Source organism: Staurois parvus, unplaced genomic scaffold (genome assembly GCF_062004578.1).
Source record: "Staurois parvus isolate SC_StPar_1 unplaced genomic scaffold, SC_StPar_1.0 ptg000694l, whole genome shotgun sequence".
Lineage (NCBI taxonomy): Eukaryota > Metazoa > Chordata > Amphibia > Anura > Ranidae > Staurois > Staurois parvus.
This window is the reverse complement of record NW_028318490.1, coordinates 3,174,868-3,319,046: the sequence shown is the minus strand read 5'-3', so window position 1 is coordinate 3,319,046 and position 144,179 is coordinate 3,174,868. Positions and strand designations below refer to the sequence as shown.

General features: G+C 42.1%; 3 protein-coding genes across 3 annotated transcripts; 1 reads left to right on the top strand and 2 right to left on the bottom strand.

The window, feature by feature from the left end:
* Positions 1-64,050: 64,050 nt before the first annotated feature.
* Positions 64,051-96,032, top strand: PPP1R14B (protein phosphatase 1 regulatory inhibitor subunit 14B). Its single transcript, XM_089652822.1, has 4 exons — positions 64,051-64,545; positions 90,096-90,179; positions 92,274-92,306; positions 95,153-96,032. Exons 1-4 carry the CDS (start codon positions 64,342-64,344, stop codon positions 95,219-95,221), a joined length of 390 nt encoding a protein of 129 aa, XP_089508948.1. The 5' UTR covers positions 64,051-64,341; the 3' UTR covers positions 95,222-96,032.
* Positions 96,033-114,046: 18,014 nt separating this feature from the next.
* On the bottom strand, positions 114,047-141,281 carry FKBP2 (FKBP prolyl isomerase 2). Its single transcript, XM_089652821.1, has 6 exons — positions 141,128-141,281; positions 137,943-138,163; positions 130,657-130,769; positions 115,494-115,540; positions 115,375-115,410; positions 114,047-114,207 (listed from the first exon to the last, which is right to left on the bottom strand). Exons 2-6 carry the CDS (start codon positions 138,108-138,110, stop codon positions 114,146-114,148), a joined length of 426 nt encoding a protein of 141 aa, XP_089508947.1. The 5' UTR covers positions 138,111-138,163; positions 141,128-141,281; the 3' UTR covers positions 114,047-114,145.
* Positions 138,669-141,090, bottom strand: LOC149446190 (uncharacterized). Its single transcript, XM_089652820.1, has one exon. It carries the CDS (start codon positions 141,088-141,090, stop codon positions 139,123-139,125), a length of 1,968 nt encoding a protein of 655 aa, XP_089508946.1. The 3' UTR covers positions 138,669-139,122.
* Positions 141,282-144,179: the final 2,898 nt, after the last annotated feature.

Genomic DNA, 144,179 nt, shown 5'->3' with positions numbered 1-144,179 from the left:
ATACTTGTACAAATATGGTCTTCATGGACGAGTCATCAGAAGAAAACCTCTTCTACGTCCTCACCACAAAAATCATCGTTTGAACTTTGCAAATGAACATATAGACAAGCCTGATGCATTTTGGAAACAAGTTCTATGGACCGATGAGGTTAAAATTTAACTTTTTGGCCGGAATGAGCAAAGGTACGTTTGGAGAAGAAGGGGCACAGAATTTAATGAAAAGAACCTCTGTCCAACTGTTAAGCATGGGGTTGGATCAATCATGCTTTGGGGTTGTGTTGCAGCCAGTGGCACAGGGAACATCTCACGAATAGAAGGAAAAATGGATTCAATAAAATTTCAGCAAATTTTGGATGGTAACTTGATGCCATCTGTGAAAAAGCTGAAGTTAAAGAGAGGATGGCTTCTACAAATGGATAATGATCGTAAACACACCTTGAAATCCACGGGGGATTACATCAAGAGGCATAAACTGAAGGTTTTGCTATGGCCTTCACAATCTCCTGACCTCAACATAATTGAAAATCTATGGATAGATCTTAAAAGAGCAGTGCGTGACAGACAGCCCAGAAATCTCAAAGAACTGGAAGACTTTTGTAAGGAAGAATGGGCAAAGATACCTCAAACAAGAATTGAAAGACTCTTGGTTGGCTACAAAAAGCGTTTACAAGCTGTGATACTTGCCAAAGGGGGCAGTACAAGATATTAACTCTGCAGGGTGCCCAAACTTTTGCAGATGCCATTTTTTTGTTTTCTGTTATTTTGAAAGTGTAAATGATGGAAATAAAATCTAACTTTTGTTGACATGTTATAAGAATGTCTAATCTGTAATTTGATGCCTTTTGGAGATTTTTCCATCTTTCCTTGGCTTCTTTATGCACATTAATACAAATTTTTAGCTGGGGTGCCCAAACTTTCAATCCCCACTGTATATATCTTTGCCTGGTCCGAAGTCACTTCAGGGTGATCTTAAAGAGTTGCTTGCATGGAGTGTCTCACTTACAGGCTTTACAACAGAGGACATGATGAGATAGAGAAGATGCAATACATGTCTAACATACAGTGGAGCTATTCAGAGGTTAAATTGCCAATGCCAATGACTACAGTACTAATGTCGAGTGCATAGGCAGCCAGCTGGTCGGGAAGTGCTGTGCCTTGACTTGGGTGAGGGAAGGCCCTGGTAGTGAAGGAGCTTGTGTGCTTAGGCTTCTTCTTTAATGACCAGAACCCCCAATATTGGGTCCAACTTATGGCATGGGACATCCGAGAGAGTTGAGCTTCCTAGTATTTAAGGGTAATATAGGAATCAATATCACCAAGATGAGGTGACAGGTAACTGGGCTGGTGGAGACAAGTACATGTTCTGTGGCATGGCACTGGCTCTGAAATGCTGCACAAGAGAGAGAAGTCTTATGAAGTGTGTTGAGGAACTGTTGTCCCTGTTGTACAATTTAAAGAGTTACAGAAGTTAGATCACGGATTACAAGGAGTTAATGATATCTGTGTGGAGACGTGTCGCTTTAAAGATGGTGTGCTGCCTTAACATCCATACTTGCATGAAATAACAGCCTCAGCCCACCTCTGGGGGCACTAGTGCGTTCTTTCCCCCTGTCCCAATATGGGCACCTCCCACGAGCCAAGTAAAAAAATATGTTCTTTTGAAACAGTGACAAAAGTTGGTGCCCTAAAACTTCCATAAGTGAAACTCTATAAGCCCTTCAGATCATCAGTTTAGAGTTAACAGTGAATAATGGCCCTAGAATTTTTGCTCTCTCTGTGGTGTATGTGGTAATATGTAACATATGTAGCGCAACCAATGTTTTCAGATGTAGGCGCCCTGGCGCATGTGTTTATGTTGGGGGCTAAAATATTTTGGGGGGTTTACTTGGGTGAAACTATTTATTGACACTTTTTCACAAAATTTTATTTTTTTACCAATAGGGAACCAAAAGTTCCCAATGGAATACTTTTGTTGTGAAAAGTTCTCTTCTCTTTAATGAGACATCAGGGGTATTTTAGACTCCTGATGTCCCATCTGCCCTCCGTTGAAGCTAACAGAGCGCAGATCACACTCTATTACAGGGGTATTGAATTAAAATTCACGGAGGTCCAGTTACTAACATTTTCTTCCAGCTGAGGTCCGAATTGCATGTTTGATTCTTAATGGCACCTTGGAACATCAGCAAATGCCGCACGTTCAGCGCAATTTAAAAAAAGGGTCAGGGACTTCTTTTTTTTTTTCGTTTCTTCATGCAAGACAGCCCATTGAAATTAATAGGCTGCCTACATGCAGAATATAGGTAACAATGATGAAAACCTAGAATCAGATATTTCAAGTCACAATCCTGTTATTACAACAGTGTTCTCATACCCTTACAGGGAACATCACAACCCCCCTCCCATTTTACATCACAGTTCCATCCCCTTTACATCAAGATCACCCCTTTACATTACAGTCCCCCCCTTCACAGCAGTGTCTTCAAACCCCCCCCCCACATCACTCCCCCCCATTAATATCACCTCACCATCACATTCCTTTACTCTGCCTCCTTTATATCAGCCCCCTCCTCCTTCACATTACTGTCCTCAGCCCTGCCTCATATCACCCCTTCACATCCATGTCGTCACCCCCCATTTTGTATCACCCCCCACCTCCTCTTTCAGATTTCTGTCCTCTGCCCCCCTTTATTTCAGCCTATTTCTTTAAATTCCTGTCCTCACCCCCCTCCACCTTACTGTCCTCACCCCCCCCCCCCTCATTCCTGTCCTCGACTCCTCCCCTTTATATTACCCCCCTCCTCCTCCAGATTCCTGTCCCCTGCCCCATTTCACATCAGCATCGGCCTCCCCCAAATCCTTCCCTTAAGTGACTGTAGTTCCCTTTCATCTCCTACCTACAAAGGGCAGAAGGAGGGAGGCAAATCAGTATACAGCTGATATCTGAGACAGGACAGCTCCAGATGGATTATGGGAGGCACATCAGTCCAGAGCGGACATTGGAGGCAGGACAGCTCCGGATGAAAGGTGGGAGCTGCACAACTTTTCCTGGTAACCAGCAGTGATTGGTTGCTTGCAACCAATCTTCTGCTGTTTAACTTGACAAGTTAAAGTGATAGTTCCCGCTCTCCATCCAGAGCCTCCAATGTCCACTCTAGACTGATGTGCCTCCCGCTGTCCATCCAGAGTTGTCCTGCCTCTGATGTCAGCTGTATACTGATGTGCCTCCCACTGTCCATTCCGAGCTGTCCTGTCTCCAATGTTAGCTGGATGAGGATGACAGCAGTGACAGCAGCTGAGAGGAAGAGCCGGCTCTTGAATGGCGGGACTGCGGCCGGTCCTGATGAGTAACCCAGTCCAGATCCGGACCATGGTCCACCATTTAGTGATGTCTGCTCTATTAGCTTCTTCCCTGGCCACAATGGCTGGGAAAATGACAGCCAAACCCGAAACTGATGTAATATATGTAGCTTCTGGGTTTTTATTAGGTAAGGGAGATCAGTGAACAGATTACCTTGTGGCACCTGCCTTTGCCGGATTCTGGGTGGGACAGCAGAGATTGGATAACATGAGGGTAAATGTATCATGTGGTGCATGGAAACAATCAGTACAGTCGGACAACCATCAGTCATCTTTTCAGACTTACACACATGCCAGGCTGTTGTAGCCTGTGCAAAATCTCCATGCCATACATCTCAGGCAGTGAAAGGGTTATCTCTTCCATTTATTTATTTATTTATTTATTTATTTACAGGCACTTATATAGAGCTGTCAATTTATGCAGCGCTTTACAATTATTTTACTTCCACGTCAGTCCCTAACCCTTAATGAGTGTACAATATAAAGTCCTTAACTCACATTAATATAATAGGGCCAATTTAGACAGAGCCAGTTGACCTACCAGCATGTCTTTGGAGTGTGGGAGGAAACCGTAGTACCCGAAGGAAACCCACGCAGGCACAGGTAGAACATGCAAACTTCAGGTAGGTAGTGCTGTGGTTGGGATTCAAACCCAAAACCCTAGTGCAACTAGGCAAAAGTGCTAACCAGTTAGACACTGTGCTACCCATTTTCCATCCAACACTGAAAAAAAATGTATGTATACATATTATTATACAGGATTTATATAGCGCCAAAAGTTTGCTCAGCGCTTTACAATATAACGGTAGACAATACAGCAACAATACAGTTCAATACAAGAGGGATTTGAGGGCCCTGCTCCTTGGAGCTTACATACTATACACTTTCATTGGGCAAAGACACAGGTAGCAATTTTTTATAACTACAGCAAATTACTTGACAAGCATTTAACAAAGAATGAGCATTGAATGACAAACTGAGAAACCAGTCCTTCACTGCTCATTGAACATCACTCAGTCTGAGTACCATCATGTCCTGAGTATTCTGTTTTGTTGCATGGCTGTTTACTAAGTTTTGAGAATGTTGTACAGTAATGGTGAAACAAGTAAAAAGAACATGTACAATTAAAATATCCAGTAAACATATACAGTGTCAATTTATGTCCACAATATTTGCAACTTTTTTAATGCATTACAGCAGTACTGTCATTTGTTGATAGGTATGAAAGGAACCATATTAGCAGACCATTCAGTTCAACAAAAATCTTTCAATAAGATTACATATGCATTTAATGTATTTTTATGTAAAGCTAATTACCTGTAAAAAAAAACCTTCTTTGTGTAGACCTGAGATGGCTGCTAAGCGCTGCCATCTTGGATGTGATACCACCAGTCCTGTGCGAGTGATGCTCTATAACAGGGTTTCTCAACTACGGTTCCTCCAGAGGTTGCCAGGGGTACCTTGAGCAATGAGCAATTTTTGCCTCTCAGGTAAGTTCCCACTGACACCATTGATCTTTTTAGCAATCTGTAAGGGGGTCATTTTTCCCAATGACCACAAGTGTAAGGAGCATTCTTACCTCTGACTATAACACCAATGTATCATGAATGGTAAATAAAGCCATGTTTAGCAGGGGTTCCCTGAGACTGAAAAGTTACGTCAAGGGTTCCTCTGTGTTGAAAAGGTTGAGAAAGGCTGCTCCATAATATTGTCAGCTACTTACATGATAGCAGTAAAGTTATGTGAAAAAAGGCATTAGAAATGTAAGTGACGCTAAAGCATTTGAACCCCCCCCCCCCAAAAAAAAAAATTTTGGCTCACCATTCCTACGTGCAAACACATACAAAAATACATGCATGTGCCAAAAACAATGATTGTGTTATTCATGTTATATCACTGTGCTCATCAGAGTGAGAGCGATAAATCTAGGGATCTCATTTATGATTAACTCTAAACTGATTGGAACAAGCATAGATCTACTACTACTTAAACAAAATACTTAACACATAAATAAATAATTAAAAAAAGCAAAGAAAAAAAATCCCATCCCAAAAAAAATAAAATTGGGCAAACTCGATGGACCACTCGGTCTTCTGTTGCCATCACTTTTCTATGTTTCTATGATGAATTATAAGGGGTTTTAAAGCGTCACCCATGGACAATATTTTGTACCCAAGTTTGTTGCCATTTCACAGACCCCCACAATTTTAAGGCTTGACATGGTGGGTATCTATTTACTTTTTACAAAAAAAATGGGTAATATATTGTATTTGAGTACACTGTACTTTTTGTGAAAATTTGCATTTGATAAAGATGGAGAAACTGGTCAGGTTTTGGTGTTTATTTTTATTATGCTTTCTAATAGCAACTGGACTCTCTATGAACACCTTCAACATTTGACAAGTATACGGTGATCTTCAGACACCAGTGTTGGAGAGGTTTGTGGGAGCAGTCATTTTGACTCTGTGTTATTGCTATGGTTGATAACATGCTTTGGGGAATTGAAGCCTATTGGATGCACATTTATTTTTGGACACTATTGGATCCTTGCTGTGAATAATTTGACATTCAGCTGAAACATTATCCTTTGCAGCAAATTTGATATAATACACTGGCAGCTGGGGTATCGGACTGGAATGGACCCAGTATTGCACATACATCTATATATCTGACGTCTGCCAGGAACTGTACAATTTATCCCAACAACATGCTCTTTTTGTGGACACAGCGGGGAGGATACAATATGCATATATACCCCTAACAGTTACAGGTATGTACGGCAACATGATTCAATAGATATTTCCCCATAGAAATTACTTCTGTACAGTGCCTACATCTGGTTTGACTTCTGTGCTTTATGTTTATCGACTTTTCTATATGGAACTCTGAGGGAGATGTGGTCCCTTTCCTTTCACCTATAGCTGGCCAGGTTCATATTACATAACTGATGGGATAAACATGCATATGTTCATATGACAATGATTAAAAACACAAGGAACCCAATGTGCACTTATATCAGCAGTTGGTATTGCCTTAAAATCTGGTTCACACAATACTGTGTTCATGGATGAGATGCACATACATTCTAGGTCACAACCTCTCTGTTTACTGAAGACTTTACCATTACTAGTGACATCAACACAGACTGATACATGAGGGTTAGACCTCTATTTCACTAGGAAGTCCTTGGTGTTGGTGCATTTTGAATGATAGATTTTAATGTCTATCATTACGTTGTATCACTCTGGGTATAAGAAATTAATATTTATGAGAGCAGGTTCATAGGGGACTTTTAATTTTATATTTCAATGGTTGTTATTAATTTTTAAACAGTATAAAACAGAGGCAACAAAACTCGCCCACGCAGTGGCTATCAATTGCACAGATAAAAAATGCAAAATAGAAAAAACAAAGCTCTAATGCCAACAGGGCAAAAGGTACGCCCACGCAGGGGCTATCAATGGCACATAAGTTACAATACCATTAATGTAACTCTGACTATAACAACTAAAGGCAGCTGTCCACTGTCACACCAAAAACAAACAAAGAAAGAGAGAAAGGAAGAAAAAGGAAAAAAAAAAAGGAACAGGGGTCCAAGAGCGCCAATACCAAACGCCATTACATCCCCAGACTAGCTGGGGGGAGAGTGGGAAAGGCATATTGCAACCACGGCTCCCATATTTTCAAAAATTTACGTTGGGAGTCGTTGCAGATACTCGACATCTGTTCGTTGAGCATAATAGTGGTCATACAATCCCGCACCCCCTGAAGAGGGACAAACGGACTCTTCCAGGCTTGAGCAATTGTTCTAGTGGCCGATAAAAACAAATAGGAAGCCAACTTCTGCTGGTGAGCCAAGAGGCTCGGTATGGGGCAATGAAGCAAGGCATACTGAGCATCCCGGCGTACAGGGAGATGGAACAAGGTGAAAAGGAGGCCAAACACACAAGACCAAAAACGAAACAGTCTCGGGCATGACCACCAGATATGCAATACATCTCCACGATGGCAACAACCCCGAAAGCATCGATCACTACAGGCAGGGTTAGCCTGGGCCAAACGAGCCAGAACCCAATACCAACAAAACAATACCTTATAGGCTGCTTCCAGCGTGGTCGTATTAAATGAGCATTTAGCTATGAGTGACCAGGCCTTATTCCAGTCCTCCGGATCCACAGCCACTCCCAGATCGCACTCCCACTGAACAACATATGAAAGAGAAGTATGCGACGAGCGTCTGTTCAGAGCTGCATAAAGAAGGGATATAAGGTCCAGAACGCCCGGACGCTGCTGGCAAAGCTGTTCAAAGGCAGATTTCTGGTACAGGAAAGCAGAAGTGCCCTGCAGCGAGAGCAGCCAGTGTCGCAATTGAAGGAATCGAAAAAATTCAGCCGGGGGGACATCCCGGGACTCCCGAAGAGAATTCCAGGTGGGGAAAGGGGACTTTTAATTTTAAGATTGTACCATGGTTTTTAGCACCTTATGAGTGCAAGAAAATGTAAGTGTTTTTTTGATATAGCCAAATAACCACCCGTTTATTTGCATATAAATAATTTTCATTACTGGGGGTCTGATGAGCCTACAATTCAGGGTTTATTTTGCAAATGGTTCATTTTCATACCACCAGATCCTTGAAGAAGTATTTATAGTGCTTTTTAGGACCAAAGACAGCTTTTTTCATCAATAGAAAATAATAATACAATGTGACATTAGAGCTACCACCATTTTATTCTCCAGAGTCTCTGCTTTCAGAAAATATATATTGTTTAGAGCCCTAAAATGTGAATTTAAGATTCAATCTATCTCTAAAAGTCTGAAGGAAAACCAATTATGATCTTGTTACAGTACAGTATATCATCAAAACCCTTTTTGTATGGAGCAGAGTTTATTGTTGGGTGGAATTGTATGGTTGGCCGTGGCTTGCTTGTATTTATAACATAGAGCAGCATTAGACCCTATTCATACTTGCATATTTACAATTACCTGTGTGATTAAATACGGGCTAGAAGCCCTGTTCAAAGCAATAGGACCCTGACAATACCTAAAGCTATTCACAGACATTTGACAGTAATGGATCATGCAGCGCATATCTGCAGATAATTGGCCCTGGATACAAATATTCTGCATCCAGGGTCGATCTTCTGCAGATAATCATCAGATAATTGTTGGAATACAGTGTTCATGAATTTTGTGTGACAACTACAGTAAGTCCCTGACTTACGAACATTCGAGTTTTGAACTTTCACAGATACGAGCGGACCTCACATTACGAACATTCATAGATGCAAACAAATCGCGGATGTAGCTCATGTGTCTACCAGACGTTGTCACAGCTGCACATTGTCACAGTTGTGCTGCTGTGTGGTTACTGTACAGTGCAATAGTGTACTGTACAGAGTCCAGGATGCCCAGAAGCAAGAGGAAAAGCAGTGGTGATGTGGAGGGGACTGCTAGGAAGCGCAAAGCAATAATCATTGAAAGAAAAGTGAAAATAATTGAGAAATTGGCCCGAGGCAAAAAGATTATAGACATCGCTCATTCTTATAACATGAATTGTTCAAGCATTGGCACAATTCTAAAGACCGAGGCCAAGATCATGGAACATGTGAAGTCTGCTGTGCCTATGAAGTCAACAATAATATCCAAAAAGTGTGGTAAAGTGATAGAGGAGATGGAGAAACATTTCAGTGTGTGGTTGCAGGATCAGCATCAGCATTTAGTCCCACTCAGCTTAATGCTTATTCAAGAAAAAGCTAAAAGCCTGTTTGAAGACTTGAAGAAAAACTGGGGTGAACAGTGTGCATATTTTACTGCCATCCATGGATGGTTTAACAGATTCAAGGCTAGAGCCAACCTTCACAATGTAAAAGTAAGTGGTGAGGCTGCGAGTGCAGATACCATAGCTGCCCAAGAATTTCCAGCAACAAGAAATTATTGAGGAAGGTGCTTATCTACACCAACAGGTTTTTAACGTCGATGAGACAGGACTGTATTGGAAAAGGATGCCAGAACAAAGTTACATCGGTAAAGAGGAAAAGGTGATGCCAGGCTTCAAAGCAGCAAAAGACAGACTTAATCTGTTTTTTTGGTGGCAATGCTTCCGGTGATATGAAACTAAAGCCTCTCTTAGTTTACCATTCAGAGAACCCAAGAGTCCCCAAAAACTAGGGCTCTCCACCTGTTGTGTGGAACAGTAACTCCAAAGTCTGGATTATACAGGCCATTTTCCAGGATTGGTTTTTCCACCACATTATCCTAGAGATAGAGAAATATTGTTTGGAGAAAGATATTCCATTCAACATTCTTTTGCTGCTTGACAATGCACCGGGTCACCCCCAATTCATGGATGACTTTCATCCCAACGTCAAAGTAGTGTATCTGCCACTGAATACTACAGGTCTCATCCAACCTATGGACCAAGGAGTTATTGTGACTTTCAAGAAATATTATTTACGTCACAATTTTCGTCAGGCAGTGAAGGCTATTGATGAAACAAGAACAACCTTGCAACAATTTTGGAAGGAGTATAACATCTACAAGGCCATAAAAAATATCAACTTTTCTTGGCATGAGGTATTGACTGTCACCATGAATGGGGTTTGGAAGAACCTTTTCCCACAGTTTGTTCATGAAGTTCATGGACTTGAGAAGATGGGTAAGGAGTCCAAACAGGTCTTCAAAAACTTAGTGACCCTTAGCACAAAGCTGGAGCTAGATCTGCAAGAGGACAACTTCATTGAACTCCTTGCTGTGCAACATGAGGAGCTTACTAATGAGGACCTGATGGAATTAGAGGCCCAGCGAAAAGACGAAGAGAGCCAAGAGGAAGATGTAACTGAAGAACCAAAGACTTTTACAACACAGGAAATGGCAAGGGGATTTTCTTTACTTGAAAAGGCACTGTTAGTTTTTGAGGCACAGGACCCCAACGTAGAATGATACACAAAGGTTGCAGCAGCTGTTCAGAATGCCATCCAGTGATACAGAGTCATCTATGATGAGAAAAAAAGAGCTACTACCCAGACACCATTGGATCATTTTTTTCCAGAGGGTAGACAGAATTGAATCCATCAAAAAAAAAACCTGTGTTATCAACATCAGGTGTGAGTGAAATTCCATCTTGCCCTCCATCTCCTATTGTTGATGATCTTTCAGCTCCATCAGTATCAGGTATGGGCCAAATTCAATCTTGCCCTCCATCTGCTGTTGTTGATGATCCTTCAGCTCCAACAACATCAGGTGTGGGCCAAATTCCATCTTGCCCTCCATCTCCTATTCCTGATTATCCTTAAGATCCGTCACCATCAAGTGTGGGCCAAAGTCCATCTTGCCCTCCATCTCCTATTGCTGATTATCCTTAAGCTCCATCAACATCAGGTGTGGACCAAATTCCATCTTGCCCTCCATCTCCCATTGCTGATGATCCTTCAGCTGTGTCAACATCAGGTGTGGACCAAATTCCATCTTGCCCTCCATCTCTTATTGCTGATGATCCTTCAGCTCCATCAACATCAGGTGTGGGCCAAATTGCATCTTGCCCTCCATCTCCTATTGCTGATGATCCTTCAGCTGTGTCAACATCAGGTGTGAGCCAAATTCCATCTTGCCCTTCATCTCCTTTTGCTGATGATCCTTCAGCTCCACCATCTCCCACCTACCCTCCCTCCTCCAATTAGTAACTCTCTTCCACTATATGCCAGTTGTGGTACTGTACTGTACTGTACTACCATTTTAAGGTCACTGTAAAAGTAAATAGTTTATTTACAGTATTTTTGTGTGTGTTTGCTTTTTTATGTTTTACATTGTATATTTGTACCAAAGGTGTATAAGACTCACTTTGTTGCACTTAGGAACGAACCCGATTTACGAACGTTCTCCCGTTCTGCCAGTAGATGGCAATGTTTATAAGTTTATAGCTGTTTCTATGGTATACTCTCTGGGGTTGGTTTACTAAAGGTAAATATGCTGTGCACTGCAAGTGCAGTTGCTTTAGATGAGTGGAAGCTCTGAAATGAGGCAAAGCTCTGCTGATTTCTTTCATCTAATCATGTGCAAGCAAAAATGCAATTTTTTTTTTTATTTTCCTTCTATGTTCCCCTCAGATCTAGAGCAACTGCACTTTCAGTGCACTTTCAGTGAGCTTCCAAGTGCACTTGCGGTGCACAGCCTGATTTGCCTTTAGTAAATCAATCCCTATGTTTTTTCTCTGAATAAAATTTCCTATTTCCATGTTGCAGTGAAGCAGAATATCACATGTGGACTATCCACCATCTGTTCTGCTGGGCTATATACAGAATTTCTAACAGCCACGAATAGCTGCGGGCATTGTCATCCATTGCTTTGAATGGGGTTTCCCATCCGCAGCTAATCACAAGGAAACCTGCTGAGTCTGTGGATAGACTATATAAAGGCAGATATGTTTCTGCCCTCATTCTAATAACTAAGACCTCCAAAAATCTACCTCAGGAGTTGTGGTCAGTGTTTGTACACCATTAAAGTGGACTGCCATGCAAACATCTAAATACAAACTACACATATGGGATCTGTTTTACGTGCTAAACATTTTGTATTTCTGTCCATCCAGACCTGGGATTTATACAGCTCTGTCAGAAAGCATAGCCAGCCTGTTGCCCTCACTATTCTTTGCTGCAGTTAGCTAGATCACCCGAGCCTGTGACTGGACAGTAAAGATTGGCAACACACTTTAAAGGTCATCTCTCTGCTCCCTCCTCCTGTCTGCATGTTCCTAATTAGCACATGAGAATGCAAAACACCTAAAGTATCTAGTCAAATGTAAATATTTATACTAACTGCACTCAGAATACATTTAAAGTGTTACTAAACCCACAACAGTAAAATCAGTCTGTATATGCAATAAAGCATGCTTGTTATGCTTACTGTGGGACCTAAGGGTTTAATCCTCTGCACTGTGTAAAAAGGCCATTTGATCATGACTTCTCTGCTCCTCCTCTTGTTCAAATGTCCATGTCTTATCTCCTGATAAGACAGACTGAACCGTAGCCATTCTGCACATGCTCAGTTTAGTGTGTATTGCTAGAGAGGTTTTTTTGTTTTGTTTTGTTTTTTCTTGGGAGAGTGCATGTGATCAGCACAGGGCCAATCAGCACTGTCCAGACAGAGGTTAGGGGTTTTGCATCCTCCTAGAGCAGAAAGAAAACTCCTCATACAAACATTAACCAGTACTCAGCTGAAGTCATAAGACTGCTGTAACTGCTGATGAGGAAAGGTATTTAGCAGTTTATATTTACTAAAATAATTGCATTTCCATGTTCTGTGTACTGTGGGAGACCAGATATAGTGAACGCAGGGTCCTAGGTTTAGTAACACTTTAATTACTTTTTAGCTGTATCCACAAACTACTGAAAATTGTCCAGAGTCTCTCTTGAGCTCCCTGGTATTCTTCATAAGCCTGCACAGGGCAGACCCTCATACACGTGACTCTTGTAGACACAGCAGAGTCTTACAATAAAAGCTGTGGCAATCTATAAACACAGTATGTTATACTTTCAAGCTGACATCCTGGAATAATGTATTTTGCAGACTTCCATTTGGCCAGCTTGGCACATTTTAAGTATGTATATGTGATACCTGATCAGTCTCTGTGGAAGCTGTAAATCATTGCAGTAGTCTGAGCTACTACAATGATGGCCTCAAGCTACTAGAATGATGACCTCCAGGTGCAGCCGCTCAGTACAGCACCTGGAAGACCATGGCCATCACTGTAGGAGATGGGCTACAGTGATTTACAGCTTCCACAGAGGCCAATCAGGTATGAGATATGTGCTGTATACTTAAATTGGGCCAAGGTGGCCTAATGTAAGTATGCAAATGTATAAATCATCTCTGGAGATCATCTTTAACAATATAACTAGCTTTTGAAGCTGTGTCATGTTTCTGCAACTGTAAAGCCTTAATCCTGTTATATCTTGTTAATTGTATATCAGATATGCACGGCTGTACTTATTTTTGTTACCAAGTAAAGATATATATCACGTTTCTTATTAACTTTCTTGTATGGCGTAGTAAATTAGCATGTAATGTGCCCGACAGCCACTAAGAGTATCAGTGCCAGCTGCATTGTGCTGGCACATTGTAGCCGTTCTACTGCCAGACTGGAAAAAAGCCACAAAAAAGGGTGGATGAATTATTTTATTTGTATTCTCAAGTATAGTGATACAGCAGTCCAACAACGGATAGTAAAAGGGAGAATATACAGTGAAGGAAATAAGTATTTGATCCCCTGCTGATTTTGAATGTTTGCCCACTCACAAAGAAATGATCAGTCTAAAAATCGAATAGTAGGCGTATAGTAACACTGAGAGACAGAATAGCAACAAAAAAAATCAAAAGAAATGCATGTCTAACAAATTATGCACTGATTTTCATGTTCATGAGGGAATAAGTATTTGATCCCCTATCATTCAGCAGGATTTCTGGCTACCGGGTGTCTTTTCATACAGGTAACAAGCTGAGATTAGAAGCAGTCTCTTAAAGGGAGTGCTGCTAATCTAATTTTGTTACCTGTATAAAAGATACCTGTCACAGGAGCAATCAAACAATCAGATTTTAAACTCTCCACCATGGCAAAGAGCTGTCCAGGGATGTCAGGGACAAGATTGTAGACCTACACAAGGCTGGACTGGGCTACCAAACTATCGCCAAGCAGCATGGTGAAAAGGTGACAACAGTTGGTGCAATCATTACAAATACAAGAAACACAAAACAACTGTGAGTCTCCCTAGGTCTGGTGTATCATGCAAGATCTCACCTTGTGGAGTGTCAATGATCATGAGAACAGTGAGGAATCATCCCAGAACTACACGTGAGGAGCTTGTCAATGATCACCAGGCACCTGGAACCACAGTCACCAAGAAAACAATTGGTAACACACTACGCTGACAAGGATTGAAATCCTGCAGTGCCTGCAAGATCCCTCTGCTCAAGAAAGCACATGTCCAGGCCCGTCTGAAGTTTGCCACTGAACATCTGAATGATGCAGAGGAGGACTGGTTGAATGTGTTGTGGTCAGATGAGACCAAAATCGAGCTCTTTGGCATCAACTCAACTCGCTGTGTTTGGAGGAGGAGGAATGCTGCCTATGACCCCAAGAACACCATCCCAACTGTCAAACGTGGTGGAAACATTCTGCTTTGGGGGTGTTTTTCTGCTAAGGGGACAGGACAACTGCACCGCATCAAAGGGATGATGGGCGGGGCAATGTACAATCAAATCTTGGGTGAGAATTTTATTCCCTCAGCCAGGGCATTGAAAATGGGTCATGGATGGGTGTTCCAACATGACAATGACCCAAAACACACGGCCAGGGCAACAAATGAGTGGCTCAAGAAGAACCACATTAAGGTCCTGGGGTGGCCTAGCCAGTCTCCAGACCTTAATCCAATTGAAAATCTGTGGAGGGAGCTGAAAGTTTCAGTTGCCAAACGTCAGCCACCAAACCTTAATGACTTGGAGAGGATCTGCCAAGAGGAGTGGGCCAAAATCCCTCCTGAGATGTGTGCAAACCTGGTGGCCAACTACAGGAAACGTCTGACCTCTGTGATTGCCAACAAGGGATTTGCCACCAAGTACTAAGTCATGTTTTGTGAATGGGATCAAATACTTATTTCTCTCAAGAATATGCAAATCGGTGCATAATTTGTTAGACATGCATTTCTTTTACAATTTTTTGTTGCTATTCTGTCTCTGTGTTACAATACACCTACCATTCGATTTTTAGACTGATCATTTCTTTGTGAGTGGGCAAACATTCAAAATCAACAGGGGATCAAATACTTATTTCCTTCACTGTATACAAATATTTTAATGCTCTGACGTTCTCTCCCTAATAGGACCATGGACATGTAGGCTTGGGTACTATAGGCTGTATAAACTCAGACACTTTTTTTTTTTGCTCAGAGTAACAACAGCCTATTGATCAGATGAATCCAATTCTGCCAATAAACATTTCCACCAAGCAAGGGAGCCAAGGTTTTCTTCTGGAGCTGTGTGGCACTCTACAGACATCTTGATTGTGGCCAAATATTGCCAGGTTCTCCGGGACTAGATGAGGGTCATTTAAGGTCTGTGTAGATATATAATTCCTGATGAGTACCAAAATGTGTCCAGTTCTTGTAGACTATGTGTGGTAGAATTAGCTTTCTGGGGCACTCCCGTAATTGCCCAGCATTTATGCTAATTGCTGCTTTGTCTCCCAAGAATAAGTGAGGCAGCGGATAACTCTTCATATGAAGCTAATCAATGCTTCTCAGTCTCCCTACTGTTCTGCCTGCAGTGAAGTGCAGCTGCTCTCCATTAGTTATCCAGCAAGTGGAATCCTCAAATATAGTGGTTGCCATTGCTGTTCTGCTTTTAAAAATCCTGTTATGCTGGCTAACTAGCACCAATACTTTGAGCCACTGAGCTGCAACATGTCAGAGAAAAGTCCATACCTGCCTATTTTGGGCCAGTCACTCAAAATATTTGGATAAAAAAATGTCAGCACGACATTTAGAGATCTAGCACTTTCAAGAAGATTTGAACAATGGCAGCCTTTACGCTTATAATATAAAAGTGGTGCGCTGCTCCTTACTCTGTACACTATCAGTGAAAATATAATACATTAATGCAATGTTCCTTAAAATAAAATAATTAATAAATTATATTTCCTAGTGGCATCACACAACTAAAAAAACAAGTGAAAAACAAATATAGTGCAATCTAAAACAATGTGTCGCATATACAAACGTGTTATGTGCTCTTTTGCAATCAATACAGTTAGGTCCAGATATATTTGGACACAGGCACAATTTTATATTTTTTCAGGTATTTACCAAAACATATTCAAGCTATAGTTATATAATGGATATGGGCTGAATGTGCACACTCTCAGTTTTAGGGTATGCACATCCAAATTGGAGGAAGGGTTTAGGAATTACAGCTCTTAAGAGTCGCCATCCCCCCTTTTTCAAGGGACCAAAAGTAATTGGACAATTGAATCAAAAGCTGTTTCATGGCCAGGTGTGGGCTCCTTTGTTATTTCTTCATCAATTAAGCAGATAAAAGGTCTGGAGTTGATTCTAAGTGTGGTATTTGCATTTGGAATCTATTGCTGTGAGCCTACATCACCCGTTCAAAGGAGCTGTCCATGCAAGTGAAACAGGCCATTGTGAGGCTTAAAAAATGAAACAAATCCATCAGAGAGATAGCAGCAACATTAGGAGTAGCCAAATCAACAATTTGGTACATTCTGAGGAAAGAAGAACGCGCTGGTGAGCTCAGCAGGCATGGACGTCCAAGGAAGACAGCAGTGATGGATGATCGCAGGATCCTTTCTATGGTAAAGAAAAACCCATTCACAACATTCAGACATATGGAGGACACTCTCCAGGAGGTGGGTGTATCATTGTCAAAGTCTACAATCAAGAGAAGACTTCACGAGAGCAAATACAGCGGGTTCACCACAGGGTGCAAAGCATTCATAAGCCCGAAGATTAGAAAAACCAGATTAGACTTTGCCAAAAAACATCTAAAAAAGCCAGACCAGTTCTGGAAAATCATTCTTTGGACAGATGAGACTAAGATTAATCTGTACCATCTGTACAATCTTCAGAATGTACCAAACTGATGATTTGGCCACTCCTAATGTTGCTGCTATCTCTCTGATGTAAAAAAAAAGGAAAAAACTTTTTGTGCCGCTACTAGAAAAGATGGGACTATTGGGACAGCAGCACACACATGGCTATACCACTAGCAAAAAACAACAAACAATGTTGCACTAATCACAATAATGCCACAGACATTCAAAGACAAATAGTGAGATGAGAAGACAATAGATAATACACCATAACATAATTAGTATATGGAAGGAATATGGGAGTGAAGGGAAAAGTGAAATAATAAAGGTCCAAAATGAGGACCAAAAGGTGTAACAGACAATAAACCGTGACTGTGGGCAAAACACGCGGAAATGATCAGGGAAACAATAAAAATAAAATATTAACTAAATCACAGTAATAGTGGAACATTAGAGTCCGTCATAACATAAATGAAATAATATGAATACAAATAATGAGAAAGTGGAGCAGAATGTGAAAAATACAAAATGAAGTGCTTAAATATTAAAAGTGGACAAACCACTTATCACAGAAAAATGACAATAACAACGCACAGTGAGGCCAAAAAAATGTGACCATGCTACTAAAGGATCATAATACAATATGTGTCAAAAAATGACTAATAAGTGACCATAGAAATACATTAAATAAATGTGGCAAACAAATAGAGTGCAACTAGTATAAAACAGAAAATGGTGATACAAACGCAGAGTGCAACCAAATGAATGTATTACTGTGCAACATAAAATACAATAACACAATGAAGAAATAAATAACGTGACAAAAAATAGCATAAATGCGACATAAAGTCCATGTACAAAAATGTCCAACAAAAACGCATCCCAAAAAAACAACAACAAAGTGGATAAGTAAATGATTAGTGAATCCCACTCCGGCTAAAATGCCTCCTCACCTCCGTGCCCAGACTCCAAGGGGCCAAACGGCTTTCAGGACACTCATTGCAGGGGCCCTTTTAAGTGGAATCCCAAATGGCGATGTAGGGATGATATCCCCCTCACTGGTGGACCATACTGTTCAGCGGTGGTAATGTATCTTTCACCTTTGGACACGGAAATCAGCCAGCGCACAGAACTCGTTCCAGGGGTCCATTGGACCAGACAAAACAGCCAGCTCACAGCACTCCCAGGAAGACAAGAAAAAGAGTTTCCATTGTGTAATATTGTAAATTAATCAAATTTATTGTAAAGACAAATGCGCACTTACATGGGAACAGATAAACAAGGCATCAAGCACATGTGCTGATATACTGTAGGTGTACTGGGTGTACCAATATGACTGCGGCCGTTCGTGTCGGAAATGACGTCACCACATTCCGCTCTCTGACCTACGCGTTACATCACTGTCACGTGACTTCATCAGGGTACGGTAGTGGTGACACTAGGCTCCTTTTATAGGGAGGTCATAGGTGAAACTAATCTAGTCGGCAAGTGACCGGCGGCCATTTTCCCAGAGCCCGATGTACAGCAGCCATAATGTTGAAGACCATAGGGACAACCACTGCATGCACATGCTGGATAAAAACAATCCTTTAATGTAACTTTTAAAAATCAGGGAAAAAAGGAAAAGCAAGATAAGAACAAACACAAAAATACATATATATATATATTTGCTAAGAGGATTCACGGAAAAAAGTCGCTTACGAGTGATGGTCCATGCAATCGCCAAGGGTTGGATACGACTGAATGGATAGATAAATAGATAGATAGATAGATAGATAGATAGATAGATATACACACACATATATATAAACATACACTAAGGGGCAACTAAAAGCACAAAAATACTACAGTATATGAAAATAGAAGTAAAACTGGATGGACAAGACCCTCAAAAACAATTCAAAATGGACACAGATAGATGAACACAAATAACACTAGTGTGAGGAATCAATAAAGGGGAATAATACAAGAGAATGGGGCAATACTAGTTCGGGGTAACAAATCTCAGCCTAAAAAATGCATGAAAAATCTCAGCTAAGAAAACGTATGAACAACCACACATAAGAAGAAGGAAAAAATATAATAAAAAATAAAAAAAATCCATTAAAAAAAAAAAAAATATATATATATATATATATATATATATAAAGGAAAACCAGGAATACATACTAAAATAAAAATACATACTAAAATAAAAGCACAAACTTTAATGTAATAAAATACAGAGGAATAGATATTAACAATGATGACAAACATAATGGTAAATATAAAAACAGCTAAAAAATGGAGGCCAGGGGAATGAATATATGCCATAAAGACCCAGCGAGACCTAATGAAAGGAAAAAAAATATTATATAAAAAACGTGACCAAAGACTAAACAAAAAGATAAGGGAATAAAGAGGGGGAAACAACCTCAATAACAAAGGATCAATGATCCAAAAACTATCACTATAAAGTGACCCACCACTAGATGTAAAGAATCATTAAATGCTAAAAATCACTAATAAAGCAATTCAAATCAAATTCGATATTAAGTCCTTTAGGCCACGTTGGTCACGTTTTTTATATAATATTTTTTTTCCTTTCATTAGGTCTTGCTGGGTTTTTATGACACATATTCATTCCCCTGGCCTCCATTTTTTAGCTGTTTTTATATTTACCATTATGTGTGTCATCGTTGTTAATATCTATTCCTCTCTATTTTATTTTATTACATTAAAGTTTGTGCTTTTATTTTAGCATGTATTCATATGGGTATTTTATCTGGGTTTCCTATATATATATATATATATATATATATATATATATATATTTATTATATTTTTTTATGGATTTTTTATTTTTTATTATATATTTTTTCCTACTTTTTTTTTTATGCTGAGATTTTTCATGCGTTTTTTAGGCTGAGATTTTTTACCCCGAACTAGTATTGCCCCATTCTCTTGTATTATTCCCTCTTCACACTAGTGTTATTTGTATTCATCTATCTGTGTCCATTTTGGATTGTTTTTGAGGGTCTTGCCCATCCAGTTTTACTTCTATTTATACTATTTTCATATAGTATTTGTGTTCTTTTAGTTGCCCCGTAGTGTATGTTTATATATGTGTGTGTGTGTGTGTGTGTGTGTGTGTGTGTGTATGTATGTATATGTATTTTTGTGTTTTTTCTTATCTTGCTTTTCCTTTTTTCCCTGATTTTTAAAAGTTCCATTAAAGGATTGTTTTTATCCAGCCTGTGCATGTTTCTATGCAGTGGTTGTCCCTATGGTCTTCAACAGTCTTCAACAATATGGCTGCTGGACATCGGGCTCTGGGAAAATGGCTGCCGGTCACTTGCCCCCTAGATTAGTTTCACCTATGAGCTCTCTATAAAAAGGAGCCCAGTTTCACCACCACTGTACCCTGATGAAGTCATGTGACAGTGATGTAACGCGTAGATCGGAATCTGGTGACGTCATTTCCGACACGAACGGCCACAGTCATTTTGGTACACCCAGTACACCTATATCACATGTGCTTGATGCCTTGTTTTATCTGTTCCCATGTAAGTGTGCATTTGTCTTTACAATAAATTTGATTCATTTACAATTTTACACTATGGGTGTATGCCTGTGAGCTGCCTGTCTTGTCTGGTCCAACAGGCCCCTGGAAGGAGTTCTGTGCGCTGGCTGATTTCCGTGTCCAAAGGTGAAAGATATATTACCACCGGTGAACAGTATGGTCCACCAGTGAGGGAGATATCATCCCTACACCACTATTTGGGATTCCACTTAAAGGGCCCCTGCAGTGAGTGTTCTGAGAGCCGTTTGGCCCCTTGGGGTCTGGGTGTGGAGGTGAGGAGGCATTTTAGCCGGTGTGGGATTCACTAATCATTTACTTATCCATGTTGTTGTTTGTTTTTTTTTGGATGTGTTTTTGTTGGACATTTTTGCACATGGACTTTGTCGCATTTCTGCTATTTTTTTTAGTCACATGTTATTTATTTCTTCATTGTGTTATTGTATTTTATGTTGCACAGTAATACATTCATTTGGTTTCACTCTGCGTTTGTATCACCATTTTCTGTTTTATACTAGTTGCATATATGTTTACCACATTTATTTAAGGTATTTATATGGTCACTTATTAGTCATTTTATGTCACATGGCCTTTTGACACATATTGTGTTATGATCCTTCACATTTTTTGCCCTCACTGTGTGTTGTTATTGTCATTTTTCTGTGATAAGCGGTTTGTCCACTTTTAATATTTAAGCACTTCATTTTGTATTTTTCACATTCTGCTCCACTTTCTCATTAGTTGTATTCATGTTATTTCATTTATGTTATGACGGACTCATATGCCCCCCTATTACTGTGATTTAGTTAATATTTTATTTTTTCCCTGATCATTTCCATGTGTTTTGCCCACGGTCACGGTTTATTGTCTGTTACACCTTTTGGTCCTCATTTTGGACCTTTATTATTTCACTTTTCCTTTCACTCCCATATTCCTTCCATTTAATGATTATGTTATGGTGTATTATCTATTGTCTTCTCAACTCACTATTTGTCTTTGAATGTCTGTGGCATTATTGTAATTAGCGCAACATCAATTTTCTATTTATCTCTCTGATGGATTTGTTTCGTTTTTGAAACCTTACAATGGCCTGTTTAACTTGCATGGACAGCTCCTTTGAACACATGATGTAGGTTCACAGCAATAGATTCCAAATGCAAATACCACACTTAGAATCAACTCCAGACCTTTTACCTGCTTAATTGATGAAGAAAGACCGAAGGAGCAGCCCACACCTGGCCATGAAACAGCTTTTGATTCAATTGTCCAATTACTTTTGGTCCCTTGAAAAAGGGGAGATGGCTACTCTTAAGAGCTGTAATTCTTAAACCCTTCCTCCAATTTGGATGTGCATACCCTAAAACTAAAACTGAGAGTGTACACATTCAGCCCATATCCATTATATAACTATAGCTTGAATATGTTTTGGTAAATACCTGAAAAAATATAAAATTGTGCCTGTGTCCAAATATATCTGGACCTAACTGTATTGATTGCAAAAGAGCACATAACACGTTTGTATGTGCGACACATTGTTTTAGATTGCACTATATTTGTTTTTTTAGTTGTGTGATGCCACTAGGAAATATAATTTATTATTTATTTTATTTAAAGGAACATTACTCTTGAGCTGTAATTCTTAAACCCTTCCTCCAATTTGGATGTACATACCCTCAAATTAAACCTGAGTGTGCGCACTTTCAGCCCATATCCATTATATAACTATAGCTTCAATATGTTTTGGTAAATACCTGAAAAAAAACTAAAATTGTGCCTGTGTCCAAATATATATGGACCTCACTGTATATCTAAATACAACATAAGATCGCATATAGTTCAATTTTATATCAGGTCCTCAGATCGTACCCAGTGCATAAAGTGTCCGTGATATTCAACACAAAATGATAATGTGCTCCAATGTGTCATCCAATGAACCACCAAGCCACCAATGGGTGCTCACCTACTTTAAGAACTGACCAAAAAAGTAAAAATGTTAGGTATAAAATCTTTGCGGATCCACCATCCAGCTATTTACACCAACTTCACATACATGGTCACTTTAAGAGGCCAGCTTCTGCTGCCTCCACATCAGCATTCACTCAGAGAATGGAGATACACTCATAGTGACATATACTGTATATTGGTAATATCAATTTACTAAGCTCATGAGATGCACTCAGATAAAATAAACTAGATTGCACAGTGTATACAAATGGCTATTATATTGCTCCTCACCACACTTCCGTTTTTATGTCCTAACTGGATGTGATGTGACCTGGTCCGCCTGATATGTTGCATCAGTGGTCAAGTGACTTCCTCCGTGTAGCCTTTACGCTTGACGTCTCCACATCACCCTCCTTATTTCTTCTCCCAGCGACCCTTTCTGCATCTATTTTTAAAAAATTCCCCTTATATATATATATATCTTAAACCAGCTGTCTTCTGGCTGGTCATGTGACATACATGGGTTGTCTTCGCCCTGTAATGGCAATGGGTGGTCCTCAATACTGTACAAAGCAAAGTTGACACTATGACATAACACTGATCTAATGGCACAACTCCAGGGGGTATGTCTATGAGATCCTGGACTCACAAGAAGTAGGTTGAATTATACTGGCTGTCATTCAGTCTAGAAGAGGCGTGCTATCTTATGGATGACCTGACTTTCTATGAGGTGCAGCACCAGACTGAAAGTAATTATTGGTACAAAACTGCAGTTTTTATAATTGCTGGGCTTTACATTTTTTGAAAAATATCTACAAACTGGAGTTTTGTCTTAAATAGGGTATACTAATATGGGGTTTGTAGGTTTTGTCGCCTCTTTTCCTTTTATGTTGCAAATGGGGTGCCAGAAATGAGATTTTCATATTTCTACACACCTTTATTTTGCATAGACAATTCTGCTTTAGACAAAGTAGACTGTGGTTTGTGGATGGGGTGACATCAACACTTCCACTTTCACCCAAAAGCAGTTGGAAACCACAGAATTGTTTTGCATGTTAATAAACACAAACAGAGATGAGCAAAACTGCCTGGGTTCTGTTCAAGTCTTAGGGCCCATGTACACAGGACACTTCTGAACGATGGAAACTGACTGCTGGAAAACATAGATATAAAAACATCTGTTTAGCTGCGTTTGCATACCGCATTTATGAGCGTTTGCATTTAGAAGCATTTTTTTAAGATAACCTTAGGAGACCTTCCAAAATGCCCAGAATGCACTGAAAAACAGTAAAAAAATTACTATTTCAGACATTTTGAGAGAAATAGAGAGAGCAGAAGCAGAGAGAACAGTATTTGTTAAGATTAGCTGTCTTTTTTTTTTGTGGTGTTTGGATGTGTTCCAGCTCATTTCTGTGCAGAAATTATTGCAGCAGTGTCTAACATATTTTCTTTCATGCAAAACCTCAAAGTATGGTGTACCGGGTCCATTTGAGTACCAGTAAAATGCTTTGTATGCATTTTTCATGATGACAAAAGGCTCTGGACAACGTCTGGAAATGGAAGAGTTAAAAAAAATTTTGTAGATGCTTATAAATGCAGTTAGCCACATTTACAAGCGTTTGGAATTTGAAACGCTGATAAAATCTACTCCTGAACGCCTGAAGTTTTCTGCGTTCAAAAAAAATGACTGTAAACTCAACTGCCTGTAAACGACTGTAAACGATGATGTGTACATGGACACGTAGGAAAACATTAGGGAGACTGGCATCATCCTTATCAACCAAATAAATCATTGGTTGTTAGGACGCCAATGGCAAAAAGGTTATAATGGTGGCTTTGTGTAACTAAAAGGCAAGCTTGATCCACCTGTTGGGTTGTATACAGTTTTTGGGCAATTTGTAGACATTTTGCCAAGGCATCCCTCAAGAAGCCTGAAGGCACCCTGGTTAAAAAAGGCTGGACTCACCAATAGAATGAAATTAAAGCGGAGTTCCACTCACACTGTAAAAAAATAAAGGTCAGCAGCTACAAAAACTGTAGCTGCTGACTATCTAAAAAACAGCAACTCACCTGTCCCATGATCCCGCGGTGTCCTTCCTGCAGCTCGTTTCACCAGTCATCTGGTGTTCCAGGCACCGGTATCTTTAGTGTGGGCACCCTGCTGTGACAGCTTGCGGCTTCACAGCCCGGTGCCCAGTGTGCATGCGCGAGTAGTGCTGGGCTTCCTGAATGGCCCCGTAGTCTTCTGGGACCTGTCATGTGTCCCACAAGACTACGGGGAGGGAGGATAGGAGGACAACTTCCGCTTCCAATCACCTAGGCGATCGCAGCGGGAGCGGCTACTTGTCAATTTTGGGTGCCTGTTCCCCAAAGGTGCCAATCCTTAATGGGGAGTGGGGGATCAGTCCTTAAAGCGGAACTTCCTCTTTTGGGTGGAGCACCACTTTAAGGACTTAAGCCTTACGCACATGAACGTGTGTACATACATCCATCAATGTGGGTAAATATGCACCAGATCAAGGATTGTTTAATGCCAGCTCCTGGCAAAAAGATAAAGTATAAATTGGGCATATTTTATTATGCCCGTGTGCAAGAGGCCTAGGAGAAGTGGTGGGGTGAAATGTGGAATTAGAACAGATAACATGAATTACACTCAGCATGCAGAATAGGAGAAGTGGTACTGTGCAGTGTCTATACATATGAAGTGAGAACAGATACTGAGAATTACAGAAAAAGAGAAGTGATACTATGAAGTGTAGTACTGCATCACATTATGTGCAAAAAAGAAAACAAACAAATGAGTTCCAGTGTACATAACAAAAAAGTAATACTATGCAATGTACAAATATTACATTTTGTCTGTCTTTTAGAAATAGTAACCAAAACAGCAAAAGTATACATTTCCTGCATTAAACAACTATCAACATTTCACAGTTGTCTTGTACAATACGGGACACCTAGCAACTATGAGGGCTAATTCAGATCTCAGGTGAATGAGAGGAATCCAGTGAGGTGTGTTCAGGGTGACAAGGTGACTCTTTGGATTCTAGGGTTAGATAACATAGCTGTGTAGTGTAAATCTTTTTGTATTAAAGGATAAGTTAATCTTTTTACAAAAAAATAATAAATGCACTTTTTTTGCAGGTAAAAGAGTGTGCATATATTATTTTTTGTTTGCTGAGCCTCTAAAGCAGTGGTTCTCAACCTTCCTAATGCTGCGACCCTTTAATACAGTTCATCATGTTGTGGTGACCCCCAACTTGTTTTTGTTGCTACTTCATAACTGTAATTTTGCAGTGGGAGGAGTAGTGCCACATCATTGGTGTCAGTGAGAGAAGTAGTGCCACATCACTGATGTCAGTGGGAGGAATAGTGTCCCATCATTGGTATCAGTGGGAGGAATAGTGCCACATTGTTGGTGTCAGTGGGAGGAATAGTGCCCCATCATTGGTGTCAGTGTGGGAGGAATAGTGCCCCCTTCATTGGTGTCAGTGGGGGGGGGGAATAGTGCCCCATCATTGATACTAGTGTGGGGGGGAATTGTGCCCCATTATTGGTGTCAGTGGGGGGGGATAGTGCCCCATCGTTGGCGTCAGTGGGGGGAGGAATAGTGCCCCATCGTTGGTGTCAGTGGGGGGAGGAATAGTGCCCCATCGTTGGTGTCAGTGGGGGGAGGAATAGTTCCCCCATCGTTGGTTTCAGTGGGGGGGAGGAATAGTTCCCCCATCGTTGGTTTCAGTGGGGGGGGGGAATAGTGCCCTATCATTGGTGTCAGTGGGAGGAATAGTGCCCCATCATTGGTATTAGTGACACCAATGATGGGGCACTATTCCTCCCACTGACACCAATGATACTTACCTTGCTGACTCCTGCTCCAGCCTGGGCTCGCTCCCTCCCTCTCCCATCTGCAGCCAGCTTACCTGGCTGCAGCAGCACCATCTGCACGCTACAGACAGTTACCTGTCAGCTGTCCTCCTTCTCCCTCGCTTGATCTTTGCGCTGCTGCTTGGCTCCTCCTCCTCGCTGGTGATTGGCCGCCTGTGTGCCTCTCCTGAGCTACAGTTCCGGCGGCCAATCACTGGCGAGGAGGCAGAGCTATTGAGTGATCCCGGGGATGTGGCCAGATGACAGGGGCGGCATGTCATCCCGCGCACACATCGCGGTCCAGGGAAATGTGGACCTATCGGCATGTGGGCGGACCCGCCTGGAGACTGATAGAGGAGCGGTGTCTCAGTTCCTAAGACCATCAGAAATATGTGTTTTCCGATGGTCTTAGGAGACCCCTGTGAAAGGGTTGTTCGACCCCCAAAGGGGTCGCAACCCACAGGTTGAGAACTGCTGTTCTAAAGCATTGCACCAGAGATCAGTAGGTCGCTGGTGCTATGAAGGTCTCCTGCAGACCTGTCAGTGTATCTGTGTGCTCATATGGGCAAGCAGATACCTACTGACAGGAAGACTCAATAAACTACCACGGCGCTCCACAGCATCATAGTAGTTCACTGAGAACTGCAAGCTGACAGCAGTAAAGGCTGTTGGAACTTGTAGTGTTCTCATTCACAGAATACTGTGAATGAGTGACGCGGCCGGGCGGGTGGAGCCCTGCATGGCTGTGTTTTTTTTTTTTAATTGTGACAGCTAACGGGGAGGAGAAGATCTCCCGCTAGCTGTCACAATGGGGATCGGGGAGGAGCGGGGCCAGTCCATTCCTAACATGTTACACCCTGAATATGGGTGTAACATGTTATGAAAGGTGAACTTATCCTTTAACCACTTCATGTCCAGACAATTTTACACCCTTCCTGCCCAGGCCAATTTTCAGCTTTCAGTGCTATCACACTTTGACAATTGCGCAGTCATGCAACACTATACTCATATGAATTTGTTTGCATTTTTTTTGAGACAGATAAAACTGTATTTATTCACCACTGGGATGTTTATTTTTTTGGTATATAAATGAAAGTCCAAAACTTTTTTTGAAAAAGTGTTTTTCTTATAAAAGTTTTCAAATAAATAATATTCCACATAAATCTTGCCCACAATTTATTCAGTTATCTTTTTATAACCAAAAATTAAAATTGAAAAAAATTTTTTTTTAACATTTATATTTTATTTTTTATATTATTATTTATGTGTTTTTTTTAAACATACTGTCACCCTAGCAGTACAGTGTCATCATACTGACACTGTACTACTTGTGGGGTGGTGATGAAGATTTTTTTTTTTTACACTGATTGCTTTTACACCCATAAAGGCTGTAAAAGCAATCATTTCTCCTCTCTGGCTGCATTCTTGCAGCCATTGAGAAATACTGTGCGAGCTGTGATTGGTCACGGTTTGTCACATGGTACAAGGCTGTTGTGAATAGCCTTGTACCATGTGATCTCTCACAGATTTCACACATAGAAAGCAATGATGTCAGAAATGACATCTTGCTTACTAGTATTCATGTGATCACTGATTGGCCAATCAGTGATCACATAATCGTGACCTCACACAGTGGGCACAGGATTGCGGTGCTACGCGCTCCCAGGGAGCACACGCAAGCAGAGAAGCGGGGATGACGTTTATAAACGGCCACCCACCCCTGCGCTGCTTCCTTCCGGCCATTTATATGCATGGGCTGGACGGGAAGTAGTTAAATGGAACATGGCGATGTGGAATCTGCCTTTGCTGACTTGTGTTTGGAGGTGCAGTATCTCGTATTTACCCACTTGCCGACTGCTCACAGTAAATATACTGCAAGTGGGTGGCAGGTGCAGGCACAATCACGTACCTGTACATTGGCTCTTTCCTCTGGGATCCCTAAGCCTCATGGCAACCCATGCTGTGATTGGACACAGTACAGGATTGGCAGCTGATTTTAGCCAAAGATTTTGGCACAAGTCAGCTGATTGGCTGTGTCAAAACAAACACAGAGCTCTGTGTTTACAAAACACATAACACTGTGTACAGGGAACAATGATCTAGCTGTTTTTTCTCCCTGAAAAGCAAGGAGAAAAAAACAGCCAGGTAGTAAAGTAAAAGCAACACATATTACACACATTACACTTATTAGGCACACAGTTAACCCTTTGATTGCTCCTAGATGTTACCCTTCCCAGCCAGGGTCATTAGTGCAGTGTCAGGATAGAGTATTAGCACTGATCACTGTATTAATTTCACTATTGATGTCAGTTAGCGTCAGCTAGCACCCGATTGCCCGCCACACTATCACAGTCCCACTATAAGTCGTTGATCACCACCATTACAGTACAGCGTCTATAGCTGTGTAAATTCCAGTATGTATACCAAATTTGTGGACATTTTTGCACAATCCAATTAATATACACTTATTCTGATTTTTTTTCAACAAAACATGCTCTAAGGGACAATTATGAAAAGACAACAAAAATAAAAAATATATTTTATTACACATTACAGATAATTTCAACAACAAACAACCTCTTTATTCAGTTTAACTCGTGGGATAATCCACCAATATGCTGTTGTAGTGTCTTCTGTCTCAGTCGTCTTAGTAGGATCCTCATATCTATACGTGCCTCTATGCCTAAACCTCTGACAACTATCCTTCGTCTTTTTTCTTCCTTTTGAACATATTCAGGTAAACGGGAAACTAAAAAACCACATATGTACATTGGGCAGAATATAATAATGTTTTAACAATATGTATGTTTTTATATCTAATGATACTCAACTTTAGCTCCTGATAAAATGGATAAAATCCAAGAAACGTGTTGAGCTTTCTGGGAATCTGAATATGTAATCTGTACTATTGTTGAGTTGCAAGTTTCAACATGTGTGTTTTTAAATATGTTAACTAAATTTGATGTCAACATTTTTTTTTTTAAATATGTTTGTATAAATAAATTGTATGTTTTAACAGAGCAATTGTGTTGTGCCTTAAAATCCCACCATGACAAATGTTTTGCTCATTTAAATGAAATAGGGATGTGGCACTTCTTGGGCAATTTATTTTGAGGTGTAGCAGAATATATTTTGGTCTCAATCTATGAAGAAATTTGATTTCTTTTATTTTGTTAATTGGATATGTTTTATAACAGAGTAGAAAATATCCTTTTTTCCAACATTTTTGGTCTTTTTTCATTTGTATAATAAAAAAAATAAAAAAAGACAGCGGTGATGAAATACCACCAAAAGAAAGCTCTATATGTGTGAAAAAAATGATATAAATTTAATTTGGGTACAGAATTGCATGACTGTGCAATTGACAGTTAAAGTAGTGCATTGCTGAATATCAAAAAATGCTTTGATGAAGGCGCTAATACCTTCCAGAGGTCAGGTGGTTACTTACTATAAGGCCTGATTCATACCTGGGCGATTTGAGATGCAACTTGAGTTGCATATAACTTCATGACAATGGAAATCATAACATTCTCTATGATGCCTGTTCACATCAACGCAGCAGAGCACTCTTTTAGGGTCTGCTGCTACTTTGCTGCAATTGCAGCTCGATTTTGGCTCCATATACTTCAATGGAAATGCACCAAAAACACGTTAAGCCTCTTTTAAAAAAAAACAGCATTCATTCTCCTTCATTTACCAAAAAATGCAGCAGTATAAAAATGCCAACCAAGTCGCACCACATAATCTCACTGAAAATTGAATCACATTGCAGCTGCACTAGTTTAAACCTAGCCTTACTATTGAGATATTCACCTGGAACAAGCATGCAGCCAGTGAGGTGTGAAGAATTGGAACTTGTTGAACTTGTTTGTGAAACCAGGTTTATGATAAGAACCCTGGAACCTGCCTTTTAAAATACAAGCCAGAAATTGCAGCTGTCATAGTTCACAGGTTCTCTTTTAACACCTATGGGAATATGTGAGAGTAATCCTCTGCTTTTTATTTCCCAATCCCTATACAAAAAGCTTTCCAGTGTATTAGAACTCCACCCATCCTGTAAATATTCATTTGTAATAGGAACTTGGTAACAGTCATCACAGCTTACTCACCTCTGATAAATAATGAATATTCAGAAGTCATAACCGGTTTATGGTTCACAGAGGACCAGCATAGTGAAGTATTGACTCTGTAACCCCTTCTGTGCCAAAAAGACTTTTACTGGGTTTTTTTGTTGTTTTTTCTTCTTTGCCAATGAACTTCCTTCAACAGCGGTAGTTTTTCTACGTGAAAGCAGAGATCTTGGTAATTTATCATGTAGGGAGAGCAGGATTTACATAAATTAAAGTGCTATAAAAACCAAGGATAATTTATTCCATTCATTAGATGGTAAAATACATCCACAGTGAAGAAGAAACTAATGAAGATTGGCTTACACCCCTCCTATGCTGGTCTCACATGTAGCTATTTCTCCTCTAATCTCATGGCGGCCATTCACATAACGATCTGATCGAAGGATTCTTCATAGAATCAGAGAATATGGACAAATCTATTAATTATTTAAAGGACAATAGTGTCAATTATCAATTTTTAGTGACTGGTTTCATCAAAATTATTTTGATTGGTCTCGGTGGAAAATCCAGTTGTAGGAAAATATATGGTGCATCGATCAATCTCTTTCATCTTCTGATTGTATTTTTCTCCTGCACAGTAAATTAATTGACAATACACCTGTATTGGGGCGCCACAGTGGCTTAGTGGTTAGCACATCTGCTTTGCAGTAAATGGGTCATGGGTTTGATTCCTGACCGCGGCGCCTCCTGCATGGAGTTTGCATGTTCTCCCTGTGCTTGCGTGGGTTTCCTCTGGGTGCTCCAGTTTCCTCACACACTCCAAAGACATGCTGGTAGGTTAATTGGATCCTGTCTAAATTGGCCCTAATATGTGTATGTATGAATGTAAATTAGGGACCTTAGATTGTACACCCCTTGAGGGTTAGGGACTGATGTGAATGTTCAATATATATGTGTAAAAGCGCTGCATAAACTGACAGTGCTATAAAAGTAAATATAATATAAATAAATAAACTGTATATAACAATTTCATGTATGGCCACCACTGTATTGGTGCAATCATTTAAACTGATAGGTTCTGGAAAAGGATTTTTAATTAAACACAAAGTTTCAGCGTTTTACTGTGATTCCATGGCCTGCGCTTGATAGAAAAACATGAAACATTTTATGAGGTTTTCCTATACACAATAATAGTTACAGTGGGAAAAGGGCTATGTAATGAAAATGATAAATCAATCTGGAATTGAAATAGTCAATATAAAAGGATTAAAATTGTTCCTGTCTTGTAATGTGGCCCTGATTTTTTTTATGTATCTATAGTTTACTTAGAGGCTGTTGTGGTATGTAAAAAAAGGTTAACCACTTCAAGTCCAGCCACTTTCACCCCCTTCCTGTTCAGGCCAATTTTCAGCTTTCAGTGCTATCACGCTTTGAATGACAATTGCGCGGTCATGCAACACTGTACCCATATGAATTTTTTAGCATTTTTTTAAGACAGATAAAACTTTATTTTGGTGGTATTTATTTACCACTGGGATTTTTATTTTTTTGCTATATAAATGAAAAAGTCCAAACATTTTTGAAAAAAAGAAATGTTTTTCTTATATAAATTTTTAAATAAATAATCTTTCTTCATAAATCTTAGCCAAAATGTATTTAGTAAAAAAAAATAACCCAAATTAGTTTATAACCAAAAATTATAATTTTTCAAAAAAGTTTTTTTACTTTTTTATTTATTTTTTAATATTATTTATGTTTTTTTAACATACTGTCACCCTAGCAGTACAGTGTCACCATGGTGACACTGTACTACTTGTGGGGGGTGATGAAGATTTGTTTTTACACTGATTGCTTTTACAATATAAACTTATAATATAATACTTATAAAGGCTGTAAAAGCAATAATTTCTGCTTCTCTCTGGCTGCATTCTTGCAGCCAATGAGAAATAGTGAGAGCTGTGATTGGTCACAGCTTGTCACGTGGTACAGGGCTGTTGTGAATAGCCTTGTACCATGTGACCTCTGTGATCATTCACATTTTTCACTAGTAGTAAGCAATGATGTCAGCAAGTGACAACTTGCTTACTACTATTCGTGTGATCACTGACTGGCCAATCAGTGATCGCATAATCAGAACCTCACACAGAGGTCCCATACAGACCATGCGTGCACAGGCAGGGAATGCGGAGGCTGTTTATAAACAGCCACCCACTCCTGCACTGCTCCTGTCCGGCCGTTTATGTACATGGGCCAGATGGGAAGTGGTTAAAGCGATTCTAAAGCTTCATTTGTTTTTGTTTTTTTTTTAAATAACAAACATGCTATACTTACCTGCTATGTGCTGTGGTTTTGCACAGAGCAGCTTGGATCCTCCTCTTTTGCGTCCTCCTGTCTGTTTGGGTGCCCCCACAGCAAGCAGCTTGCTATAGGGGCACCTGCTGATTTGTGTGTCCATTCACATGCGGAGCCACAGCTTGGCCCCCCCCCCCATCCTTATTGGGTGACTTGCTGTGATTGACAGCAGTGTGAGCTAATGGCTCCCGCTTGCTGTCTCAGCCAATGAGGAGGCAGAGACCTGGTAAAAGCCGAGTCTGTTGTTGTCATCGTAGGATCATGGTGGGGCTAAGGTAAGTATTGAGGGGGCTGGGGGCACTGCTACACACAGAAGGTTTTTTACCTTCATGCATAAAATGCATGAAGGTAAAAAACCTTGAGCCTTTACAACCACTTCAAATTGTGCCTTAGCCACCTACTCTGATGTCCGATTAAAACGTTATGAAAGCCTTGGGGCAGGAAAGATCGACCAATCATGTGGCCACTGTGATTAGCTGTCACAGCTATAACATGATCAGAAGCTAATGATCATTATAAGAGGATGGGAACTAAAAATAAATATACATACTCACCTACTGTATATACTGTAGCTGCAGCATCGGTCTGATGCTGCAGCTGCCCCCTGCTTGCTCTAAGCCTGAGAACTGAGCGATCACATGACTCCTGATCTTTCAGTTCTTGGTCTTTACTGAGCAAAGAGTAGTGACTGTCAGTCACCAGCCCTCTGCTCTGCCCCTCCAGTACTCAACAAAGCTCCAGGCTGTGGAGGAGACAGGAGCAGCTGGCACAGTCTCTTAGCAGTGCACTGAGAAGCTGAGTCAGCTGCTGGTCCAGGCATCTGAGTAGATCCTGTTCTTAGAGTCGGGATCTGTCCAGAGCCTGAGCCAGCTGCGGTCCAGGCATCTCAGTAGATCCTGTTCTTAGAGTCGGGATCTGTCCAGAGCCTGAGCCAGCTGCCGGTCCAGGCATCTGAGTAGATCCTGTTCTTAGAGTCGGGATCTGTCCAGAGCCTGAGCCAGCTGCCGGTTCATGCATCTGAGTAGATCCTGTTCTTAGAGTCGGGATCTGTCCAGAGCCTGAGCCAGCTGCCGGTTCGTGCATCTCAGTAGATCCTGTTCTTAGAGTCAGGATCTGTCCAGAGCCTGAGCCAGCTGCCGGTCCAGGCATCTGAGTAGATCCTGTTCTTAGAGTCGGGATCTGTCCAGAGCCTGAGCCAGCTGCCGGTTCGTGCATCTCAGTAGATCCTGTTCTTAGAGTCGGGATCTGTCCAGAGCCTGAGCCAGCTGCCGGTCCAGGCATCTCAGTAGATCCTGTTCTTAGAGTCGGGATCTGTCCAGAGCCTGAGCCAGCTGCCAGTCCAGGCATCTGAGTAGATCCTGTTCTTAGAGTCGGGATCTGTCCAGAGCCTGAGCCAGCTGCCAGTCCAGGCATCTGAGTAGATCCTGATCTTAGAGTCGGAATCTGTCCAGAGCCTGAACCAGAGGGTGTTTATTGAGAAGTGCTATGGTGGGGTCCAGTGTGATAATAGTGCCTAGGAGGTTGGATAATATGGAAAGGCACATTCTTTTCAACAGTGCTAAAAAGCAAAGATGGTTTACACAGTGCACTACAGTGCCAGCATGTTTTGCTGTGCTGTATGTGTGCTTTGGGATACCTAAATGGCAGCACAAAACAATGCATATACCCACAGTGGTGTATTTAATGTTTGTGTTGCCCTAGGCAACAAAAAAATTGTCTGCCCCCACAGACACCGACCAACGCCCCACCCCCCCTCCTGGGGAGAAAGTCTGACATTGACCAACAACACCCTTGCCCCCCACCCGGGAGAGCCTTCCACTACCCCCATCCCCCCCGGTGATAGAGAGAAAGACACTCATCTTCACAGTCCTATACATCCCCGGGAACGAGAGTCAGGCTCTACATACACCATCAAGTAGCCTCTCTCGGATCTCACCTGGTTCCCATGGTGTACATGTCTGAAAAATGCCACCCTAGGCAAGTGCCTTGTTTGCCTTGTGGTAAATATGCCCCTGTATACCCATCTGTTTTATCATGCATTACCCGAAAGCATACAGTATGTGTAGGTTAATTGGCTCTTGCCTAGATTGGCCCTTGTATGTGTATGTATGAATGTAAGTTAAAGCGGTAGTAAACTACACTTTTGAGCTTGTACCTACAGGTAAGCCTATAATACAGCTGACCTGTAGGTACAGTGAATATCTCCTATCTGCTAAACTTTTGTTGTTTAGGAGGTATTCATAATGGGTGCAGGCCAGGGGCGGACTGACCATTTGGAAACGAGGGCCCGGGGTCAGTAGGGGGCCCCATGAGATGCCCCTGGTACCTTTTTCACAGGCTTTTTTGAGTTTGGGCAAGAACACAGGGGCCCCATGATCCCCTATTGCCCGGGGGCCCCATGAGTTGTCAGTCCGCCCCTGGTGCAGGCTGTGATGTCAATGCACTCTGAAGGGATGGCATACTCATGCTGTCCCTTCAGAGCTCTGTGCCATGGCTGTGACTCCCACATGCATGCGTGGGTGGGAATGACATCATTCAAGGTGAAGATGGAAGTCCTATCAGCAGTGACAGCACAGCATTGGAGCGCTTTATTCTAAGTATGCCATGCCATGCAATGCGATGCAATGCATATTAATACATTGTGGTTCAAACTATTCGAGGCTCACATTTTCTGTTTAAGAGAAAATTTACTACCGCTTTAAACACCTTGAGGGCAGGGAATGTATAATATATATCTCACTGTGTAAATTGATGGCGCTATATAAGTACCTGTAATAAATAAATAAACAGCCCCTTATCATAGTATTTTATTATATATATATATATATATCGCTGCGTAAATTGATGGCACTATATAAGTACTTGTAATAAATAAATAAACAAACAAACAGCCCCTTGCATATATATATAAAATAATAGATCACAGATTTGATTATGGAAAAAAAATAACAAAGTGATAGTCATTTTTCATCAGGCGCACATATTGATACATGTTTGGTCAATATTAGATATTTTTTTAAGAAGTATCCGAAGGCAACCAAGGACTGAGAGCTGCCTGGCTATTCTCAGTGTTTCAGCCTTGAAAGCCCATTGACTTTAAGTGTTTCAGGAGTCAGAGCTAAAACTCTTACAAAATGCCAATCAAATTCAAGTACTCTAGCAGGACAAGTCTATATCTATTATTGTACATTAAAGGAAGCTCTTTTGGTATGATGGAAGCTCTTTTGGTCATACCTCTTCTTTGTGTCATAGGATTGCACTTAGTTTGGCACTCTTTTGACCCAGATTTAGTTGACAGCGGGCTAAAACCAGCTGTTGGTTGATGTCACAGACCTGTCCGCTGCACAGCCTGGTACACCATGTGATCGCTCAGTTCTCGGTCTTAAGAGTCGGCAGGGGGAAAGCTGCAGCATCAGATCGATTTTGCATCCACACAGATGACTATGTAGGTTTTTTTCTTATCCTGCACTTCTCTTTTCATGTTGCTGCACCTACTACTTTTTTGCTAAAGGTAGACTAAGCCTTTAGTCCTTGTGATACCCATGTTTTCATTTTTGCATCATCACCCAGAGGACTTTAGCACGAAACATGCAGCATCAGCTTCAGGATAAATCATGATCTCACTGGGCCTTAAAAGAGAAAAAATAAACCTACTGTGGTGGACTGCCTGGCACCCCAACTAGGTACTTCCATCAGAGAACTGCTTCCTTGCTGCTGGGACACAGGACCAGAGTATTTTAGCTGGGCATTGCACCCAAGGACTAGACAACAACTTAGGTGCAACAATGAAGTTCAATTTATTGAAACTTCACACAGAATATATACCACACAAAATCAGAAGAGCTTTATTACATAATCCTACACAATGCAACCTGTACATAGTAACATCACCGGGTGCTGGCAAGTAATCACCTGCTGGGACCCGGTGATTGACAGCCGAGGCTGCGAATGGCGGAGCGGGTAGGGCGCGCATATGGTGTGTGCGCGCCCCCTACCCAGAAATGCAAAATCACGCATATACATATATATACTGTACACACATGATTTTGTGCACCCCTGCCACCCTGTAGCAGTATTTTTGCTATACGACGGTGGGAAAATGGTTACTGTGTTACTAAACCCAGGACCCTGCATTCACTATATCTGGTCTCGCACAGTACACAGAACATGGAAATGCAATTATTTTAGTAAATATAAACTGCTAAATATCTTTTCTCATCAGCAGTTAGAGGAGTTTTGTGACTTCTATCAGTGTACAGCAGAGCACTAGTTAAAGCTTGTAGGAGGAGTTTTCATTCTCCCTTGCTTGTACTATGAGGCTGCATAACCTCTGACCCTCTGTCTGGACAGTGCTGATTGGCCCTGTGCTGATCACATGCACCTCCTCAAGAAATAAAACAACTCTCTAGCAATACAAACCAAACTGAGCATGTGCAGTTTGCCCCCAAGGCACTGTTCTATCAGCAGATGGATTGGGGACATTAGAAGAAGGGGCGGATCAGAGAAGACAAGATCAAACATCCTTTTTACACAATGCAGAGGTTAACCCCTTAGGTTCTACAGTGAGTATAACTTTTCTGCATATATAGACTGAGATTTACTGTTGTGGGTTTAGTAACACTTTAAAATCACTGACCTGGAATCACTAAGTAGGGCTGGGGTTGTGACCAGGGGCGGACTGACAACTCATGGGGCCCCCGGACAATAGGGGATCATGGGGCCCCTGTGTCCTTGCCCAAACTCAAAAAAGCCTATGAAAAAGGTACCAGGAGCATCTCATGGGGCCCCCTACTGACCCCGGGCCCTCGGGCACTGCCCGAGTTTCCAAATGGTCAGTCCGCCCCTGGTTGTGACTTTACAGATTGGACACTTATTCCAGTTCAGTGAGTGGCTTTTGAGAGATGCAAGATATGTGGATAAGTCAGCAATGGCAGCACTTTTTGTGACCTTGAGAATCCCATTAATATTATGTACTGTACACATGCTAGTCCCAGGCAGTATAACAAATCTTTTGTTATGAAAACCTCCTCTAGCTAATACATAATGATTATGTTCATGTAGGTAATTAGGCAGCAAGAAACAAGTGTTCTTGAATCAGGATCAGAGCACAGCACTCAGGGCCACTGCTACCCCTGGTGTGATACCACAAGGAATGAGAAGCTGGAATACTTATTAGTACAAGGTTTGTAAGGGTGAAACAAATGTCACATAATACAAATACTTAGATGTAAATGCAATCCCTAATGCCTCATATAAATGTTATCGTGTTATATCAAAAGTCATTTTTAAGGCTCCGTGAACACTGGACGTATTAATAACGCTGGTAACGTTAGCTGTGTAAAGTCACGTTATCCACTTGCCCTCCTGAGGATTTACCCCCCTTAATGACCAGGCCTCTTTTTGCTACTCGGCGCTGCACTAATTCAACTGATAATTGCGCGGTCATGCAATGCTGCACCCAAACGAAATTTACGTCTTTTTTTCACACAAATAGAGCTTTCTTTCGGTGGTATTTGATCACCTGTGCGCTTTTTATTTTTCACGCTATAAACAAAAAAAATTTTGAAGAAAAACAATATTTTTTACTTTCAGCTATAAAAAATATATAGTAAACTCAGTTAGTTATAAATTTAGGCCAAAATGTATTCTGCTACATGTTTTTGTGTGAAAGTTATAGCGTCTACAAATTATGGTATAAATACTGCAATTTACGCCATTTTTTTTGCTATACAGCGCTGCGCTAGTTTAACAGACAATTGCGCGGTCATGCAATATGGTACATAAATTAAATTTACATCCTTTTTTCCCACAAATTGAGCTTTCTTTTGGTGGTATTTGATCACCTGTGCGTTTTTTATTTTTTTCGCTATAAACAAAAAGGCTGACAATTTTGAAAAAAAACAATATTGTGGACGTTTTGCTATAAAAAACACGCTGATCCCGAGAGATAAAGTCTTCTCTCAGGTCCAGCGTGCTCTGAACTGACAGATAGCAGAGCTGCAATGTAAACACTGCAGCCGTGCTATCTGTCAGTGATTACTTGTAATCGCCGGCACCCGGCAGGAAATGACCCGCAGGGAGCCGGTGACAGACACCCGCTGCCACGATCGGCGGGATGGGTAGGGCAGGCATGCGCCTTGCGCGCGCCCCCTACCTGTTTTGCACACCGACGTTAAAAGACGGCACTGTGCGCACAAGTGCCGCCCTGCCGCAGTAAAAACACTGCGGCGGGTCGGCAAGCGGTTAAAAATATGAAATTTTCAGCTTTTTTTAGAGTTTTTCCACTAGTGTTTAGCGGCGTATTGCTGCATTTTTTTCACTTTTCTGTTTTTTTAGCATTTTTTAACTCAAAAAAGCATACAAAAACTCTGGTTTTACCACATTTTGCCGCATTTTTCAGTGTTAGAGCGTTTTTACAGCTAAAAAACTCCTCTAGAAACCCACTAGTTCTTGGGTTTTTTTCCATTTCCATTTTTTTCTACAGTCAGTAAACCCCCCAGCATGTTGTCCTATGTGTCCATGCCCGGGGGGTATCCTATGTGTCCATGCACGCATAGACTGTAATCAACGTTTTTTTGCTGGGACTTTTTTTGGCTGGAAAAAATCCCAGGACTAGTGGGTTTCTAGAGGAGTTTTTAGCTGTAAAAATGCCCTAATGCTGAAAAACACGGCAAAATGTAGTAAAACACCGCAAACCAGTGTTTTTTTGGACTTTTTTTGACCAAAAAATTTATTTTTGTCAAAAAAATGCTAATGCAAAAATGCTAAAAAAAGCTGAAAACTCACATTTGACTTTACACAGCTAATGTTACCAGCATTATCAAAATGTCCAGTGTGCATAAGGACTAAGGAAAGCATTTTGCATTTAAAGCGGTAGTAAACCGCAGATGAAAAAAAACAAAATCCCCTGCAAGGTAATGTCATAATGTGCTAGTATCCATCGCATACTAGCACATTATGAAGGACTTACCTTAAAACGAAGCCCTCCAGCGGCGCGCTGTCACCTCTGACAGGGCTTTTATTTTCACCTGGTCTTCCTTCCGGGTTCGGGAGCTCCGGCCATCTGACTGGTCGAGCCATGATGACGTCACCCACGCTCATGTGCAGAGGAGTCTTGTGCCGCAGCACAGTGCTCTAAGGCTGCATTCACACTTGAGCGATTTGTCGCTTGAAGCTCCAAAAACACTCAAACCTAAAAAATAATTTGTTCTGTATGGTGCCTGTTCACACCTGATGGCACGAACAGACATTATAGAGAGCAATTGATTTTTTAGGTTGTTTTTCCAGCCAAAAAATATTGATTACAGTCTATGTGTGCATGGACACATAGGATAACATGCTGGGGAGGTTACTAGCTTTAGAAAAAAGCGTCAAAAGCCAAAAACAGCAGGTGTAAAAACGTCCAGTGTTCATGAGGACTTAGTCCTTATGCACACTGGACATTTTGATAACGCTGGTAACGTTAGCTGTGTAAAGTCACATTAAAAACTTGCGTTTTTCAGCGTTTTTTTTGTGTTTTTGCATTAGCATTCAGCGGTGTTTTGCCACTTTTAGCAGCGTTTTCCTGCGTTTTTCCATGTTTGCATTTTTAGCTGGTTTTTTGACCCCCCAATTTTTGGGGGGTCAAAAAAATGTCCAAAAACGCAGGTTTGCAGCGTTTTACCACGTTTTCCAGCGTTAGAGCATGTTTACAGCTAAAAAACTAATCTAGAAACCAGCTAGTCCTGGGTTTTTCTTCCAGCCAAAAAACGTCCCAGCCAAAAAATGTTGATTACAGTCTATGTGTGCATGGACACACAGGATAGCATGCTGGGGAGGTTACTAGCTGTAGAAAAAAACGTCAAAAGCCAAAAACAGCAGCTGTAAAAAGATCCCGTGTGCATGAGGACTGAAGGAGTGGCAAGGGTATGCGGTTCCTTCAGAGCGCATGCTCCGGCTGTAAAAAAAAGAGTGAATATCTTCTAAATGGTGCATGTTAAGGAGTTATTCATTGTACCTACAGGGAAGCTTTATTATAAGTAATAGATACAAAAGTGGGTTTACTTCCCAAGTTCCTTGCCTGCCTGTACGCCCTGTACACTGAGTTCACTGTACACTTCCGGCAATGCACATACACGGGAATGATCATCAGCATGGCCTGGCCAAGTTTGGTACCCATAATCAGACTGGTCTAAGATGTCAGAGGCTGGCAGGGAGCTCCTGGACAATGCAGGTGAAGGTGAGCATAGTTCTGCTTTGGTTCTAAATTCAGGCAGGCTTCCCACACCTACTACATACGGCACACAACCAGCAAATTATTTTAAAACATATTTATGGTCAAAATGTAAAATCACATATTGATCTCCACATTGCGTTCCAAATATTTCTTAACTACTCCTATTAACCACTTCCCGACCGCCCTATAGTAGAAATACTGCTACAGGGCGGCACGGGTGCGCAAAATCACATATATATACGTGATTTTGCATTCGCGGTTATCAATGACCAGTTCTCGGCTGATGATTACTCGCCAACGCCCACTGATTACCGAGCATCTCCGGCGGGGAGGAGAACTGTTTTGTTTACTAACAGTTCTCCTCTCTGTCAGCTCGGGCACACTGCTTTGGATGGCTGGGCAGGGGGAGATCTGAAGTTACACTCTGCAGAGCTCAGTGAGTAGAAGTCTGAGATCTGATTGGAGGGAAGAGACACACCCCCTTTCACACAACACACAGGAACAGAGCTGAGGCTGTCAATCTGCTGGAGGTCCCTCCGTTGTCACCATTTTTCTCTTGGTATCAGAAAAACTTGTCAGAAATGATTCATGCAGATAGCAGAGGAATGGGCAGTAGAGAGAAATAAAACTTAGTGCTCTGGATTTAGAGAAATACACACTATAGAGGGATTTTTTAAATATTACATGTCAGATGTTTGCAGCCATTTTAACTGTAGCATAGCCGGGACTAGCTCAGGGCTAACATGTCACATGAGTGATATCTCTTCAAGCTTCTCAGGCCCTCCCCATGGCCTTACAGAGCAGACCAGAACGGTCAAGCATCTGATCTGCCCAGCAGACTTGATTGAAAGCTCCACTCTTCATGGCCTGGGGAGAGGGTCTGAAAAGGTTGACGTCACATATTAAGGCCTTGTGATCCCTTGTACTTAGTTGTGCTGATATAGGAGGCTTACTAATCTGTGAGTAAATGTGTCCTACTGAATGAAAGACGGAGAGCAGGAGCAATGTACTGGCAATGCTACAGAGGCTTTATGAGCCCTTAGATCAGTGGTCTCCAAACTGCAGCCCGGGGGCCAGATGTGGCCCTTTGCTTGCCTTTATCTGGCCCTTGAGGCATTTTACCTGACACTGACATCAATGATGGGGTATAATTCCTGCCACTGACATCAACCATAGGACACCATTATTCCCAATGACACCAAGATTGGGACACAATTCCTTCCACTGGCACCAACAATCAGGCACTTTTCTTCCTACTGACACCAATGAGCAGGCACTATTCATCCAACTGACACCAATGATGGAGAACTGTTCCTCCCACCAATACGAAAGATGGCACATTGTTCACTCCCACTGGGCACAGTCTGGCCCCCCTAAAGTATGAAGGGTAATAAACTGGCTGTTTTTTTAGTAAGTTTGGAGACCCCTGCCATAGATTGTTGCCAGCCCTGACAAGGAAGGATGATTGACTGGCAGGATCAACGGGAAATGTCTGTATAAAAAGACATACAATTAAAAATTAATAGGAGAATTTTTCTTCAATTGTTGTTTGGAGGGGGGTTGATGCATAGAGTACAAAAACTACAGAGATTTTCAAATGATTTTATTCTGTGGACAGATCCACTACAGGGGCGGACTGACCATTTGGAAACTCGGGCACAGCCCAAGGGCCCGGGGTCAGTAGGGGGCCCCATGAGATGTCCCTGGTACCTTTTTCATAGGCTTTTTTGAGTTTGGGCAAGGACACAGGGGCCCCATGATCCCCTATTGCCCAGGGGCCGCATGAGTTGTCAGTCCGCCCCTGATCCACTATCTTCAAATCTGATGTGTATGCAGATTGATGGGAGTCCATGATTGTAGAACCAGACATTTCACGTCTAAAAAGCCACTATCTCAATATACAATGGAGCTCTGTGTATCCTGGCTACTATTTTATCAGACTGGAGCTACTTCAAACAGCCATAGCATTGAGAACTACACGTGTAACCCACATCATAGAGATAAAGCCTGTTCTTTGTCAGACTCAGTCTACAGGGAATAATGGCAGAATCTGAAATTCACTCAGAAGCCACAGACAAGTCAAAGTGCCGTCAATGAAAAGCGGGGGAGGGGAGGCCACCAGGGGCGAGAACTTATATGAACAAAAATTTTGTTTTGGGAAGGGAAGGGGGTATGGGGAGGTATGACATAATAGTCTACATGGAAACAGGATTACAAATACAGACATGAAACTGTCATAGTGGGAAGTAGAGGACAAATACATATATATTGTAAAGCCTACAGTAGAGTGTTGGAAGGGACGGGGGGGAGGGGGGGGGGGGGGTCTTGCGGCTAGGAAATAACAGGATGGGACAGACAAGTTCGGGAAGGATACAATGACAGTGAAGGTGTGTCTTCTACAGGAACCCAGCAAGCAGGGAGAACAGATAGGGATCATGAAACTGGGACTATAGAAGAGAGATAAAAGGAGACATCACCTGAATGACAGGCAGGGGGAGGAGAAGAAGGAACAAAGAATTACCCTGGAACTAATTAGACATGTTGGTGTCAGGACAAGATCATTCTCATGTGACTTGTCTGGGCTCCATCAATATTGCAAAAAAACTGTTTATCCCAAAACAAAGGGGTAGTTCATACATCTGGGCTTAACCCGTTCCTGACCAACGGACATTGAAATCTAGATGCACGGACCACATTCAACAGTGTCAGCATACATTGCTTAACTGGAGAAGAAGGGCCCATTCACACTATGAAATGCATGTGAATTGCACAGTAACACGTTGTGTGTTCCTGTGCGATTCACATGCAGTTCTTTACAGTGCAATTTTGGCCCATTCATATTGAATAGGCTGAAATCGGATGTCACCAAAAGTAATGCATGCTCTATTCTTGGAATCGCACTGGAACCAGATAGCATGGTACTTTTGTACCATGTCAAACAATAAAAAAGAAAAATTCCCAGTTCAACTTACTGACCAGCCTGAAAACAAACCAAATTATCCTGTCTAACAGTTTGTGTTAAAAACAGGGGTTTAGTTAGCACTTATTTGCAAACACATGCATAAGCTGCAGAGCCTCTTCATGGCACCCCAATATTTTGCAGTTCCTAGCAAGCCTCCATAGTAGAAGCGCATGTTACCCCTGGTTCACATATCCGCATTCCTGAGGTCCACGTTTTGCGTGGACACGAGAGCCCATTCATTTGAATGGACTTCCGTGCCCCAGGACACGCAAGGAAGAAGTCCCTGAACTTCTTGTGAAAACACAGCCCGCATGGGAACCGAGGTTCCCAGAACGATTGTGATTTCCAGTGCGGACGGCGTGCCATTAGAATGAACGGCACCCGCACATGGGTCCGCATTCCTCTATGCGAGTGGTCCTACTGCACAGATTTTTGTGCGGATCTGCAGCGACACCACCCGCATAGATGTGAATCAAGCCTAAATGCATAGACTGAGGGCAGGTGAGCCTGAGGGAGCCCACCTCTCCTTAAAGGTACAGGGACACACTGGACACCCAGCATATAGCACAATGGCAGCCAGGGTGTCCAATGCATCCTCTCACCAGCATATCAACAGTACAAAAAATGGCCAAAGGGTTACCCGGGACCCGGTGATTACCATCCCCAGCAGCCAATAGCAGTGCAGGTAGGGCAGCACGCACGCATGCCCCCTACTCGGAAATGCAAATAACGTATATATATATGATTTTGTGCAGCCGTGCCGCCCTGTGGAGGACAAGTAGAGCTTTCATAAAGTGATATTAGAGCTTCCAATTTTTTTAGATAAAATAACAGACATGTTATACTTACCTATGTATAGAAAATCAGTGAACGCTCAAAGAAAAAACGTGTAAGTAAGCTGCTAGCACTGAAGGACCTGTCAAATTCGGGTACCCGCTCCTCAAAGGTGCCAATCCTTAATGGGGAGCGGGGGACAAAGCATTAAAGCGGAACTTCCCCTTTTGGGTGAAGCTCCGCTTTAAGGCTGCTTTCACACTGATTCGTTTTCCTTCCATTTTTGCGTTAAAAAAAGTAGAATAAAAATGCATGACCATTAAATTAAATTCTATGAACAGAAAATTAATGTTGCACTAATCACAATAATGCCACAGACATTCCAAAACAAATAATGAGATGAGAAGACAATAGATAATACACCATAACGTAATCAGTAAATGGAAGGAATATGGGAGTGAAGGGAAAAGTGAAATAATAAAGGTCCAAAATGAGGACCAAAAGGTGTAACAAATAAATTGTAACCGTGGGCAAAACGCATGGAAAATGATCAGGGAGAAATAAAATATTAAATAAATCACAGTAATAGTGGGACATATGAGTCCATCATAACATAAATGAAATAATGTGAATACAACTGATGAGAAAGTGGGGCAAAATGTGAAAAATACAAAATGAAGTGTTTAATATTAAAAGTGGACAAACCACTTATCCCAGAAGAATGACAATAACAATGCACAGTGAGGCCAAAAATTGTGACCATGCAACTAAAGAGTCATTTGCACATGGACTTTATGTCGCATTTATGCTATTTTTTTTAGTCACATTGTTATTTATTTCTTCATTGTGTTATTCTATTTTATGTTGCACAGTAATACATTCATTTGGTTTCACTCTGCGTTTATATCACCATTTTCTGTTTTATACTAGTTGAACTCTATATTTGTTTGCCACATTTATTTATGGTATTTATATTGTCACTTATTAGTCGTTTTATGTCACATGGCCCCATGATGCACATTGTGTTATGACTCTTTTGTCGCATGGTCACAATTTTTGGCCTCACTGTGCATTGTTATTGTCATTCTTCTGTGATAAGTGGTTTGTCCACTTTTAATATTAAGCACTTAATTTTGTATTTTTCATATTTCGCGCCACTTTCTCATCAGTTGTATTCACATTATTTAATTTATGTTATAACTGACTCATACGTCCCACTATTACTGTGATTTAGTTAATATTGTATTACTCCCTGATCATTTCTGTGTTTTTTGCCCACGGTCACGATCAGGGGCGGACTGACAACTCATGGGGCCCCCGGGGCAGTAGGGGATCATGGGGCCCCTTTGTCCTCGCCCACACTCAAACCACACCCAAAAAAGCCTATGAAAGGTACCAGGGGCATCTCATGGGGCCCCCTAGTGACCCTGGGCCCTCAGGCAGTGCCCAAGTGCTCGAATGGTCAGTCCACCCCTGGTCATGATGTATTGTCTGTTACACCTTTTGGTCCTCATTTTGGACCTTTATTATTTCACCTTTCCCTTCACTCCCTTATTCCTTTACTGATTATGTTATGGTGTATTATCTATTGTTTTCTCATCTCATTATTTGTTTTGGAATGTCTGTGGCATTATTGTGATTAGTGCAACATCAGTTTTCTGTTTGTTGTTTTTTGCTAAAGGTATAGCCAGGTGTGTGCTGCTGTCCCAATATTCCTATCTTTCCTAGTAGCAGCGCAAAGAGTTTTATACATATTTTTTACATTAAATTCTATGAAACTCTTCACACTAGTCAGTTGCTGGTGCGCTACATTCCTTCTTGCTGCAATTTTGGTGCATGTTTGGTGCAGTAAAAAATGCACAAAAAAAAGCACCACCCCATTGAAAGGAATGGAAAACACATCATAAACACAACAACGCATCAACCACACACCTGTGGCAAAAATGCATCAAAACCACACCTCGCCATTGAAATGAATGGAAAATGTGCCAAAAAAATGCAGAAAAAATGCATCAAAAACGCACCCAGAGCTGTACTATTGGTGCATTTTATTGAATCACATGTCAAGTGAAAAATGCACCGGAAATGTGGCAAAAACATGGAAAAAATGCAGATGCTTTTTTACTGCATTTTTCAACAAAGCAGTGTGAAAGTAGCCTTACTGAACAACCTGAAGTTAGAAGCTGATGCACAGATGTTCCACATGTTTTTCCCACCAGCTACAGTAAATTCCAGCCAATGTGCGATGCACATTACGTTGCAAGATGTGACAATAAATAATATTTCATGTAATTTAATTTAGCCTGGGTCACACTATGAATTGCACAGGAACGTGCTGTGCGTTCCTGTTCAATATTCATGCAATTCAGTGCAGTGCGATTTGAGCCCATTAATTTTGAACGGGCTCAAATCACACTGCATCGCACCAAAAGTAGTGCATTCGCTACATTTGGAAACACTCTGCAACCGGATCGCATGTATCATGGTACATTTGTATCATGCAATCTGGTTCAGGCATACACACTGCATTTGTCCACTACATATCCATGTGATACATTGTAAAAACAGAGTTTTGCATGTTACATTTTTTTTAAATGGATACAGAAATTCAAAAACTGTCCTTTATGGCAACAATGTGTTTATGCGGAGCCTTCTGCTACGTCTCTGAAGTGTAGACAATGCCAGTCCAAGGTTTTGAAGTGGTTCCAGGCATGGTGAAAGGTATCTTATGTTTGGTCCTGGACTGAAAATGTTTCCATTTTTCAGAGTGCAGTATTATATACTATTATATACTAGTATTATATTACACTGTATGTTTACCCCACAAACCATCTAGCCTGTGTTGTAAATAAGGAGTAATCAGTAGATCAACCTCTTCCTGACCACCCTATAGAAGAACTACTGTAACGGGGTGGCATTTCTGGGTAGGGGACGCACCCATGCATGCACCCACCCTACCTTTTTAAAAAACGTGACTACAGGGAAACCACATCGTCATTTTGCCCATGCATTTTCCCTGAGGTTCCCGCACTCGCAATCACGCTGTGGGTTGAGATGCATGGGGGGTGCCATTCAGAATTAATAGCATTCCCGAACATCAGGTGGTTGAGGGTGCGGGAATTGATGTAACTCTTGAGCTTCTATACCAGGGGCGGACTGACAACTCATTGGGCCCCCGGGCAATAGGGGATCATGGGGCCCCTGTGTCCTGGCGCAAACTCAAAAAAGCCTATGAAAAAGGTACCAGGGGCATCTCATGGAGCCCCCTACTAACCCCGGCCCTCAATAGGGGATCATGGGGCCCTTGTGTCCTTGCCCAAGCTCAAAAAAGCCTATGAAAAAGGTACCAGGGGCATCTCATGGGGCCCCTACTGACGCCGGGCCCTCGGGCAGTGCCCAAGTTTCCAAATGGTCAGTCCGCCCCTGTTCTATACCTTTGTACAGGATGGGGACCTCTACAATGCGGTTCTGCTTCGGTTGCTCTTGGAGACAGAATGCGACATAGGGAGTGCTGTCCAACATTTCCCTTGTGGCTAGAGGCAGTTCCTATAAGCTATGTACCGCATCTAAGGCCTCATGCACACTAGGCGTTTAGAAAAGGACCGGCACACCATCCAGCCCCTCTGCCAGGAGCCTGTATGACTGTATAAGAGGCTGACAGCTGCTGCTGTGGTCTGGACATTTGTCCCTGGCAGTGCTGTGGATAAGGGGGTACCACCAGTCCTCCTGTACAGGGCCTGGGTCATTAGGGGGGCCCGGGCAGATGGGTTAATTGGATGTGGGTAGGGAGGGTGATCGGCATGGTGGTGGTGGTGGTGGGTCAATCACTGGAACTGATCCCCTGTATAGATTGCTGCAGCAACTGAAAGCTGGCTTCTTCTCCTCTCCCTCCCGCTGGCTTTCAGCTGCTGCAGAGAGAGCTATACAGGGGATCAATTCCAATAATTGACCCCCTCACTGCACCCATCACCCTCCCTATGTACAATACATTTCCCCCCTGCTGCCCTTGCCCCCCTGTGTGCCCCTACCCCTGCAGTGCTGCCACCTTCCCTCCTCACCTTCCCACTGGCAGCTGCAAGCACACAATAGGATCCTTCAGGATGGAAAGTGGGGGAAGGTTCCAGGAAATATGTCACATTTACCAGCCCTCTTCTTTCCTGAATGAACACAACGAGTGATTGGTACCAATCACTCACTGTGTTCATTCATAACTGAAGCATCATAAATTGTGCTTTTGTTTGGGGAGGGGGGCCCTGTCATGTTGGCTGTATGGGGCCCCATGGTTTCTAACAGCAGCCCTGGTCCCTTGGTACATACTGCACCAAAAGTTAGTACCGCTCACCACACCACACCACAGCAGCTATCAGCCTCCCTTTTCAGTTCAGATCACACTTGTGAATGGGGCCATTAGGGGTTCCCTGTGTTTAGCTACATCTGGAAGCCCCATTGACAGCAATGGGAGGCTGTCAGCTTCTGCAGCTAATCATGGCTGCTCACATGTAATCGCTCAAGCAGCAATAACCTGCAAATGAATGGCCCTGGACTCAGGAGCTGTCGGCCTCCTATTGCTTTTAATGGGGCTTCTGCCCACAGCTAATTGCCAGGAACCCTGGCTGGGTCTCCTGCATGTAATCACTAATGGCTCAATTTTCAAGTGTAAATGGGACATTAAACTCATTGTAGGTTTACCTACAAGAAACTAATCCCTTTTCTATGTATATTTAAAATCACTGATAGGATTATCCAATCCAATTAAGTGATCAGTAAGAGTCCAAGAAAAGTCATTTGAGATGATAATGCGGATGTAGGGTGGGGAGGGCAGTGGAGTACAGAGGTGGCAACAGACAAGACACACAGTACATACCCAAACCAGCCATTACATTATGACCAACCACCATAACCCATCAAGACCTCTGAAGATATGCTACGGTATCTGGTACCAAGCCGTTAGTAGAAGATCCTTTAAGCCCTGTAAGTTGTGAGGTGGGGCCTCCATGGATCAGATTTGTTCGGACAAGCACATCCTACAGATGCTTGATTGGATTGGGATTTAGAGAATTTGGAGGCCAAGTCAACAACTCAAAGTCGTTATTGTGTTCCTCAAAGAATTCTTGTATTCATCAGACCAGGCCAACTTTATCCATTGCTCCTGTGGTCCAGTTCTGATTCTATTGTCCTCAATGTAGACCGGTCTGCAGCTGTGCAGCCCAACACACAACAATCTGTGATGCACTGTGTGTTCCGACACCTTTATATTGGGACCAGCATTAGCTTTTTCAGTAATCTAATTTACAGTAGCTCTTCTATTGTATCAGAATACTCAGGTCAGCCTTCTCCCCGCACATGCATCAATGAGCCTTAGCCACTCATGACCCTGTCGCTGGTTGGACCACTTTTGGTAGGTCCTGACTAATGCAGATCGGTAACATCTCACAAGAGCTGCGGTTTTGGAGCTGGTCTGACCCAGCCGTCTAGCAATTACAATCTGGCCCTTGTCAAAGTCAGGCAAATCCTTAAAGCAGTATTACACCAAAAGTCAAACATTTATTGTATTACAGTTTACCAATGCTTTTGCATTTGTTTGTTTTTTTAGGCTTTGCTTTTCTTTTTTCACCTGGTGATCTGGCCAGTAAGTTGGTGTTTTTTTCAAAAGGACACGTTCTCTTCCAGATGTATCAATTTACAGGGATGAGAAAAAACGTTTACAACTGACAGAGCTGCTTACAATAATCAGCTTTTATTTATTCATGTAAAACCTTTATCCCAAAAGGGAAAAAAAACATGTTTGCTGTATCTGATTATGAAGTATTAGCTGGAGTTTGGCTTCAATTTGTTATTGTATTCAAATCTGCTAATACATTTAACACATTCATCCCCCTAGACCAGTGGTCGGCAAGCCGTGGCTCGCGAGCCACATGTGGCTCTTTACACGCTTTAATGCGGCTCTTGTGTGCCGGGCGCCTGCTCCACTCCCTCCTCTCGAGCGGCAGGGACTCTGCAGCGTGATCCAAAAAAAAAACAGCCAGGGCAGCGCGCTCAAATGCAATGATTGGCCAGTCTCGCTGCCACTCACATCCTGATAGCCAGTGATTGGCTGTCAGGATGTGTGTAGGCGGGGCAGCGTGACGAACGTGAGAGGAGCTAGGCTCCTCTCACAGTCCACCCTGAAGACCGGAACGGCGCGGGAACACGGCGAGAGGAACGCGCGGAGCAAAGGTAAGTGAATTGACACAGGGGGGACTTGGCTTACTACTTGCTACTTACTTACTACTACTATATGGGGGATGAATTACTATAGGGGGGGTGAATTACTATGGGGGATGAATTACTATATGGGGGATGAATTACTATGGGGGATGAATTACTATATGGGGGATGAATTAATATGGGGGATGAATTACTATATGGGGGATCAATTAATATGGGGGATGAATTACTATGGGGGATGAATTACTATGGGGGATGAAATACTATATGGGGGATGAATTACTATGGGGGATGAATTACTATGGGGGATGAATTACTATATGGGGGATGAATTACTATATGGGGGATGACTTACTATATGGGGGATGAATTACTATAGGGGGGATGAATTACTACATGGGGGATGAATTACTATAGGGGGGATGAATTACTATAGGGGGGATGAATTACTATGGGGGATGAATTACTATATGGGGGATTAATTACTATATGGGGGATGAATTACTATGGGGGATGAATTACTATATGGGGGATGAATTACTATATGGGGGATGAATTACTATGGGGGATGAATTACTATGGGGGATGAATTACTATATGGGGGATGAATTACTATGGGGGATGAATTACTATGGGGGATTAATTACTATATGGGGGATTAATTACTATATGGGGGATGAATTACTATATGGGGGATGAATTACTATGGGGGATGAATTACTATATGGGGGATGAATTACTATGGGGGATGAATTACTATATGGGGGATGAATTACTATGGGGGATGAATTACTATGGGGGATGAATTACTATATGGGGGATGAATTACTATGGGGGATGAATTACTATGGGGGATGAATTACTATATGGGGGATGAATTACTATATGGGGGATGACTTACTATATGGGGGATGAATTACTATAGGGGGGATGAATTACTACATGGGGGATGAATTACTATAGGGGGGATGAATTACTATAGGGGGGATGAATTACTATGGGGGATTAATTACTATATGGGGGATTAATTACTATATGGGGGATGAATTACTATATGGGGGATGAATTACTATGGGGGATGAATTACTATATGGGGGATGAATTACTATGGGGGATGAATTACTATATGGGGGATGAATTACTATGGGGGATGAATTACTATGGGGGATGAATTACTATATGGGGGATGAATTACTATGGGGGATGAATTACTATGGGGGATGAATTACTATATGGGGGATGAATTACTATATGGGGGATGACTTACTATATGGGGGATGAATTACTATAGGGGGGATGAATTACTACATGGGGGATGAATTACTATAGGGGGGATGAATTACTATAGGGGGGATGAATTACTATGGGGGATGAATTACTATATGGGGGATTAATTACTATATGGGGGATGAATTACTATGGGGGATGAATTACTATATGGGGGATGAATTACTATATGGGGGATGAATTACTATGGGGGATGAATTACTATGGGGGATGAATTACTATATGGGGGATGAATTACTATGGGGGATGAATTACTATGGGGGATTAATTACTATATGGGGGATTAATTACTATATGGGGGATGAATTACTATATGGGGGATGAATTACTATGGGGGATGAATTACTATATGGGGGATGAATTACTATGGGGGATGAATTACTATATGGGGGATGAATTACTATGGGGGATGAATTACTATGGGGGATGAATTACTATATGGGGGATGAATTACTATATGGGGGATGAATTACTAAATGGGGGATGAATTACTATGGGGGATGAATTACTATATGGGGGATGAATTACTATATGGGGGATGAATTACTATGGGGGATGAATTACTATAAAAACTTATTGAAACTAAAAACAGTGTACCATCCTATGTATTTTCAGTTTTAAAAATGTGGCTCTCAAAATAAATTTCAATCGTGGTTTTGGCGAGATTTGGCTCAGTTGAAAAAAAAGGTTGCCCACCACTGCCCTAGACTGACAGTGCTGCTGTATGTTGTGCCCTGTGCTCGTCCTTTCAAAGTGGTGTCTCACTAATACAGGACAGGGTTGCCAGCTGCCCATAAATTTACGGACAGTTTGTAAAAATCATCTGATTTTTAGCTGTCCTTAAATGTCCGGGAACTGGCATGATTGTCTGTAAAAAAGATGGCTGCAGTCGGCTTTGAAACTGCATATGTGCAGTTCCAAAGCTGGGCTGAAAGGTCCTCAGCTTCGGGCTCCGGCTCGGGCTTCGGCTTGGGCGATGGGCAAGTGCACAGTCATATCATGGCGCTTGGCACCATTTCCGAAAAATGGAGAAGAGGATCAAAGACAGCCTAGCCAAGCAAGACTGACTGAGCCTACCGCCCTCAGTGCTCTCCTGAGCCTGAGCAATTACGGAAGACTCTGAGGCTGAGCTGTTACATCGACAGTTCCTTCATCTCGCCCATACAGAGAGGGCTATCGCCTTGCTATTAAATGACTCTCCACGAGACTCAGCCAGTGAACTGGCACCGATGTTATATGTGATAGAAAGGGGACCAACATCTTCCAAAACTAGACAGTTTCTCCATGCTGACCTGTATGGTATGCTGAGTAAGCTGCAGTGTTGTTGACAGGGGCGGACTGACCATTTGGACTGCCCGGGGTCAGTAAGGGGCCCCATGAAATGCCCCTGGTACCTTTCATAGGCTTTTTTAGGAGTGGTTTGAGTGTGGGCGAGGACACAGAGGACCCATGATCCCCTATTGTCCGGGGGCCCCATGAGTTGTCAGTCTGCCCCTGGTTGTTGACGTTTGCTGCTCACATTAGGGCCATCGTTAAGAAATATAGCTTAAAAGTTAATTTATTGACCTTGCATTTTTAAAACTTCTAATTGAATATTTTAATAAGAAATTACAATGTGCCCATCTCAGCAATCAGTGTCTTTAGAGTTCCCCTTTACATCAGAGTCTGCAGGGTTACCCCTTACATACTGTGGTGATGTAAGAGGAACTCTATAGACTCTGATGTAAGTGGGGGCTCTGGTGACCAGAGTTCCGCTTTACACAACAGAAGCCCCCTTACATCATGGTCTACAGCGTTCCCCTTTACATCAGAGTTCCCTTTTACATCAGGGTCTGCAGAGTTCCCTCTTACACTTTAAGGGGTGACCCTGTGGACTCTGATGTAAGGAAGAACTCTGTGGACTGTGATGTAAAGGGGAACTCTGTGAACTGTGATATAAAGAGAATTTTCTGTAGCTTGGAGAAGTAACTTTGATTGCACTGGAACAGGGGCGGACTGACCATTTGGAAACTCAGGCACTGCCCGAGGGCCCGGGGTCAGTATGGGGCCCCATGAGATGCCCCTGGTACCTTTTTCATAGGCTTTTTTGAGTTTAGGCAAGGACACAGGGGCCCCATGATCCCCTATTGCCCAGGGGCCCCATGAGTTGTTAGTCCACCCCTGACCGGAAGTGATCTTTACTGAATACCTGTTGCTATATCAGTTGGATATATTATACTGCTCATACTGGCCGACCCTTTGGGCGGTCAAACCTTCTGGTAAGAGGCCAATTCATTTGGGTGGAAGGTGATGGTCTTCTTTCTGGATTGGGATTCTCTCTTTATGCACCAACTTTTATCCATACATGTGAAGCCTGTATGGACTGTGTTACCACCTATGTACATTTTCCATTTACCTTTTTGCTTTTTCAATTAGATGCATGTATAACTAGCACTGCAATTGCTTTGTTTTTGTGATATAAAGAGGAACTATGGGGAGTCTGATGTAAGGAGGAATTCTGCGGACTGTGATGTAAAGGAGAACTCTGTGGAGTCTGATATATGGGGGTCTCTGAAGACTCTTGTGTAAGGAGAAAGTCTGTGGACTCTGATGTAAAGGGGAACTCTGATGTTACCAGGCACTCTGATGTAAGGAGGGACTTTTGGAACCTTGATGTATGGGGAAATGCTGGGGACTTTGATATAAAGGTCAACTCAGGGTTCATCCTGACTGTTGCACTCTATATGTTGTTTTTTATGTTACTTACTCCTGACCCCTGCACTCTGTACATTACGTTCTGACCAAGGTGTTCATTGTCCCAACAGTTGCTGGTTTAGCCCGGGTTCACATATATGCAGTGTGGTGAATCGCATGTGATTCGCACAGGAACTGCATCACATTCCTGTAAATATCACATGTGATTTGTGTGTGGTGTGATTTGAGCCATACATTTTGTATGGCTGTAATCGCACCACATCCGCACCAAAAACGTGCAGGACCCTTTTTTGGTCTGCACTAGAATGGGATCGCATGGGTATTCACATGATTTGCAGACCGCTTTTGGGGGGGTTGTTAAATGAACATACACACCCACAACGGTTTGCATGAACGGGGTGCAATTCTGATGCGGTGCGGAATTCGCACTGAAAACACTGGAAATTCCGCACCGCGTCAGTGTGAGTCAGGGCTTAATGAAGCTCTTCTTTAAGGTAGGCTCAGTCAGACACAAATTAAATCATTTTTGTGTGCATAAAGGCATATGTAATAGAATTTTTTTAAATAATCCTTTGTCCAGAGGTTTAATTGTGTCTGTCTGTGTCTGTGAGGCTGTCCATTGTGGCACAGTAATTAGGAATATTTTGTGGGTACAAGGACTGTTATATGTGTGCTGTGCAGGGGCGGACTGACGACTCATGGGGCCCTCGGGCAATAGGGGATCATGGGGCCCCTGTGTCCTTGCCCAAACTCACAAAAGCCTATGAAAAAGGTACCAGGGGCATCTCATGGGGCCCCCTACTGACCCCCGGCCCTCGGGCAGTGCCCGAGTTTCCAAGTAGTCAGTCTGCTACTGGTGCAGTGTATATAGCGACTAGACACAGATTCTGTTTAATCACTTCAAGTCTGGACACTTTTACTGTCCAGGCCAATTTTCAGCTTTCAGACCTGTCACACTTTGAATGACAATTGCGCAGTCATGCAACACTGTACCCATATGAATTTTTTAGCATTTTTTGAGTCAGATAAAACTTTTTTTTGGTTGTATTTATTCACCACTGGGATTTTTATGTTTTTTGCTATATAAATAAAAAAATCCCAATATTTCAAAAAAAGTGTTTTTCTTATACAATTTTGCAAATAAATAATCTTTCTTCATAAATCTTGGCCAAAATGTATTCATCTATCTTTTTAGTAATAAAAATAACCCAAATTAGTTTATAACCAAAAATTATAATTTTTCTAAATGTTTTTTATATTTTTATTTTTTTTTTATATTATTATTTATGGGAGTTTTTTTTCAACATGCTGTCACCCTAGCAGTACAGTGTCACCATAGTGACACTGTACTACTTGTGGGGGGTTATGAAGATTTTTATTTTTTTTACACTGATTGCTTTTACACCCATAAAGGCTGTAAAACCAATCATTTCTTCTTCTCTCTGAATGCATTCTTGTAGCCATTTTGAAATACTGTGAGAGCTGTGATTGGTCACAGCTTTTCACATGGTACAGGGCTGTTGTGAATAGCCTTATACCATGTGACCTCTGTGATCATTCACAGATTTCACTAGTAGTAAGCAATGATGTCAGGAAGTGACATCTTGCTTACTACTATTTATGTGATCACTGCTTGGCCAATCAGGGATCACATGATTGGGACCTCACACAGGGGTCCCGTACAGGGATCGGTGTTCCGAATAGATCGCAGTGCCGTGCGCTCTCAGGGAGTGCACACAGGCTGAAAATGCGGGCGCCGTTTATGAATGGCAACCCGCTCCTGCACTGCTCCTCTCCTGTTTATGTACATGGACCGGATGGGAAGTGGTTAATAATCCCCCTCCCACTGGCCATGCATACTGATCTCCGCAGAACTTATTTTTCTGTTTTATCCTAGAGTGCCCCAGAACTTTCATCATCCTAGTCATGCTCATATTTTGTCACTCTGTTTGGAATTTTTCATTGTAAAGCCAGCAGATTACTTGTGCTGAGTATTGATAATGTTTACACATTGTCTGAGCTTATAATAGGGGTTTCTGTAATATTTCAGGATGTTGGTAAAAAAAATGTGCTCCGCCAGTAAATTTTGCATGCGTTGTCAGTAAAAAAAAGTCGCAGGAGGTTAGTAACCCTGATCCAAGAGGTGCGTTACTGACCAGATCACCAGATGATATCATAGAGAGCAAAGCCTAAAAAGAAAGAAAACTAATGCAGCCACCACATCTAGTGATTGGTAAGCTGCGATATATTACATATTTGGTTTTGGGATTAATACTACTTTAAATCGGCCACACATGGTTCAGATATTTTTTCGTTTAGCAAATTGAACAAATTCCCCCATTCACACAATTCAGACGCATGGGGGAACTGGAAGCTTTTTTATCAAGTGCCATTTATCTGACAGGATGGATGAACAGAAGCTGACCTGTAATTGACTTGTGTTCAACTGCAGTGGTCACACATAGATCGAATTTGTATCTGCTGAACCAGCTGAATTTTGGTTCATCTGCAGCCACTTTCATGCTTTCTCATTTTTTCTGGTTTCAACACATCAACTTCAGGAACAACATGTTCACTGTCTACTATATCCCACCCACTTTCATATGCCATTGTAAGGACGTAATCAATGTTATTCACTGTACCTGTCACTAGTCATAATATTATGGCTGATGGTGTGTGGGGTAAATATTATCTTTGAACAATCAACTTTAGACCTTCTACTGAGGACTTATCCCATCTATCATTTGTTAAACAAAACAAAGTCCTCTGTGTGACGAAACATGTAGGGTGAAGCCACAACACGTGATGTCACCACGCACCGCCACAGACAATGGCCATTTTGGTTGGATGGAAACATTATACAGGCAGGCTGTTTTTTCACCTTTTGATTGTAAGTGCATTACTGTGAATAAATTGTATTACCTTTTTTAGATTACTACATGGTCACTCTTTCCTTATGTGGTGTTTACTGCGTGGAGAGTTATTTGCCATCTGATATCTTACTGTTTAGAACAGTGGTTCTCAACCTTTCTAATGCCGCGACCCCTTAATACAGTTCCTCATGTTGTGGTGACCCCCAACCATAAAATTATTTTCGTTCCTACTTCATAACTGTAATTTTGCAGTGGGAGGACTAGTGCCACATCATTGGTGTCAGTGGAAGGAGTAGTGCCCCATCACTGATGTCAGTGGGATGAATAGTGTCCCATCGTTGGTGTCAGTGGGAGGAATAGTACCCCATCGTTGGTGTCAGTGGGAGGAATAGTACCCCATCGTTGGTGTCAGTGGGAGGAATAGTGCCCCATCGTTGGTGTCAGTGGGAGGAATAGTGCCCCATCGTTGGTGTCAGTGGGAGGAATAGTGCCCCATCGTTGGTGTCAGTGGGAGGAATAGTGCCCCATCGTTGGTGTCAGTGGGAGGAATAGTGCCCCATCGTTGGTGTCAGTGGGAGGAATAGTGCCCCATCGTTGGTGTCAGTGGGAGGAATAGTGCCCCATCGTTGGTGTCAGTGGGAGGAATAGTGCCCCATCATTGGTGTCAGTGGGAGGAATAGTGCCCCATCGTTGGTGTCAGTGGGAGGAATAGTGCCCCATCGTTGGTGTCAGTGGGAGGAATAGTGCCCCATCGTTGGTGTCAGTGGGAGGAATAGTGCCCCATCGTTGGTGTCAGTGGGAGGAATAGTGCCCCATCGTTGGTGTCAGTGGGGGGAATAGTGCCCCATCATTGGTGTCAGTGGGGGGAATAGTGCCCCATCATTGGTGTCAGTGGGAGGAATAGAGCCCCATCATTGGTGTCAGTGGGAGGAATAGTGCCCCATCATTGGTGTCAGTGGGAGGAATAGTGCCCCATCATTGGTGTCAGTGGGAGGAATAATGCCCCATCATTGGTGTCAGTGGGGGGAATAGTGCCCCATCATTGGTGTCAGTGGGAGGAATAGTGCCCCATCATTGGTGTCAGTGGGAGGAATAGTGCCCCATCATTGGTGTCAGTGGGAGGAATAGTGCCCCATCATTGGTGTCAGTGGGAGGAATAGTGCCCCATCATTGGTGTCAGTGTGGTGGAGGGGGAAATAGTGCCCCATCATTGGTGTCAGGGGCGGGGGGGGGGGGAATAGTACCCCATCATTGGTGTCAGTGGGAGGAATAGTGCCCCATCATTGGTGTCAGTGGGAGGAATAGTGCCCCATCATTGGTGTCAGTGGGAGGAATAGTGCCCCACCATTGGTGTCAGTGGGAGGAATAGTGCCCCACCTTTGGTGTCAGTGTGGTGGAGGGGGAAATAGTGCCCCATCATTGGGGTCAGGGGGGGGAATAGTGCCCCATCATTGGTGTCAGTGGGGGGGGGGAATAGTGTCCCATCGTTGGTGTCGGTGGGGGGAGGAATAGTGCCCCATTCTTGGTGTCAGTGGGGGGAGGAATAGTGCCCCATCATTGGTGTCAGTGGGGGGAGGAATAGTGCCCCATCGTTGGTGTCAGTGGGGGGAGGAATAGTGCCCCATCGTTGGTGTCAGTGGGGGGAGGAATAGTGCCCCATCGTTGGTGTCAGTGGGGGGAGGAATAGTGCCCCATCGTTGGTGTCAGTGGGGGGAGGAATAGTGCCCCATCGTTGGTGTCAGTGGGGGAGGAATAGTGCCCCATCGTTGGTGTCAGTGGGGGGAGGAATAGTGCCCCATCGTTGGTGTCAGTGGGGGGAGGAATAGTGCCCCATCGTTGGTGTCAGTGGGGGGAGGAATAGTGCCCCATCGTTGGTATTAGTGACAAAAATGATGGGGCACTATTCCTCCCACTGACACCAATGATACTTACCTTGCTGACCCCTGCTCCAGCCTGGGCTCGCTCTCACTTACCTGTCAGCTGTCTTCCTTCTCTGGCCGCTCTCCTCTTCACTTACTCCGGCAGCTCCCTCGATCTTCTTTGATCTACGCGCGCTACCGCTCGGCTCCTCCTCTCCAACCTCCACCTCCTCGCCGGTGATTGGCCGCCTGTGTGCCTCTCCTGAGCTACAGTTCCAGTGGCCAATCAGCGGTGAGGAGGCGGAGCTGTTGAGTGATCCCGGAGGTGTGGCCAGGTGACAGGGGCAGCGTATCATCCCGCCCACACATCGCCTGAGTCAGAGGAGCGGTGTCTCGGTTCCTAAGACCATCGGAAATATGTGTTTTCCGATGGTCTTAGGCGACCCCCGTGAAATGGTCGTTCGACCCCCAAAGGGGTCACGACCCCCAGGTTGAGAACCGCTGGTTTAGAAGATAGTTTGCATATCATCCGGATCTCCTGGGAGATTTATTTGGAAGCCTATGGTATATCTGCTGAGTCTGATAACTGCATTATTTGGCCAATCCTTTGGGTGATCAAATTTTCCGGTAAGAGGCTGAGTGATTGGGTGGAAGGTGATGGACTCTCTATTCTTTGGTCTCCGGTTCACTAAGCACCAACATTTCCAGATCATGTGAACTTCTATACACACTTTTACCTAATGTGTATTATTGGTACATAATCATTCCACTTTGTTGGGGGTTTGGATATCATTCTTTATTGTCAAGTTTTTGCTAATGCCCTACACTGATTGTTTTGTTACATCCCATCTATCCAAACAATTTGCACCCACTTAGGCAGGCCCTGGCCACTCCATATTTCTTGGTAGATATAAAGGAGATGGTACAGCCAGGTCGTAGGGTGCATACCACCCAACTTTCTGAGATGGGAACGAGGGACACATATTAGCAAAAGTATGTAGGCATAGGACACACCCCCTGTCAGGCCCCCCTTAAAGAAAAATTATACAAAACAATGATTGGTTGAAACAATTCTAAAGGTTAATTTTTTTTTTGTTTAACTAGTTGCCGACCGCAGATAGCCGAATGACGGCTGCACTGTGACCGGCCAGTGCTGGGAGGGCGTCATATGACGTCCTCCCAGAATGCACTCTCCAGTGCGCCCCCCGGCGATCTCCGTGATCGCTGTGTCCTACGGACACAGCTGATCACGTGATGTGGTAAAAGGCCAATCACAGCAGCCTTTTACCATGTGATCAGCCATGTCCAATGACATGCTGATCACCAGGAAATGCAATTGCTGGTTCTTGCTGCACTTTCCTCTCGCTGTCAGAGCATGAGGAAAGTACTGCCGAGAACCGGAAGTTGTCAGAGCAGGGATCAGCACCGATCATCAGGACACTGATGAGCAGTGCCCTGGTGATCGGTGCCCAGCAGTGCCACCCACCAGTTCTGCCCACCTGTACCCAGCAGTGCCGCCCACCTGTACCCAGCAGTGCCGCCCACCTGTGCCCAGCAGTGACACCCATCTGTGCCTAGCAGTGCCACCCATCAGTGCCACCCACCAGTGCCACCCATCAGTGCAGCCTAGCAGTTGCGCCAGTGAGTGCCCAGCAGTGCCACCTATCAGTGACGACTATCAGTACCCATCATCAGTGCTGCCTATCAGTGCAGCCTCATCAACACACAACAGTGAAGGAGAAAAAGTTCTTGTTTGCAAAATTTTATAATAGAAAAAAGAAACTTTTTTTTTCAAATTTTTTGCTCTTTTTTTGTTTATAGCACAAAAAGTAAAACACCCAGCGGCAAGTAAATACCACCAAAAGAAAGGTCTAATTGTGAGACAAAAATGATAAAAATGTAATATGGGTACAATGTTGCATGACCGTGCAATTGTCATTCAAAGTGCAACAGCGCTGAAAGCTGAAAATTGGCCTGGAAAGGAAGGGGGTATAAGTGCCCAGTAGGCAAGTGGTTAAGAAAAAATAACAAACATGTCTATACTTACCTGCTGTGTGCAGTGGTTTTGCACAGAGCAGCCCAGGACCTCCTCTTCTTGGGGTCCCCTGCTGGCACTCCTGGCCCCTCCCTCCTGTCTGGTGCCCCCACAGCAAGCCGTTTTCTATGGGTTCACCTGCTGCTCCATGTGTCCATTCACACACACAGAGCCATGGCTCAACCCCTCCCCCTCTCTCTTGTCATTGGCTCACTGGCTGCGATTGACAGCAGTGGGAGCCAACGGCTCCCGCTTCTGTCTCAGCCAATGAGGAGACGGAGTCCCGGGATAGCTGTGACTCCAGTGCACATCGCCCCCCTAATACTCACCTATGTGAGTATTAGGGGGGCTGGGTGGTGCTGCACAGAGAAGGTTTTTTACCTTCATGCATAGAATGCCTTTAGAACCACTTTAAACCCACAAGTTTTTTTGGTCTGTTTCAATAATTTTTATTAAGTTTTTAAACAAAGTACAAACATGTATAAAAGTACATGAAGTGCATCTGGATGGGTTCCAGACATCCAAAGCAGCATATCATAAATGACTGCCAAGATACAATCATTAAAGCAGAACTGGTAAAAAGGGTCTTTTGTTCATGCAGTTTAGTTGTGCCTGCACTGCATGAGTTAAAGTGGTTGTAAACCCTTACATATACCCAGTGAAGTGACTGGCCTCAGGTGGTACACAGAGATGAAGCAAAGCCTCCTACTTAGGTTGCACCTGTTTATCTGAAGCCTTCTCTGCATCCATTCAAAGTGCTGAATTTATAAAGCTTATCTGAGAGTTCAGAAAAAATGGGTCAGAGAACTGAAATTACACTCTGCAGAGCTCAGTGAGGAGAGCTCTGAGAACTGATTGGAGGAAAGAGACACACCCCCTCCACACAGCACACAGCTGAGGCTGTCAATCTGCTGGAGGTCCCTCCCCTGTCACCATCTTTCTCTTGGTGTCAGGAAAACTTGTCAGAAGTGATTCATGCTGATAGAAGAGGAATAAAGCAGCAGACAGAAATGACACTTAGCGCTCCTGAGACAAGCACAGGCTATAGAGGGATATGCTTTGTTTATATTGCATGTCTGAGGTTTACAACTTTACACTTTACCTGCTTGTTTCTGTCTAGAGCAGAGATCCTCTCAGTGCAAGATCAGTCACTTTGGCTCCTGCCCCCCCCCCCCTGCAGTTTAGTGTGGTGGACTGTTCCTGATGCCATCACGCCAATAGACCGGCTCTGGACGTGACGATGGCAAGAACAGTCCCCTACTTGCTGTGGGGGAGTGCCATTTTCTGTGGGGATCAAAGGATCAGGTGAGTATAAGCAGTGGTGTATTTAGGTAGGCAACACAAAAATTGGCAGCTGCCCCCTTCCCCCATGGAGAGAGTTTGACATCGACCAACACCACCCCCCTCGCCCATGGAGAGAGACGAACATTGACCAACAACTCTCCTGTCCCTCCACCCAAGAGAGCCTACCACTACCATCGCCCCCCATACACCAGACACCCAAGCCCCTGGGGCAAGAGAGAGAAGACACTCACTTTCACAGCTCCGGACATTCCCGGGAATGAGAGTCAGGCTCTACATACACCGTCAAGCAGTCCACAGTCTCTCTCGATTACCACCTGGTCCCCATGCTACGTGTGTCCCTTCTTCTGTCTTTTCTTCCAGGGGCCGGTGCTGCCCTCCCCTGAAAAATGATGCCCTAGGCAAATGCCTTGTAGTAAATACACCCGAGTATAAGCTCTCTGCTCACCCCTAGACAAAATGAAGTTAACCCTTGCTGCACTGCACGGGAAAAAACATTCTGCTTTAACAATCATAAGTTCCGTACAGAGATCAACCTGCGTGATCACTTCAGCTGTACGGTGTATATTGTGGGGGCCGTAACCCAGGCTCACTTGTCATGTGATTTGACAGATCCAAGATACAAGTCACACCCTATTGGCAATGGAACCATTTGGAGTTGCACCAATTTTTAAAATAGTTCCTGCACTTTTTTCAGTGATTTCAGGGGCGACTTGCATGAAGTCGCACAGATGTCAGGCAAGCCGCATGTTAAATCGCATGGGGCCAAGTGAAGTAGCAGGATTTCAATGTTACATTTGCTGTGACCCGGGCTTGGCGCTGCACCTGTGATTTTATTTTTTTTACCCCCTTTATGTCCTTACATTGGCTTATGAAAGGTAGAAATTGGAAGGTTTAGCAGTGAGAGAGTTTTTATGGAGAAGTAATTCATTCTATATACAGCTCTATAGATGAGATGAGGGGGCAGTGGGGGGCTATGGGGGTGCACACATGGGGTGTGGAGGACAGGAGTTCCAACATGTGACAGCTGGCAGGACATGTCATGGCACAGAGGACACCACCCACAAAGGGGAGGGGCTGTGGAGAGGGCGGAGCCGGGATAGACGGACAGAAACAAAGAAGAGAGAGAGCGGAGAGGAAGAAGAGATCGGGGAGAGTCCACGTGGGGGCAGACAGGGCGGCCGGGTGCAGGATGGAAGGGACGATCGTCTGACTGAAGTCCCGGGGGGGAGAGCACAGCCTGGTATGGAATGATCGGCGGAGCGGGACAACTCCAACACACACGTGTCTATCTCTGCTGATCTGCCCCGACCTTTCACAGACACTTCCCGACCGCCGCCTTCCTTTGTCCGCCCCGCTGTCACTTGTCCTCTCCCCGGAGATCACCGGCCCCATGGCCGCCCTCAGCAGCCCCGGCTCCAGCCCCCACCCCACCTCCCCCCGGGTCTACTTCCAGTCCCCCAGCGAGACCTCCGAGGAGCCAGAGAGGCGACATCCGGGGAAAGTCACCGTCAAGTATGACCGCAAGGAGCTGAGGAAGAGGCTGCGGCTGGAGGAGTGGATCCTGGAGCAGCTGGTCCTTCTCTATGACTGCCAGGTGAGGGCGACACTCGCACACCCCGGGGAAAGGGGGGCAATCTACCACCGGGGGGGGCAATTACTGCTCCCCCCCACCTCTCAGATGGGATGACCTAATCCACTTTAGAGGAGTCAATGAGATTAGATGTCCCCAGTGTCAGGAGGATGGGTGGGCAGAGCAATTCCCTGGGGGGTGATCAGTGGTTAGTCACTTCATTCTGGGAGGGGCAGTCCATGTCCTCTGAGCCTGGCATGGATGGTGATGGGGGTGTGGGCTGATGACACCCTGAGCTCTGGGGACAGCTGGGGACACCTGTCAGGAGCATGTGACAGCGAAGGGGGCGGGGATCACATTGCTCCATAAAGTTTCAGCCGGAACTAATGATCCAGATCATGTTGTAATCATTTATTATTGGATGATCTCATTATAAAATCCCACCAAAGGAAATGGCATCATTCTAAAATGTAATATTACTCTCAATATATATATTACTTCATATATTATTACTTTATAGAATAATACTTTATATATTATCTCTCTCTCTCTCTATTATTACTATATAGAGTGAGTAATATTGTATTATATATTGTAAAATTAGAAATAGAAAGTAGTAATATATAAATTAACATTATATACAGAGTAATAATATAGAGAGAGTAATATATAAAGTAGTAATATACAGAGTAACATTATATATAGAGAGTAATATTATTTATAATTTTACTCTCTATGTAATGTTACTCTGTATATAATATTCATATATTATTACTGTCTATAATATTACCCTGTATATAATATTTTTATAGAATAATACTTTATTATTACTCTATATAATATTACACTATATATATATATATATATATATAGTAAAATAAATAGAAAGTAATATTATAGATAGACAGTAATAACATATGAAGTAATAATATTATAGAGTAATCTATATAATATTACTCCTATGTATAATCTTACGCGCTCTGTGTAATGTTACTCTGTATGTAATATATATATATATTATAAAATTACTTTCTCTCTATTTATAATATTACTATATATAATGTTACTCCTATGTATAATATTACTTTATATAAAATTTCTATCTATCATATATAATATTACTCTCTATATAATATTTAAAGAAGAACTCTGGGCATAATTTTTATTTTCCCATGCAGTGGAAAAAATAACTTCTTGTTTTGTCCAGGAGTACAAGGAAAAGTATTACTTACCTGATCCTTTGAAAAATAGCGTTTCCCCATGTCCAGCCGTGGACTGTTCCTAATGTCCTCACGTCCAGAGGCAGTCTGTGGGCGTGATGACATCAGGAACAGTCCATTCACAAGAACAACTAGTGTGCAGGAAGCAGGAGTGGTGGAGACCAGTCTTGCGTTTGGAGGATCAGCGGATTAGGGAAGTGTATCTCCACTCTGCAGTCCCTTAGATAAAAACGAGCTGTGTTTTTGTTTTTTTGTTTTTTTCCACTGCATGTGAAAATAAAAATTTTGCCTGGAATTCTGTAACCACATGTTACACAGTATGTGCAGTTTATGTATGTGTGTATATATATATATATAGTGTGTGTGTGTGTGTGTGTATATACGCAGGCACAGGGAGAACATGCAAACTCCAGGCAGGTGGTGCCGTGGCTGGGATTTGAACCAACGACCCTAGTACTGCCAGGTGGAAGTGCTAACCAGTTGGCCACTGTGCTTCCCGTATGTATATATACACACTATATCAGGGGTGTCCAACCTGTGACACATGAGCTGCATGCAGCCCAGGATGGCTATGAATGCGGCCCAACACAAAATTGTAAACTTACTTAAAAATGTTGTTTTTTTTGGCGGGCTGCAGAAATTGTTTGTAAAAATGCATTTACACTTGACGAACACATGCAACCGGAATAAAAGTTGATAGTGTCGCTTTACTGAACTTTTATCAGCTTTACAGAACTTTATTCTTCCAAACATTTTCTGCACATCAGCTCTCCTTATTGGTAGTGTATTGTATGTGTGACCCAAGACAATTCCTTTTTCTTCCAACGTGGCCCAGGAAAGTCAAAAGGTTGGATCCCCCCTGGCCTATATAGTAGTTTGTTGTGGACGGGATGAACAATGGAGAGCGGCTTTAATGTTTCCGAATCTTCCCCAGGCTTGTTTTATTGTCTCTGGTGTATCTCTGCTTTCTCTGTTAGTCATTACCCTGTCATTCTTTACAGCCAACATTCATCGGGTCATAACAAGTTGTCCTGCTGTGTACATTGTAAATAGTTGTATTCAGGGATTTCCTGCTTTTGAAGTGTCTCAACAAATATTCAGTTTTCAGGACTATGGAGTGTAAAGTGGTAATTACTTCAGCACACGATGCAAATAAAAGGTTTAATATATAGCAGACACAGAAAGCACCCTCTACATGTCTTCCCCCGCTCCTCTGCTACCAGAACCACATGGTAAACTCTGTACTTCCAGGTATGAGGGAACATGTGACACTCCTCTGGCCAATCACAAGGCCTGAGTTCTGTCACATAAAATTGGGGAGGAAAATGCATGCTTTGTGCAAGTTGGTGAAAGCTGTGAAGTCCAAGATAGGTGTTATAACTCTTGTAAAGCAGGCCTGCTACTTCTCCTGCTGTATACAGATTCACTTTGAAGCTAGTTTTCCACTTCCACAGTAAACTGTTTACAAGGCCATATACAATACAGTACAGCACGTGAATACATATACAGCACAGCATTCATGTATAATACGTATACAGCACCGCATCCATATATTATACAATGGGTAAGGGGAGGGTAGGCGGTGGAGAGAAAATAACTCTCCCTATCCTTGTGTAACGGTTTTACTGGTACCAGACCCCTAATGAAATAATTGAAAAGAGAACCCTAACCACAAAAGCTAATGGGGCTTTGAAAGTACCACACCGAGCCAATACAAGTAAAGTGAAAACAGTAGATAAAATTGAACACATTTTAATTAGGTTAAAAAGCCACCCATCGGTGGAAAAATTTAGTCAGACATAGACACATAAAGGCATATAATTAAAATCAACAAAGGGTAGCTTACAGTAGGCAGCGGCCGATGTCTTGGACGTAATAGATGCCACGGGCATTGGCCATAGCAAACAGCAGCCACTGTCTTGGAACGAAGTAGGCTCAACTGTACAGATCGTATATGAACTTGTAAATGGTTATCAGTGGAAGTATATACATATATAGACAAAGAACACCCAACTATATGCGATAATAGGTGTTAATGAACAACTAGTGATACAGTATCCACTTGAGACCATGAAAAATGCTTTGCATTAGAGATTCCAACGTGTTTTGTGGGACACAACCCACTTCTTCAGGGGAAAAAGGGCAAAACATAAATGCCAGTCGATGATATCGGCACATTCTGAGATAGCTCCTGCTAGGTATAGGTCAATGGTATCTGGGTGAACAGGGAGAAGCCTTCAACGACCATAAGAAAAAGTCATTGATCAAGAAAGGGTGCAAATGTATTTGAAGACTTGTAGAGACAAAGTCATCATTCATTCAAAACAGGAATGCAGTGGCCAGGTGGTATAAGTCATCATAATAGCCAAACATAGATTGCTTTACAAAAGTGGGGAGACAAATATCTTGCCGAAGGAGGGGGAGGAATGAACCTCAAGCCCATTTCCCCCTATGTAGTCTGGAAATGGTGTGTGTGTGTATACACACAGCATTCATGTTTCATACATGCACAGCACAATATACATTCACAGCATCCATTTATTATACATGTACAGCACATATACAGACAACATCCCTTTATTATACATGTACGGGACAACATCCATGTACAGCACATATACAGACAGACATATACATGTACTGCACATATACAGACAGCATCCATATATTATACAGGTACAGCACAATATCCATATATTATACATGCACAACATCCATATACAGCACAACATCCATTTATTATACATGTACAGCACATATACAGACAATATCCATTTATTATACATGTACAGCACATATACAGACAATATCCATTTATTATACATGTACAGCACATATACAGACAATATCCATTTATTATACATGTACAGCACATATACAGACAACATCCATTTATTATACATGTACCGCACATATACAGACAACATCCATTTATTATACATGTACAGCACATATACAGACAACATCCATTTATTATACATGTACAGCACAATATCCATTTATTATACATGTACAGCACATATGCAGACATCTATTTATTATACATGTACGGGACAATATCCAGACATCCATTTATTATACATGTACAGCACAATATCCATGTTTCCTTTATAGTACAGAGTCATAGTTGTCAGTGATCTCACATACCTGTGACTGTAGCATTTGTCCACAGCAGTGTTGGAATGGCCATTGAACTTAGTAGAGGATACACTGGTGGGGCATCTTGAGTGTTTGACAGCAATTAAACAGTTCCATTCTAGGTTCACACTAATGCAGCTGCGACTTGATCCAAATTCCAGTGCATTTTTGTATGCGTTTTTCACATACAGGCGTACCTCAGTTTACAAATTTAATGCATTCTCCAGGATGTTTCATATTGCAAAAAAATTCATAAACCGAAACACGCTTTCCCATAGGAATGCATTGAAAACCAATTAATCCGTTCCAGAGGTCAGAAAAAAGTAACAAAAAAAGTCTTGTCTGTTCAAAACGCTTTATAAAGTGCACTTTAAAGGCATGGAGCCGGCTCTCTAAACCTCCCAGGCGCAATGCATCCTGGGAAAACTTGCTTCATATTGCAAAAAAAAAAATTCGTAAACCGAGGCATTATTTCCAATGGATTTTCATTCGTAAACCAAAAATTCTGTTAACCGAGGCGTTCGCAAACTGAGCTACGCCTGTATATGAATTTTTTTGTAGAAGGAGACTATGCAAAACTCTGTCATAAACTCAGGTACATGTGTTTGGGTGCATTTCCATTGAATTATTTGGGGCACCAAGTTGCACTGCAATGCAAAAAAGTAGCACCTGTACTTTCCCCAAAGTCGCAGTTGTCACATTGGTGTGAGTGGGTACAATTGAAATGTGATTTCTATTGTCATGCGATTCTGTGGGGCCCAGGTCGCATCTGAAATTGCACTAGTGTGAACCAGGCTTTAGTAATACTTGAAGCCCAACTATCCTCATCCCCCATGGAGCATTTTAGTCTATTATTTATTTTAGTGTGTGTATGGGGGGGGCGCGTTAAGGAGTTGGTGCTCCATTGGGGGATGAGGGTAGTTGGAGTAGTGAAAAGTGTGTGTGGTCTCATTGTTCATAAACACAGGGAGTGCATCTCTGCCCTGCTCTCTGGTTGTGATTGACAGTAGCAGAAGCCAATGGCACCCACTGCTGTCTCTAAACCAATGAGGAGGGAGAGAGCCACTGTTCTTGTGCACACAGTGCTGGATCAAGTTTGGGCTCAGGTAAGTAGGGTGGTGGAGGGGGGAGAAGTATTTAATTTTTTTTTTCTTTTTCCCCTTCATGTAGAGAATGCATTACGGTTAAAAAAGAAAAACAAACTTTCAGGCTTTCACTTTCACCACTTTAATATTAATACTGGAGTTGGAATATTATTGTTATATTAATATAAAGCCACGTCTAGGATATTAAGGAACCTACAAATTATATAGACTGTTCACCTGTGCTGATTCTGTGGTTGGGGATGGTATGTACTGTATGTCTGTAGGTACTTCACAATGCCCCAGGAGTGAGCATGCTTGGAGGAGAAATGGATCACTATTCTGCTCCAAGACCGTGCGGCCTCCCCCAGCACCCAACCCCTCTCCATAGACCCAGACCTACAACTTCTGCCAACCTGTGTGTCTGAAGAATGATCTTGGTGAGAACAATGGGTCAGCAGCCAGATCCAGCATGCATGGCTGGCGTCCAGTTAGTCCCCGTAGGTCCCTTTTTTATATCCTCGATTGGACTGCAGGAATGTACCTACAGGATCATTGTCATGGAACTTCACAGCCAATTGTCAGGTTTACAGAGAGCTGTTAAATGTGGCGCTGGCTCCAACAACTGTGTTGTGTCTTCCACTCGTTAATTTCATTCTGTCTCCAGAGTGTTGGGAATTCTTGTTAAGGCCTGCGTAATGACCGCCTACATTGTTTAGATGTACATGGTTACATTTCCTCCTGTGGGGACACAGTTTACTCTAGCAGGCACACTCAATACTTCCTTCAGTTGATTCGGTCTGGTTTTTTGCATTGGTTTGTATACAATTGGTGTGCTGTGACCTGTCTGAATCGCATGCACTTGCAGACCTCTACTTAACATGCAGATCCCGGGCAACCAATCAGACTATTTCATGTACTTATATAGCACCGTCAATTTATGCCACGCTTTACATATATATTGTACTTTCACATCAGTCCCTAACCCTCAAGGGGCGTACAATCTAAGGTCCCTAACTTACTTTTATACATACACATACTAGGGCCAATTTAGGCAGGATCCAATTAACCTACCAGCATGTCTTTGGAGTGTGGGAGGAAACAGGAGTACCTGGAGGAAACCTACGCAGGCACTGGGAGAACATGCAAACTCCAGGCAGGTGGTGCTGTGTTTGGGATTCGAACCAACGACCCTAGTACTGCCAGGTGGAAGTGCAAACCATTTAGCCACTGTGCTGCCCATACTAGCAGGTGAGCTTGTTCTGTGACAGAGTTATGCGAATGTCAGAATATTACAGGAAGTTTACAGTTTACTTAGGCATTTTGTTCTAAAAACCGAAGGACCACCCACAGCCTGATGTGTTGAAGAGAAGAGCAAGGCATACGGCAAGTAATACAGTAAAGCAGACTCTTTATTTTACTCCTCAGCACTTTAGCTGTGATGAAACTACAAATCCCATCATGTTTTTGCCTCGGCGTCATGCCTGTGGATGTCAGTCTGTCAGTACATTATGGGACTTGTAGTTCTCAAACAGCTGGAGAGCTCAGGTTGCCTATCCCTGTTCCATGAAATGAAAGCTACTCATAGAACTTCCAATATCACTGGAGGTTTCAAGTGCCAAGCATAGTTGGCTGTGAGATATGGAGTCTGTGTTCTCCTTTAACCACTTCCAGTCCGGACACTTTTACCCCCTTCCTGCCCAGGCCAATTTTCATCTTTCAGTGCTATCACACTTTGAATGACAATTGCGCGGTCATGCAACACTGTACCCATATGAATTTTTTTAGCATTTTTTTGTGACAGATAAAGATTTATTTTGGTGGTATTTATTCACCACTGAGATTTTTATTTTTTTTGCTATGTAAATTAAAATGTCCCAAAAATTTTGAAAAGTGTTTTCTTATAAAATTGTGCAAATAGTATTTCATCATAAATCTTCGCCAAAATTTATTCCGTTCTTTTTAGTAAAAAAAACCCAAATTAGTTTATAACCAAAAATTATTTTTAAACTTTTTTTTTTTTTTTTCTTTTTTTTTATATTTATTTTTTTTACATACTGTCACCCTAGCAGTACAGTGTCACCATGGGGACACTGTACTACTTGTTGTGGGTGATGAAGATTTTTTTTTTTTTTTACACTGATTGCTTTTACACCCATAAAGGATGTAAAAGCAATCATTTCTCCTTCTCTCTAGCTGCGTTCTTGCAGCCATTGAGAACTACTGAGTGAGCTGTGATTGGTCACAGCTTGTCACATGGTACAAGGCTGTTGTGAATAGCCTTGTACCATGTGACCTCTGTGATCATTCACAGATTTCACACGTAGTAAGCAATGATGTCACAAGTGACATCTTGCTTACTACTCTGCATATGATCACTGATTGGCCAATCAGTGATCACATGATCGGGACCTCGTACAGAGGTCCCGTCCAACAAGCGGTGTTTCACTGTGTCCGGAGGACACAGCGGGCATCAGATCGCGGTGCTGCGCGCTCCCAGGGAGCGCGCACAAGCAGGGTGCGAGGAGGCCGTTTATAAACGGCCACCCGACCCTGCACTGCCACCGTCTGGCCGTTTATATACAATGGCCGGATGGGAGGTGGTTAATTTACCCTGCCTAAACTACCCCCCTTGGCATTCCTTTAAAATATTATACTTGCCTATCCACGCTCCTGCCAAATCCATGCTAGAAAGTTGCACAGCCAGTGGTACGAACTCTCCCGGCCAGTCCATTTCTTACACACATGTACAGAATTTGATCCTATTGAGAGTCCTTCTGTTATGAGTCCCAATGATGGATGACCCCTCCATAGCAATAAATATGATTTTTCCATGCATGCATGTAGACTGTGAGTTCAACCAGAGAGTTTGCAATGGTCGCCGTGTGGCTTTCTGTGGGCCGAACAGTGCAGATCTTGCAGCAGTGTGGACAGGCAAGTATAAGACTTTCAGGGAAGGTGAGGGGATGCTGGGGGTGGGTAGGCAACATATTGGACAAGTATGCCAAAAGTATAGTTCTCCTCCAACTCCAAGCATGGAATGGGGAAATGGTATTACCTCTTAGGTTTTTTTTTTGCTTTCTGTCTCCACGATGGGAAGATAGCACCTCACTTTCTGTTCCTCTGTGAAAAGGACAAGTTGAGGTTGTTCAATCCATCAACATACACATGGCAATAAAATCTTTTTTTTAGTAATTTGGAGAAAGGGTTCAAAGGTCTCAGACATTCTTATTGCTGCTCCTATTCCCAGTGGGGAATTTTTCTGTTCTTTTCCTGCCTCGGCTGTGGGACAGGAAGTGAGGAAGAACCTCCCCAATCAAGGAAAAAAAAAAGTTCCAAAGATTCCAACTTACTCCCAATCTATCCAAAAATACATATAAGAAATGAAAGAGGTGTTGAGTCGTGTTGAGACCCTTGGTAACAAAACCTTGGTTGAAGGGAAGGATCAGTTCAATTCTGAAACTCCCCTTTAACAGGAAACACATGACAAAGTGCTTAGATCTTCAGACATATGGGCAACACTGAAGGGTGTGTATAGAACAGAAGAGGCATTCAAAACCTCAGTTGTTCTAGGTACACTTGAACACAGTTTTTGAAGGAACTCGGCAGGTAGGTTGTTCCAAACACCTTGGCGAACTAACCACTGATTTTCCGTGGATGTAGGCTCCCTCAGATCCTTCTGTTTCCATGTAATCCCAGACAGACTCCATGATCAGGACTCTGTGGGGGCCAAACCATCACTTCCAGGACTCCTTGTCCTTCTTTACTCTAAAGATAATTCCTAATGACATTGGATGCATCTTTGGGGGTAGTTTGTTCTGCTGAAGAATACATTTTGGGCTATTGATCCTGACCAAATCTCCAATTCCATTTGCAGTATTGCAGCCCAAAACTTGCAAGGAACCTCCACCATGCTTCACTGTTGGCTGCAGACACTCATTACTATACTGTTGTCCAGTCCTTTTGCAAACAAACTGCCTCCTGCTACATTCAATTACGTTGCAATTATGCAACCTCTCGCCCAGCTGTTGAGAGGCAGCATATTTGTGTATGCTTGGCACAAAGGAGTTAAAAAAAAATTGAAATTGTCATTCGTTCAAGTCATCAGTTCACCCCATATAAGGCCGGCCATACGTGGGTCGAAATTCGACCGATTTTTTTTTTTTTTTTTTTTTTTTTTTTTTTTTTTTTTTTTTTTTCCGTCCGAAAATCGGACCTAAGAATAATCGGCTGGTTTTCGCTCTGTTAGTGGGTCAATGGCACTGGCCAATTTTGGTGGTTCCTCCCCTTTTCCGTGATCGGGCATATTGGAAAATTTGTGAAAAACAACTGTTTTTTTCGACTCCATGATGGTCAAATCGTAGGATCGTTTTTCCGAAAAGAATATGCGCATGAGCCGAGACCTGGAAGGAACAGAAGTTTCTCCTGTTATATGGGGTGAACTTTATGACTTGGGTCGGCCAATTTTTGAAATCATTGATGGCACCATAGGGATTACCAAGTGAACGACATTTTCGATTTTCGGACGAAAAATCGTTTGGCATTCAGCCCATGTATGGCCTGCATTACAGGTGAAACTTCTTTTCCTTCCAGGTCACAGCTCATGCGCATATTCTTTTTGGAAAAACGATCGTATGATTTGACCATCATTGAGTCGAAAAAAGGATTTTTTTTCACGAATTTTCCAACATGCCCGATCACCGAAAAGGGGAGGAACCACGAAAATCGGCCAGTACCATTGACCCACTAACAGAGCAAAAATCAGCCGATTATTCTTAGGTCCGATTTTCGGATGAAAAATTGGACGAATTTCGACCCATATATGGTCGGCCTAAGCAGGAATTGAGAGGAAATCCCTGGTTGTCCCTATTGCAAGATTTTTCCATTCGGCCTCTTTCACATGAGCAGAGATGAGAACCTGTCCCTACACTAACAGGGGCACAGACAGCAATAAAAACCTGACAGGTGGTCTATTCCTCCACTCTATCCAAAACTATAAAAAAAAAGACTGGCCCTTTGACATGTTTGGATACCCCTGGTGAACAGTATGGCCACCTTGAAATTGTATTGCCACAGAACATAACAGAAAGCAGACCTCAAGAGTCCGACTGTAAGAACATTTTCTAGCTGCCTGGGCTTTTCTCTTGAAAGCGTCTCATCATAGAGCTGACATTGTATTTTATTGTAGGAAATGTTTCTGAATGTGAGCTGACCCATAAGCAAGTTCACAGACAAGACATGACATGACAGTCACAGGAGCAGCCCACAGATATAAGATGACAGTCACCCTGGTAGCATTTGCCTGCTCATCCTCCCCTCTCAATTGAAATAAATTTGCTAGGCTGGCATGTACTGAGTGTTTTGTGGTGTTCGGAAGGTTTGCTGCCCTGAGAGTAGATGGATTGTGCCTTCATGGCTGACTGCCCTCCAAATGCAGTGGGCACGGAGTAAACCAGAGAAAACCATATATACTTGTGTGAGAGTATATACAGTGTGTATTTTTTTATATATATATATATATATATACAGTGAGGATTGAAACGTTGGGCACCCCAGCTAAAAAATTTGTATTAATGTGCATAAAGAAGCCAAGGAAAGATGGAAAAATCTCCAAAAGGCATCAAATTACAGATTAGACATTCTTATAATATGTCAACAAAAGTTAGATTTTATTTCCATCATTTACACTTTCAAAATAACAAACAAAAAAATGGCGTCTGCAAAAGTTTGGGCACCCTGCAGAATTTATAGCATGCACTGCCCCCTTTGCAAAGCTGAGACCTGCCAGTGTCATGGATTGTTCTCAATCATCGTCTGGGAAGACCAGGTGATGTCAATCTCAAAGGTTTTAAATGCCCAGACTCATCTGACCTTGCCCCAACAATCAGCACCATGGATTCTTCTAAGCAGTTGTCTAGAAAACTGAAAATAGTTGACGCTCACAAAGCTGGATCCAATAAAATTTCAGCAAATTTTGGATGGTAACTTGATGCCATCTGTGAAAAAGCTGAAGTTAAAGAGAGGATGGCTTCTACAAATAGATAATGATCCTAAACACACCTCGAAATCCACGGGGGATTACATCAAGAGGCGTAAACTGAAGGTTTTGCCATGGCCTTCACAATCTCCTGACCTCAACATAATTGAAAATCTATGGATAGACCTTTAAAAGAGCAGTGCGTGACAGACAGACCAGAAATCTCAAAGAACTGGAAGACTTTTGTAAGGAAGAATGGGCAAAGATATCTCAAACAAGAATTTAAAGACTCTTGGCTGCCAAAGGGGGCAGTACAAGATATTAACTCTGCAGGGTGCCCAAACTTTTGCAGACGCCATTTTTTTGTTTTCTGTTATTTTGAAAGTGTAAATGATGGAAATAAAATCTAACTTTTGTTGACATATTATTACAAGAATGTCTAATCTGTAATTTGATGCCTTTTTGGAGATTTTTCCATCTTTCCTTGGCTTCTTTATGCACATTAATACAAATTTTTAGCTGGGGTGCCCACACTTTTGATCCCCACTGTGTGTGTGTGTGTATGTGTGTGTGTGTGTGTGTGTGTGTGTGTGTGTGTGTGTGTGTGTGTGTATGTATATATATATATATATATATATATATATATATATATATATATATATATAAAATTCGTTTCCCTTTATGCCCATAGATGTTATTACTATTCAAATCTGCAGTTGGGCTGCATTATGTGCTATTTTAGCAGAGACAGGAGTACTGGAAGTGAGTCACTAGCCTCAAGAACTCGAGTAATTACCTCTTCCTGCCACAGCATAGACTGTATGACCCTCTGCTATAAATCTCCTCTAGTAGACATACTTTCCTGTCATGTCATATTTCTCCATGCTGAGCACGATGTAACCTCTCAGTAACAACAAAAGCTTCATTGTAGTTTGGCAGAATTATCACTGTTCTCAATGTATAAGTGTGCTTTTATCCTCATGTTCCTGGTTTTATGGTGTAGAGAGTAAGCAAAAAAGAAGTAAAGCCTGTTGTGACCATTCTGGTGCCCTCAGGCCTCATTCACAACAACTGTCCTTTTGATCCCTCCAGCCCAAACATGCATCATGGGAATGGACAAGGCCAGCAAGGAGCTGGACTGCCTTCTTTATAAGCAGCATATCACTTTCTCACTTTACTGCCTACCTAGTGCGTGTTGGGAGCAGGGTATGAGGAAGATGCAGCTGCTGTGTGGTAGCTGAGGCCTCAGGTCTGTGTGGTAGCTGGTGGCTGCGGGCACCGCCTGGTCTGTGTGGTGGCTGTGGGCTCAGGTCTGTGTGGTGGCTGCGGGCACCGCCAGGTCTGTGTGGTGGCTGCGGGCACCGCCAGGTCTGTGTGGTGGCTGCGGGCTCAGGTCTGTGTGGTGGCTGCGGGCACCGCCAGGTCTATGTCATTGGAAGCATTTTTGTATCCATTTGATAGATGTACAAAAGACAGAACCGTTGATCATCTCAGATGTTCAGAGCTGTCCTGGTTCTCTGCACATCTGTCATCTTGGACTACAGAATAGTTATCCTTTTATGTTTGTAGAGGTCTGAGAGTGCTTGTAGTTAAGCAGTTTAGAAAACAGTGGCTGGGCTGACAACAGTCTGTCCACAAAATGCTGTGTGTTGTCAGCCCCCTACAGTACCTAGTAGCTGGGTGCATTTCTGGCAGATCCACAGATATTTTTTGTACTTGCAGGATCTGTAAATGAACAAATTGCAGAGACATGTGCATGTATTCCAGAGATGCAACCCTTTTTTTTTTTTTTTTTTTTGCTGTACACCTTAAGGACCAATAGAAGGGAGTAATGGGGTAGAGTGGACCAGCACTTGACGTTCTCAAATGGTATTTGCACATTGCGAAAACCTTAAAGGCTATGTTCAGGCATCAGACGGTTGACTGCTTTTCATTACGATTTCAACTCAAGTTTGTCTTTAAAGTAAAACTAAGGCAAAAGTTTTTTTTTTTTTTCTTTAGTTTTGAAGAGTGGAGAGGGATTAGAACACCTGTCAGGTTTTTACTGCAGTCTATGTCCTCCCCCTTTTTTAATAGAGATTCACCCTCTGTTTGTCCTGTTTACCCCTATCACGGAGAGAGAGGGACACTAGTTCTGGTGACAGCCAGGGATTTCCCTCATTTTGGCATGACATTGACATGGGCTGACAAAGCCAACAATCTACAATGGAATGATGGAAGACCTGACCTACAAATCTTAGCATAGCCTTGATTAGACAGGTTGTTCTCGCGATTGTCCTTCCACAAAATAAGGAGCCTCAACCATGTGCATTTGTGCTGTTCCCCCAAAATGAAATGAATGTTAAAGGTCAGCAGAGGTGTTGGAATTTCTAATATGCACATACTGTTCTGGGTCAGCAAGTCATGAAATAATGAAATCTGGGTACAGACAAGAACCCTGTTGCTTGCACTTTAAAAAAACAATTCAGTAGTGGCTGCTCCAATATTCATGTCCCGCAGATTCACTTTTAACTGCAGGATCAAGCCTAAAAAAAAATGTGATCCTTCCTGACCACCTCTTTTTAATCACTTGACTGCTGGACCAATTTTGACACTTCTCACATACATGTAAAATCTATCCTCTCTTTTTTTGCTAATTACTTGGAACCCCAAACATATATTATTTATTTTTTTAGATGTCCTATAGAATAAAATGATGGGTGTTGCAATTACTTCTATCACACTGTATTTGCGCAAGGGTTTTTGAGATACATTTTACATGTTACACTGAGTAAATGGATACCCAACATACCATGCTTTGTGTAAAATTGTGTATGCCCATGGAATGGCCCCAAACTATGGTACTTTAAACTGGTAAGCTGTAAAGGTGTTTAACCACTTCCAGACCGGACACTTTTACCCCCTTCCTGACCAGGGCAATTTTCAGCTTTCAGCGCTATCACACTTTGAATGAAACTTGCACGGTCATGCAACACTGTACCCAAATGAATTTTTTACCATTTTTTTTGAGACAGATAAAGCTTTATTTTGGTGGTATTTATTCACCGCTGGGATTTTTATTTTTTTTGCTATGTAAATGAAAAAGTCCAAAAAATTTTTAAAGTGTTTTTTTTTTTTTTTTTTTTTTTTTTTTTTTTTTTTTTTACATTTTTATTTTTTATATATATATTTTTTTTTTCTACATACGGTCACCCTAGCAGTACAGTGTCACCATGGTGACACTGTACTACATGTGGGGGGTGATGAAGATTATTATTATTTTTTTTTTTTACACTTACTGCTTTTACACCCATATAGAATGTAACCGCAATCATTTCTCTTTCTCTCTGTCTGCATTCTTGCAGTCATTGAGAAGTAATGAGTGAGCTGTAATTGGTCACAGCTTGTCACATGGTACAAGGCTGTTGTGAATAGCCCTGTACCATGTGACCTCTGTGATCATTCACAGATTTCACAGGTAGTAAGCAATGATGTCAGAAGTGACATCTTGCTTACTACTTTGCATGTGATCACTTATTGCCCAATCAGTGATCACATGATTGGGACCTCGTACAGAGGTCCCGTCCGATGATCGGTGTTTCACTGTGTCCGGAGGACACAGCGGGCACCGGATCGCGGCGCTGCGCGCTCCCAGGGAGTGCGCACCAGCAGGGGTGCGGGGAGGCCGTTTATAAACGGCCACCCGACCCTGCACTGCTACCATCCAGCCGTTTATATACAACGGCCGGTCGGGAAGTGGTTAAAGCATCACCTATGTTTGTGATGATACCTCACAAGGGTGGTGAGATCATTGTTTACATATGTGTAAACTTGCGTATGCTTTAGCAAGGGGACTGGGGCATTTTAAATTTATTTTAAAAAATTATATTTATCTCCAACTTTTATATATTTTTTTGTGTGTGTTTATACACACACACTTTTATTGCCATCACAAGGTATGAAAAACCTCCCTTGTGACAGCATGGGCCATGACAGGTCCTCCTTATGCAGAGATCTCTTCACTGGTCTCCAGTGCAGCCAGACAGACACAGATTGGTCTAATTGGCTCCTCATGGCCTGGTAAACAGAATGGAAACCAGAAGTGACAAAATCCTAACCAGGTATCACAGAGAGGGAGGAACAACATTAGTTGTTCACTGTTGCCACCTACCGGATTCCATGAATGGACGGTAGAGCCCGGAAAAGGTGGCGGTGTGAGTAGGGGACCCCCACCTGCAGAAGTGATCTGATCAGCCACTCTAATACATTCTGCATTGTAGGGAATCGCTGGCAGAAAACTTTAACACTCGGATGAGCTGCAGGCATCATCCTGGTATAACTACTTCAACCTAAGGATGTCATGAATGTCCTACGGTAGGCAAGGGGTTAATTAAAACAACCCCCCCCCTTCCAATCCAGAAGCCACTGTAGGCTGTCAAGCAGCTGGGTTTCCATTGAAGGGTGAGCACAGTGACATCCCTCTCAGCTTGGTGTACATATCCTGCAACCCTGTAGGTTTTAATCGATTTTCGCCTCTATCAGCTTCCAGGTTGACGAGGAATAGATTACAGTTTATGGGGCTACAGGGCTACTGCAACAAGTGGAAGAGGACTTTTTTCTAAGGAAACGTTTTGCTGACCTGCTGGGCAGTGTACAATGACTTCTGCTTCGGAGAGTGAATATTATATATAAAGGTGTATTTTGCTTTGGAAGAATAAATCGCCTCTGACGTTGGGTGTCCCACATGTGCTGCGTTCTGTAAGACTATTTGTTTAGTTTTTTATTTTTTTAATGGGTACCTCAAGATTGTAAAGGATTTTAAAGGGTGCCTCCAGATTATACAGAATTTAAAAGGGTGCCTTGACTTAAAGGTTGAGAAACTGCTGTAGAGTCTCTCACCACAGACAAGTGATGGAACCTAAGCCTTCTATCAGGTGGGGTCAAGGATGGGGCACATCCTTTCTTATGGTGACTCTTCAGTAAGTCAGGTGGCTACATGCAGCATTGAGGTAAATGTCTGCAGTAAAATAGGCTCTAGGCCCCATTCACACTTGGGCAATTAGGAATCGCGAGCACATTGACAGTTGTTTAGGATTGGTGCAATTCTGACAGATTCCATTTCGGGGCAAAACAAATAATGCACGGGTTGGGTGCCATTCATTCTGACTGGTGCCCCAAAAGTGATGCGATTTTGCAGCGATTTGTTGCGTGGAAAATCGCACGTGTAACAACTTGCCTGGCTTAGAGCCAAAGTTATTCCCTGAGCTTCTTTTGCATGACAAACAAACAAACATAGGGCACACGGAATCACAAAAAAAAAGTTATGTGCACAGAATTGCGAGCGGGAATGTTCTTTCCTTCTACACGATATGTGACCTGTTCTTATAACAGTTTGTGCTTTTGCTGTTAGCTCTGTATTTTGTTTTACACAAAAGTTCACTCTTGGTTCTTTTCTTGTTTTAGAGAGAGTACAATTTAATTCAACTAATGGAGTGTACCTCCAGGCCTCTAGCAGACCTCCCGCATTAACATGCATAAGAACATTCAATGCACTTTGTTCCCACTTGTGGCTTGATTGGTAATGATTAGGTCTCCAAATATCTATACCCTCAGGAACTTGGAATCAAGTAAACCTTACCAGTTGTTTGGGTGGGAAGGAGGCATTAAAGAACTGTACAATGTGCACTTCTCAGTTTATTTACTGTTAATGTAACTCTATTTTGAACCATTTACATGTTTTGAAGGAATCCTGTGTTTTTTTTTTTGTTTTTTTTTTCCTTTTATAGTAAATATATGAATGCATTCAAAAACATTAGCTGGTTGGTCAACTCCACCAAAACTGATATATTTTGGGATGGCCAGCCCCAGTTGGGTGGATCACCTTGTAGCTTCTTATACCTCTGGAAGGATACAGTAGTTTGTTGTCTTCCTTTTTCCCCTTCCCACGGAACCGCCATGAAGAGGTCACTGTCGTGCAGCTGGATTTATGGTACATAGAATCCATCATGGGAGGCTTGCATGATTTTTACTTATTTTCTAATGGCCAGTACAGATGGCAAGAACATTCCTCGTTGAATTTCTAATTTTGTGTTCTGAAGAAAGCATTCAAAGGAATGGGAGCATATGAAATAAAAGTACACCTCAACTCCACAGTAGCGCTGTGATCCTCTACATCCCAATTTAAAAATAAAGTTCATAATAATAAAAAGTCCAAATTTGTGCAAAGGAAAAAGTGGTGGTCGTGTTTTTTTTTTTTTTGTTTTTTTTTTTTTGGTTTCCAAAGTTGTCCTCCAAACCGCATATGTGCTTGTGAGATCCCTCTCTCTCAGGAAAAAAACCCCACCGGAAATATATGCCAACCACTCTCATGACTGACCTAATTTGCTTTATATACAATACAGCTCCGCGTCCAGGCATTTTGTCACCAGATAATTCTGCAATCTGGCTCATTGTTTCAAGAATTGGAAAACAAAATTAAGTTCATGGGTAATGGAGTACAGTGTTATCTCAACTGTCCCACCACTTCCAAAACCATCGGGTGCTCCTGCCACGTCAACCCCTGTGACAGCCGGAAGTGACGAAACGTGTTGGATCATGGCAAATGGATCTGGTGTCTAAGCCTCAACCAGAAGTGACGTGGCAGTTGCGCCCAATGGTGCCAGAGGTGGTGATCCAGCTGAGAACTCTGTACTCTACATCCTGATGCTATTATTCACTATTGATGAGCTTAATTTTGTTTTTTATTTGTGATCAATGATCTGGAGGGAGAGGGATCTCACAAGCACATACGCTATTTGTTGGACAATTTGAGAAGGAACTTTGCACTTTTTTTTTCTTTTCACTATTATGGACTATTTTAAGGATTTTATATTCTTATAGTTATGTATTTATTGATAAATTGTGAAATATTGAATCACAGCACTACTGTGGAGTTGAGGTGTACTTTTAGTCTGTGCATCTTTATTTCATATGTTGATGATTTTTCTTTCCTACAAGCTGTGGTTGCACAAAAGAAAATCGCATCCTCTATGGCCTGAAAATCATACCACTGGAATAGATGATATATAAAGAAGCCATTGGGTTGCTTAGCCCACTAAACCTCACCTTTTAAGTGACATATCATTTTTGAGTGGACTGAGAGTATTTTTATTAATTTGGGAATCTATATAAGTATATGATCACTGTCAGCATATATAGTGGGGATTAAACCAAAAGCTTTACATATGGATTTGTTGGTACAGTTAGTTTTATTAGAGTTAAAGCAGACTGTCGCCCTGAAAGGTTACCCTGACTTCTCCACTCCTCTCACAATTGGTGTATGTTGTTTTTATTTTTCTTTCCTTTTTTGTAATTTGGCCTCCTTTCTCACCCTCTTGTCCTGAAAAAGCCCCGTGGCACATCCGCTCCCGAGCAAGTGATTTACCTGTGCAAAGACGATGAAGCTGTGGAAATCCACTAATAGTCAGCTTTGCACATGTGCGGAAAACCCTACTTGTGTTCAGATGGTTGGTGTTGGAGGGATCCGTGTATGCACGCGTGCTGTGCCGCAGGACTTTTGGTCCCAAGCAAGCTAAACCTCCCCCCCCCCAATATATATGTGCGTGTGAGATTTCCACTGGCGCAGAGCCAACTTTTTGTGAATTCCCACAGCTTGATGTCTTTGCAAGGGAAATCACTTGCATGTGCACAGGTGTGCTGAAGGGCTCTGCTAGGACCTAAAAGGCTGGGCAGAACCCTTCAGCCCATCTGCACATGTGGTATAATGGCCAGGCCAGTACGGCACAGCTGGTAGTAAGCAGGACTGAAGTTCGGCTTTAAGAAGGCTGCAATCTGGTTTCTATGAGCAGAGCGTCCACATTTTTTCCTGTAGATTTAATAATCTGCCTCACTACAACTAGCTGACTCATTACCTAAGGTTAAAGAATACCCACAGTCTTACTGTATTTGCATTGGTTAAGTATGTTAAGTTGATCAGCTTAAATCAGAACTGTAATCCAAAGCTACTAGTTCCAGCATCTGGTGGATGAGTTTCTAATGCTGAGTCACCTGATGTGTTGGTTGGGATCTTGTGAGAACTTCCACCCACACACTATACTGCTGACATCATGGTGGACATAATTGAGGAAATGTGTGCATTCTCTACTTTTACACATAGCAAAGTGGGAGAGTTCCAGTGCAGAAAAGTTCCACATCCTCTTAAATGCACATAATCTCATCAGTGTCCTAAGGTTTTTAACAAATGGACATATAGGGTGTCGTATACAGTGCATTTAGAAAGTATTCAGATCCCCTACTACAGTTGTTTTAAGTTCCTTTTTTCTCATTAATCTACACTCAGTAGATGCCTCCCATTTCTCTTGATTGTTGAGATGTTTCTACATGTTGATTGGAGTCCACCTGTGGTAAATTAAATTGATTGGACCTTATTTGGAAAGGCACACGCCTATAAAATGCATCACAGCTGACCATGCATACTGTATCAGATAAAAAAAACCATGAGGTCAAAGGAACTGCATCCAGAGCTTACATACATTAATATTGCAAGGCACAGACCTGGGGAAGACTACAGAAAAGATTCCACTGTACTGAAGGTTCTGCAGATGAGCACATTGGCCTCCATAATTCTCAAATGGAAGAAGGTTGGCACAACCAGAAATCTTCCAAGAGCTGGTAACCTTGCCAAACTGAGTAATCGGCTGAAGAAGAGCCTTAGTAAGAGAGGCGACCAAGAACACAATGGTCACTCTGACTGAGCTCCAGAGATCCTGTGTGGAGATGGGACAAAGACCCAAAGAGGCAACTAGCACTACAGCCCTTCACCGATCTTGGCTTTATGGCAGAGTGTGTAGATGAAGGCCTCTCTTCAATGCAAAACACTTGAAATCCCTCCTGGAGTTTGCAAAATCCAAGTGGGGTGTACGCACATGGGTGTATGCATATGTAATCATGTGAACGATTCCTAAAGGCGGTGCTTGCTGCTTAGTAAGGCTGGCCGTGGATGGACAGATGTCTCCTTTAGACCGATGGGTATGGAGATGACACCCTAGCCTCACACATCAATAGGATTTGGGAACCTGTTGCAGTCCTTCAATCTTTGCCCAGTCAGTTCTTTAACAGCTTGTACAATGAGGTCCTGTTTACTGTTATCATCAAAAGAAAATCCCAAATTCTGGGTTGACGGAATACGAATAGAAGAGAGAGATTCAATTGGAGACACTTGTCTTGTTGGCACACTGGGATTCTCTTACTTGGCATTTCCTCTCTTTTCCTGTTTTTGGTTTTTGTTATGGGAAAAGAAGTGAAGGGAAATCTCCCCAGTGGGACACCAATAACAAAAACTGGGGTTATAACCCCCCTTACTCTAACCAAAATGGAAGGGGGGGGGGGGTTGCCTTTCATTTTAGGCATTTTCAGTGGCTGATGTAAAGACATCCAGATTAAAGCTTCTTTATCTTTTTAATAATTTCATATGTTTCTGTTTAAGCTGGTTCCATGACTGCTGCCTTTTAAGTGTTCCATTTTCAGGGTGACTTCCTTCTCTTGCAGTTCCTGTGGAGTCACCCTTGCATTTGGGCCCTACAATGTCCTCCCTATACTGCGTACATACAAACACAAAGCCCCATTGCCTAGAATGCAAAGGCGCTCCCCTTCACCACCACCACCACCACCACCACCAGCAGCTGGCTGCATTGTTCAATGTTTAAAAAAACAAAAAACCAGGAACATTCCCAGCTCACTTACCTCCCAGTCTGCAACAAAACCGAATTAACCCTAACAGTTTGTTAAAAACAAAGGGTTCAGTTTGCACACATTTGCAACTATATGCGTAAGCTACAGTGGTCACGCCACAGCACTCCAGTGTACTGCAGTCTTAACTCTATAATTTTGAAAGACCAACCCCCATCCCCCCCCCAAGTTGAAGTACATATATAATAGATTAGGAGCAGGTATGCCTGGAGGGAGCACAGGGATGCAGTGGACACCCAGCAATTGTACACTCTTAACTACTTCCTGTAAACTCTGGAAGTTCAGGGAAGCAGCAATGGGGAAACAGGAACAAGTGGTATGGAGAGTCTTAAATGTAAATGCCGGGGTAGGATTTTTAACAAATCGTTTATTGGTTAATGTGTTGCGCTGAAAAAATGCTGAGAGTCCAGCATCCATAGAGAGAGAGAGAGAGACCGAAAATACATAGTCTGGACAGTTCTGATCTTTGTACTTGTAGGCCTAGCAGCACTTTTCTAGGTCTGTCAGGCTTCACCTTCCCAGTGACGGCTGCATCGTATTTCTTGACTGCTGGATCCTTTCATTGTTAATAATGATCCAAGGAGGCTGAAGCTGTCTACTATTTCGGTGTTTTCACAGTCAACTCTGATTCTAGCTCTTTCCTGTTGCCAGAACCTTAGTTTTCCTGATATTTTCAGTAAGACTATCATTGTGCTCAAGCTTGCTTATTCAGTACATTTCTGGGGGGTTTTATTTGCAGTAACCTATAGGAACCAATCAGAATTCACTCTGGTGAACTCTTTATTTTATTAAGGCCACAGGTGTCCTATTTGTTCATCAGTTATTGCATATGGTCCTGATTAAACTTTAGACAGTCACTAGTGTAAGATTCTACAAATATATGTATCTGGAAAATTCTTATGAAAATGTGACGCAGCAGGTCAATTAAAAATATCAGGTAGATATTAAATGACTTATCTGCACTCATTTAGACAAAATGTAGGTTTTTGTTTTTTTTTTTTTTTCTTTTAAGCTGTGATGACATCTTCTATATTAGTGCTCTCCGGCAGACCCAATCTAAGATGGATATTTCTTGCAGAGTAGCAAGCAAACCCAGACACCCTACAGAATGGGAGGATGTGGAAATGCCCAATGTTTCTGGGTGAAAACTGCTTTATTAACCTCTTCCTGTCTGGCCCATTGCTGATGGCCGGACGGGAGCGCTGCCGATGCGGGTGGATGTTTCTAAACGTCCCCCTGCATCCATTGCCTGTGCGTGCTCCCTGGGAGCACGCTGCACCGCGATCAGTGCCCGCTGTGTCCTCTGGAACACAGATCGCTGTAGGGGACCTCTGTGTGAGGTCCCGATTCATGTGACCACTGAGCCCACAAGCCCAGAAGACTGGGTGAAGATTTCACTGCTGAGAGGGCACCGCTGGAGGGCTCCGTTCTAAAGGGAAGTTTGAAACTATGTGCTAGTATGCCATGGCTTAAAGCGAGTGGTGTGGCTTAAACCTGCAGGGGGAATAATTATTATTATTATTTTACACACACACACACACACACACACACACGTATTTGATCCCCTGCTGAGTTTGAATGTTTGCCCACACACAAAGAAATGATCAGTCTAAAAATCGAATGGTAGGTGTATTGTAACACTGAGGGAATAGCAACAAAAAATTCAAAAGAAATGCATGTCTAACACATGATGCACTGATTTTCATGTTCATGAGGGAAATAAGTATTTGATCCCCTTCACAAAACATGACTTAGTACTTGGTGGCAAATCCCTTGTTGGCAATCAGAGGTCAGACGTTTCCTGTAGTTGGCCACCAGGTTTGCACACATCTCAGGAGGGATTTTGGCCCACTCCTCTTGGCAGATCCTCTCCAAGTCTTTAAGGTTTGGTGGATGTTTGGCAACTCAAACTTTCAGCTCCCTCCACAGATTTTCAGTCAGATTAAGGTCTGGAGACTGGATAGGTCACTCAAGGACCTTAATGTGCTTCTTCTTGAGCCACTCCTTTGCTGCCTTGGCCGCGTGGTTTGGGTCATTGTCATGCTGGAACACCTATCCACGACCCATTTTCAATGCCCTGGCTGAGGGAAGAAGGTTCTCACCCAAGATTTGACGGTACACTGCCCCGTCCAAAATATTTTTATTTATTTATTTTAAACTTTAATGCCTCTTTACGTTAAATGGGTTGTCCCAATTTGACAACTGTGTCCATGCAGCTATTGCAACCCCATAGACATAGCTAAAAAATTACTCCAAGAGCTGTGCATTTATCTCTCTGCATACAAAGCCTTTCAAGCCCTAAAATATAAAATTGTAAAACGCCCGCAAGTTTAAAGTACCTACACTGCTTGTGGTGAAACTTTGAGCAAAAAAAATGATCGTAACTGCCCATGTCATACTGATGATCATATTAATGTTAATTTTGAGGAGGGAGTGATAGGTACTGCCAGTTTGGACAACATGATATAAGCGGTTGGATACTTTCTTCTTCTTTTTTTTTTTTTTCGTTCACAAAACTGTACTGGAACACCGCAAAATGCACCGGAATGGAATGTGGTGTGAGCTGTAAGCAAAAACGAACCTAGGGTGCATTTTTGTGGCGTGAACTGGCCCTAAAAGTTGTCTTCCTTCCTTCCTGTTAGATTTTAGGGCCTGATGGGCTTTGTGCACAGAGCGATAAGCGCACGGTTCTCTGCCTAATTTTCTAGCTATGGTTCATTACGAAAGAGTTGTTGTAAGATCATCAAAAGGCAAATTTATTTATGTATTTATTTTTTTTGTAACCCCATGGACATGAATGAGCTGCGTGCGCCCAGCACCTGGCGGCTCCAGCCGCATAAACACACGGCCCATTCAGACTACTGGTGTAACCCCCTCCCTACCTGGTGAATGAGGCCTTAAGCTATTTATTATTTGACTGCAAGTTATGACAGGTGGCTTTGTTCATTGATGTGTACTGTTAATGCTCATCAGCATGCATTTTAGCATGTTCTTGCCAGGGGGGAAAAAAAAAATTAACCCGTCTGCAGGTCATATCACATTAAAAAAAGGTGAATAGAATTCGATTTCCTTTTGCTGGTTTAATTGTTTTCATTGATTAGAAGTGATACTAAAGCTAGAACTGTTAACTTTTAATGCATTCCTTGCAAAAAGGTAAAAAAAAAGTTTTTCTGTTTCTCTGTCCTCCCTTTTCTTTTAGAAGGGTACAAGGTAAGAGAGGGGAGAAGAGATCCAGCGCTGTGCATGGCTGCATCTCTTCACCCCTCTCTTCCTCTTCACGCACAGAGTGCAACAGCAGCAGGAGCCATTGGCTGCTGTCAATCAAATTTTGTGTGTGTCCATAGAAACACAACTTGGGAACGAGTGGATACGGTGTGCCCCCATAGCAAATTGCCTGCCCACTGACAACTGTTCGGTTACCATTAGCCATTTTGGAGGGATATCATTTACATACTACATGTTGTAATAAATTTGTGTGTTTTTTGTATTCATCTCCTAACAGGAAAAAAAAATTCTTACCTTTTTACATATGAGTGTTTAGTGTGCTTGCCCATATGTATTATTGCCCTAAATACTTTTGTCACTGTCACAAAGCATGCTGCAAGTGAAGTCAGAACACGTAATGCACACTTTATCGGTTGGTGATTGAGAATGCATTGATGCCAGTGAATGTGTGTGAAAACCATTTAGCAATGGTAGCCCACATATTTCTGTTTTCTGTCAGGCCTCATGGGACTTGCAGTTCCTCCACACCTAGAGGGCCATAGTGTGGAGACCCCTGGTCTAGGAAATGGGGATTCTTTTGAAGGACGGGCACTGAATAATTTTTTAAACTGGAGCAAAAGTAAAATGGAACTTTTACTGGTAGCAATAGGTTGGAGCCTGTGGGGCCTGATTTACTAAAGGCAGTAAGACTGTGTTCACTTTGTAAGGGAAGGTTGCGCCAATTCTCTTCTGAGCTGAATGTGGTGAAGCTATGCTGACTTCCATCACCCACGTGTAAGCAAAAAATTAGTTTTTTGTATTTTTTTTTTTTTTTTTTTTTTTTACATTTTAATTTCATGTGATTGAGTATTCTTTGCCAGGTTAAATTTCACCACATTCTTTAAGCACTAGTAAAAGTGAACATCCTGTTTGTCTTTAGTAAATCGCACCCTACATGTCATTTCATATTACATTTTCTCCAAGTTTAGCCTTTGTCCACAAGGTACAAAGAACAGTGGATTTCATATTACAAAAATTAACACATTTTTGCGTTCAAACCAATTTATATAACTTGGATGCACATTTTTACTCTTGAGTCTGCTTAGTTGCATAAAGTTCAGTCATCACGTTTTTCTGAAGAAAAAAAAACCTATTACCAGGAGGAGGGAGATGGGGTTGTTTATGTCAGCTGCAGGTATTACATTGCCGTTGTGTTTGTCTGCACAGGAAGAAGAAATCCCAGAACTGGAAATTGATGTGGATGAATTGTTAGACATGGAGACTGATGAACAGAGAGGAGAGAGGATGAAGGTGAGTGGTGGGCAGGGGAGAGCTTCTAACAACATAAAGTGTTTGTAAACCTAACAATTATAAATTGCACTCTGTATCCTTAATATATTTGTACTTTGTGTGTGTGTGTGTGTGTGTGTGTGTGTGTGTGTGTGTGTGTGTGTGTGTGTGTGTGTGTGTAAAAAATATTCCTCTTTGAGCAGCTAAACCCAAATCCTAACAAAGGAACATATACTAGAAAACAAAAAGTCGAGCAAATCTAAAGCTGGCTACATACTATTTATTTCAGGTACTTATATAGCGCCGTCAATTTACGCAGCGCATTACATATATATTGTACATTCACATCAGTCCCTAACCAGGGGCGTACTTACCATTTGGAAACTCTGGCACTGCCCGAGGGCCGGGGTCAGCAGGGGGCGCCATGAGATGCCCCTGGTACCTTTTTCATAGACTTTTTTGAGTTTGGGCAAGGACACGGGCCCCATGATCCCCTATTGCCCGGGGGCCCCATGAGTTGTCAGTCCGCCCCTGTCCCTAACCCTCAAAGGTTTGTACAATCTAAGATCCCTAACTCGCATTCATACATACACATACTAGAGCCAATTTAGACAGGAGCCAATTGACCTACTAGCATGTCTTTGGAGTGTAGGAGTAAACCGGAGTACCCGGAGGAAACCCGCACAGGGAGAACATGCAAACTCCAGGCAGGTGGTGCCGTGGCTGGGATTCGAACCAATGACCCTAGTACTGCCAAGAGGAAGTGCTAACCACTGTGTTGCCCCAGTACTATTGTTGGTGTCTGCTGTTCTTTTCCATTACCTGTTTGATCCTGCCTGTGCCCCTCCTCCTGAAAGTAAACTGATCGCGCTTAGCATGGCAGCCAATCCGTGTCCATTTACATCCTCTGCAGATTGTACCTGTATCTAAGTGCAGGATGACTATCACACAGGATGCCTGTATCCTTTGTGGTCAGAGTAAACCATGCATCCCCCGCCCATCCCTCTAGTCTTGACTGACAGATACTTACCCTCCCAGCTGCTCCTCCCCCAGAAGAAGCTGCCAGACATGTCTGATGTGTCTGCACACGCCATGCATGCTCACCAGCAGGTCACGTGATCGCTGTGTACTCCTAAGCAACTCATGGAATTTATGGTGGGCGTGTATAGAATGGGTAGACACATCTGACATCGGTGAGGAGTGGATAGCGGGGAAGCCACTGTTAGCCGCTCTATACACGCCCACCAGCAGGTCCATGAATCGAACAGCGATCACGTGACCTGCACTTGAGCAGTCAAAAAATATATAAGAGCCAAGTTTTTAATTTTTTTTTTTAATATAAACAGATTCATTAAAGCGGAGTTCCACCCAAAAGGGGAAGTTCCGCTTTAAAGATTGGTCCCCCACTCCCCATTAAGGATTGGCACCTGTGGGGAGTGGGTACACGAAATTGACAGGTTCCCTCGCTCCCACTTCTGCTGCAATCACCTAGGCGATCAGAAGCAGAAGTTGTCCTCCTACCCTCCCTCTCCGAAGTCTTGTGGGACACATGACAGGTCCCAGAAGACCACGGGCCATTCAGGAAGCGCATGCGTAGTGGGCACCCGGCTGTGAAGCTGCAAGCTGCCACAGCCGGGTGGCCACACTGAAGATGCCGGCACCTGGAATACAGGACAGCCGGTGAAACGGGCTGCAGCGGGGGCAAAGCGGGATCATGGGACAGGTGAGTGGCTCATTTTTAAAAGTCAGCAGCTACAGTATTTGTAACTGCTGACTTTTGTTTTTTGCAGAGTGAGTGGAACGCCGTGTTAAGAGCTGGATAACACTACATGCATTCCAGTGCTTTTTTCTGCATCCAAAATGCACAGAGAGTAGGTTACATGGTTGTCAATGGCATGGTTCACACAAGTGCTTGCAGTTGCAGTGCGTTCCAATTCCAGAAAAAAAAAAGTAGAGCTTGCTGCATATTTTCCTGCACAGAACTGTACTGAAATGTGGTAAAATGCACCGGAGCGCACTAGACCCCCCAAAAAAAAAGATGTTCACAACTACTTAAGGGGTGGGGGTTAGTAAAGACTTTTCCAGCTGACTGACACGTTTGTTTTTCTCTTTCAGGAACTTCTTAATGACTGTTACAAACCAACAGATGTAAGTGTTCACCTTTTTACACATTTATCTGTCTTTGGCGCCTTATTTACTTAACAGATCTACTGAATCAGAGCAGAATAGAATGGATGTTGGTTCAGCTTCTTTCACCAGCTTGAGTGCCCAATTGCACTGGAATGCCGTGTGGGAAACCCACCATCTGTTCGCATTTCCCGCACCACATTCCAAATGCATTAGGTGTTTGATCTTCTGCAGATGTCAATAGATTCCTATCGATGCCCCAAACGCAGATTGCCAACACAGTGCATTTTTGCCTGCACCATGTCACGTGGCACTCCAGTACCATTGGATCTGGTTGCAGTGTGTTTTTACAAGTAGCCCATGCAATTTCAGCCATTAAAATAAACGGGCTGAAAATGGCATCGCACTGAATCGCATAGGAACATTTAGCGCATTCCTGTGTGATTTTGATGTGAACTGGCACTGAAAACTCTCCTATGTTCGGTCTATGGGCAGGCCGATTGTAAACAGAAGTGTATCTGTAAAAAGAGCATTGAGGAAGGGAGTTTGACTCCTGAAGTGCGTTAGCATTTTCCACCAAAGGACTCCCACAGTCTAGAACTGTCATCTTTGGCTTCTTGTCTCTGTTATTATGACCTTTTTTGGTTTGCGTATGCATTTGTGATTTTATAATAAATTCCTATATATCACGGTAATGCACGACAAGAGTGCGCCAAGTTGTTTTTCTTTTTTTTTTTCTTTTTTGCTAGTATCACTTTTCCCCGATCTATTGAGGGCTGCACCTCAGCAAGTGACAGATTCCGTGTTTCCTGTGTAGCATGAAGATCTGAGCGCCGGTTTTAGTATATGTTGGAGAAGTGTATCTGTGTACATTCCTTGTTTAGGTCAGGGGGAAAAAAAAAAGGATGGAAACCTTTCTGTTTACATCTACCGCTCCATAGACTAACCTTGAGCTTCCATTTATATCCCCTGAAAAACTGACAGGCAGATCTGAGTGGAACTCTCATCTGAAAGGACCCTAATGCTTAATACAAACTTTTTGGTGTATCCAGATGACTTTTCTATGTGTAGAAGTGCCTACAGCTCAGAATTCTGGGGGACCAGCATTGTGCATGCAGACAATCCACATTATTGGACTATTTTGGATGATATACTACTGTTTGGGTTTTTTTTTTGTTTTTGTTTTTTTTTTTTTTTAAACCCTTTTGCTGCCAGGCCCTGGCTCTACTTTTAAATTCAGGTGGCCAGACCATTTTTGCAATTTCTTCCATTGCTTTTTTATTTTTCCCTTTACAGCCTTCAGAAAACTTATAGTTTGGGGGATCTTTTGCAAACTCTGAAGGCAAAGGATCGATAGAAAAAGTTGTTTTGGTTCAGTGGTTTTTTTTGTTTTTTTTTTTTTTTGTTCCACAATAATTTTAACAACTATAATTTTGATAAATGTTTGCGCAAACACACTAAAATCATTTATTTTGGGCACAAACACCAAATCTTACAAAAGATTTTCTTCCTGCTAAATCTAAAATATAAAACTGTATTGAGTTAATAAAACAAATATTTGTACATTTTAAATTGTGCCTTTTTAATGAAATGGTGAAAATTGAAGGTACGCAGAACTGTACACAAAAAAAAAAAATCTGGAGGTTGGCTTTCATTTATGCATTTTGCTAATGCCCAGTCGCAGTGGCATGTGTGGTGCTCCATTGGTGTTTATTGTGATAGAATTAAAAAGGCATACATTTGATTGCAACGCAGTGCTACAACACATACTTTGTGTATTATGTCTCGTTCACATGGACACAGTCCTGTACAGCATCAAAAAGGAGTGTATTTCTATGCCCAGGAGTCAAAGGTGTTTGGATCGCATCCAAGCAGTCACATGCATATATAGCAGCCCAGTTTGCATCCAGCATGTGAGAATACATGAGAACAGCCACAGTTTGTCAGCCTTTCATTGATTGCGTTCAGCCGCAGGTAGCAGCCTGTTTTTGAAACACCTGTGAATCCTGAGCACAGAAATTCACTCTGTGTGAATGAGGTCTTGGGTTGTGGTTTTTTTTTTTTTTTAGTTTTTACATTCCTGTTGGGTTGGGGCTTTGGTGAAATATTAGGGATCTAATCAGACCCCTGACGTCTCATTTTTGAGACCAAGAAAGAGATGGAGGACACAGATCCTCAATCCTCTTCCTGCACTGAATTAATATAATTTATTATTACAGGTAATTGTATAGCTCCATCAATTTACACAGTGTGGGAGTAAACTGGAGTACCCGGAGGAAACCCGCACAGGGAGAACATGCAAACTCCAGGCAGGTGGTGCCATGGTTGGGATTTGAACCAACGACCCTAGTACTGCCAGGTGGAAGTGCTAACCATTTAGCCACTGTGCTGCCCAGGAGGCACTCTGTACAAAGGCTTCCTGTTCATTCACAAACTGAAACCTAATGTTTGCTATGCTTTTAGTTCTAAATAAATAGTAATCAGTACAGACACATTATAGATAAATGGCTGCGATCAGCAGCTTGTCTGCTGGACACAAGAATAGCCATGATAACCATGATCTGCTGAACAATTTTTAGCTATGGGTCTAGGTGACTGGATGTAAGATGGCTGCATTGTTTAGGAAGACCATCGTATCCTTTAGATTTAGTAACTAGTAGTTGGTCTAATCCCTTTTCGTAATGTATGTGTGGCCAGCTTAAGACTGTTAATGAAAAGTAAGGGAACTTCTGTAACACCCAGGCAACCCTGGTTTGGGTTCACTATTCTATAAGATTGAAGGAGTGCTTTGGAAACCTGGTAATAATTAAGTTGATGTATAATGGACCAAGGAAAATGCCACTATTAACTGTTTATTTATTCAACAGGCCTTTATAACTGGGTTACTGGAGAAGATTCAGGGAATGCAGAAGCTAAGCACTCCACAGAAGAAGTGATTTGCTAGCAAGTTCAGAGACGAGGACAGCGCCTCCATTTCATTCTGGTAGCAGTGCAAAACTGCAGGCTGTCAGGGTCACAGGCTCCCCCATGCACAGATGGATTGTGTGTGGCTGCTAGCAGCCCACTTGGGACATGTAATGCAGGGGAACCACTTTTTATATGATGTTTTTTGTAGAAATCTTTTTTAATTAAATAAAAATGTAAGTGTTATGAAATTCTGCGTGTTCATATTACTCCCATTTTAGTAAGTATGTGTTGCATTTTCCTGCCCTTAAGAGATTTGTTTTAATCTGACATTAAAGAAAGGCGTTTCTGCTGTGTCTCATGGGGTCACTGCCTGGTGATGACACTCGGGAGATAAGACTAGGATTGTGAACTGTAAACAGGACAGGTTTAGAGTGACACAGACGGCTGTTTGGCAGCTGGTATTTTACTGAGACAATCATTTGGAACATTTAAACCAACTCCAGCCAAAACTTTTACTAGCTGTCTAGTAAGTGGAGCAGGATTACATCTATTGGGTTGCTAGGACAAGGAAAGCAAGAAAAAAAACCCATGTTTTCTGCCTTTTTCTTTGTATAAATGAGTGGAAGTGCATGAAGGGCAATTAAACATGCACGTTTTAACCCTTGCCCACTCTATTAGGAAAGAAAAAAATTGTTTTCGGCTGGCATTGACTTCAAATTGGTTTAAAATAGAATATGGTAAAAGGGAAATTCCACTTTTGTTAAAATCTAGCATATAAAATTCCAAGACAAGCAATTTTTTTTACTTTTGAATGCTATTAAAAGTACCTTTTCAATTTCAGTCTGAAGTCTTTGTAATTTTCTACAACTGTCAAAAAAAATCTATGCAATATGGCATGCTGGAGGTGTGCAAAACACAGTTGGTGTACAGAATGCCCTCAGAAATGTCAATCATCGCTTGTTTTGTTGAAGCCGATTTACTAAAGGTAAATATTCTGTTCACTTTTTAAGGGAATTTTCACTTCTGAACGGGAAAGTGCAAGCAAAAATGCCATCTGTTGCCTTGCGTGTTTTTTTTTTTTTTTTTTTATATTCTTTCTAAAATGAATTTGTCACCACATTCACTAAGCTAAGGGAATATCAAAGTGAACCGCCTATTTGCCTTTAGGCATCCTCTGCAGAAGGAATTTCATGTTTGGTGAGATGCTTGCTAAGGGTTAATTTTAAAGGGATGCAGGTGCTGCAACTTTTCTCATCAGAACACTGAAAGCGCACCAGATGGTTATAATGAACCAGACTCTCCCAGTCAGGATTCGCTCTGGCAAGGACATGGTGGAACAAACTGCTTTTTTGCTTCTTTTTTTTTTTTTTTCCCTAGAACAGGAAAAGAAATGAATCTGCTACAAAGCTTGTTAAAATCCTTGCAAGTTACACCTTAAAAATCTCTTCCCTGTGATACTGAAAACCTGTACTGAAAGAAGTAGTTTTTGCCATTGATGGCTTCCTTCTAAAATGTAGTTGCCAGTCTGCCATAGATTTAAAAAAAATCTTCGGCCATACGCAGTAAACTGAGCATGTGCAGGGTGACTCTTTTAGAGCTCTCTACAATCAGCAGATGGATTGGGGACAGTAGAAGGGTAGGATCAGAGAAGTCAGGATAAAACAGCCTTTTTACACAATGTGGAGGATTAACCTCTTGGGTTCCACAGTGAGTCTAACAAGCATGCTTTGCTGCATATACAGACTGGTTTTACTCTTGTGGGATTTTATTAACACTTTTTAAGAAGTAATAGCAGGGTCCCAATGCACATTACTTCAGCTCACCAGTGTGAACCCAGCCTAAATATTCAGTATGAAGGGAGAACTCTTGATCTGTAGACCAACCAATGGATAAGTAGAACAGGCAGGTAGCATTTTCCACAGATACCACCAATAACAGTCCTCATATTTTCAGTAGGGAGTTTAAATAAGAATTCCAGTCCCAAAAAGAATTTGCAAGCAGGAACTATTAAATAACCAATTAACAATTTAACCCGTTTTCTTTGCATGGGGGTTAGGAGTTGAGGTGCAGTCCATGACCTGGAGGCATATTTTTATAAAAGCAGTAAATGTGAATTTTACTAGACATTCACTGATGGTGAATCAATCCCTCATTTAAAACATATGCACTTGGTGATTCACCTACAATGAATGCCATATTCATTTATTTATAATTATGCCTTCTAGTATCCTTTAGAAAAGTTTCTATGCCGTACCCATTTGCTAAATGGCATAGACCTGAAGTAAACCTGTATAGGCTACCAGTGCAGAAGAGTAGTGTTGAATACAAAGCATCATATGGTACAATTGCATAACGTGAATTGTTACTGTCTATTCCCCAACTGCATTACTGGAGACTTTCTGGGAAAACCAAAAAAATTCCAAGTGTTGGATGGATAGGTGTGCCTCCTTCCACTGCACGCAAGACAGGACCAACCCATCTCCAGGCATGATTCCAACTTATACAATGTTTAAGTATGCAGGGTCTCCCATCTGCAAATGTCATATTCTGACATGTGAAAGAGGTGGTGTAATCTTATACTGGAGGTTAAGGCTCTAAGGTGTCCGATTATGACACAGAATAGCTGCGATTCAGAAGATCGCAGCTATTCTCTGGTCATTCACAGTATATGACACTCAGGAGATCAGCGAAGAACATGTTCAGCCCTTCACTGGAGATCTGTGTTCTCCCTCCAGATTCTCCAGCCCAGAGCTGGAGAATCGGAGGGACCACAAACTAAGCAGCGATAATTTACGTCTGCTTAGTAAACTGATCTTTTACTGTAATCTCGCAAGATTATAGTAAAATCAGCCGTTCTCCAGCGTTTCTAGACTGTTCTCCAACGTTTGGAGACTGTTCTCCCTTCGTTTGGAGAACTGCTTCATAAAAGGCATTCACAGGAGAACTGTGTTCTCCAAGAATGCCAGAGAACTGAGCAGCGATCATTTACCGCTGGTTCATAAACGGACACTTATGTACACGGGACACTTCTGAATGGTGGAAGCTGACTGCTGGAAAACATAGGTTAAAAAACGTCTGTTTATGTGCATTTTGTGTTTAGAAGTGTTTTTAAAGATAACCTCAGGAGACCTTCCAGAATGCACTGAAAAACAGTAAAAAAAATTAAAAATTTCAGACATTTTGAGAGAATTAGCGAAAGCAGAAGCAGAGAGAGCAGTATTTGTTGAGATTAGCTGTCTTTTTTTTTTTTTTTTTTTTTTTTTTTTGTGGTGTTTGGATGTGTTCCAGCTCATTTCTGTGCAGAAATTATTGCAGCAGTGTCTAACATTTTTTTTTTTTTTCGTGCAAAACCTCAAAGTATGGTTTGCTAGGTCCATTTGAGTACTGGGAAATTTCTTTGCATGAATTTTTCATGATGAAAAAAGGCTCTGGACAGCATCTGGAGATGGAAGTTAGCTACATTTACAAGCGTTTTGCGTTTGAAACGCTGATAAAATCTACTGCTGAATGCAAGTTTTCTGCGTTCATGTACACATCATTTACAGTCGGTTTTCTTTAACACATAGGAAAACATTAGGGAGAGTTCAGGGGCTGCTGAAAAAACTGCTGAACAGCTCCTAAATGTGAGTTTATTAGCTGCAGTGTACATGAGCCCTAAACTGAACATATACTGGTCATGCTTTGATCAGACCCCAGTGACCCAGATGAAATTTCCTATAGGGGTGGCTCTATCCGCACTCTCCATCTGACATACTTTGAAGGAAAAAAAAATGGAAGCCAGGCAAACATGGTTCAACAAAGTAAGGTCACAGCCAGCATCAGATGAAGAACAGGATCCACGAGAGAACAGAGCTGTAGAAAGGGCTTCCAACCACTTAATACTGCTGTAGCAAATGCGCTTTCAATAAGTGCCTTGTTAAAGGCAGGGCACTCCTGCATCAGGTGGGAAGAGATCACTTCTGCACAAAACCCTCACCAATTGGATAAAGGCTAAAAAGTGCTTAAGTGGAACAAACCGCTTATCAGGATGCTTCAAATCTTCATAGAGATGTAAATGGAAAAGCGGGTGCAAAAGGAAAGTCTTTTATGGCTTTAGTAGTTTTAAACAACCCTAGACTGGAAGAAACACCAAGTTGATCCTCCATTTTGGCTGTAATTGATGTGATGCGCTTCACTCTGAAACTAATCTCCTTTAAGCTAGGAGTAAAAGCAGTAGCCTGCAACTCCTCAAGGTGAGTTCATCAGTCAAAGATCAGAGCAACTCAAAAATCAGACGATATTTACAGTCAAGGGCTAGGAAGCCACTATAAAGTTCTAAGTTAAAGCGGAGTTCCACTCACTCTGTAAAAAATAAGTCGGCAGCAGCTACAAAAACTGTAGCTGCTGACTTAAAAAAAAAAAACAGCCACTCACCTGTCTCACAATCCCACAGTGCCCCCGCCGCAGACCCTTTCACCAGCCGTCCTGTATTCCAGGCGCTGGCATCTTCAGTGTGGGCACCCGGCTGTGACAGCTTGCGGATTCACAGCTGGGTGCCGCATGTGCGAGTAGCGCTGCCTGAATGGTTCCATCATCTTCTGGGACCTGTCACATGTCCCACAAGACTATGGGGAGGGAGGGTAGGAGGACAACTTCCTCTTCTGATTGCCTAGGCTATCGCAGTGGAAGTGGGTACCTGTCAATTTTGGGTATCCGCTCCCCACAGGTGCCAATCCTTAATGGGGAGTGGGGGACCAGTCTATAAAGCGGAGCTTACCCTTTTGGGTGGAACTCCGCTTTAGGTGGAACAAACCCGCTTATCAGGATGTTTCAAATTTTCATAGAGATGTAAATGGAAAAGCGGGTGCAAATGGAAAGTCTTTTATGGCTTTAGTAGTTTTAAACAACCCTGGACTGGAAGAAGCACCAAGTTGATCCTCCATTTTGGCTGTAATTGATGTGATGCGCACCACTCTGAAACTAATCTCCTTTAACCTAGGAATAATAGCAGTAGCCTGCAACTCCTCCAAGGTGAGTTCATCTGTCAAAGATCAGAGCAACTCAAAAATTAGCCAATATTTACTCTCAATGGCTAGGAAGCCACTATAAAGTTCTATGGTAAAGATCAGTCTGGAAAATCAGGAGATGGTGAAAACAACAGCAATTGCTTCTGAACAAACTGTTTTATGCACCATCCTGAGGAAGTGGCCAGTGTAGTGCCACAAAATGCATTGACTGTGTCTTATACTAGTCTGTGAGCAATAACTATCGAATCAATGAAGAATCCACTTCTCAGCTTCTTCACATTCGGGCACCAATTTCCCATTTTTAGTGGCTCAAAGACCTCTTACTGTGAATACACTGGAATCCTGAGACTGCAAAGTGTAGGATTATCCAGATTTCCCCACCAAGCATCAAGTGCAACATTTTTCTGGGAAAGGACTGTCATTTTCCCTGCCGGCCTTCACTCCAGGTTGTCTGATAACCCCCTTAGGGAGCTCAGCAACCTCACAGATGTGAGTACATCATTGCAGTTGACCTCTTTCTATACTTCATCTAATTATCTGCTAAACACCTTACACCAGAAGGAGCTCTCCTGTGGTCTGTCTCCTTTTTTTTTTTATTTTCCTTCATCTTTGGAGGCACCCCAGTTAAGTTAGATATAGAATGTGTTGGGAAGAGTGTGCAAGTTCGCTTGTCTCCTCTGTGATCAGAGTACGCAATTAACTGGGTGATTTAAGTATAAAGTCATACAAGACTGGTAAAATACTTAGCTGAAAGGATTGCAGACATTGGGACTGTCAGGGGGCGTGCTACAAGCAGCCTCAGAATCATTAGGAGAGTGTAGGAACTGGGGTGCAGAAAAATGGCAGCAGGTGCTCTTGACTGATGAGTCAAAATTTGAAATATTTGGCTGTAGCAGGAGGCAGTTTGTTTATTAACTGCTGGAGAGCTGTACAAAGAGTGTCTGCAGGCAACAGTAAAGCATGGTGGAGGTTCCTTGTAAGTTTGGGGCTGAATTTCTGCAAATGAAGTTGGAGATTTGGTCAATATCAATGATGTCCTCAATGCTGAGAAATACAGGCAGATATTTATCTATCATGCCATAACATCAGGGAGGTGTGCGTTTGGCCCTGTGTATTCAGCAGCAGGACAATGACCACAAGCATACAGCCAATGCCCTTAAGAACCATCTTCTGGCCAAAGTGTGTGTGTGTATACAGTTGTGTTCAAAATAATAGCAGTGTGTTGAAAAAAGTGACTAAAGCTCAAAATCCTTCTAATAGCTTTTATTTCCATACACACAAATGCATTGGGAACACTACACATTCTATTCCAAATCAAAACATGAAGAAAAATATATCAAATTTGTGTTGTTCCTCTAAAAAAAAATCAAAGAAAAGTGAATATTAGACTGTTCAAAAAAAATAGCAGTGTTTGTATTCTTCTTTACAAACTCAAACATTCACTATATAAACTGAAAAATGTGTGACGATTTTGCTTTCCTTTGAATCACTTAATGAATATTTCGTTGTATAAGCACTGTTTCTGAGAACTGCTGTACATCTGTGTTGCATGGAGTCAACCAACTTCTGGCACCTGTGAACAGGTATTCCAGCCCAGGATGATTGGACTATATTCCACAGTTCTTCTCTATTTCTTGGTATTGCCTCAGAAACTGCATTTTTGATGTCACCCCACAAGTCTTCTATTGGATTAAGATCCAGGGATTGGGCTGGCCACTCCATAACGGCAATCGGGCATTTCCTCTTCAGCATAAGGCAGCATGACCTCTTCAAGTATTCTGATGTATTCAAACTGATCCATGATCCCTGGTATGTGATAAATAGGCCCAACACCGTAGTATGAGAAACATCCCCATATCATGATGCTTGCGCAACCATGCTTCACTGTCTTCACAGTGTACTGTGGCTTGAATTCAGTTTTTGGGGGTCGTCTGACAAACTGTCTCCGGCCACTAGACCCAAAAAGAACAATCTGACTTTCATCAGTCCACAAAATGTTGCGCCATTTCTCTTTAGGCCAGTCAATGTGCTCTTTGGCAAATTGTAACCTCTTCAGTACATGTCTTTTTTTCAACAGTGGGACTTTGCGGGGGGCTTCTTGCAGATAGCTTGGCTTCACATAGTCGTCGTCTAATTGTAACAGTACTCACAGGTAACTTTACACCTTCTTTGATCTTCCTGGAGCTGATTGTTGGCTGAGTCCTTGCCATTTTGGCTATTCTTCTATCCATTCTAATGGTAGTTTTTTGCTTTCTTCCATGTCTTTCAGGTTTTGGTTGCCATTTTAAAGCATTTGTGATCATTTTAGCTGAGCAGCCTATCATTTTCTGCACTTCTTTATATGTTTTCCCCTCTCCAATCAACTTTTTAATCAAGGTACGCTGTTCTTCTGAACAATGTCTGGAACGACCCATTTTCCTCAGAATTTCAGAGAGAAATGCACTGTAGCCAGCATGTACAACATTTGCTGCCTTCCTTCCTTAAATAAGGGCAATAATTGCCACCTGTTTTTCAAAGAATGAATGACCTCACTAATAGAACTCCACACTGCTATTATTTTGAACATGCCCCTTTCAATTAGTGATTAAATTACACAGAATCAGCAGCATGCATGTCATGACTGTTGGGTCTGTTGGATTTCTATTACTCTACTACACCTGCTAGTAAATTATTTGCCATGTAGAAATATCATTTCTACCAAAAACAGTGATTGATCAGGTTAGTGATGTCTGACTGCTATTATTTTGAACACAACTGTATATATATATACACACATACATACACAGTATATATTACACACACTATATTGCCAAAAGTATTTGGGATGCTTGCCTTTACACGCACATGAACTTTAATGGAATCCCAGTCTTAGTCCGTAGAGTTCAATATTGAGTTGGCCCACCCTTTGCAGCTATAACAGCTTCAACTCTTCTGGGAAGGCTGTCCACAAGGTTTAGGAGTGTGTCTATGGGAATGTCTGACCATTCTTCCAGAAGTGCATTTATAAGGTCAGGCACTGATGTTAGACGAGAAGGCCTGGCTCACAGTGTTGCTCCAATTCATTCCAAAGGTGTTCTATTGGGTTGAGGTCAGGACTCTGCACAGGCAAGTCAAGTTCCTCCACCCCAAACTAGCTCATCCATGTCTTTATGGATCTTGCTTTGAGCGCTGGTGCACAGTCATGTTGGAACAGGAAGGGGCCATCCCCAAACTGTTCCCACAAAGTTGGTAGCATGAAATTGAAACTAAGGGGCCAAGCCCAGCCCCTTAAAACAACCCCACACCATAATCCCCCCTCCACCAAACTTTACACTTCACACAATGCAGTTAGGCAAGTACCGTTCTCCTGGCAACCGCCAAACCCAGACACATCCATTGGATTACCAGAGAAGCGTGATTTGTCACTCCAGCAAACATGTCTCCACTGCTCTAGAGTCCAGTGGTGGCATGCTTTACACCACTGAATCCGATGCTTTGCTTTGCATTGCAGTTGCTAATGTAAGGCTTAGATGCAGCTGCTCGGCCATGGAAACCCATTACATGAAGCTCTCTGCGCACTGTTGTTGTGCTAATCTGAAGGCCACACGCAGTTTGGAGGTCTTTAGCTATTGACTCTGCAGACAGTTGGAGACTTCTGCACACTGGGTGCTTCAGGATGCGCCGACCCCTGCTCTGTCATTTTTCGTGGCTGAGTTTCTGTTGTTCCCAGTTGGGTTCCACTTTGTTATAATACCACTAACAGTTGACCGTGGAATATTTAGTAGGAAGGAAATTTCACGGAAGGACTTGCACAGGTGACAACCTATCACGGTACTATGCGTGATTTCAATGAGCTCCTGAGAGCGACTGATTCTTTCACAAATGTTTGTAGAAGCAGTCTGCATGCCTAGGTGCTTGATTTTATATACCTGTGGCCAGGGAGGTGATTGGAACACCTGAATCCAATGATTTGGAGGGGTGTCCCAATACTTTTGGCAATATAGTATGTGTGTATATATATATATATACACACACATATATATTTATTTTTCATTTTCTCTCTTTTACACCTTAGGTTGCACTGCCCTCTACTAACCTTTAGGAGGTGCCACATGTTCTGCCATTTGTCAAATACAATTAACTAATTTCGTAGCAATTACAGCACTGGTCTTACCTAACTGATATACAAAAAATAGCTAGAAAAACACGACACAAAAATAGTGTTTGGGATGATGAAACTGTTCTGAAATAAACAAATTCAGTTGAATTTGCCTATTAAGTATTAACTTTGGCATTTTATAGAAATAGTCTCTATGTTGGATGATTGAGCTGACAGAGAGCAATATGAATTCAGCTATGATGGAAATGCACCAATACAGGAATGCATGTATTATGAAGGTAATGCTCTGCATCCACTATGGTTATTATGGCTTGTTTATCGTTCCAAGTGTGTGATTTCATACAATTATGATGCCATTCAGCAAGCATCCTCTGAATGAGCTAGTGAATAAACACAGCTGTCCTAACATTCAGCAAAACTAAAGTTGGCCACACACCAGCAGATCCAGCTGTCAGAGTGGACCATGAAACGATGGAACGGTCAGGTCAAGGGTAGGTTAATCCTCAGGAAATGGTATTGTGGGTCACATTAGTTGCAGGCATGCAAAATTCACATACATATTCAGCTGCACCAACTATAGACGATCAAAATCTAGGTATTAATGTTGAGGTACACTTCCACAGACTTCTCAATTTGAAGGAGTACATACTTGGTACGTTTTTATTGCGGTGCTTCACCCTATTGTGAAGATTTATATTAAAGTGGTTGTAAACCCTTATACTGTACATGCCCAGTGAAGCATCAAGTCTCAGATGATAAACAGGTACAACGTATGTAGGTACATTTGTTTAATATTTGTATCTGCCGCCATCTCTCTTCTACATAAGTTCAAAGTCCAGAGTTTATACAGCTTGTCTGAGCTTTCAGAAAGTAGGAGGCAGGATGCTGAATTTACACACAGCAGAGCTCAGTGAGGAGAGCTAAGAGTTAATTGGAGGGAAGAGACACCCCCTCCCCCTTCCCATAGGAACAGATCTGAGGCTGTCAATCACTTGCTGTGTGTAGGAGCTCCCTCCCCTGTCACTTTTTCATCTTGGTGTCAGGAAGGCATGTCAGAAGTGATTCATGCAGATAGAGCAGCCTTTCTCAACCAGGGTGCCTTGAGGTTTCTTCAGGGGTGCCTTGGCAAAATGTCTACAAATTACCCAAAACTTGTCTACAAGCCCGTGGGTGGAACAAGCCTGCATTTTAGTTACACAAAGCCACAGATATTCATTGTGCACCATTATGACCTTCTAGCCACTGGCAACTTGACAAACAATGACATCAGCAGTTGATAAGGAGGATGTCGGTCACCTGCACAGCATCCTAGTTTACCCTCCCCTGCCCCTCTCCATCAGTGTTGGGGTTACATTAGCTCAATGATGGAGAAAAATTGAGGGAGAAGAGAAACACTGGAATACTAGTCAGTACCAGCGTGCAAAGGTCTATTTGCTTTGTAATAAATCACCTCTAATGTTGGGTGTCCTACATGTGTGGCTGTTGCTGCGTTATATAAAACTATTAGAATAGGTTTTCACATGTTAGAATGGGGTGCCCTTTTAAAATTATGGATAGTCTCAAGGTACACCATTTTAGAATGAGGTACCTCAAGCCTGTCCATAAATTTAAAGGGTGCCTTGGGACTGTCCCTAATTTTAAAGGGTGCCTCGGGACTGTCCCTAATTTAAGGGTGCCTCAGGACTGTCCATAATTTAACCATTAGCCGCCCGGCCAATGGCCGTTTGGCGGCTTCAGATGTGTATCTGCATTCCGGGTGCACGCCATTTGGCGTGCTCCCGCACATGCGCCGTTTGCGCTAGTGCAGAGCGGCGCAGCAGTGCGATCTGTCATCGGCCGTGCACCTCGGACACGGCCGATGACAGATCTGAGTACCGGCTCCCGTTGCTGGTACCATGTGACCTGCTGTGACCAATCACAGCAGGTCACATGACAGTTGTATACAATGGATGGCTTCATTCATGATGCCATCCATTGTATACTAGTGCCTAGCTGTGAATGGTCACAGCTAATCACATGCACATGTCATGTGATTAGCTGTGACCAAATCACAGCTAAGCACACAAAAAAAAAAAAAAAAAACTGAATGAATCGATTTCATTCAGGTAAATGCTTGCTTATAGCAAAGTAATTCTTTACTATAAGCAAATTGTGTAAAAAAAAAAAAAAAAAAAAATACTGATCACTTCCCCAAAGTAGTACAATGTTACTATGGTAACATTGTACTATTTTGGTCATAGTAAAATATGAAAAAAAATCTTAAAAAAATAAAAAAAAAATGTAATAAAAAATTAAATATAATAAAAAAATATATATATATTTTTTTCATACTGACAACAGTCAGTGTCCCTGTTCACCACCATGCCAGTTATATGATGACGCTGTACTGCACTGGTGACAGTATGTAAAAAAAAAAAAATAGTGAAAATAATTTTTTTCATTTTTTCATTTTCTGAAAAATTATGACAAAAATACAACTTCAAAAAACTCGCCATGCCTCTTATAAAGTACGTCGGACTGTCTACTCTGCAAAAAGGGGTCATTTGGGGATATCTGTACTGTTCTGACATTCTTGGACCTCAAGAAATTAGATTGGCCGTCAGTATTTCAGGATTGATCAATATTCAGATCTATACCATAGTTTGTGAACTCTATAACTTTCCTAAAAACTAAATAATACATCCTAATTTGGGTTATTTTCACCAAAGACATGTAGCAGAATACATCTCGGCCTAAATTTATGAAGAACAATTATTTATTTGTAAACTTTTATAACAGAAACAAAGAAAAATGTGTTTTTTTTTCAAAATTTTTGGTCTTTTTTTGTTAATTTAGCAAAAAATAAAAACCCCAGTGGTGATTAAATACCACCAAAAGAAAGCTCTAGTTGTGTGAAGAAAATGATAAAATTTTAGTTTAGGTACAGTGTTGTATGACCGCGCAATTGTCATTCAAAGTGTGAGAGCGCTGAAACCTGAAAAATGGCCTGGGCAGGAAGGTGTAAAATTGCACGGTATTGAAACGGTTAAGGGTGCCTCAGGACTGTCCATAATTTTAAAGGGTGCCTTGACTGAAAAAAGGTTGAGAAACACTGAGATAGAGGAACAAGCCAGCAGACAGAAAAGACAGTGCTCTGGACTGAAACAAGTACACACTATAGTGGGGTTTGCTTTGCTCCTATGTCATGTTTGAGGTTTATAACTGCTTTAAAATTCCCAACCCTACGACAGCAGGCACTAAACACCTCATACCCAGGGAGAAAATGGCAAAGTGTGTGCACGCGCACCCCCCCCCCCCTCATTTATTATGGAAGAGACTGTGTCTTTTGAAAACCAGTTTCTTCAAAAAAAAAAAAAACAGCATTGGTGCCAATTTCTGCAATATTGCATTAGTGACCCGTAGCAGTCTTAATGAACCTTTTCGTGCTGTATTAGTGGACAGTGGCAGTGTTTATTAATCCATTGATGCTGCGGGATGAAGGGGGTTAATACTAACACTGTCCACTAATGCAGCACAAAGGGGTTGACTAACTGTCACTAATCACTACTGCATCAGGGACCATAGGCAGTTCATTAACCCAATCATGCTTCATATTACTGCCCCCCACCCTGGCCAAGCAGTTAACCAGCCCAGTTCACAGCTCCTCCTTAAAGCCTTATGACTTAATAAAAATAAAATAATCAAACTGTACATTAACCCAACATACAGTACGTGTTTATTCTCCGCTGAGTGAGCAACTGAACAATACCTAACCAAAGCAGCAGGCACTGTTCTAATCCAACCAACATTCATGCTCCCTCCTGGTGGCGCTCTCTCTGCTTGATGAATAACATCAAGTCAGAGGCTGGAACTAGAAATAATCTGTCAGGCAGATCACTCCGTATGACACAAAGAAATGTGTTTTCTAAAGCAGCCTTTCTCAACCAGGGTGCCCAGGCACCTTGGGTTGCCTTGATGTTTCTTCAGGGGTGCCTCAGCAAACTGCCTAAACATTGTCCAAAAACTGTATGCAAGACAGCGGATGGATCAAGCCTGCCTTTCAGTTACACAAAGCCACGGGTTTTCATTGTGCACCATTACAACCTTCTAGCCGCCAGCATCCTAACAACCAATGATGCCATCAGCTGATATGGAGGATGTCTTTCGCCTGCACAGCACCCTTGTTTGACCCTCCCCTACCCCTTTCTGTCAGTAAGAGGGGCAAATTAGCTCAGTGATAGAGAGAAATGGAGGTAGAAGAGAAACATTGGAATACTATTCAGTACCAGTGTGCAAAAATGTATTTGCAGTGGAAGAATAAATCCCCCTAACATTGGGTGTCCTACATGTGTGGGTGTTGCTATCAGAATAGTTTTTTTACATTTTAGAATGGGGTGCCTTGAGACGGTCCATAATTTTAAAGGGTGCTTTGACTGAAAAAAGGTTGAAAAACACTGTTCTAAAGTAGCAGCAGCCAGGTGCAAGAGGAGCGCACAGACTGCTGTAGCACTCAGCCTCCCTATCACTCAGTAAGAGCACTGTCTGTGTATGGTCCCTTCTGGGCAGCAGCAGTGATCTGGGCACTACTGTGCATCTTCACCCAACAGTCACCCTTCCAGAGGCTGACTTTATTCTGCACTCCACTCTGTCTTCACTGTATTCTACCTGCGACCCCCCCCCCTCCTCCTTGTGCCCGGGGCTCCTGCCCCTTCCGCCCCCCTTATCCCAGCCCTTACAGCAGGATACAAGTTGTAGAGAGTAATCAACATGAGATCAGGCAAGCTCAAAAAGGTCAATCTGACAGGAGTACTATCCCTCCCCATTTAACCAAAAAAAAAAAAAAAAAAAAAAAAAGGGTCTTGTTGCAGCCTGTACCTCCCGCCTGGCGAGAAGGAAAATTCCACCCCAGTGGGGTCATTTCCCCCCCCTGTGGGGTCAAGGAATGCAGTAAGAACACAACAGGGGAATCTCTCCCTTTCCTACTCCATCAGACACTTAAAAGAAGTATAAAGTTGGGGAAAATCCCACCCCGCCAAAAAAATAAATACATTTATACTCACCTAGGTGGACGCAGTAACATCGGTCCAATGCTGTATCTGTTACCTGCCACCTCTGCATTGAGAGCTGAGCAATCAAACACTGCTGATCACTCAGCTATCCCCTCTGCTCTGAGCAGTCATGAATGTCAGTCACTGGCCATCTTCTCTGCCCATCCAGCGCTCACTGGAGTTCTGGGCTGTGGAGGAGGAGGCAGTAGTTGGCTCAGGCTATGAGCAGCTCCACTTTAACAGGATCTTTCTAGAGCCTGGACCGAATGATTGACAGGAGCCGGCGTCATTCTTCAGCATGCAGTAGACTGAATCTGGGGAGCGCGGGATGAACTAAACTCTGTAGAATAAGGAGATCCAACATAGCAATGACCATACTTCTCCTTTAAAAAAAACTTTGGTTGTAGGGCTTGAAGGGTCATTCACACATCTGGAAAAACATTCTAAATGCAGATTGTAGATGGTGTGTTTTAAAAGGACTGAGCCCATTACAGTCTAGCCCTCGCAGGAATTAATATAGGGTATGAGCGAAATTTCATGAAGCATGAGTTAGACTGGCTGCTTCCATCAGTGTCTTATTTCCCAGGTGTTTTGTTTGCTATAGAATCCCTTTGGGGCCATTCAACACATTTTTGCACTTTTAAAAGTGAGAGAATTGTGCTGTCAGCTTCAACATGATCCATTATCAAATCAAAGCAGGCATTTTGTATTTTTTTCTTTAACTACTTGTCTACGAGGCACTTTTACCCCCTTCCTGCCCAGGCCAATTTCAGCTTTCAGTGCTGTCGCACTTTGAATGACAATTGCACGGTCATGCAACGCTGCACCCAAATAAAATTTGTATCTTTTTTTTAAACATTTATAGCTTTCGTTTGGTGGTATTTCATCACAACTTTTTTTTTCATTTTTTGCTAAACAAACTAAAAAAGACTGAATTTTGGAAAAAAAAGTCTACGTTACCGTTATAAAATTTTGTAAACAATTTTTCTCCTTCACCGGTGTGCGTCAATAAGGCTGCAGTGATGGCCACTGATAGATGGCACTGAGGGGCATTGACAGGCATCACTGATGGGCACTGAAAGGCAGAACTCATATAATGGCACTGAACGGTTAGGCAGCACTCATAGGCATCACTGACTGGCACTATTTGGCACTGAAAGGCAGCTCTGATGGGCACTGATATGTAGCATTGATGGGCACTGATGATCAGTGTAAATGTCCCCTCTGAGGAACGCGGCTTACCGACTCTCCTCTCACGCGGTCAGCACGAGGAAAGGACTGCTGATAACCGACATTTCATGTTTACATGTGATCAGCTGTGATTGAACACAGCTGATGACATGATAGAGCTTGTGTCATGGGCTCTTTACAGTGATCCACTGTGTCCCAATCGCAGGGGACATGCATGTGCAGCTAGAGTGGGAGGACGTCATACAACGTCCTCCCAGAACATGAGAGCTGCCGCCCATCAATTTCTTATAAGGTAGGCGGGAGGCGGTCAATGTTGAGAAGGATAGTGTACATATCCCCATGCATGTGAACAGTTCCAATCTTATTGAAATCATTTTAAAGGCAATTTTCATGTGTTCAATAATAGAAATCCAAAAATATACATTTAAAATAGAACCATAAGACTGAACTGCAGGCAGACACTTGGAATAAATACCTAAATTTTGCTTTATTAGCTTCCTACAGTCCTTGTTAGACAGACTGACAATATTGTGGCATATTTACCAGGTCCTATCTATTCTAACATTGAAAACATGCCTACAGGAGGAGAGAGCACAGATGACCTTAACAGTGTGGTACTGATCATTTATTGTACACGTGAAGTAAAGCAGAGTTAACACCAACTTACTCAACTACAGCAAGAATATGGTGCAACTCTCCTGTATATGTAGTCACTCTGTCCTATCTCCACACAGGATCCCTGGAGCTCAGTCAGAATGACCATCGGTTTCTTGGTCACCTCTCTTACTGAGGCCCTTATCCCCCGATTGCTCAGTTTTGTTGGGCGAACAGCTCTTGGAAGAGTCCTGGTTGTGCCAAACATCTTCTGTTTGAGAATTATAGAGGCCACTGTGCTCTTGAGAACTGTCAGTGTAGTATTATTATTATTATTTTTTTTTAATTGTAGCCTTCCCCAGATCTGTGCTTTGCAATAATCCTGTCTCTGAGCTCTGCAGGCAGTTCCTTTGTCCTCATGGCTTTTGCTCTGATACAGTATGCATTGTCAGCTGTGAGACCTTTTATAGAGAGGCGTGTGCCTTTCCAAATCATGCCCAATCAATTTAATTTACCACAGGAGGACTCCAATCAAGGTGTGGAAACATCTCAGTTAGGCTGACCATACATTATACAATACTCTTGAGATTTTTGCTTTAGATTTACCAAAAACCATATAATATGAGGTCAAACCCAAACAACACTTTCAATTGTATCCAATCAGGCAGGCCCTTGCACTACACAGTTGAAGGTAAATCTAAAGGAAATTGGACAGAAAATTGTATAGTGTATGGCCAGCCTAAGAGAACTGGGAGACACCTGAGCTAAAATTTCAAGTGTTGTTGCAAAGGGTCTGAATGCTTATGTGATATTGCAGGGTTTTTTTTTTTTGTTTTTTGTTAAATAAATTCACAAATATTTCTGAATGTCTGTTTTCACTTTGTCATTATGAGGTACTGAGTGTAAATTAATGAGAGAATAAAATGAAAACAACTGTAGTATCAGGCTGCAACATAACATTGAAAAAAGTGAAGTGTCTGAATACACTATGTGCATTTCAAATCCATATTTATCCGATTTAGTGGTATGGCAGGATTTTAGCATTAACCAAGGATGGTGGTATGTTTCTATGTGCCAGAGAAAAAAAACACAAAATGTTTATAGGAATTACTTGGCCTCGCTTACACTCTCCATTCTCCTCTAGGAAACAATACATGTAATATTTTAGGGGCTGCATCACTCAACACAACCTGTGAAGAGTACTCCAATCTCTATCTTACATAGAACTGATGATCTATCCTGCAGCTGAGAGGGGGTGAGAAAGAAAAAAAAAAAAAAAAAAAAAAAAAGGGGAACACACATCATGCTTTTACAATTTCTTTCGTGAAAAGCTCCAATGACTAAAGCCTAGACAGTGATACTTCCCTTTCCTGATATCAAAAAGGAGGAAAAAAAAAAAAAAGTTACCCCTATAGCTTACCATTTGGCTCCAGATTCAGGCACACAAAACTACAATTCCTCTTTATGTTTAACATAAGGATCCACATTAGCCTTATCGCTACATGAAGCCCTTGGGCTTCTACCACTGCTTGACAGGTGATTACACATATGTGACGCGGTACATCGCATGTAATTCGCACAGGAACAGCCCCACATTCCTATACAAATCACATGCGATTTGTGTGCAGTGCGATTGAAGCCATACATTTTGTATGGCTCAAATCGCACTGCACCACAAAAAGGTGCAGGACCCTTTTTTGGGTCCGCACTAGAATCAGATCGCACGGGTATTCACACCTATGCGATCCGATTCTGCACATCACGTTTTGCGGACCGATTTCGGGGTGTTAACATACACACCTGCATCAGTTCGCATGAACGGGGTGCGATTCTGATGCGGTGCAGAATTCACACAGAAAACACTGCAAATTCTGCACCGCATCAGTGTGAACCCAGCCTTATGCGGGCCATAAATGGGATGAAAAACGGCCGGGAAAAAAAAAAGAAGGAGGCCGATTTTCAGATCGTTAGTGCGGTAATTGGTCGGCCGTTTTTTGTGATTTTTGACCTTTTGGATTACCGGCCCTGCTGGAAAATAATTGGCCAAATTTGTCGTTCTGCCTATTTTCGCGGCAATGATGGACAAATCTGCCGATCTTTTTCCGATTTTAAAAAATGCGCATGAGCAGTGACATGAAAGAAGGAAAAGAAGAAAAGGAAAAAAAAGAGAATATGAATGAGAGGAAGAAATAGAATATGAATAAAAAGAATAGAATATAAAGAAGAAATAGAATATGAATAAGAAAAAGAAGAAATAGAATATGAAAAAAAAAAAAAAAAAAAAAAAAAAGGAATTTCAGTCCGATATTATATTTGACATTTAAAAGTATAGCAACATTGTATCTATTTGTATCCAAATAGAAACATCTGTATCCAAAATGGATACAAATAGATACAATGTTGCAACTTTTTCTTCTTATTATTCATATTCTATTTCTTCTTCTTCTGCATATTCTAATTCTACTCCTTCTTCTGCATATTCTATATAATTGCCGGCAGTAGACGGGACGAAAATCAGCTGACTTTTTTTTACCAATGGTGGTAACGTCGGCTGATTGAACGACAAATTTTTCGTTTTTCTAAAAAAAACGGACGGTTTTCTCCCCGTCTATGGCCTGCATTACTCTTCATTTCTCAAACCTGTGGTAATCTTGCCATGTGGTCATTTCTAACCTGAGAAAATGACATACTATTACTTCCGTTCACATTAAATTGTGCCTTATATTGTTTAATGTTTTCCTTCCAGTTCTGGAAAAAGGTTGAAAACTATAAAAAAATAAAAATAAAAAAATGCATGCGTTAAAAAAAAAAAAAAAAAATTACAAAAAAAGGATAACACAAAGGATTTTGCAGTCTGCATTAAGCCCTGGCTTATTAATTGCTCATCTGGAAACGTCTAGTCTTAACATGTAATTATGCAAATGAACAGAGCCAGAATTTTTCGTGTCTGTGTTTATTCAGCACTGTGTGAGACGCTGCCTTCCAGCACAAACAGGACCCCCGTACAAAGGAACGAGACACCCCCCGCCACCCCAATTACAATTCCGATCGTCTTTGAATGCTTAACAGCTCCACCTCAAATACAAGAGTGGATCCTCCTGAAAGAAAGAGAAATATGCAAATTAGCAAGAGCACCTAGGCCAACAGCACAGTGGTAACCGCTTTTTATTATAGAAGATGAAAATCGACATGCAAAGATTGTAACCAACAGCAACCACCTGATTCCCCTTTCACTGATAAACAGTAATGAGCGGAAGTATTTCTAGCTGCCATGGGTCAATACACTTCTACGTTAATTAGCAAAGCTGTGCAAAAGCTGAGACTGTATAGTTTCCTTATGCAACATTCATGCTGTGGCGAGTCAATATATTATTCAGCTGAACTATTTAAGAAGGGGCATAAAATAGACTGATACAATAGGTGGCATTTATAAAGAAGACAAACACTGGATGCTTCAAAATGTTTCAAGCTTTGCCTAACATTTGTAATTAAAATTATGACATTTAATAGAAACCTCCATCCCATTGCAATTTCAAATAAAAGTATTGTATTTAGAAAGGATTATTGCCATCTTATACTGTTCAGTGCCATTCTCCTTCCATTTGCAAAAGGTAGCCGTGAAGAATTCAAAAATACTCAACCTTCATTATGTTCTTCATATCCACTGACTCGTGAGTCATCAGCGCTGATGGAACTCAAAAATCTCTTTGCGGACTCAATCCCTAATCTTCATCTCTCATTTACCCTCTCATCAGTGTTACTGATAACGTCTGCTAGTTCCAGGTAGTGATATACTTGTTTCTTCCATCTGTGTCCATACCGACATTAAATCACCAATGATAACAAGATCTATGGTTTCCCAGGCTTGTTGCTTAGGAGGCAATTTCAGGTTCTGCCTTCTTATTTCTACTCACTGCCATGCTCGTGTCACTACCTATTGCCCTCAACTTAGAAAACCTATTATATTTGTCGGTTGCTTAGAGGTTATTTTGCTGTAAAAAAAAAAATATATAAACCCCAATCATAGCAGCAATTCAGATGTTCTGTTCAGGTGGCCTTTATAGAACCTTCCTGCAATTCTGACAGACTTTTCCACAACATAGCTTCTAGTTTTACACTGCTATAATCAAAAATGTAACAAAATATCTGAGTTTAAAACATCCAAGAACGGCAAAATAGAACAGGATCAAAAAAAAAAAAAAAACCCAAAAAGTTATGGTGAGAAAATCCTGGGAAAGTACTTGAAAATATACTGCTCGACTCACCTGGTATTTTGGGTGGTGCTCCTCTATCTCCATAACCTGAAGGGAAAAAATGCATTTAAGATTTATTCAGCGCGATGCCCCCATTTCTTTCCGCTCTCCCAGCTCAAACACAATCTTACCCAGTTCTGGAGGAATAACCAGCTTCCTTTTCTCCCCCTCGCACATTCTGCAAAATAAAGCAGAGCCTCAGTATTAAATGATGTTTACTATATAAGTGACATACACTTTTGTTCCATATACTAATCAAGTGAGTTTACCTTAACTATTGGGTGGAGATCAGGATGCATTGGATATAGAATACGTTTAGAAAAATAAATGCATGCAGTTTACAGGCCTCAGTTTAATGGTCCAGACACACTGGGCATAAATAAAAAAATGCTGCTTATACAAGCTTTTTGCATTTTTTTTCTGCAGCCTGTAGAAGCATATCTATATTAGCCTATGTGTCTATGTACATTAGGGAGCTTACAGAGGAGCTTTTAGAGGCAGAAAACAAACATTCAGAACTGTGTTTTTAAGAGGGTTTCAAACAAGGGAAAAAAAATGCTTAACGCTCATAAAACGCACCTGGACAGCGTTTAGGAGCGTCCAGAGTTTTCAAGTGTACATTAAGAGTTTATGGGCATTCTTGAAAACCTTCCCCTCTACCAATTTTTAACACTCTCGTTCAATACGAGCCACTATGAGTTTTTTTTTTTTTTTTTTTAATGCCGCTTTTTTTCTGCCCCTAGTATGCATAGACCAGGGCTTAAAATTTCAAGTCCTGAAAGAGTTACTCGCCACCAACACAGACACCTGTACACACACACACACACACACACACACACACACACACACACACACACACACACGTACACACACACGTACACACACACACACACACGTATACACAAACAGCCACGTACAGGCACACATACACACAGATACATGTACATACACAGGAAATACACATGCGAACACACATACACACAAACACACACACATACATACACACAGGACACACAAACACGTACACACACCACCCCCCATTAAAAATTGCAGTACTTCGTTGTTCACTCACAGAGCCGGGTACTGCACTCTAGGGGGAGGCAGAAAGCACAGCACACACTCCTTCCTTTGCTTTCACTGCACTCAGCTATTGAGCAGTCTGACAGCTCCCAGTGCCAATGAGAGATCCGGCCTGAGCTCCGAGCCTACTCAGCAAGATGGCCCTGGAGGACACACTCGCCCCCACCATAATTTCCACTCGCCATGGGCGAGCGGAAATTTCAAGCCCTGGCATAGACCCTTAAGCCTGGTTCACACCTTTGCGTGTGTGGGCCATGTTTGCTCAGGCATGGCAGATCATTTGATTGGGCTGCCATGCCAGCATTTTGTGCATGCACCTTTTTCAAAATGCAGTCCTTTTGACCATGCAATTTCCCTGTGGCTCATGCAGCTGTAAATGCATTTTTATACATGTGGGGGGTGCCATTCAGAACGAATGACAGCCCAGTGCGTTCTCTCACAGCAGCGTGTTTTCAAACCATGGTTGCAGGAAAGAAAATCGCATCACCTATGGCTGGCTTTACTCTGAACTCCACCCCGTTACAGAGATGAGGAGAGGGGAGGTGTTCTGTAGTGCCAACACCCCTCCTGCCTTAGGATGACAAATGCTGCTCCTCCATAGACATAGTAGAGTGAGTGTTGTCACCCTAGGACAGGAAGCATGCTACTGCCAGGGTGACTAGGTGAAATATAAAAGAAGAAGCCTGAAAGAAAACCTAATGCAGCCATCACATCTAAAAGACTAGCAAGCTGTAATATAATCACATTTTTTCTTTGGTTTTTTCCCCATACACTTTAAAAGCCGCATTTTAGAAATAGTCAGTGATGTTGCTAGTCCCCCCTCTCTCCCCCTCAAAAATAAAGCAGATCCTGAGCCATTCCCTACACCGTCTGTGCTAGGCACACAAGAGGCCTCTATGTCAGCCACACACCAGGCAGGTGACAGAACAGTCTGTGCTCACTTAGACCAGACTGCACACAGTCAACAAAAACAGAGTTTGCAGCCACAAATTAGACCACTTTCAACAGACGGCATGGAAAACTAAGCCAGATCAATGAAATCTAGACGGATGCTAATTAAAAGCCATTTGAGATTTGCCCTTCCCTTTAGAGAGGAGACAGAACACAGGCACTCAGAATGGCAAATGAATGCAAATTAAGCCTTGTCTGTCACAATAAATCATACATATTAATCCGCCGCTATATTAATCCGTTAAATCTCTTTGAGACTGAAAAAATCTCCAGTGTCACATGACAAAGCCCAGACAAGTCATGTATAATGAGACATGGTTTTCACTTAATTTACATTAGATATGGGGAGGCATCTATACAAGGGTGCGCAAATAGGGAAATCTCTACCTCAGGTTATTAATAAAAGGTCTTGCTTCCAGACTGGTAAAAGTTTGTATAAAAAAAACCCAAGTTGTTTGGAATAGAAGCAGATGATGACCTGACCCTTCTCCCCCCCCTCACACACTTCCCCCAGGTATCAGATGGTACACATTTCTGACACAGCTATTTAATAGTAACAAAGCGCCACACAAAGAGCTTAATGGTGCAGTGGGAAGACAGCACGCCCTGCTGGTAAAAAATAAGAAAGCATGCATATCGAATGTAACCCAAATCAGCTGGTAGATTTCCAGTTAAAAAGGTAGTTATATGCCTTTAGGGTGATCTGCTGTATATACTGATATTTATACTAAACAAGCTCTACAAAAAAAAAAAAAAAAAATCAGTTTTTGCAGCAAAATTTTTAAAATTATATTACACGAGTTCTATTTATCCCATCTCTAATCTTTATGGCACTGTATTACATAGAATATATGGTACTTCATTCATGTCTCACTCAGAAACAAGCGATAGAATTCCCATGTATATATAGCCTCTTCCATACCGGGCACTTTTACCCCCTTCCTGCCCAGGCCAATTTTCAGGTTTCAGCACTCTCACACTTTGAATGACAATTGCACGGTCATACAACACTATACCCAAACTAAAATGTTATCACACAACTAGAGCTTTCTTTTGGTGGTATTTAAGCAACACTGGGGTTTTTATTTTTTGCTAAATTAACAAAAAAAGACTGAAAATTTTGAAGAAAAAAAAAAAAAAAAAATTTTCTTTGTTTCTGTTATAAAAGTTTGCAAATAAATAATTGTTCTTCATAAATTTAGGCCAAGATGTATTCTACTACATGTCTTTGGTGAAAATAACCCAAATTGGGATGTATTATTTAGTTTGTAGGAAAGTTATAGAGTTCACAAACTATGGTATAGATCTGAATATTGATCAATCCTGAAGTACTGACAGCCAATCTAATTTCTTGAGGTCCGAACAGTACAGATATCCCCAAATGACCCCTTTTTTCAAAGTAGACAGTCCGACGTATTTCATAAGAGGCATGGCGAGTTTTTTGTAGTAATTATGTCAATTTTTCGGAAAATGAAAAAAAAAATTTCACTGTTTTTTTTTTTTTTTTAACATACTGTCACCAGTGCAGTACAGCGTCATTATATAACTGTCATGGCAGTGATCAGGGACACTGCCTGGTGACAGTACGAAATTTTTTTTTTAACTTTACTAGTATTAATTTATTACATTTTCTTCTCTAAGTTTTTTCATATTTCACTATGACCAAAGCAGTATAAAGTTACCACAGTAACATTGTACTACTTTGGGGAAGTGATCAGTATTTTTTTTTTTTAACATAATTTGCTTATAGCAAAGAATTACTTTGCTATAAGCAAGCATTTACCAGAATGACATCGATTCATTTAGGGTTTTTTTTTTTGTGCTTAGCTGTGATTTGGCCACAGCTAATCACATGACACAGCTGGGCAGTGATTGGCCCAGCTTGTGCATGTGATCGCTGTGACCATTCAAAGCTAGACACTAGTATACAATGGATGGCATGAAAGGAAGCCATCCATTGTATACAAGTGTCATGTGACCTGCTGTGATTAGTCACAGCAGGTTACATGGTACTGGAAACTGGGTCGATACACAGATCTGTCATCAGCCGTGTCCGAGGTACACAGCTGGTGACAGATCGTGCCGCATGACTGAAAGGACGCTATATGGTATCCACCCAGAAGGATGAGCTGCTCGCCCGGCCGCCTTTGTGCTATTGGCCGGGCGGGAACTGGATAGTTAAGCCTCGTACACACGATGAAAATACCAAACGAATGACAGTTGGTTTCTTTGCATGCTAGTCTCACATGAAAAACAAATAGATTACTAAAGTTACAAAAATTCTTGTAAAACAGAATACAGAACTTCAGAAGTGATGTATTGTAATGTATTCTTTAGTTTCCGAGCATGTGCGGACTTTTCGTACAAATACTTTTTTTCGTACAAATACTATAGCATTTACACGAAAATGATGATCGGATCATGAGATGACTGCTCCAAATGCATTTTTTTTTTAAATTTAAATTTTTTATCCAATATTCTTATAGTGTATACAATACCTTACACAGGTCTGTAACGATGATGAAAAAGCTAGACAGCAACAGAATTTATTATTAAAGTGTAAATAAAAATGTTTTATTAAAGTCAAATAGGCTGTTGACTTTGTAAGGGAATTTTCCCCTTAGCTTGGTGAATGTGGAAAAAAGTCACTCTGCAAACAACACCCAATCACATGCAAGGAAGTGAAAAGCTCATTTGATTTTAGTAAACGAACCCCATTAACTTAAATTCAAAAGTCATATAGCACTTTACTAGTATTGTTGTCAGAGGCAGCAAAGCTTGTTCTTAGGTAATGATTACTTTAACCTCTTCGCAACGGCGCCTCCCTGCCCTTTAAGGGTTTAAGAATCCGGGTAGGGTTTTAGGGTCATGTGACCACTATGATTCGCCGTCACATAATCGGAAAAGGGGAAAGGGGAGATCGGGACCTTTACATGAGTCACGGACATATGTGCTGGGAGCGCACGCTCTCACCACACATGTATTTTCTAATTGCATGCAAATATGCGGCCGCTCGGCGTCAAGGCCCAGACGCCGAGAGGCCGCATATTTGCTTGTACTTGGCGTCAATGGGTTAATGTCAAGTGATCACCCTGAAAAGGCAGTGATCAATGCTCTGACACATAATACAATTCCTCCCTCCATGCTGCCAAACAAGCCTACTTTGTCACTCTTATTAAATACCTTGTCATCCAGTCCTTGTCATCTCTTCTCTACTTTTAACTCTACTTTCTCCACCCAGTAACTCACTCACTGCTTACAAGATTGCCAATCATGTCAAAAGCAAGACTGATGCAATTCGTAGGAGCATCTCCACTACACAGACATCTATCCCACTTAACATATCTTATACTAAACCTCCCTCAACACTTTCCTCTTTTGACCTTGCTACTACTGAAGAGGTCACTAAGGTTTTCTCAGAAGCCCATCTCACTACCTGCCCCCTCACAACTACTACGGTCACCCTCTTCTTCCATCCTATGCTCCCTCACAAACATCTACAATCTCTTCCTCTCTACTGGCACCTTCTCATCCTCTCTAAAGCACGCACTCATCACTCCCATACTTAAAAAGCCCTTGCTGGACCCTACCAATCTGAACAACTGAAGACCCATCTCCCTGCTCCCGTTTACCTCGAAACTCTTAAAACGGTTAGTCTACAATCGCTTGATCTCCTACCTCACTGACAACAACCTTCTTGACCCTTTACAGTCTGGCTTTCGCTCACTACACTCCACTGAAACTGCTTTACTAAAACTCACTAATAATCTACTAACTGCTAAAACCAATGGCCACTACTCCGTACTCTTACTACTTGACCTCTCTGCGGCTTTTGATACTGTTGACCATCCCCTCCTGCTCAAATTCCACTCTTCTGGCCTCCTAGACTGATCTCTCCTCGTTCTCCTCCTACCTATCACAGCGCTCCTTCAGCATTACCTAGAACTCTGTCTCCTCCTCTCCACTTCCTCTTTCTGTAGGGTTCCCTCAAGGTTCTGTCCTTGGACCCCTTCTCTTCTCCATCTACACCTCCTCCCTTGGTCACTTGCTAAACTTTCATGGCCTTAAGTACCATCTCTATGCTGAGGACACACAAATCTATCTTTCCACTCCTTACCTCGTGCCTTCAGTTTCCTCTCACATTACTAACCTACTAAGTGACATATCAACATGGATGTCACTCCACTTCCTCAAACTAAATATTTCGAAAACAAAGCTCATATTATTCCCTCCAGCCCGTACCCCCTCCCCTGACTTCTCCATCAAGATCAATAACTCAACCATCAGTCCCTCCCCTCATGCCAGGGTACTAGCTGTAGTCCTAGACTCCCATCTGTCCTTTTAGCCCCAAATCCAATTGCTGTCCAAATCTTGTAGACTTCACCTCCGCAACATCTCCAAGATACACCAGTTCTTAACCTCTGAAAGCACTAAGCAACTTATTCAAGGCGTTCTCTCGTCTTAACTATTCTAACTCCCTCCTCATTGGCCTACCTAATTGCAGGCTATCCCCTCTTCAGTCCATCATGAATGCTGCTGCCAGACTCATCCACCTTAACAACCTTTCCATATCTGCTATCCCTCCACTGGCTTCCCATTGGCCAATGAATAAAATGTAAAACATTAACAACATATAAAGCCATTTAGAACTCTGCCCCAAATTACATCATCAATCTTATCTCCAAATATCACCAAAACCGTCCTCTCCGATCCTTCTGCTCTCTAGCTCCCATTTCTCCTCCTAAAATGGGTGCCTCAAGACTGCCCATAATTGTAAAAGGGCACCCCATTCTAAAATGTGAATAACTATTTTAATAGTTTTATATAATGCAGCAACACCCACACATGTAGGATAACCAACATTACAAGTGATTTATTCTTCCAAAGCAAATACACTTTTGCACACTGGTACTGACTAGTATTCCAATGTTTCTCTTCTACCTCAGTTTTTCTCCATCACTGAGCTAATGTGACCCCAGAACTGATGGAGAGGCGCAGGGAAGGGTCAAACTAGGATGCTGTACAGGCAGCTGTCATCCTTATCAACTGATTATGTCCTTGGTTGTCAGGATGCTGGTGGCTAGAAGGTCGTAATGGTGCACAATGAAAACCTGAGGCTGTGTGTGACTAAAAGGCAGGCTTCTTCCACCCACTGGCTTGTATACAAGTTTTGGGCAATTTTTAGACATTTTGCCAAGGCACCCTGGTTGAGAAAGGCTAATGACCCCTAAGAGTTTCCCATAGCAGGTATACATAATACTGTAAAGTGATATTAAAGTGTTATTTTTTAAATATCAAACATGTTTTGCACACAAATAGGTTTTGCAGACAGCAGCCCTGATCCTCCTTTTCCTAGGTCCCCTACCGGCGCTCCAGGCCCTTCCCTCCTGCCGAGTGCCCCCCCCCCCAGAGCAAGCAGCCTGCTATGGGGGCACCAAGGCAGGCTCGCTCCTGAGCTGCTAATCTGTGTGTCCATTCGCACACAGAGCCGTGACTTTGGCCCCGCCCCATCTCTCTCCTCATAGAATGCATAAAAAGGTAAAAAAAAAAAAAAAAAAAAAACAAACCATCAGCATTTACAACCACTTTAACATTTGTTCCTGATTTTTATGACAAGCCCTAAAATATTTATCTTTTTAAGCTTCTACAGTGCAAGAGACTCTTCATGAGCAAAGTGACAGGTCCTCTTCTAGAGTTATGCATTTATGGACTTTAACACAGTGATACAGACAATATGTATGCAAGCTGTGCTGCCTATACGAGTTTGGTATGTTATTACAGAGGGTTTATGCTGCGTTCACTTATCATAGGACTAGCGGCAGAACTATGTGGGCTATCTGGGCAGGAATGCGGCACATCAGCCAGGTGAACTCTGTGGGAGATATAAACACAGCTCCATATCTTTAGGTTGTGCTGGCATCTGTTTAGTATTCCTGTCACGATTGTTACTTTCTACAGGTTTCAGTCAAAGCTAATCTAAAAGCAGCACAAACAGGATAGTATTTTACTGAGAAAACACATATTCGATGCTATCTATACAGATTTTGTCAAATAAAATATTTACTAAAAAGGCGAAGCTTAAAAAAAAAAAAAAAAAAAAAAAAAAAGGACAGCCTATACATTTTTAAATAAACAATATATAGTCTTTTAGAAATTCTTGAGTCAGAGACGTAAATGTCAGTTTTATCATCTGTGAGCTAATCCATTATCAGTCTTTTTTACAATTTTAAGCTATATTTGTATGCAAAGCAGAGTCTTTTTATAAGGTCTTCTGTACACATTCATTTCCTGCACTTTACCGAGTCTGGTCCATCCTTCTAGGAAGGGAAAAGAAAATCAATCCCATCATCAATCAAAAAAAAAAAAAAAAAAAACCCTTACCATAGGTGATTAGTTAAAAGGGTAAAATGAACCACTTCAAGCCTGGACACTTTCACCCCTTCCTGTCCAGGCCAGTTTTCAGCTTTCAGTGCTATCACACTTTGAATGACAATTGCACGGTCATGCAACACTGTACCCATATGAATTTTTTAGCATTATTTTGAGAAAGATAAAACTTTATGTTGGTGGTATTTATTCACCACTGGGATTTAAATTTTTTTTACTATATAAAATGAAAAAGTCCAAACGTTTTTCTTATAATATTTAGCAAATAAATAATCTTTCTTCATAAATCTTGGCCACAATGTATTCAGCTATCTTTTTAGTAAAAAAAAAACAAAAAAAAAACAAAAAAAAAAAAACAATTCTCTCTCTCCACACACATATATATATTACACACACATATACACACACACAAAAAGTAGTTTATAACCAAAAATTATACATTTTTCAAAATATGTTTTTACTTTATTTTATCTTAGTGTTTTTTTTTTTTATTTTTTTTACATACTGTCACCCTTGCAGTACAGTGTCACCATAGTGACACTGTGCTACTTGTGGGGGGTGATGAAGAATTTTTTTTTTTTTTTTTTTTTTTTTTTTTTTTACACTGACTGCTTCAGTAATCATTTCTCCTTCTCTCTGGCTGCATTCATGCAGCCAGTGAGAAATACTGTGAGCTGTGATTGGTCACAACTTGTCACATGGCACAAGGCTGTTGTGAATAGCCTTGTACCATGTGACCTCTGATCAGATTTTACTAGTAGTAAGCAATGATGTCAGGAAGTGACATCTTGCTTACTATTCATGTGATCACTGATTGGCCAATCAGTGATCACATGATCGGGACCTCACACAAAAGTCCTGTACAGCGATCAAAGTCCTCCGGACACAGTGGGCACCGGATCGCGGTGCCGCGCGCTCCCAGGGAACACGCACAGGCAGGGAATGCGGGAGGATGTTCCCTGGCACTGCTCCGTCTGGCCATTTATGTGAAAGTATCTAAAATATTTTTTTTTTCTAAACTCCTTAACCAATTCTTCGCTAGAGCAATTTTTTTCATTTTTCACACACATTAAAATCTGCATTTTTGGTTATAAAATTACTTAAATCCACAGAACATAATATATTTTCTAAAACAGAGGCCTTGTAGAGTAAAAAGATGGTAGTTGTAATTTTTTATGTTGCACAATATTTGTGCAACTGTTCATCAAATCTATATTTTTAAACACAAATACACGAATGTCAAATTTTATTACACACAAAAACATAATTTAATCCCCAATTTGTGTTTCTACATATTAAAAGGTGGGGTAGTATAGAATAAATAGATACCAAATATGTCAGAAGGTTTTTTTTACCCTAATGCAGAGAAATCATTAACTTAATTGCTATAACAAGCCCCTTATGTCATGGGTGCTCAACCTGTGGCCCTCCAGCTGTTGCGGAACTGCAAGTCCCATGAGGCACTGCAAGGCTGACAGTTACAAGCTTGACTCCCAAAAGGTAGAATACTTCTGGTTCACAGTACTGCAGGAGAGATCAGGAAACTAATATCCCTGATTTGTTCCCGCTCACCTGATGTTAGTGGTTGTGGTCCCGGGGTCCTGGGAGGAGCAATGAGAGGCAGCACTCGCTGGACCACAGCCATCCAGATCAGGTTTTCATAAACACCCAGAGCCCACAGATAAAAATTAAAGCATGCTCACAGCTGCTAATGCAGTCATGAGCTTGTTTTAACCGGTTCGCTCTTTGGATGTACCACCACACATGTCCAAAGAGCTGAATTACCTAAAGAGTATAAAAACTAAAAATATAATACTGCAGCTCATCATTCATTTTCATTAATTTTCTTTTATTCCATTTTTCTCACCAGTATTGCGCTTCCTGTGCTAGAGCGGCAATAGTCACTCACCATACTGTATGGAGGAGCAGCATGGTCACTTTTGGCTGCTCTCTTGATTTAAACTACAACTCCTGGCGCTCCTGGAGAATTTATGTATGCTACTGCCATGAGGTTGTCCGATTGAACCCTCACATGGAGGTCCTCCAGCTGCATTTACCAACATAGGAAGGCAAGTTGAATTGCTCTCAATTTCCAGATGTGAATCAAGCAACAATTTCTCCTGTGGCAACCAAGTTCCTTGGACTGAGAGATTGTCCAGAATGTCACCCCAACCCCCAAGGCTGGCATCTGTCATTAGGACCCCTCAGAACAGGAGGGAAAAACTAATTTCCTATTTCCAGCTTGTGAAATCCACCAAACTAGAGACAGTTTAGTCTTCGGGAGTAGGTGCTATGGGGAGTCCCATTACCGAGTTTTCACCAAGGCAATAAGACATTTGAAGAGGCTTGGAATGAAAATAGGCAAAATTTATAGAGGGGTGTCTCAGAGCTTGAAACAACTCTGAGAAAGAGTTTGAAGCAGGTTGCAGAATAAGGCATTTGTCCTCAGCTATGGTCACTCTTGATTGCACTGTGTGCACTGATGTCCAGAATCAAGACCAAAGTGTCCCAACCTCTGGGTTGGGACTAAGGAAGACTTGAAAGTTCAGGACCCATCCAAACTTCTCCAGGGTCTGCACTATTTGATTCACATTAAACTACAGGAGTGGAACGGACTGCTCCTTTATTAGCAAGTGGCCTTTGAAAGTAATATTACAAGTAAGTTGGAACCCCAAGACCGTAGTTAATACTTTGGTGAATACTCAGAGCAGTGCACAGACCGAAGTAGAGGGGCCAAAAAAAAAAAAAAAAGTCAGTCAGTCTTACATCACAAAATGCAGGGATCGTTGCTGGGGTTAGATAATTGGCATATGTAGATAACGATCCTTGAAATCCATAGATATCAGAAAGCCCCACTGCAGGAAGGAGGCACTACTGACTGAGCAGATTTCATACAAATTTTCTATCTGGACATACTTGTTGATGCTCGAAATCCAGACTGGAACGAACCATGAAGAGGTTCAAGTAGAAACCTCAACTTCCCATTCTGCAAATCCAGAGCAATCACCATTTAAGACAACAGGTGATTAGGAGCTTGGGAAAAAAAACAGAAACATATGAAATCAAAGTGCTCATTACCCCAAGCTACTATATTGTGGACTCATTCTTCCCCATCTTCCTCTGCCATATGTCTGCAAAGCTACCCCCCTACCTTAGTAAGTGGGGGTGCCACTTCATTGCGAGGAGGGCTTTTCTCTTTGCCAAGAGGGCTTTGGAATCTATGTATTCTTGTGGACCTAGGATTTAGGCATGGGTTTACAGCCAAAGGCTTGTAGCTGACGAACGGAATGCTTTTAGAAGCAGAAGTAGTGGTATGTTACTGTACCACAGGATTTGACTTCTTTTAAGCAACAGGGTACTCTTGCCCACAGTAATCATCCAAAGCAGGACCGAACAAACGTTCCACTTGAAAAGGTAATTGTTCAACCTGCTTCTTACAAAATTAGCTCAGCTGACCAAAACTTCAGCTGTAAGATACTACTTGGGTCTTAGATGATACTGGACCCCGGGATTTCTCAGGAATAGATTTCTCAAAAAGGAGGAATTTTCCACATCCTCATCCTCCAAAAAAGTCAAAGTCACTAACACCTCTTCTTCTGATTTCTTGGCTGGCTCCTCCTCTGTCAACAAAGATAGAAGAGGGGAAGGTAATGGGAACATTTCTACTTGCAACTCTAAACCAGAAAGGACTCCAGGAAGCTGGTGTAGCAATCAAGCAAGAGCAGATGTGAGTTCCTTCTTTGCCACAAAAGAAGTGTTTAGGCTGCACCAGTGCAATAAAACCCGCTGTTTCCTCCTCGAGTCCTTGAAGTGTATGTTACCCGAACATTCCATTTTCCCGATACAGATGTGCTCAAAAAGCTTGTATACGCTGACAGAAATCATGAAATGTTAGCATCAATACTGAAAATATGACTGATCATGCAAAAAACGGTCTTATTTATGGATACTGATCATAAGAAGCCTTTTATTATCACATACAATTTAGGATCCTTTTTAAAACATAACAGAAATCACCTAAATGGCCCTTATCAAAAGTTTACAGACCCTGGAATGTTTGGCCTATGTACAGATATACAAAGTGACACACACAGGTCAAATTAAATGTTAATTTCCCACATCTTTAGCATCTTAAATTGCAATTAGTGTCTGTGTATAAGTGGTGAATGAGTTTGTTGGCTCTCATGTGGATGCACTGAGAAGGCTAGATACTGAGCCATGGGGAGCAAAAACTGTCAAAAGACCTGCGTAACAAGGTAATGGAACTTTATAAAGATGGAAAAGGATATGAAAAGATATCCAAAGCCTTGAATATGCCAGTCAGTACTGTTCAATTGCTTATTAAAAAGTGGAAAATTTATGGATCTCTTGGTAACAATCCAAGGGCTGGTAGACCAAGAAAGATTGCAGCCACAACTGCCAGGTGAATTGTTTGAGATACAAAGAAAAACCCACAGGTAACCTCAGGAGAAATACAGGCTGCTCTGGAAAAAAAAGACAGTGTGTTTGTTTCAAGGAGCACAATATGACCATATTTAAACAAAAATAAGCTGCATAGTTGAGTTGCAGAAGCTTTTACTGCGCCAATGAAAAACAAAAAGAAAAAAAAAAGCCCTGTTACAATATACCCAACACGCCTCACAGCTTCTGACACAATGTAATCTTGGGTCACGAGACCAAAATAGAACTTTATTTAGTCACAACCATAAGCACTATGTTTGGAGAGAGGTCAACAAGGCCTATAGCGATAAGAACACCATGTCGAATGTGAAGCATGGCGGTGTCCCACTGATGTTTTGGGGTGTGTGAGCTCTAAAGGCACAGGTAATCTTGTGAAATTGATGAATGCAGCATGTTATCAGAAAAAAAAAAACTGACAGACAATTTGCAATCTCCTGCATGAAAGTTGCTCATGGGACGTTCTTGGACTTTCCAGCATTTTAATGACCGTAGGCACAAGGCCAAGTTGACCCTCTAGTGGTTACAGCAGAAAGTTGAAGGTTCTGGAGTGGCCATCAGTCTCATGACCTTAATATCATCAAGCCACTCTGGGGAGAGCTCAAATGTGCGGTTCATGCAAGACGATCAAACACTTCCATGACCTGGAGGCATTTTGCCAAAACGAATGGACAGCTATACCACTTGTAAGAATTCGGAGCTTCATAGACCACCATTACAAAAGACTGCACCCCATCATTGAGTCTAAAAACACAGTATTAGGAACTAAGGGTACGCAATCTTTTGAACAGAGGTCATTTAATTTGTTCACATTTGCCATATTTCCCAGAAATGTGTTTCGCATGCCAACTCATGTTTTCTTTAAATATGGTATATACTGTACATTCCCAATTCTTTAAGGGAAACTTTTTATTACAACTGTAGACATTTATTATACCATGCAATTGTGTTAAAATGTATCCTGCTCTTTGTATTTCTTCCTTTCTGTGAAATACAATGTTTTGCCTTGCATTTCTATTTTAAACTAAATAGGTTTTACAAGGTGAGGGTTCATTTATACTTTAGATTTTTCTTGGAGTTCAGCATTATGGTAGATCACATGGCAAGAAAAGGGGACCTTTGTCACACAAAATTTAAAGTGGATAGCAACAAAACCAAGAAACATGCTGGCAGTTTTACTTGCTCCCACCTGAACTGGTCTTAGCAAATGTCTATGACTGTGATAGCAGCATTAGAATAAAAGTTAATTTAGGGTTCAATGTATTCTGTAAAATACCACAGTTAATGCTGGATCATTGCTAATAGTGGTGCACCGAAATAAAAATTCTGGTGCCGAAACTGAAAATTCAAAATGCACTTGGCCGAAAACTGAAACCAAATGTACAGTTTTTAAAAAGGAATATATATTTTTTGGAAAAAAATACCCTGATTAAAACAAAAAAAAACTATACCCCAATTTTTTTGTAAAATATGAAAGAGGATGTTATGATGAGTAAATAGATGCCCAACATGTCACGCTTTAATATTGTGCATGCTCGTGGAATGGCGTGAAACTGCGGTACTTAAATATCTCCATGGGTGATGCTTTAAACATTTCTACAGGTTAGCAGTGTAAAGTTACAGAGGAGGTCTGATGTGAGAATTATTGCTCTCACTTGGCCGTTAGTGGCAATACCTCACCTGTGTGGTTTGAACACAATTTACATATGTGGGCATGGCCTAAGTATGCGTTCACCAATATGTGCGAGCATGGGGAGATGGGGTCAATTTAAACTTTAATAAAATATATATTTAATGTTGTCTTTTTTTTTTTGCACTGTTCCTTTAAAAAAAAAAAAAAAATCACTTTTATTCTTAACACAAGAAATTCATGCATCCCTTGTGATAGAAATAATTAGTGACAGGTCCTCTTTAAGGAGAGATATGGGGTCAATAAGACCCCATCTCTCTCCTCTGCAATGTAAAGCATTGGATCAAAAAAACAAAACAAAACAAAAACAAAACAAAACAAAAACCAAAAAAAAAAAAACAAAACAAAACATATTGATCTAGTGCTTTAAAAAACGAAAAAAAAAAAGGCCAGTACTTGAAATGCCATTGCTCCGGTCCTCCAGGGCATAGAGATATGTGGCAGCCATCTTTCCTTCACGCATCTCTATGCCCAGCGCCGGGATCGATGGTTTCTCAGGTAAGGCTGAACTACCGAGCGGCGGCCAGCGGCAGCAGCGACTGTGGGTGGCCGGGGTTTCTTCGGCACCTGAATCAGTGCTTTTTTTCATTTCGGCCGAAGGCCGTAAGGGGTGTTTCGGTTGGATCGTTTCGGCCACCGAAATTTCGGTGCATCCCTAATTGCTAAACAATAAACATAATTCAACAAAATTATTACAAAACAGTATAAATCATGGCCAGACAACATACCCTAGCAGACCTTGGTCCCAGCCCTTGATGACCTGTCCAGCGCCTAGAGTGAAAGTGAAAGGTTGATTTCTGGGTATGCTGCTATCAAACTCCGTGCCATCTTCCAGCTTCCCCTAAAAACAGAGAAACAGATTACAGCAGACTTTTTCAAACTTTTATTTTACCCCAGTAGAATCCTTGCAAAAATTTCCAGGCCTCAAGGAACTCCTGCTAAAACCAATTTATTGGAGGCCAGTTGGAAAAATGCCCCTTACATTGGTGGTCAGTTGGAAGAATGCCTCCCCTACAGCAGTGGTCCCAATGCCACCCCAAGAAGATGCCAGGAGTTATGCTGCCTATCCTAAGTGGTTTTGGCTCCATCAAATGGGAAATCAATGAGATGTGACAAGGGGGCCAAAAAACATTGTGGATGGGGGGGTGAGCGTGACATGAGGGGGGGGCAGAGGACACTGCTGTGAAGGGAAAAACTGTAAATGCTGGAGGGCTAAGGACAGTGATGTACATTTCAGATTTTGAGAAGGTGGGTGGGGTTGGGCTGTGATGTAAAAGATCACACAAATATGCGATTCGGACCTCAGGTGGAGAAAAATTTCACTAATCGAACTTCCATGAATTTTAATTCAGTACTCCTCCTCTAGTTATATATTGCACTCAACATACATATCCCAAATGTGGCACCTTCTTGGGGAAATTAAGCTATTGGTTCAGGAAACTCAAACTGCCCAACAGGCTTTCAACTGCCACCCAGGATCTAAGAAGGTTAAAGTTGAACTTAAGTCAGATATGAAGTCCTACAGCTATATGACAGATGAAAACTAAGTGCTTTACCTTTACAGTTGGAAGCTTACTTTATGAGGTTTGTGAGCCAAGGGGTGGAGCGAATGAGAAATTGTAATCTTTCCTTGTCAATGGCTCACTAAAAATACATAGGATGCATTCAAGCCTGATTGAGGGGGTTATACAGTTTTGTAATCAGCTGAGCAAACACTGCAGAAATGTCCTTACTAGTGTTTTTGCACACATGCTGACCAAGCTTCCAGGAATGTATGTTCTTTTCCTTAAAAGAATGCTAAGGGTTACAGCTGGCCAATACTACCCATTATTCCTGTCTAACACAGCCAAAACTTGAATTAGGTAATATCTCATAAGAGCACATGCACACGTCTGGTTTGTTCATTGGAAACAGGCAGGACTCGATGAAAGGCATTTATATCATACCTTACGGGTTATTCATTTTGTTACTGCTATCTGTGATTACTTAAATGTTATGTATAGTTGGATTTTTGTGATTTCTCTCTGCACATCTTGAAATAAACCCCCACAAAATTAACCATCACATGACCGTGATAAAACAGATGAATAAAACATTAAAAATAAAGTGCCTATACTGCTTAAAATCCAGTAATCTCACCATACTCTGCACATGCTCAGTTGCTGTCTATTCTCAGCACTGTGCCTACAATCAGGGCCACTAGAGGCCAATCAGCTGACGATTTTAAAACTGAACTAAACTAATTTATTTAATGGCTTAAAAAAAAAAACAGTTATTCAAAGCATGCTGGAAATGCTGTCACATTTGCTTTGGCTCTCAAATGGTCAACCCATCAAACGGCTAGTGTCATAACTTATCACATGTGCAACACCATGGTAATTGCAGATCAAACAGATGCAAGCATGGCAGCTTCCTTGGCTGAAAAGGATAGGAGGATTTAGTTCCACTTTATCATTTACTTTTGCTGAAGGGGAAGAAAGCAACAGGAATGACACAGACTGTGCAGAGGGAACACATATTAGGGAAGGAGAAATGAAAAGCAGGAGAGATGATAGGACAAATTCCAGGGAGACAGAGGAGCAGTGTGGATAAAAATCAATGATTTAAAAAAAAAGATTTTTTTGATTTAAATCAGATTTTTTTTAAATAAAATGCTTTTTGAGGAAAATATATTACCATCCAAAGGTTATTCCATCATGAAATAAAGATTAGGTTTTTAATTATGTAGAATAAGGCTGTATATGTTTAATTTTTTTGATAAATTCCATTAATCCATTCACAATGTCATGCTCTTCCAGAGGTTTTTGTGAGATTATTGGGCAGTTTCTCTGCCTACAAGATATTATCACAGATGCTTGGTTTACTTTGCAGTTCTCAAAACTGAATTTGACTCAGCGGAGATCACATGCCTCTTCTTCACAGCAAAAATGTTATAACATGAACAGAGTTAAGAAAAAGACCTTTATCCTAACTTCTACAAACCTATGAATACAGAATCAACCCCTTCAGTGCTACGTTTCAAGAAGTTCAGTGAATAGAATAGAAACAATATTTTTCTGATTGTTTGGAGTGGAATAGATCTGCACAAGAAAGTGAAACTAAGTGTGAGGAGGAAGGGGCTGACAGTCTAAGTTTCTTAAAATATATATATTTTGTTTAGCCAAATTAGTTACCAAACATGGATGTTTGTTTAAGCAAATACCATATGCTGGAATGTTATTGTTTCAGTTGAATAAATCTATTTAAATTGTTATTATTAATGTAATGATTATTTTTCTCCTTCTCCAAATATGAATGATTAACCTATTAAACTGGGGATAAAAAAACTAATATGAAAAGTTATTCTAAAAATCTTCATCTACTTGCATATTAAAGTTATACCAGCAAGAATTAGTCTTTATGTAGAAAACTAGGATTTAAATCAGGCCTTACTGACTAGTGATTTAAATCAGTTTGATTTAAATCAAATCCACCCTGCAGAGGAGTTAAACTTACAAGGATAGGGTCTTATCTCACTGATATTTTCTCCTCTCTCTCTCTCTCATGGGCAGCCTGTGAACTTCAGCATACTGTTCAGCATATGTTCATACTGTACATATTTTTATCAGTAAATGACAGTTTCAGAGACCAAGGAGAGAGGTAGAGTTTCCAATAAGGAAGCGAGTGCTCTGGGCTTCAACAAAATGGTGGCCTCCAGCAAGACAAAATCGGAGCAATGCTGAAGCCAGTTTACATCACACAAATTTTGGTAGCATAATTAATGTGGAATGTATGTTCTTTTGTTAAAGAACATTCATTGTTACCAAACGGTTATGGGTAAAGACCTGCTTTAACAACTGCAGTCTTAAGAAGTCTGTAGTTGGTTATATAAATTTGCTTAGAGATGCTTCCTGTAATTAGGTTTCCATCCTTCTTGTCTTTGCACAAACTAACCAACCATTCTCCTTACACATTTTGCGGTCATGCTAGACAGAACACAAGCATCCCTTTTTCATGAATTTTTTAACACAACATTCTTTTGTAATGTTTCTCTTCCCCACATTTAATGTGATAATAACACTGTTCAACAAATTTTTATTTTTTGCCAGTTTTGGAAACAAAAGGATCCATTTCTTAATGAATTTCACATTCTGAGTTCAAATATAACAATGAAATTTGTCAATTGGCTCTAGTTTTTCTGTAAACGGAAAGTTTTCTACTATAGGCGTAATGACTACATAATGCACAATAATTATATAGATAGATGTCTTTCCACAAATATAAAGCAAGTGATATTGACTACATAACAAAGCCTAAATGGCATAATATATTGCATAGGATTACCAAGAAAAATTATAGCCATAAGCTAAGTTGAATCATTTTAATACTTAGGATTCTCACAAGTTTTGTCTTCAGTTTGTGTCGGTTTTGCTTCTCTTGGCTTTTCTCTTGTATTCGAGGAAAGGGCTATCTCTTACAACTGCACGTGACTACACGCTTCAGGTTCTTCCTCACTTGACTCAACCATGAAGGATTGCTTTAGGAATTGGTAGCCCCTCTCCATGAGGAACTGGACGTATTGTCGATGGAATATTTGGATAGTGCACAGATAACTTTTTCTTCTTATTTAGCCCTTTTACAATTGGAGGCACCATACAAAAGTAACAATTACTAACATGATCTGTTGGCTCTCTCCAAATCATTGGCACAGCGAAAGGCATAGATGCCTTTTTTCCATTCAACCATTGCTCCAGTGCCGTCCCACAAGAATTGCAGCATATATGTGGTGCCCAGCTCTTGTCCTGGTCTCCTATCTTGCAGCCAAAATACAAGTTGTAGGCTTTCTTAATCATTCCTGTTATCCTCCTTTTTTGTGAGATAAAAGTTATTTCACCGCAGATATAGCAGAAATTATCCGCTTTATTCACACAAGTTCGAGGCATTACTGAGTAGCCTATATAAGCATAAAACGAAATGTAAAGACGCTGTCGAACTACAATCAGCTACAGATACTGCAGCTTTTATGCAGTGAAGTGATGCAATTAAAGGCTAATATTGCATCATCTCAGTATACATGCAATTTTCTATTGGTCACCAGTATCAATTGCGCAATATGCAGCTGAAGTTGCATCATAATTTTGAATGGCTTACGTCATTAGATGGGTGAATATATCATGGAAACTAGAGCCAATCAACATTTTTTAGGGTCATTTTCGTTTTCAGCACCCCAAAATTATGTAAGATTAGCTAATTTTATGCCCAAAACTTTTTACCTGTTGAACAGTGTAATGTGTGCAGTAGTAGTATCCAGCATGTTAAACACTAGGAAGTGACACCTTTCCAGTATAGTTCCATTGTCAATGTTGATCAGCTACAGATGCTACACTGTTCTCATCTGTCCCAAGTCAACACTTCAGTATGACCCTCTGAACATTACACCTTCTCCAGAATTTTCCATTCATCAGAATAAATAAAATAAAAAAGGGAATACACAGTGTTGTTTAATGTATCTTTCCCTGCTCTATTTGTAGAAGCTTCTAGTTCGGATATATACTTAAGCTGTCTTGCAGCTGGGAACTGTGAAAACTATTCCATAACCTTGACGCAGACAGGTACATAAGTAAAAACCTGGCAGAACCAGGTATCCAACAGCAGAAGTCCTCAGCCCAAGCCTGTTTTTGCAGAAGCTTCAAGGCCAAGGCCACACAGAGTCCCCCACGTTTTCCTTTGTCCTCTTGCTTCCATAGCATAATGTAAACACCCGATGCCCAAGTGACATACCAGCAGGCTTATTTGTGAGGCTCTACAGGCGCTGAAGGTTCTTAAATTAAAAGCTTAGTGCTGATAGCTTATGTCATCCACTATCTGCTGCTATCATTTTTTATTTTTTTTTAATAAAACCAATTGTTGAAAAAAAAGCTTTTTTGGCCATACTTCTTATGCGTGTCATAGAAGTGCACTTATTCCTGCACTCCTGTGACTCAGATTCAGATGAAGCCCGCTATCGACTGACTTCACAGAGCCGGTCTAGGTTCTAGAGGGATCCACTCAGATGCCTGTCCAGCAGCTGGCTCAGCCCCTCAGTGCACAGTTCAGAGCCTGAGCCAGTCACTCCTGCCCCCTTCACAGCCCAGCACTCGAGTGAGCGCTGGACTGTGCAGAGCAGAGAGCAGGTGACTGTCAAGTCACTGCTCACTGAAAACTGAGAGATCAGCAGTTATGTGATCATTCTGTTCGCAGTCTTAGAGCTGGTGGTGGACAGTTGTATCTATATATTCCAAAAGAGAGAGTGATACTTATGGGGCTTGAGAGGTGAACGCAAAGCAAAGATTTTATTTCAACAAGGCACAAGCTTGTGCGTTCATCTCTCAAGGTGCTGAGTGCCACTTCCACATACACCTGTCCATCAGCAGCTCTAAGACTATATGTACTACAGGTTTTGCTACTCACCAGGGAACATTTTCTCATGGATGTGTGTGACTGACAAACACACACACACACACACACACACACACACACACACACCTCATAAATAATTAAATGAACACTTTGAAAACACATTAGATCTCAATGGGGAAAAATATCATCCTGGATATCTATACTAATATGGATGGGGTAATGTGTTCGGAACATAAGGATGCCCCATCGTTTGATGGAAATCAGTGAAAAAATTATGCAGCAGGTTAGTCCATTTTGCAGAAATTTCATTGCAGCAACTCAAAATGGTACTCAGTAGTTTGTATGGCCCCCACGTGCTTGTATGCATGCCTGACAATGTTGGGGCATGTTGCTAATCAGACAACGGAAGATGTCCACCCAGATCTGGACCAGGGCTTCACTATGCTCCTGGACAGTCTGAGGTGCAACCTGGTGGTGTCGGATGGACTGAAACATGATATCCCAGAGGTCTTCTATTGGATTTAGATCAGGTGAGCGAGAGGGCCATTTAATGGTATCAATTCCTTCATCCTCCAGGAACTGCCTACATACCCTCACCACATGAGGCCGGGCACTGTTGTGCAACAGGAGGAACCCAGGACCCACTGCACCAGAGTAGGGTCTGACAATAGGTCTAAGGATTTCATTCCAACACCTAATGGCAGTCCGGGTGCCATTGTCTAGCCTGTAGAGGTCTGTGCATCCCTCCATGGATATACCTCCTCAGACCATCACTGACCCACCACCAAAATGGTCACGCTGAATGATGTTAGAGGCAGCATAACATTCTCCACGGCTTCCCCAGACCCTTTCACATGTGTTCAGGGTGAACCTGCTCTCATCTGTGAAAAGCACAGGGTGGCGGTCCTACCAATTCTGGTGTTCAATTGCAAATGCCAATCGAACTCTATGGTGCCGGGCAGTGAGAACAGGGCCCACTACAGGACGTTGGACCCTCAGGCCACCCTCATGAAGTCTGTTTCTGATTATTTACCCAGAGACATTCACACTAGTGGCCTACTGGAGGTCATTTTTTAGGGCTCAGATAGTGCTCAACCTGCTCCTCCTTGTACAAAAGGAGCAGATACTGGTCCTGCTGATGGGTTAAGGACCTTCTAAGACCCTGTCCAGCTCTCCTAGAGCAAGTGCCTGTTTTTGGGAATCTCCTCCATGCTCTTAAGACTGTGCAACCTCTGTAGGATCCAGGTATCACCTCATGCTACCAGTAGGGATACTGACCCTAGTCAAAAGTGAAAAACAGTCAGAAAAGATGGTGTAGGATTAAAAAAAATGATGTCAGTGGCCTCCACCTGTAAAACCATTCCTGTTTTGGGGCTCGCCTCATTGTTGTCCATCTAGCACACCTGTTAATTTCATTAAAACCAAAAGCAGCTGAAACTGATTAACCCCCTCTGCTACTTAACTAACCAGATCATTATCCCAGGAGTTTAACTGACTGGATGCTATACTCTGATTAAAAAGTGTGTGTACATAAATTCTATTCTGCATATACTGGCTTGTACAGGTAATACTGACATTGATATATTTAAATTTTTCTAAACAAATTCCTAATAAACCCCCAAATCAAAGTACTTACTGTGTAATGCATGTTGAGGGTGTCCCCTTTACGAGATTTAATGGGACAATTTTCCACTCTTTTCTTCACCCCAATTTGTAACTTCTTGCTGCCTTCTTTACAAAAAGCTGGGGGTAGCAGGGAGATAAGAAGTAGGCACCACAAAGGTGTAAGTAACATGGTGTTCATGACTGCGGCAAGATGAGCCCCCTGCAGTTAAAAGTCACACACAGTTCTATGCCCTGCAAAGATTGAAGAAAATAAAAACAAAAAAAACAACATTAATAAGAATGACAGCTAGTTCTAGAATTTCACAATGATGGGGACACATGACATGCTTAACCACAAGGATGTGAGCACACAAATGTAAATGATTAAGAGGGCACATATACTCATTCACAATGCTACGGGTACAGATTACTGTGGAAAACGGGCATGCAGCAAACCCTGGGTAAGAAGCAGGGAACAAGAACTGCATAATAGGAAATATTTGCAGAGATGTCTTTTCATGGTTATCACCTCCGATAAGGAAAAAATTAATGTCATACAAATCACAGGCTAGTGTTAGCATTGCTGCCCTCTGCCGACATGGAAGTGCAGATACTGCGACATAAAATAGTGCTGAACAAATGTGTTAGTGGGATCTTCTCTTTCACGATAGAGATGACAAAATGCACCACGCAAGGGAATTTACTGTCGCCAGTTTTATACAGCTGATGACACTTACCTTGATTGTTGGCTCTGTTCAGAGAGTAAAACAGGTAGATTTCATGTGTTGCCAAAAAAAGCAACAGCACCAATTTAGTTTATCAAAATAATTCCCTCCCTGCCCCATTTAAAGCACTCCGCACAGCCCTGATGTGCCCCTTCCTGTGTTGGGGACCCTTTTAAAAAGGGAAAATATTTTCATAACCCCAAACACATGATAAAAAACATCAGCATGCAGTATACAGCACCTCCTTATAGCACCTGGATTTAGCACCTTAAATAGAAATAGGAAAGCAGCACCAGTAATCAGTTTATTGCAGTGAGTCAAAGTGCACCCCAAAGTGTCTTATTCCCCCCACAAGGTGACAGATTAACAAGTAATTTCCCCTGACACCCTCCCCCACCCCAGCCCACTGAAACACAGACACACACAACACGCACACATAACAGTTTAGTGCCTCCCCCAACTGCTGAGGTATATCACCACCCTTTCTCACGACTCCCCTTTATCCGAGACCCCTGGTTTTGCACTGTGGGGACCCCACTTTGCATTGTCTGTCACAAAATATGCCCCTCTTTGTTTTCTTGGCTCTCTGGGAACCCATACATCCTCCTCATCTAGTTGCCATGCAGAACCCTGTTTTCCAGCCTCCTGGTTCCTCAGAACCCACACATCACCTCCTGAAACTCTCTGCCCTCCTCCCCTTCTCCCAGATTCCCTTCCTGTCCATTCCCTTAAAACCCACACATCCTGTTGTTTCTGTCGTTCTGCTCTTGCCTCCCCTCGACATCCTAAAATCTGACTTTTTGTCCCCCTTCGGTGGCCAGATACAGCACGACAAGATCCAGCCCAACCCTGCCACCAGTTCACCCATTCTTGCAGTTCAGGGGTGTCCGCCACTCTCCCCCCTTTCTTAGTGAGAGGTTCAGGGATCTCTCCATCACTTCTATTATGTTCATCTGGTCTTTCCCCCACACGAAGAGTGCTGCTTACAGAATAACCAGACTCTTTGGACCTGTCCCCATCATTCACGATATCATTTTCGCCATGAGTGGTGGCTTTTTTGTCCCCTAAATACAGATGTAAGCACCAACACCACGTGCCAACGTCCTCTAGGTTCCTGCTATCCTCAACATTTAATGGCTTATCGAGAGAAGGCGAGGAGCCAATCAATGTCTCCGGCTCGATATGCTGGTTGCTTAAAGGGTTGAAGTTCTTGTCCTCCATCTCACAGTTCCAGACCCTTTCATACTTTCCTAGATCATAGGAAACCTCTCTGCAAGGACGATGATAATTGCTCTGTTCCATTTCTGCTCCTTCTCCAGACCCGCTGGAACCATTCCCAGGACTCCTGAATTCTGAACGGTAGCAACTATAGAATTCAGAAGATCCCCTATAATCTGCTTTGCTCTCCAGAACATCATCTCTATGGCTCTTCATTACCTCCAGAAGAACATTCTTGTCCTTTGGAGAGAAGAGTGCCTCCCTGGACCCCTGTCCTTCACAGCCTTGCGGTATTGCTTTGCTCCAACTAACTTCAGTCACTGTATCACCTGGTCTAAGATCTTTCTCTGGAAGCCTCATGAATGTTGCTGTCCTACAACTGCCCAGAAGACATGGAGGACTTCCTTCGATGGTTCCTTCTCCTCCACCATCTGTCTGGCTATCCTCCTCCTCCTCCACACTCAGCCCCCTATACAGCTCCTGGAAGCTACTTTCCTCCATTCTCTGGTCAAAATCTGGCTGGCTCTGCTCCCTGCACGTCCCATTAGCTCGGCTTCTCTTCTTTTCTTTACCTCCCTTGTTCTTCCTTTGCCTTTTCTGCAATACCTGCATATCCAGGGGGCTCCTGTCTGCTTCCTCCTGGTCTCTATGATCTGTGCCATGGACCAATGCCTGGTGCTCCTTCACCTTTATGGCATGGCTCCTACACTGCAGAGCCTTAGGGGGGTCCATGTCTTCCCTCTCAGGAGCTCTCTCCCCATCAGGCTGACTTCCATGGCTAATGTCCCCCAGCCTACAGTCCCTGGTCATGTCCTGGGGGTCCTGATCCCTACACCCCCCTTCCCCATCCAGGGAGCTCCCCTGATCACTGCCCTTTCCCCAATACCTCCCCTCACTGGTGCAGCTCCTGCTCAGCCCCTGAGGAGTCCTCTCCTCCTGCTGGGACCCGCTACGGCCTATGCAGGTGCTGATTGTCTCCATAGAGCCCCGTGCTGAGGACCTCGGACTGCGCTCATCACTCATCATCACCTCCTGCAGGTCCCTGACCTCGTCCTCTTCCTCAGCCCCCCCATTCCCGCCCTGAGTGGCCCCGTCACCCTCCTGGGGGCCCCTCCGCCCCAGCAGCAGATCCTGAGGGCCCCTGATAACGTCCCATGTCACCCTGGCTCCTCCCCGGTATCTTCTCCTCTCCCTCCCCCGTGCCCCGGCACCCCGCTCGTCCCCCGGTCTCCTCATCCACCCCCCGTTGCCGGGACTCCTCTCCTGCCCTCACCTCTCCCCTGATCTGTCTGCACGCCGCAGCTTCACACCGACTCAACCCCTCTTCCGCATCCGTGTACGTCACCGCCCCGCCGCTCCAATCAGGGCCAAGATGGCTCTCACCGGCGGCTGCTCATAGGCTGATAGCTTTGATATTGTCAAGTGATCAGAGGCCACGTCGGGACAGAGTGATGAGGACCAAAGTGGAGGAGGGGAGCGAACTGAACCGGTTTCCATCCGATCCAGAGAACAGTCTGCAGGGAAGGCATCAATAAACCCAATATTGACCAAATATACAAGTCTATGCTGGAATATTATAGGATCAGGAAAGAAGAAGGTCTATGAAGAATTGTACGGCTGGTATCAAAATGCTGACACCCCTGAAACCCTGAGAAAGTGGTACATTCCTGTGTCTAGACTGCTAAACCAAGCAAAACAATGCAAACCGTCAGAGAGTAGCACGCTGCATGGAGATAGATACTAAAAATATACCCGGGGTACACGGTGCCCATCAATGTGCCTGGCGTAGGGGATCAGACCTGTCTGCAAGCCATACACAACATGGAGGGCAGCTGGAGCAGCTGTGCATGGCAACCAATCAGCTTCCACCTTCATCTTCTTCAGTTAAGCAGTGAAAATGAAAGCTAGACGCTGATTGGTTGCCATGCACAGCTGATAAAGACTCTGGCTGCTCCAGTCTTAATACATTTCCCTTCTTATATGTTGTATACACAAATCTAACACTCCAGAATGGGGATCTTTATATTACAAAAAGAAAGGTACAGTCACATTCAGCTCAGAAAACCCACATCCTTATCCATGAGTGACTTGGAGCTGATCAGTATTCACAGAAATCAATAAAAGGAAAAATATCTGTGATCAGACAAATCCTCCTCCATTGATCCATAGATATGTATATAGTGTTGGTTCAAGAAGTGATAATAGTAAATCCTGCTAATACTCAGGTTTGTTTTGCTGGCTGTGCTGAAGAATTCCAATCGGATCAATGTGAGGTGAAGTGAGGACACACCGAGGAGTCAGATGAGGACAAGAAAAGAGAGACGGAGGGGTGAGCTGGGGATACTGAACGTAAGAGCTATACAGACAGAAAATAAAATGTCTGCAATTCATAAAATGATGTATAAAGTGCTCACACTGGGAGACATATTATACTGGGGACAATTATCACACTCCGCTCCCAGACTGACCATAAATTAGAGGTCCTGCTCTGCTTCCCTTGTGTTTTATGATCTTTACAGACCAATTCTCATATAAAATTCAGTTTTTGCTTTGTTAGTTGTATCTGCAGACTTCACACAGTATACAGATGTCTCCGAGATATCCATTTTTAAAATGCTAAAACTGCAGAATGCTTCTTTATTAAAGGGTAAGTCCGCTCAAAACAACGATTTATTTCAGGTACTTATATAGCGCCATCAATTTACTCAGTGCTTTACATATATATTATACATTCACATCAGTCCCTAACCCTCAAGGGGCGTACAAGGTCCCTAACTCACATTCATACATACACATACAGGAGCCAATTAACCTACCAGCATGTCTTTGGAGTGTGGGAGGAAACCCATGCAAGCACAGGGAGAACATGCAAACTCCAGGCAGGTGGTGCCATGGCTGGGATTTGAACCAACGACCCTAGTACTGCCAGGCAGAAGTGCTAACCATTTAGCCACTGCGCTGCCCATTTCTGTCATTGCTGCGGGAAAAGTACATACAGTGGGGCAAAAAAGTATTTAGTCAGCCACCAATTGTGCAAGTTCTCCCAATTAAAAAGATGAGAGAGGCCTGTAATTGGCATCATAGGTAGACCTCAACTATTCACATCAGTCCCTAAACCTCAAGGGGTGTACAATCTAAGGTCCCTAACTTACATATACATACTAGGGCCAATTTAGACAGGATCCAGTTGACCTACCAGCATGTCTTTGGAGTGTGGGAGGAAACTGGAGTACCCAGAGGAAACCTATGCAAGCACTGGGAGAATATGCAAACTCCAGGCAGGTGGTGCCGTGGCTGAACCAACGACCCTAGTACTGCCAGGCAAAAGGGCTAACCATTTAGCCACTGTGCTGCCCAGCTATTTCATTGTTTGGTAAATGCTGCAAAATTAAAGTATTATTAAATGTTCACTCTTAAAGAGATTGTAAAATCATATATATATTTTTTTAAAATAAGCATTTATTACAGGTATTACATACACTATATTGCCAAAAGCATTGTCTCACCTCTTCAAATCATTGGATTCAGGTGTTCCAATCACTTCCATAGCCACAGGTGTATAAAATCAAGCACCTAGGCATGCAGACTGCTTCTACGAATATTTGTGAAAGAATAGGTCGCTCTCAGGAGTTCAGTGAATCCAAGCGTGGTACCATGATAGGTTGCCATCTGTGCAATAAGTCCATCTGTGAAATTTCCTTGCTACTAAATATTCCACGGTCAGCTGTTAGTGGTATGATAGTAAAGTGGAAGCAACCGGGAACAACAGCAACTCAGCCATGAAGAGGTAGGACACGTAAAATGACAGAGCGGGGTCAGCGCATGGTGAAGTGCACAGTGCGCAGAAGTCACCGTCTGCAGAGTCAATAGCTAAAGACCTCCAAACTTGGAGTGGCCTTCAGATTAGCACAACAACGGGGGGCGGGTTAGAGCCCCGATCCGTGTGTGAATGGACACACAGAGTTGGCTCTCAGGAGCAATCCGGCTTGGGTGCCCCCATAGAAAACTTGGCAGGAGGGAGGGGCCAGGAGTGCCAACAGGGGAAACAAAAAGGGGAAGATTCAGGCTTCACTGTGCAAAACTACAGCACGGAGCAGGTAAGTATAGACGTGTTTGTTGTTTAAAAAAAACAACAAACAATGACACTGGGCAGGAAGGGGTTAACATCTGGGGCGCTCAAAGTGTTCACTGTGTGCTGTGCTGTGTTTATATGTAAATATGCTAATGTGTATTTCTCTGCTGTGCAGAGAAGTACAGAGCAGCATGTTATTGCTGGCAGGAGAGAGACCTGTGTTGTTTACACACAGGTCGCTCCCCTGTCACTG

Bases quoted from the DNA above. Each gene is read 5' to 3' on its own strand.
- PPP1R14B (XM_089652822.1), top strand. From the start codon at position 64,342: ATGGCCGCCCTCAGCAGCCCCGGCTCCAGCCCCCACCCCACCTCCCCC. The intron at 64,546-90,095 runs GTGAGGGCGACA...TTGTCTGCACAG, and splicing joins TCCTTCTCTATGACTGCCAG to GAAGAAGAAATCCCAGAACT. The intron at 92,307-95,152 runs GTAAGTGTTCAC...TTTATTCAACAG, and splicing joins ACTGTTACAAACCAACAGAT to GCCTTTATAACTGGGTTACT.
- FKBP2 (XM_089652821.1), bottom strand. From the start codon at position 138,110: ATGAACACCATGTTACTTACACCTTTGTGGTGCCTACTTCTTATCTCC. The intron at 130,770-137,942 runs GTAAGTACTTTG...CTCTGTTTTTAG, and splicing joins CCCTCAACATGCATTACACA to GGGAAGCTGGAAGATGGCAC. The intron at 114,208-115,374 runs GTGAGTCGAGCA...TCTTTCTTTCAG, and splicing joins AGCACCACCCAAAATACCAG to GAGGATCCACTCTTGTATTT.
- LOC149446190 (XM_089652820.1), bottom strand. From the start codon at position 141,090: ATGAGGAGACCGGGGGACGAGCGGGGTGCCGGGGCACGGGGGAGGGAG.